Here is a 141,525-nt window from a genome sequence, read left to right on the forward strand (position 1 = left end):
TGAGGAGACCGAGCCTTGTTCTGGTTCCTATTTAAGCCGTGGACTCACAGGGATGACGGGGGAGGTTGCTGGTGAATATTAACTAAGGTCACCCCAGTTATCGGAGGAGCAAACAGGGACTAAGTCCAGAGGCCACCGCTGAGCTGCCCACCCGCGCCACCCGTACGCGCCCTGCCCAGGCAGCCCACGGCCCTCTGTCCTGTCTACCAAAGGGAGTCATTGTACCCAGCTCATAAACCGTGGCGTCCTGCATCCACGGAGAGGTGGCATGACTCAGGCACTCTTGGGGTTAGCATTCCTTGGGTGGCCTACCCTCCCACTGGGGAATTCCCACTGGCTGCCCCAGCAAGAGCTGCGCTTTACCCAACCACCTTGAGATGGCTGCTGCTGGAGACGCAGTGAGCTTGGGAGGGGGCAGGGAAGTGAAAACGCCTTTGGCAGAGAAGGAAACGGAGGTCCAGAGTGGAGAGGCTGCTCATTCATAGTTACCAAGCTAGCCCCAGCTATGAACTCTGACAATTCTCCCGAGAAGGAATACAGGCCATGACCCAGGCTGACACAGCCGCTTTGGGCTGGCACGGGTGGCCAGGGGCACAGACCAGGGGTCAGATGGTAAATATGTAAAGCAGGGCTGTGCTATTTCAGACAAGCGTCTTCACCTCTCCGAACCAGGAGGTGGTTTCGTCCGCATCGGAGGGGTTTGGAAGTCCCACTCCCTAGCACGGTTGTCAGGGATGTGCACAATAACTTCTGTAAAGTGCCCGGCACACAGTGGGCTTTTTATTTGGGTCTGCTCAGCCAGGCTCTCCGGGCTTCTCTGGGCAGGACGAGGCTGAATTCTCGGCCAGCCTCGGCCTATTACTGTGTCCACTGGGTGTGGCTCCCAGCAGAGGAATGCGATCCACATACTGCTTGAATTTTCCTGGGAAGGTGGCCCTGTTCTGGGGCTAATGCAGGTCCCCGGGGTGCTGGCGGTGGGGGAGGTGGTGGTACAGGCTTGAGACTGGCTGGGCCTCGCTTGACTGCGATTTCTCTAAAAACCTAAGGCAGACCACCTCCCTCTCTGTGCGCTCCGCCGGAGCGCGGCACATGGTGGGTGCTCTATAGCTATTTGATGGCGTGGCAGAGTGCAGTTTTGTCCCTTCTCTCATTCCTCTGGTCCCAAATGTGGGACTGTGCCAGGTGAATGGCCTGCAGCTTCCTTGGCTACATAGGTTCAGACCTGAGAACCCAGCTCCCCTATTCACTGACCATGAGATCTCAGACAAGCTGTTCCACCGCCCTGTGCCTCAGTTCCCCCACCTGTAAAATGAGGATTGCAGCAGTACCCACCTTGTTGGGCTGCTATGAGGATTGAATGCAACAGTTCTGGGTAAGCTCAGAGTCCAGTGCTGGGTGTGCACAGCGAGCCCTTTATGATGTGGTCCTACCTGTGCCAGTGGGCCTCCCTGGTGTCACTGCGGGAGGGGGGCCTTCCAGGAATGCCCCCAAGGCTTCTCCCATCCAGTGCTCTCAGTGACCCTGGGAGGGGAGTATGTACCACCCGCCAGACAAGAGCAGGAAGGAGCTCGGAGAGAGTAGGATTCCCCGCTCCCATTCTGACCCCCCAGTTCCACAATCTGGCTTCAGGCTCTTTCCCCCCAGCTGGCCGGATGGGCTTCTCCCCATCGGGCCTCTACATCCCCTCACAACGCAGAGAGCTGGTTGACTGAGGTGAGGCCTGACCTCCTTACCTCCTGGGCATCTCTTCCTCTCCCCATGCCTCAGTTTCTCCGTCTGTACAATGACCTCCCTCCAAACCCAGCTGCCCCTCCCGCCTCCCACAGTGGATGGGCAATGCCAAGTGCTCCACCTTCCACGCCGTTGCCAAGCTTGGCTCCCTCAGCCCATGGCGTCTGGGCTGGTGGGAGGGCACTGCCCTACGCCCCCTCTACCTCCAATCCTCGAGCTGCGGTGGCCTCCACACCTCCTACAGTGTCCTGCCTCCTCCTCTTCCTCCTCCTTCTCTGGGACTCTGTACGCACCCTGAGCAGGGCACAGTCTCTGCCGGCCTTGGAGGAAGGAGGCTCTGGGTGTCAGAGGCAGCAGGTCCGGGAGGGGCGGGGAACTGGGACAGGAAGCCGCCTTGCACAAAGCTGTGGGTAGCCAGGCGGGTGCAGCCAGCCCTCCCTGGCCCAGGCAGTCCTGCTTGTCACCTGCTGTTCTAGCTGGGTCCCATCTGTGTGACCCTGACAAGTCACCCAGTCCCTCTGAGCTTCTGTCCGAGGGAGGGTCGCACTGGGCTCAGAGGGATCGTGGGCATAGCAGGTGTCACCTTCCTGGCCGATGGCCTGGCACCAGCATCTTGGCAGCTTTCCAGGACCAGCTGTAGAGGGAAGGACTGAGCCACCTGAGAAATGCCCAGTGGGAGCCCATGGAAGCTGGGAAGGGTCTGTGCATAGAAGAGGTGTGTGTCATGGACTTTCGCTAGGTGCAGAAGGGATGCAAGTTGTCCCAGCAGGGACTGGGATATTTGGAAGGGAGCATATGAGGGGCTCTGGGGCCCTGTCTAGTCTGAGTCCTTATCTCCCCATCCTCGTATTCTGTGGTCCCCACTTCCCTGGGATTTCCTGCTGTGGAGAGCTCCTCTGGACACCTTATCTAGGAAGAAGGGGAAGGATGATCCGGGAAACCGAGCAAGGACAGAATCCTGGTTGGAGGTGGGGGAGGGCACCCAGTAACCATTCTTGGCTACGGTGTTCCATGAACCAAGAGCCACGGTGGAGAACATTTTGTCTGCTCGGTTACTTCTGGAATTGTCGATGGTAGCCTCTGGGCTGATTCCCTGGGAGTGAAGGCATCCTAGGAAGATGCTGTGGGCTGGTTTAAATAAGAAGCTTCTGGGGACAACTTATGCCTCCTCGGGCCCTGCCTAGGGGTGGGAGTGGGATGGAGAGAAGCCCGAGAGCTGAGCCATGAGGCCTGCAGTGGTAAGGGAGTGAGGGGGAGGGTGTGTGAGGGGCCCTGGGCCAAATAAATCAGGCTGGTCAGGAGAGTGGAGGTGCACTTCAGGGCTCCCTGGCGAGTGTGGGGACCAGGACTGTCCCATGCAACACACAGGTGCACCAGTCTCTCAGAAAGCACTTCCACTCGGGTCCCCCCATACTCACTATGGGGTCCTCCCCTCCAGGGACTGGCTCCCTTCTTTGGTGTGGGGCGGTGCTTAAGGCATGGGCTCAGGAGCCAAACATCTGATTCAAGTCCGAACTCCACCCCTGTCCTTGGTGAGAGCTTCACTTTCCCTCCCTGTGCCTCCGTTCCCTCATTCGTAATATGCAAGATAAGATATGTCGCTGTACCAGGATTGTGAAGAGTGCACAAGATGATTTCATGTAAAGCTGGGGGCAGCCTTGGCCCAGGTGGGCCCTAAGTCGAAGCCAACTACTGTGGGATCTTTGTGGATGTGTCCAGGGCCAGGTAGCCCGTTCAGATGCGTCCCCGGGGTCTGAGCAGGAGAAAGATTTGGGGATCGGTGCTCTTTGTCCAGGCACACCTCTTTGCATTCAAGCTTCTCCTCATCCCAAATGGCCCCACTCCCCTCTCCTGGGTTCTGCGCTCATTTTGCTCCTGGAGGCCTAGGGTCAGGAGCAGAAGATCAAGTTCGGTATGGGGTGGTTGGAACCCCGTCAATTTGGTGGCTGATCTCAGAGCCTTGGTTGCCTCATCTGTGAAATGGGGATAATAAGAGTCTTTTTCTCATATAGTTGCTGTCAGGCTCAAATGAGAGGATGCTTGTGGAATGTTCTACTCCAGGCCTGCTCTGTGAGCGTGACCGACACCCGTCTCTGCCTCGTCACAGCCTGTTCACGTTAGAACGTGAGTGGGTTCCCGGCTTTCCCTCCCAGGACGTGAATTAAGTTTGCACCGTGAGTCTGCCTCCTGTTGGCATCTTGCAAATCATCCAGCTTGCAACACCCTCTCGGACCCTCTTCCCTTCTGTACGTGACCTCTGGGCCTGCTTCCTGTGTGTGGTTCTTGTCTTACTTTGTCTGGAAACACTTGGCTTACTCATGGCTTCTTGTTTTCACTTTTCATCCTTACTCGGAGGAAAAGAGGGCAGAACTATGCGTTGTAAATGACAATGGAGTTAACAGAGGGAATAACGCACGCGTCTATAGCTTTATCCCCTAGGTGTTAACATTAATAAAACCATTATTTGTATTATAACTAATGTTTTCTACACTTTATTTTAAATTTATTGAATTTATGGGCCATTATGGCTATTATGGCCTTTCCGCTTTTAGGAGACTCAGCTTGTCCTATTTAACTATGATAGTATTTCCATTAGGATGGTCCATTCACCACATGTTGGCCAACGGGAGCCTCTCGAAGTTACCTCTTTTCTCCTTTCAGTGCTCCTTGCTGGCCTTCAGAGACCTCGCGCGGGTACTCCAGCCCTGACCCCGTTCCAGCCCCACCCTCATCTCTTGCCTCTAGACACGGTGCCGGCAGCCCTCCCTGGGAGAGGAAGGGAGCGGGGGTGGCGAGGGTCCTCCCAGGAACCCCGGCGAGCACCCGCAGTACAGGACACCCCTGCACGGTGCCGAGGGAGACCCCGAAGGACTTTGGGACTTGTTTTTCAGAAATACGAGCGCTGCGTGGGTGGCTCAGATAAAGAGGGCGTTAGGGATCTTTGAACTTGCCCAACTCCGACCTTGGACTGAAATGGTTCGATTCACCGTGTTGTCTTCTTTCCTGTTGACTTTAAGCCTTTCTGTTTGCTAGGTCTTAACGAGTCTTATGCTGCACTGGTTTGGTGATACCAGCCCCCAAACCGACTCCAGCCTGTGGCCTGTCACCTCGTGCATCGTGGCCGAGCTTCTTGAGTGCTTACTACCTGCTGGGCTCTGTGTGGATCCCACGCGGTGGGTAGCATTGATATCCCCTTAGGACAGCTAAGGAAACTGAGGCACAGAGAGTTACCCTGACGCTGACAGTGTGACCGGTCTACCTCCTTCTCCCTGCCCCATCCCTCCCTTCCTTCCTCTCTCTGTGGTCGTCATATGGGGTCATCTTCCTTAATTCTCCCCATCTATTAATGGATATATCATCTGTTCGTTCGCTCACTAAACGTCCTGTATTGATCACCTTCCAGCTCAGAGTTTGCAAAGGTGGAAGGTGTGCTCCCCACTCTCCAGAAATGGTACCCTGCTGGGGGCTGAGCCTGGGGACCACAGAGCCCCTTGCAGATGTCCCTGTGAGGGAGCGTAAGGCAGGGGGATGGCGAGGAGGGATGGGTTCAGGAGATAAGCAGGAGGCAGGAGCCACAGACGAGGGTTGACATTGGGGATACACCCCAGGATGCACTGGGGCTGAGCCCCGGGCCTTTGGCAGCTCTGCGGGCATCCCCAACGCCAGACTTCCTCTTCAGTTCTCTTCCTGGCAACTGCTCCATCTCCCTAGACGTAGTCCCCTGTCCCCCGTGACAGGAAGGAACGAAGACTCCAAGGGCAGGTCCACAGCCAGCTGGCGGGACCCTGGGACACTGGGTTTCATGGGAGCTTTCCTACCTTCTTCTTCCTCTGCCCCAGTTCAGCCCTGGGGCTCAGTTCCCCATCACCTGCCCCGGCAGCAGCCCCTCCCCTGCCTGGGTCCTTGTCCCGAGGCTGATACCCAGCGTCCCCGGAGACCTGGCTTCTTCCGAAGTCCTCTCCGGTGGGGGCTGTTCGTGCTCCCGCATCTCGGACCCAGGGGCCGTGAGAAAGGCCAATTCTCCTGGCCCGCAGCTGTCGCAAAATCCTCTGGCAATCAGGTAGTTACCTCCCTGGACAGGCCCACCTTCTCCCAACCTCACCCCTGACATCGCAGGCCCGAGGCTCACATCCTACACCACAGGAGAAGGGCAGCAGGGGCCAGCCTGCTCCACTCCGCACCACTCGACATGGCTGTGGGTGGCCTTCGGAGCCTCCAGCCCCTTTCTTCCTGCCCATCTTACCTCCGGTGGCTTCTCTTTCCTGCCTCCTGACCCTCATATGACCCACGGCCATCGCTCAGACCTTGCTGTCGGGTCTGAGGCTTCTGTGTCAACTCATCGTCTCCAGCTCCCCTCTTCCTGCACCCTCCTCACCTGTCCTCAGCCCTCATGGGCCTGCGGGTGTAGACATATGGAGATGGTGCGGTGTGACCAGCTTAAACCTCATGGGGCATCGTGTCAGCCACTCTCCTGTCAATACTCCTGCAGTAGATAGAATAACGTCTCCAGAGAGGCCCACGTCCTATTTCCCAGACTGGGAGTGTGTCACTGTGCAGATGTGATAACGGTCATGATCTTGAGATGGGACATTATCCTGGATTTTCCAGGCATGGGCCCAGTGTAATCACAAGGGTCCTTATAAAAGAGGGGCAGGTGGGTCAGAGTCAGAGAAGGGGATGTGACAGCAGCAGCAGAGGTCAGAATGGTGTGAGGAAGGGGTTTGTAAGGCAGGAAAATTACGTGGAATTCAGATGTCGCTGAGTAACACTTTATCAGAGCACAATCCCGCTGTTGGTTCACCCTCCGCAACTGCTTTCCCGGGGCAGCAGAAAAATCAAATCGTGGTGACAGAAAGTACGTGGCCTGCAAAGCCTAAAATTAGGCCTATGTACTATCTGGTTTTTCCAGAACAAATTTGGCGATCCCTGCCCGAGACCACAGACCACACCAGTGCCACTGGTCCCTCCCCGCCGTGCCTGTGAGACTGCCAGCTTTTGTACGGGCCGCTCTGTCCCGGGAGGGAAGCGTTCGGACTCAGTGTGTCCCTTCCACGCCTAGGGCCAGGACGAAGTCACAGAAGAGCCTTCCTGCCCCCCCCAACCTGGCCGTGCTGGGGGACGTCTCCTTCCTGGCTGCTTCCAGAGCACACGAGGTAACACTTGGTCACATGTATTGAGGACCTAGAGCACGCCAGACACTGGTCTAAGCATCTCAGAGAGATGAATTTTGCTCATCCACACGATAGGCTTATGAGGTGGGCACTTTTGTTATCCCCATCTTACAGACGAGAAAACTGAGGCTCATAGAAGTCAAGCCAGTGAGCCCTAGGTCCTGGAGCTGGCGAGTGGCAGAGGGGAGATTGGAACCAGGCTGTGTGGCTGCAGGACAAGGGCTCAGCTCCGACACCAGAGGGCAGTTTACCTGAGGGCAGGGCAGCCTGTTTTCCCACTCTGACTGTGCCGAGCACAAAGCAGGTGCTCAAGGCTGCTGGAGGAACGGCGGTAAGATGAACGAAGAAGCAGAAATGGGAGTGTTTCTGGGCTCCTAGGTGGCTCAGTCGGTGAAGCGTCTGCCTTTGGCTCAGGTCATGATCCCAGCATCCTGGGATCGAGCCCCGGGTCGGGCTCCCTGTTCAGTAGGGAGTCTGCTTCTCTCTCTCCCCCTGCCCCTCCCCACTGCACATTTTCAATCTCTCAAATAAATAAATAAAATCTTAAAAAAAAAAAGAAATGAATGTTTCTTCTATCAGATGGTTAAGGCATCTTGCCAGGGCAAGAGTGTGAAAACCCATAGAATGCTTCTTAATTCCAGGAAACAAACTGAAGGTTGCTGGAGGGGAGAGCTGGGGGCAGGGGTAACTGGGTGATGGGAATTAAGGAGGGCACATGATGCAATGAGCTCTGGGTGTTGCATACAACCGATGAATCCCTGACCTCTAACTCTGAAACTAACAATACGATATATGTTCCTTACATTGAATTTCAATTAAAATTAAAAAAAAAAGATAGCTATAAATGGGCGTGGGGCATGCAGCTTCCTAGACTGAAAACCCGTTGTTTGTCTGTTTGAGCTGGAAGCCATCCTGTGGGGAAGGGAGGCCCCCCACCATGGGGAGGTGGAGGGGACAAGGGCAGTGGGGTTCACAGCCAGGACCTAGAGTGACGCTGTCTTGCTGGTCAAGCCTGCCCCCCCACCAGAGCTGCTGCTCCCATCTGTCTGCCCCCCGGGGAAAGGGAAAGGTCTCACAGGAAGACAACAGAGCGAGGGCTGAGCTGGGATGGTGAAATAGCACTGAGGGAGGGGGATTGTGTCATGTCCGCTGAGCCTCCTTCCCTTCTCCTGTGGCTGGCTCAGCCTGGCAGATCCCTCCACCCAGGAGCTGACCCTGCCGCCTCCCATCCCCAACTGCTCACAGCTGCATCCTGGCTCCCGGGTGCCCGGCCCTGTGTACACAAACTGTCCTCTTTCCAGTAGCTCTGCAAAGAGGGTTTTATTATATCCACTCTGCAGGTGAGGCTCCAAGAGAATAAATAGAATGACTCCACGAAACCTCCCCTGAACCCTCCCTTCCCTCCCCCTCGACACCTGCTATCACCCGACGCGTGTGATCACTGCCTCCCTGTTTTCCTTTTTACGGATTTACTTTTACGGAGGTGTTATTTACATGCAGTAAAACCATAAATCTTAAATGTGCAGCTTGATACATGGTTACGATTGTGTACATCTGTGGAACTGCTGCTCTGATCGAGATACAAAGAACAGATCCATCAACCTGGGAAGCTCCCCCGTCTGTCCATCTTCCCATCTCCCACTGAAGGTCATTTCTGAATTCTGTCTCCGTAGGTCAGTTTCGCCTCCTCTGGAAGGACGTGGAGAGAGTGGGAGCCTACACTGCGTACTTTCTTCGCGTCTGGCTTCTTTTGTTCCACGTCGTGGTTGTGAAATCCATCCCATCTCTGGCTGCATACGGTTCTATTGTAGGGGCGTACCACAATTAGTTTCTGTTGACAGATGTCTGGGTGTCTCAGCTTTGGCTATGATGAATGAAGCTCTGTGAGCTCTCATGCACAAGGCTTTGTGTGAACATGTTTTCGTTTCTCTCGGGGGGACTGGCTGGTTAGAGGGTAGTGTATGCCCAGCTTTATAAGGAACAGCTTCCTCCTCTCCCGATGTCCTCTCCCGATGTCCTCTTCCTCCTCTCCCGATGTCCCGGGAGGGTTCCAGAACCTCAGGGGCGGGGCAGCACCTCAGATCCCAGCTCTGCATTCCGCGCTGAGAACCTGGCGCCGGTCGCTTCACCTCGTGTGTGGAAGGGAGATGATGATCTTGACCTCTCAGGCTTCCAGCAAGGATTTCAGGAGACACCGATCATGGAAGCCCAGGGACCATACATATCACTCTGATTATGGTGGTGCGAGGCTTGTTTTAATGGAAACGAAATAATTCGATGACATGGCTGAGAACAAAAAAACAAAGTTGCTCCAGAAATTTAGTGAGAAATCAATGATTTCTATTCCACTGAAACAGGTTCTCGGGGCCTCGTATTCAACTTTCCACTCTGCAGAGTGTTGGGCAATTAAGATAAACAAAGCTTGGTCAACACCGCCTTCTGTGAAGAAGGTCTATGCAGAGCAAACAATGGGGGCTGTGTGTTTTCTGAGCCTTCGTCTGCCTGCTTGCCTCTACCTCTGGCCTCCACCAGGCTAAAAGGGCAGCAGGCAGGGAAGGCTCTGCTAAGTGACTTCGCTCGGGTGCTGGAGGGCGTAGGGAAGGGATGAAGGGAGAAGTGCCCCCGCCCATGGCGGGAGCCTCAGGCCCACCAGGGAGGGTGGGCTCACTCTGGAGGTTGAAAGCAAGTGTTTTTGCACGCACAGACACACACAGACACACACACGTACCACCACCCCCAGGAGACTCTGGGGCTCCCCTTTCTTTTATGCAGACCCCTGGAAAAGATGACGGTCCTGATAGGGTCTGGGACAGCGTGGACTTTGGTAGGAAAGTCCCATGGGATTTGGGACATTCAGAATCAGCCTTGATTCACTGTGGACAAGTTACTTAACCCCTCTTGGCTTCACTGACCTTATCAGTAAGTGGAGATTCTGGTTCCAAGGTCTTAGGGTGGTTGTTCGGGTAAAGTGAGTCGATTTATCTATAAAAGATCGGCCTACAGTGAACACCCAATCAATGCTGATTCCCCTTCTCTTCTTCTTTCCCTCTCTGTCTTGGTCTTTTGGTTTGTTTTCATCACGAAGTAAGAGAACAGTGTCATTCAGAGTATACTGTATCTAGTAAGAGATTACGTATGTAGAAACTAAGGTATATGCATAGAAGCTTCTGGAAGGACACAAACCAGTGGTGATTCTGGAACACACTTCCCAGCTGGAGTGACTTTTACTTCCTTCTGTATATTCTTGTGTGCTTATGTTTTCACAACAAGAATGGGTTGCATTTATGGAAAAGAATATTTTAATTCCTTTTAACTTAACAACCACACAGAAAGATGCTCTATTTATGGATATGACAGTTTCTGGGAGGGGTTTTTTTTTTTTTAAGATAACTTCCCCAGGATTTCTCTTTCCCTCTTCGTCTTTCTTCCAAATGCCCTCGTCCCTGGACGTCAGCTGATGGAGTGGAAAAGCTTCCACAGTGAAGTCAGACAGCACAGCGCTCAGATCTTGGTTGTTTACCAGTTGTGGGACCTTGTGAAGATGACTCAATCTCTCTGTGAGCCCAGCAATAAAATCGAGATCGTATCTACCTTAAGGTGTTTGGGGGAAGGCTGAATGAGACGCCTGTCTACAGTCCAAGCATATGGAAGCTTCTTAAGGAATGGCATGGCGGTTGTCCTCCTGAGCAATGTGTTAGGTCACTGTCCTCTTGGAGATGGCCTCTGGCAACCCCACGACAAGCCTGGGCCATAGTCGAGTGCCGGCTAGCACCTTGTCTGCAGACGAGTAAGCGAAACTCAGAGAATTTAAGAGATTTGCCCAGTTTGGCCCTGGAAAACCAGCAGTGTTTATTTCTGTATATTCTTCCCTGTATATTACAACATGAACATTAAGGAAGGTGATTAAGACCTTATTAAGACCAGGTGATATTTGGGCTTTGACTCTGGTGCTTGGACACGTCTTAAGGTCTGTGGTTATCACACACTTGTCCTCGTTTGATGTGTGCTATGCGTGTACTCTCTAATTGGAGATTGGAGGCCTCCCTGGGGATAGGAATCTCCATGGCTAGATTTCAAGATTTTCCTGTTAGCCTCATTAACAAGGAAAAACTCTGGAAAACCCAACTGTTTTGGCATCTAAAGAACATTTTCCAGATGCAAAACTGTCACCCACCAAGATGTTTGTTCAGATCTTTTGTCATCATACTTAATTGTGTGTTGGTCATCTGGTCAACTAGGGCAGTTTGGCGCTGTTCTCCCGAACCTGGGGTAGCCATAATTCACAACTACCTGGGTAACAAAGGCTTTAATCATCCTAGTGGGCTGACGCATCTCTATTAGGAAACTTTAAAAGATAGTAGCTCCAAATATGTTATTTATAAATTAAATACATGTGCAACTGCCCCATGCCTATTTTGCCTTAATTAAACAAAGAAAAATAAACACTTTTAAAAGGAGACAAAAGGGGCGCCTGGGTGGCACAGCGGTTAAGCGTCTGCCTTCGGCTCAGGGTGTGATCCCGGCTTTATGGGATCGAGCCCCACATCAGGCTCCTCCGCTAGGAGCCTGCTTCTTCCTCTCCCACTCCCCCTGCTTGTGTTCCCTCTCTCTCTGGCTGTCTCTATCTCTGTCGAATAAATAAATAAAATCTTTAAAAAAAAAAGGAGACAAAAAATTAATAAATATATTTTACAGTATTTTCTGTAATAAATAAATAAATACATAAATAAAGTAAAATTTACAGTATTTTCTCCTGTACTCTAATAGACCTATTGGATCCATCCAGGCACCCCTGGATTAGGCAGGGAAACCACGTAAGTTTGCAGAAGTCCACGGCATCACCGAGTGGGTGAACGTTGCTGGAAATCCATATAGATGTTAACATGAATGATACAAAATGTGGGTTTAATAGGCTCTCTTTGCTCAACAATGCATGGACACAGCTTAAAGCCAGAGTGTAAGGCGGTCAAATCAATGGTAATATAGATTTGAGAGCCTAAATTGTTTTCCAGAAATGTGAGTTGGTCAGGGTCTACCTCAGCCAGACCAAAGCTTCCCTTGCTATTGGTGGATCTAGCCATTTCTCAGAGTTGGAGCGCAGAGCCCAACCTACCAGAACAGCTCTGGTACTTGCCCTTGTTGGCCTCTTTGCCTGGAATATTCTTCCTCTTTGGGGTATTCTCATGGATGGTCCTGCATGGTATTCAGCCATGCCCGCAATGGGCCTTCACAGAGAATGCTTTTTTGGTCATCTCATCTGAAATATCTGTCCTCCTACACCGTGACAAAATGTCCTTGACCAGCTTTGTTTTTCCTTATGACACTTGTCACTACCCAACACTACGTTGTAGGTCTATATTTACATTATATATTACCATTTACCTATTTGCTAATTTGTTTATGTCTGTCTCTTCCACCAGACTATGTGGGCACGAACATTGTTTTGCCCATCCTACCCCCAGGTCCTGGAACAGTAACTTGTATACAGTAGGAGTTCAAAAGTTATTTATTGCATGGTCGTATGAGTGGAATGAAATCATGCATAATTTGTTTTCAGTACCATCCTCTCCCCTTAAAACAGAGTTTAATAATTTTGGCAAAATCTAAGATCTGACCTCTGAAGACAGTTGCAAACAGTTCGAGCATCTTCCTCTCCAGAGTGTAGTCTCCATGAGAGCAAGACCATGTCTGGTTGTTCTATGCCAAGTCCCCAGCCAAAATCAGCAGCTGTTGCAACAATCTCCAAATCTCAGGGGCTTAGCACAACAGCATTAGGGGGTCCTTCTCCATCTCGTAGCTACGTCTTCTGGAACACATGGCTTCCAAGGGCCCAGGAAAGAGAGAATTGGAAAGCACACACTGGTTCTTAACGGCACTGGCTTAGAAGCCACGCATTTCACTCTGCTCACTGTCCGTTGGCCCCCATCCCATACACGACTTTCACCTAATTGCAAGGGAAGCATGTAGGTTCTTGTGCACACTCATCCTCACAGCCAGACCCAGCCTCTAGTACAGTGCCTGGCATACATGTCTGTATGTAACAGCCGTTGAGTATTTACTTGATGAACATATTTAAAATCTCTAAATTTCATGCATAAACTCTTCTGAAATGATGACTTGTTTTCTACCAAATAGTTTTATATATATTTTTTATATTATAGTTTATTCTTTTTTATTTGAGGATCGTTGATGCGTCATGTTACGTTAGTTTCAGGTGTACGACATAGTGATTTGACAAGTCTGTACTTTAGGGCATGTCAGCACAAATGTGGCCACCGCATTGCTGTTACGATATCATTGACTACATATCTTATGCTGTGCCTTTTAGTCCTGTGACTTATTCATTTCATAACTGGAGGCCAGTGTCTCCCTCTCCCCTTCACTCATTTTGCCCATCCTGTACCCCCCTTCCATCTGGCAACCATCAGTTTGTTCTCTGTATTTATAAGTCTGGTTTGCTTTTTGTCTGTTTGTTCATTTTTTTAGACTCCACTTATGAGTGGAATCCTATGGTATTTGTCTTTCTCCGTCTGACTTATCCCACTTAGCATAACACCCTCTAGGTCCATCTATGTTGTCGTAAATGGCAAGATCTCATTCTCTTTATGGCTGCATAATATTCCAGTGCGTATACATACAACATTTTCCTTATCCATTCGTCCACTGATGGACACTTAGGTTGTTTCCATGTCTTGGTTAATTGTAAATAATGCTGCAATAAACATAGGGATTTGGTAATTCTTGAGGATGTTCAATTCTCCTGAGCTCAGGGCAGTTTGGAAACAGGTCTCCAGGTACGATTTTCTAAGTCATGGTTCCAGACTAATTGTAAGTCTCTGCATGCCTGAACATAGGAACGAAACAACAAAAAAGATTCTTGGTATTTTCCCCTGAAACTTCAAGTATAACATATTAAAAACCATCACATCAGGAAGGAACTACCTGTCTGTAAGTCCCTAGGACTCTAACAGACTGGGTTTCCCAGAGCCCTGGGATTATGAGGTCTTTGATCTGAAGAAGTTGCTGAATGAATGCCTTCAACCCACAACCTAAAATTTCTATGTTTTGCCCCAAATTCTTTACTCTTTTGCTTAAAATTGGGATTAGTAAGGGTCCTTGCAGGAGGCCAGTTTATATTCTCAACCAGGAAGTCTGATTAGCAGACCTCTCAGGATATGTTTCTGATGTATTTTCCCTTGGAGGCCAGGAGCACCACCTTGACCGTGTGATCTGCATGAAGTTTTTGAAAATTGTTTTACCCTCTTTAAGTGTACTGATGGGTTTTGTTACCTTGATTGTGCATACATGACCATTTGAAATATCCACTCACCCTTAGTTTCATGGGTTATCCCATCCTTTAACGGTCTGTGAGACATTAGAGAAGGTTCATACACTTAGCGTGTGAGCACACACATACACCCACGTGGGTTTAGCACCTGACATTCTGAATGCCTTGAAAATCACAGCTACTCTGCCTTTGTAACCAGGGAAAACGGGCCTGCTTCCCAGTAGGGATGGTAGGGAAGTATGTGATGGAAGAAAGAGAACAGTGACTTAGTGTTCTCCTAAATTCCTTACATCTGGGTTTCATGTCGAGAAGCTTAGCAATCACGTTATGCTAAGTGAAACAAGACAGATGGGGAAAGACAAACACCGTATGACCTCACTTATATGTGGAATCGTAAAAGGTCAAATTCATAGATCGAGGGAGTACAGCTGTAGCTATCAGGGTCTGGGGGTACAGGAAATGGGGAGAGGTTAGTCAAAGACTACCAACTTCCAGTTCCAAGATGGCTAAGTTCTGGGCTGTAATGTAGAACATGGTGACTATAGTTACTGATACTGTATCGCATACTTGAATTTTGCTCTAAGAGTAGACCTTAAATGTTCACACCCCCCCCCGACACCCCACACACAGGTGACTATAACTAAGCGAGGTGATGGATATGGTAATCATTTCACGATGTCTGTGTGTATCAAGCCATCACATTGTACACCTCAAATATATACAATTTGTATTTGCCAATTATACCCCAATAAAGTTGGAAAAGTAAATTTTAAGAAAGATTAGGCCATTTCAATGAGTCTTGCCTCCTACAGAGACCCTAAACTGACCCTAACAAAGAAACAATGGTTATTTACCATCAGAGGACCAGCAACTTTTCCTTGGGGTGTTCCAGAGTCCCAGTGTCAGTCCACGGATGACTGAGTAGAAACTTCCAGAAGAGGGAGGACGAAGTTGAGTGTGGAGACATTACTAGTGTGTCCAATGTCTGATCTCCTTTTCCTCTGGGGGGCGACACTGTTTAGCCAACTTGCAGTGCAGCGGGTCCATGTCCTGCCTAAAGAAATGAGGAAGAAACGCTGAGTAGCACTTCCGGACTGAGGGATACAAAGTCTCTGAGTGAGTCTGTCTTTTCCTCACAGCGGTCAGTGTGGGGGCCGGGTGCTGAGATGTGAAGCCATGACAGAGGGCTGCCTAGACTGCCGGATCACTTCATGAAGGACAGATGCCCTGGAGAGTTGCTTAAAACTGGAGCCAACTGGCATGAGAGAGAACTTTTGTCAGTAAGCCGCTAACATTGTAGAGGCTGTTTGTTCCTGAAGCATAATTTAATCTACCCTGACTAATAGAGTAAGACATAGATACTTCATGCTACCGCCTGGTTCTTCTTGTGACCATAGAATTCCCATTACAAAAAGTCACGTTAAAATAATAGATCTCTTCTTTGCCAGGAAGCGAGGAGTGATTACTTTGGTGTGCAGCAAACCCAAAAGGGTATAATGATTCCCTATTGATTCCCTGTGTTTGATGTAAGATGAGATCCTGGCCTCATCAGTCCATTCACGGACGTATAAATTTAGCTTTTACACTTCTATTTTTATTTTTTTTTTAATATTTTATTTATTCATGAGAGAGAAAGAGAGAGAGAGAGAGAGCACACAAGCAGGGGGAAGGGCAGAAGGAGAGGGAGAACCAGGCTCCCGCTGAGCAGGGAGCCCGATGTGGGCTCGATCACAGGACTCTGGGATCATGACCTGAGCCCTAAGGCAGATGCTTAACCAGGAACCCCAGCTTTTCCATTTTTAGATAAATTCAACATTATTGTGTCTGCAGGTGAGCTATTTCAACTCTCCTGTGTGCTGGCTTATTAATTAATTAATTAATTAATTAATTTCCTAAAAATCTTAGCCATATCGGCCTTGGGGTTTGGTGACCTCTGTAAAAGTCATGTAGGATCTATTTTAACAGCTCTCCAACTGAGGCTGGTGGCCATGCACCTGGGCCCGAAGCAGATGTTTAAGAATAACTAATATGGACAATGTGACTGGCCAGTTAAGTGAGGGCTGCTTCCGATGCCCAACTATTGACTCCTGATTTGTACCGCAGTCTGCCGACCTTACCCTTCCCTCCCTGAGAACGGTTCTCCCTCCTTGTCTTCCCTACTTCTGTGAACAACGCCAGTGTCACGCATCAGCTCTCCCTTACGCCGTTCTTGTGAGCATGTTGTTACGCGTTAACCACGGGCCAACTTGATTAAGTAAGTCTGTAAGAGAGTTGATATTTCTCCACCAGATTTCCAAATTATTTTACACCCATGGAGTCAGGGGCTGCAAACCAACGTCCACAACTGGACATCGGCTTACAAGTTGGCCATTCAGAAGTGATAGCATTTGGCCAAATCTGTCTGCAGGTACCAGCCACCCAGTTCTAGTCTGAACCGCGGGGGGAACACAACTCAGTTCTCGGATGTGCAGAGAAAACACATCATGCCTGGAACTGAGTCACACTGATCAAAAAATCACTAAGATGGGTTTCTCAACACCACTCAGCAGAATATGTGTCTTGGACCCAAGTGAGGTCTGAGGAGTAGTGCAATGCTTGGATTCCAGCAACCGGGGACGCTAATCAATGACTCTGGGTAGCAATTGTCACGGAAGTAAAAGTCAACAGTGGTTGACTCCAAGGCCTGCCTTGAGAAATGGCTGGAACTCCGCATATCCCGACTCAATGCTGACCTCTCTCTCACACAGGGCTCTAGAAGCTTAGCACCTGGCTCCTGGTAGCCATGACTCCCTGCCTTTCTTCTCTGCTTTCATCCATAGCAATCCCTCTTTAGTGTCCTCTCGTGCCTGGGTCTAAGGTTAACTCCTCCATGTTTCTTCATCTAGAAGTGATCACGCCAGTCTCTGAAACCCCAGAGCATCTCATTCCACGCTGTTTATGTGTAACCTGAGTTCAGGGACAAAATGCGGTACCAAGCCCCTGGCAGATTACCGACAGCAGCCCCACCTCTTCTAGGGTCTTGGGTCTTCCCCCAGTGCAAGGCCCTTCTCTCAAAGCTCGCTCTCTGCTCGTGCTGAAGCAAAGCTGGCCGATTAATGGGTGTGTGTGTGTGTGACTCCCTGCACGCTCTGAATAAACTTTTCATTTTTGAGTAATTTGAGACTTACAGAAAAATTACAGAGGTTGAGCTCCTATATACCCAGCTTCTCCTAGGGCTACATGCATGCAGGGGCGTGGCGTATTCGCCAGACTGAGAAACCAGTATTGCTAGATCCCTATTAACGCCATGGCAGACTTCATTTAAGTGTTCACAGGTTAAAAAAAAAAAACAACAACTAGTCACCGATATTTAAAAATCAAGAGATTTTTCATTTTTGCTTGGAAAACTAGAAGAAGTGGCCATGGGGGCGTATCCCATCGGACAACGACTGGCTGAGCCAAATTAATAATCATAACGATAGCTGTGACTATAGCGAACATTTATGGAGCTCTTATTATGCACCAAGTACTCGTGCAAGTGATTTACGTGTATGAACACATTTCGCCTCATTCGAAGTCTTCAGGTGGGTTCCTGAGTCATTGCCGTTTCCCAGAAGAGGCAGCGGAGGCACTGAAGGATTAGGGAGAATGCCCGAGGTCACCCGGCTGGGCTGTGGGTGAGCAGGGGTAGAGGGAGAGCAGTCCCGTGTGCCCTGCCTCCCTGGCCCTTTTGGACTATTGTCCCCATCGGACTCTTCCCTTCATTTACGTTTCTTTCCAGGACCCTGTGGACAACTGATTGCTTTTTGGCAATTATCTCAGGCAGCCCTTCACAGTTTACAAATCCAGCCCTTCCGAGCTGGAAGAATATTCAGGGGGCACCTGTAGCCTCTTGCAAGAGGCTCCTGAGTCACGGCGAGTACTTGGAGAGTCACCCCCACACGAGGAAGGCCAGGCCGGCAGACAGGCTCAGGGAGCTCACCTTCACCCCGAATCACCTCCATTCTGCACAACCTGATGCCGCCCCCCACGCAGAGATATGTCGGACCTTACTGCCCCAAACTGGAGCCACATGGGTCACCTGGGCAGCACCGACACCGCTGAAAGACAGTCACACCAGCCCCTGTTCCTCACCCTGGGCATCATTCAGACCTCCTGGGCTGCAGACGGGCCCGGGAAAAAAGGAGCTTTCGAACGAAACTAGTTGGATTCTTACTGACTACTCTTAAGCTGGGTGCCAGGCAGAGAAAGACCCACATCAGAGAGCAAGGAAGACACCTTGCGCTGAATTTAAACCATACGATGTCTGAATTCCCGTTCTGTTCTGGCTGTGGGCCTTCGTTATAAAGAGAACCATGAACTGACCATTTCTGGCAGTGTTTGTTCATGCCTGCCCTGTGAAGCGGCTGGAAGTGGCCAGTGAATAATCTCATTTTCTCAAGGAGGATGCAGAGGTCCCCTCTGTATGGTGTCTCAGTGAGCAGTTTGGCTGAAAGGGAGGCTTGGTTTTGAGATCCCTGCGCACGGCCTCCCAGTACAGCTGCCTGCTTTATTCTGTGTATCTTTGGAAACCGTGCTTGGTCTCCTTTCAAGCAGCTCTGCAGGCTGATAAGCTCGTCTTTTTGGAGGCCATCTGTTCTGCCCGTTCAGCTAAGAATGTGCTCGCTTACGAATTCTATGCCTGTTTCTTCTTATCTAGGTTGCATGGAAGAATAGATTTATAATTGGCAGCAGAAGATTGAAAAGTTCTGGGGAAAAGAATAGAAACTGTGCTGGGAACTGAAAGGGGTGTGCAGGACAACTGGGCCCACATAATGACAGCGTGTGGAGTGAGACTAAGAGGGTGCCTGCTGCATGACGGCCAGCCACGGCTCCAGAGGGGAAACACGAGTGTTGGTCCAGCCCTCCATTACGTGGCAGATGACCCAACTGGATGACTCATCTTGTGAGATGGACGGACACCACGGAATAAGGAAGATGACCACGAACAAAGGCAGAATAAAAGAAAAAGACCGCATGTAGCCTGAGAAAGGTGGAGAGAAAGAGAAAATGGTGTCTCTCGTTGTCTGTAAGCCAACTCCACCATGTGGGTCACCTTGGCTCTGGTGATGACTTCTCTCGAGTAGCACGGTTTAAATGAATGTTTAAAAGATCTCTGTGCCTCACTAGGAATGTGGGATGGCCAGAAATTGTGTGCCTGCCAGCCTGGTCAGATTTGGTATGTATGACTTGGCGCTTCAAGGTGGTGAGATCTTTAGCAAGAACAGATCAGTGAGGGTCCACCAAAGATTAATGATATAAGGTTGTTACTATGGATTGTTCTAGCTTTAAAAGAAAGAAACAGAAATGGTAGCCTGACACCTGCCTCATCCGGCAGATTACCCATGGAGGCTGTGCTGAGAGCAGTTTAGTTCTGCCAGGGGTATCCCTTCTTCTGTGTTTGCTTGGCTGGACACTGCTCGGAGACACCTAGGTCAGCGCTTTTCAGACTGTCATCAAATCCCCTCAAGCTGCCGGGGCGAGTGGGCATATTTCCCTGGGATCTGGAGTGGGGGGAGGGGCTCCAGAAGCATGAGTTCCTTTGAAAGTTCGGCAAATCTTACGTTTGCTCTGTAATAAGTCAGTGTTTGTTTAAATGTGAAAACAATGTTTTAAATCAATTACTATTGAGGAAACTGAGGCTCTGGTGATCTCAAAACTGTTTTAGGACTCGGCACACACTGTGGGCACACTGATTTTTCTGTCAGGGTGCCCTCCCCCGTTCTCCACCTCCCTTTCGTTGTCCAGAGAATCCTTGGTTACTTCCACAGTCAATTAATAGGCCAGAAAGGAAGAGGGGCAGCTTTCCCCTACTGCTGGGTTGCAGAGTTTTTCCCAAAGAGATTCTTGACCACGAAACCCCGCCCTCCACTAAAATCCTGGTGAAACTGCTGTACACTCAGGTCCAGGACAAATGTCCAGCCCCCACCTCCGAGCGGCCATTCAGTCCTTCCAGCTGCCCTTCCTGTTCCATACTCTGAAGGAGCTTGTTGAAGCGCTGTGTGCCCCCCTGAGGCTGTTCTCAGCCTGTCTGCTCGGTCTTGGCGGTCAGTGTCACCTGCCACTCCCCTCACAGATTTGCGAGATGGAACAGGATCAACTTGTTTTCCCACCTCTCTCTCCAAATTTTGGTTTTCAGCAGTTCCACTGTCATGTGTCTAGCCATGATTTCTTTTTTATTCTTCCTTATCCCATTCGAAGTTCATTGAGCTGCTTCAGTCTGTAAATTCATGTCATTGACCACATTTTCCAAGTTTTGACCACAATATATATTTTTCTCTTCTCTTTCTTTCTCCTGCTTTTGGTACTCCAATTGCTGATATCTTAAACCTTTTGATATAACGATCTGAACTCTGATCATTTTTCAGTCTTTTTTCTTTCTCTTCATTAGATTAGATACTTTCTACTAATACATGTTCAAGTTCATTGACTTGTTTCTCTGTCATTTCCAATCTTCTTTAAGGTCATTTGGTGACTTTTTATTTTATTTTATTTTTTTAAGATTTTATTTATTTATTTGACAGAGACAGCCAGCGAGAGAGGAAACACAAGCAGGGGGAGTGGGAAAGGAAGAAGCAGGCTCTTAGCAGAGGAGCCTGATGTGGGGCTTGATCCCATAATGCCAGGATCATGCCCTGAGCCAAAGGCAGACGCTTAACCGCTGTGCCAACCCAGGCGCCCCTTTATTTTTATTATTGTGCATTTTTTTCAGTACCAAAATTTCCATGTGGTTATTTTTTGCATTCTTTCTCTCCTGAAATTTCTTTTTTTTTTTTTAAAGATTTTATTTATTTATTCGACAGAGATAGAGATAGCCAGCGAGAGAGGGAACACAAGCAGGGGGAGTTGGAGAGGAAGAAGCAGGCTCCTAGCGGAGGAGCCTGACGTGGGGCTAGATACCATAACGCCGGGATCATGCCCTGAGCCGAAGGCAGACGCTTAACCGCTGTGCCACCCAGGCGCCCCTCTCCTGAAATTTCTATTTTTCATTCATTGTGGGCAAACTTTCATTTTCCTCATTAAGCATCATTATGCTAGCAGCTTTAAAGTCATTGGCTCTTTGCTTTGTAAGTGACTTCAGATTGCATCCTGGACATTATGAACGTTACGGTACGAAGACTGGATTTTGTTATATTTCACTGAGATGTGTTGGTGGGTTTGTTCTAGCAAACAATCAACTTGGTCAGACTTCTAACAACAACGATGAACCTCACACATAAAATACTGAGTCAAAGTAGCTTGACACGAAAGGTTACATTCTGTGTTACTCCATTTCTGTAAAGCTCAAAACTAGCCTATGTAATCTATGCTCTTAGAAGTCAGGATGCTGGTTACCTTTGAGGGAGTATTAGTGATTTAAATGAAACACAATGGGGCGAGTGGGGGCTTCCGGTTATAGTCTGTTTCTTCATGTGTGTGTGTGTGTGTGTGTGTGTGTGTGTGTGTGTGTGTGTGTGTGTTTTTAAAGAGAGAGAGAGTAAGTATGAGTGGAGGCAGGGAGAAGGAGAGAGTGACTCTCAAGCAGACTCCATGCCAAGTGCAAAGCCTGACTCAGGACTCGATCTCACGACCCTGAGACCATGACTTGAGCCAAAACCAAGGGTTGAATGTTTAACTGACTGTGCCACTCAGGGGCCTCCATATCTGTTTCTTCTTAAACACATTTATGATTATACATTTTAAAGTCTACAATTTGATAATTTTTGACGTGTGTATACACCTATGAAATCATAACCACAATCGGTGTAATGGATATATACCCCGCCCCACCAAGTGTCATGGTGTTACTTCCTCTTATCCCAGCCTTCCATATGCCCAGTGATCTCTGATCTGCTGTCCGTCACTATGGATCACTTTGTGCCTTCTAGGATTTTTATAAATGGCATTGTGCATAGTGCGCTCTTTTTTTTCTTTTTGTCTGATTTCTTTCACTTAAGCATCTGTGTATCTCTTTGGTGAAATGTCTTGAAATAGTTTTTGCTTATTTTCTTAAATTGGGATTTTTTTTTCTTATTTTTCAGTGTTGAACCTTGTTATATGTTCAGGAATCAGATGTGTGATTTGCAAATAATTTCTTCCAAACATTGTCTTGTCTTTTTAGTCTTTAACAGTATCTTTCAAAGAGAGAAAGCTCTTAATTTTGATGAACTTTGATTGCATTGATTTATTCTTTTGTGGACTGTGCTTTCCATGTCATAGCTAAGAAATTTTTGTCTAATCCAAGGTTACAAAGATTTTCTTCTTTGTTTTCTCGTTGAAGTTGGTGGTTAAAGTTTTAGGTTTACTTCTACAAATAGACTTTGAGTTAATTTTTGTATAAACTCTAAGATACAGATCAAAGGGTTTTGTTTTGTTTGTTCTTGCCATCAAGTTGTTTCAGCACCATTAGTTGAAAAGAATATCCTTTGGTCCATTGAATTGCTGGAGCAACTTTGTTAAAAATCAATTGAGCATATTTGTGCGTTTCTTTCTATACTTTCTGTTCTGTTCCTTTGATCTATTTAGGTATATTTATGCTCACGCCACATTGCTACAATAACTACGTGTTGTAGCTTCATACTGTAGCTTTGCAATAAGTCTTGAAATCAGGTAGTGTAAATCCTCCAACTTTCTTCTTTTCTTCTCAAGTTGTTTTATCTATTCAAGGTCCTATGCATTTCCATATGGAATTTAGAATCAAACTTTCAATTTATTCGCTAAAGCACAGTGGGATATTTATTGCAATTGCATGGGATCTTAGATCTATTTGGGAGAATAGACATCTTAACAACATTGAGTCTTCTGAGATATGTACTTCCTCCTGAGAAAAAAGAAATAGAATGACATGAAAAGACAAAGTCTGAGTATGGGTTTTCCAGTGGCCTTGAGCATGCCACTTCCCCGACTCTGAGCCTCTGTCTGTCTCCTCTTCTGTAATTGAGGGGAGAATATGCTCTGCGAGATCAAGCCAGATAATGATAGAGAAGCTGACGTGTTTCAGGGTAACAAAGAGCTTTTCCTGCAGTGGATTTTACTGTTATGCACCTGGTGGGTTTCCCAAAATAAATGTCCAATATAGAGGGCATGGTGCTATTTGGATATCAGATTTTATTCTCTTTCTCCTCTTCATTATAATCGCAATGACCATCATTGTCAGGCAGCGCTAAGCCTTCCAGGTGAGGTTCCATGTACTCACAAAGACGGCCATCACTCTTGTTTGGTGATTACCCCAATCTGATATTAATTAATTGGCATTCACAGCATCTCCTCTCTCATTTGAAGTGCTCACTGTTTTTCAAGTCTGATTCCCAAGTCTGACAATTTCCTTCTACCTGCTGCCAATTTTCAGGCTGGTTCTGTAGACTCTGGTTTCTGTCTTTCTGTCTCCTTCCCTGGTCATGTCTTTTTTTTTTTTTTTTAAACCTATCTGATGTGTTGTTTCCAGGAGCCACTTGCATTAACCCCACACTTAGTCTTTCTTCATCACCCTGGATTCTGTGCCACTGGCTACTGGGGTTAGGGGATCTTGGAACAAGGGTTCTGGCCACTACCTGTGGACCTGGTCCTAGCAGCTGTCTCAAGTGTCCATGGATTCTTTCTCCTTGCTCACCTCAGCCTGCACCAGCTGCAAATGTGAAATCAACCTGGTCTGGCAGTGACTTTAAAAGATCTGGTAAAAACATTCTCATTTCTCTATCACTGCCTGGGCTTAGGTCTCAGATCCCAGATGTGCCAAAACCCAGTCGGAATTACTCTATTTACATTTAGTGAATGCCCGCTATATTAGGGTTTACACTTACATTTTTATGTGCTTTCTAGTTTTTCTATTAATGGTCCCTTTTACTCTCCTTTCTTGCCCTCTTCAGGACTGATATTTTTATTACTTCATTTTTGCTCGCTAAACTGGAAGATATACACTTTGACTACTCCGTCAGTGCTTGTCCTAAAACCTGCAGCATGCGTCCTTCGATTTATCAAGGTACAGTACTAATTAGCACTTTGACCCTCCTCCTGGACAATACAAGGAACTTAGAACACCTTAATTTCACATACCTCTGACCTAACAGACAAGCTGTTGTGCATTTTCAATTCCATATAAATTACGCAGTTATATTATTATTGTTGTATACAGCCATATTTACTTAGGTAAGCCCACATGTTTGCTGGTTTGTGTTCTCCACCTCTTCCTGCATTTGACCTTCCTTATTCCTTATTCTTTCTCTTACTGAGTTTGCTGTTGGCAAATTCTGTCTGCTTCTCCTCCTCTGAAAACATTTGATTTCACCCTCATCCTATGAGGATAGTTTTGCTGGTTGACAGAATTCTAGTTTCTCCGTCAACACTTATTTTCATTTCCTCTTTTATCTGTTTCCATTGCCTTTTGGTTTTCATCCTTGTCCTTGAACTGTTAGAGGCCAGTGTCCTCCCTCTTTGAAGACAATGTAACCACACCACCTGGGCTGCTTGAAAAATTAGCTTTGTTTTTTATTGTCTGCAGTTCAAAAAGATGTGTGTCTGTGTTTGGATATTTCCTTTTTTTTTTTTTAATTTGATTCTCCTTGGGATCTATTAGGTATCTTAAATTTCACAAGAGATAGCTTTCATCAGTTCTGGAAAATTCTTAGCCATTATTAGAAAGTGCTTCTGTCCATTCTTTCTTTTCTGGTTTTCTGACTTCAGTTATGTATATCTTAGGTTTTCTCATGACATCGTTTACATCCATTGACCCCTCTTTGTATTTTTATCCTTATCTCTCCATCCCGCATCTGGGAGAATTTCTTCTGACCTATTTTCCAGTTCACTTAATTTCCTCTCCTCTTTTTTTCAGTGCTGTAAAATTACTTTAGTGTCATTCCCCCAAGATTGAACACATAGTAAAAAAGGGTATAACATATCATCTCTTACGATCTCAAGTGAAAAGCATCAAAATATACCAATTAAACTTTCTTTAAATAACCCTCTCAAGCAACTGACTGAAGAACAGAGGACGAGCTGCTTTTACAAGAACACTTCTGTGGGCGGACCTAGGATGAGTTTGATGAATCTGTGCTTAGGGGCCATGTCATAGAACAAATTCCTCATATTCTAAAACTGGTTCTTCCACAGAAAATTTGCTTGTGAATATCACACAACCTCCAAACATCCAGAGAAAAATGCCTTTCTCTAGTCACGAGGACAGTGAGTTGCTCTCCAGCAGGAGGCAACGCTTTCTGCTTTACAACATGATTCTCTATGTGATCTGCGGGATGGTCTTTGTACCCATTTTCTCCTTCATGGGGATTGTTCCTGAGAGCATTCCCTAATACACTTCCTGCATGCAAATTTCCGAATCTCAGAGTCTGTTTGCTAGGACCCCGAACTCCAAGGGTAAGTTACAGAATTGCCCTGAGCTTCCGTTCTTTCACCTATAACTTGTGATGATCCTTGCAACAATGTCAGAGATTATTGCGGGGATTAAATGAGATAATGCACGCAAAGTGCCTGGGAAAGTGCCTAACATACTTAGTACTCAAAGGAGTTTGTTATTAAGATTATTAATAAAATGGAGACATTATTATCACCGTTTTACACATGAGGAAACTGAGGCTCAGAAAGTTTAAGTAACTTGCCGAAGTCACATAGTCAAGAGTGGAGCTGGAATTTAAATGGTGTGTACGTGTGTGTGCAGTTACACATATGTAAGTGCATATATATGTTTATGGTTATCTATGTATATGTGAAAAAAATACATATATACACACACACGCACACATACGTACATGTGGGGTTTTTCCTTTTTTAAAAAATATTTTATCTCTTTATTTATTTTAGAGAGAGAGAGCACGAGTGGCAGAGGGAGAAAGAGAGAAAGAACCTCAAGCAGACTCTAAGCTGAGTGTGGAACCTGAGGCATGGCTCAATCCCATGACCCTGAGATCATGACCTGAGCCGAAACCAAGAGCCGGATGCTTAACTGACTGAGCCACTCAGGTGCCCCTGTTTTTTGTTTTTGTTTTTTTCCTGCTACTACTTTATATTGCCTGTTGTTCTTTGGAGCCAACATAGAAGTTTGGGTAGAAGTTTGATTAGAATAAACAGTTTGTGGAGGAAGTTGACAAGGACACAGAGAAGTTTGTCTCTTGAGGCTTATGGAAAAATGTGTGACAATCAGCTTCAAAGAGGTGGAAAGAAGACCCAGGTGTACAATAGATCTGTGATAAAGGGATCGAACTAAAAGAATGAGAGAACACAGGAGTGAAAGGAAACTATTGTTTGGGACTGTCATTTATATTGCAGAAATTGAAAAGCTAAACAGTGTCCTTCTCAGAAATTTTGATGGTTTTCAGAGTTATTTTTAACTAATTGCCAGATTCTTAGAACTGGGGGGAAAAACCATTACAGTTCGTGTTCTCTAGACAATTTGCACAATCCCCATGCAGTTTTTCTTCTTCTTTTTTCCACTCCAGGATAATGGGAATAATACTTCTTTTTGTAAAGGATTCCCCTGAGGACGGCTGGTTGAGAATAGAAGGAACATAAAATGAAAGCAAAATGAATAAGAAGCCCTTGCTATTAGAGTTGGGAATCAACAGAAAGAAGCGGATGAGGAGACAGTATTTAAAACATCAGTCGTACCAGCTCTCAACCTCACCCCTCGGAGCATTATTCTCCCAAGACGCTTACTGTAGCCTGAAATCTCACCATTGGTTTGGGGTAAAGCCAAATCCAAGAGAAAATCAGTGAAAACCTCCTGGTCTTCTATCTCTTTCTGCTCTGTCAGAAACCCACAGACCTCTAAAAGAAAACAAAGTTTCACATTGACAGAGCACATGTTGGAAACACAATTAACTGTCCTGAGACTCGCCCTAGGGTCCGGAGAGGCTGGGTAGCACAGTGGAGCACAGATGGGCATCCTCCACCGGGAAGATAGGGTGGCTCTCTCAGGCCGAAGTAAGGGGGCTCAGAGGCTACCAGAGTTCATGTGATGGGGGAGTAAAAAGGAACTTTTAATCAGGAGCTGTTTTGTGCACAAAAATCACATGTCTTCAGGTGCAAATGAATCGTGACCTCTACAGCGAGGAAATTGAAGGCTTTGGGCCAGGAGGGTAAAAATCCCATTTTTAGAACTTTTCAGCCAAGGCTACCTTTTGCTGAGATAACTGCTCAACTCTGCTCCTTCCCTGCTTACAAACCCACATTTCAAGATTCTTCCTTCCATCTCTGGCCCCGAGCGGAATAAATCATCTGAACAACAAAATAATCATTGTATGTCGATGCCTTGCATGATAGCAATGGAAAACCTGAAAAGTTGTTAGACACAGTCATTATGTTCAAAATATTCATTGAAGGGGTCAGTTAAGTGGTGAGCCTATAGTTTTCCTGTATACAGTGTAAAAGGCAGCCAGCCAATGAAAGAAAAGATTTTATTCACAAGAGCAACCAAACTTATAAGACGACACTGAATGATATTAACAAGAAATGTGCAGGAGCTTTAGGAAATAAAGAAACAGCAAAAAGAAAACCCGGCGAGGGCCACATAAAGATGAGGGTAAGAAGACATTCATCTCATCCTTAGATGGGAAGGCACTCCATGTTATAGTGGGGTTTCCTTGCGGTTCATTTATGCATTCAGGATAATTCCTATCAACATTCCAGGGGAACTTTTCTTGGGCTCTGACCAAAGGATTCTAAAATTCACCTAGATGGATGCCTGGGGGTCTCAGGTGGTTAAATGTCTGCCTTCAGCTCAGGTCATGATCCCAGGGTCTTGTGACTGAACCCCATGTGGGGCTCCTTGCTCAGCAGGGATCCTGTTTCTCCCTCTGCCTGCCACTCCCCCTGCTTGTGCTCTCTCTCTTTTCCCCCTCTGACAAAAAAAATAAATAAAATATTTTAAAAAAATAAAATTCATCTAGAAGGCTCGTTTCATTTTTTAAAAATTCTAGAAAAATCTTTTCAAAAAAAGAATCACACGGGCTGCTTGTTCCATGAAGTCCAACCACAGTATTCACATGTAAGATACCGGGACACAGAAGCACAGACACTTCCTCTCAAGCCAAGAGAATCGAAAAACAGATCCATGTGTATGTGAGAATTCATCTGATTTACAAAAGATCACAGTTCAAATGAACTATGGCTACCCGGTTGACCTGACACAACTTTCAGAGAAGATAATCTGCAAGAAAATATTTCAGTATCCTATCATCTGCATAGCCTTTGAGTGAGCAATTTGAATTCCACGTACAGAGTTAAAGGCTATGCATCTTAGGACTTTTAAAGTTTGAAAACAACTGAGAAGTCCATCCAAAGAGAACTTTAAAACTAAAAGCTTATGGCACACCTCAAATACGGAATATGATACAGTCATTAAAACAATACATTACTGTGTCCAAAAAATGTTTAAAAAGCAGTGTGTCGGGGCACCTGGGTGGCGCAGTCGTTAAGCATCTGCCTTCGGCTCCGGGCGTGGTCCCGGCATTCTGGGATCGAGCCCCACATCAGGCTCCTCCGCTGGGAGGCTGCTTCTTCCTCTCCCACTCCCCCTGCTTGTGTTCCCTCTCTCGCTGGCTGTCTCTCTCTGTCGAATAAATAAATAAAATCTTAAAAAAAAAAAAAGCAGTGTGTCAAGAAGAATTCCATTTCAGTGAGTGCGTATTTGTGTGTGTACGTGTGTGTGACTACATTTTATTTTTAGTATTGCTTTAACGGCCTTTGTGAAGTGTGTATAATGATTGTGTATGACTCCTGTAACTAAACATTAGTAAAGGCGGCTTTTGTAGAGGGGCTTGAGAAACCCTCACTGGTGGAATAGTTCTGTCTCCTTTGCTAAACCCTACGATTGATGGCATCAAGGGTCTTACTCATCTAGCCACGGGGCACATTTGTCCTGAGGAAGTGCTCTCTCTGGGAGCAGAAGGGTCTTAGCTGACAAGTGAAAAATCGACACCCCGATTTAGCTTACGATTTGTCTCACTTACCTGAAACCTGAGCTTCAAATTCAAAGCCGAACTGTTCAGACGGTCTTATCTCGCTCAGCTAAGCAGACATCTACGGCGGATCCATGCCCTTTTTAGAGTCATTGTAGGTGCCACTCATTTGAACAATACCTCAGTGTCTTTTAAAATCAGAGCAGAAAGAATTGTGCAAATATAAAGCCCAACCTGAGCCGGATTCCAGGAAGAAAGCATAAAAGCATTTTATGCCCGCAAACATCCATGCTGTGTCTCGTCACTAAAATCTATGTAGCTTACAGATGTCCCTTTGCTTCAAAAGCCAAGATCTTATAACTGAACTCAGTGCACAGTGTGGACAATAGAAATGTTGGCAACTTCGATTTCTGCATTTTTAATACTCTTCTAAATGGCCTTTCTTGTAATTATTTTTTATCCTGAGATACATTCTTTCATATCGGTTCATTTTGTCAACAGCCTCAGATCTTTTTGGAAGAAGCTTAGATTTGGAATCCTTTCCCAAGGAGGCCAAGACGACCAGGAAACCACGACCTTCAGAGAAATGTATAGCCAGTCCGCCTTATAGGATGCCCAGACTCAGTCCCTAGGACAAGTGGGGACCTGGGGGTGGGAGTCCTCCTAGTGGAGACATTGGCCCATGCAGCCGGGTCTCTCTCGGAAGGCCTGGACAGAGCTTTCCTGAGCACTCCCAGCCTCGGAGACTTAGGCCCCCGCCTTGGGTGTTGACCCCAGAGAGAGGGCCCTGCAGTGGGTGGGGGCGTCTGAGCCAAGGATGCTGTCTCCTGTGGCACATGGAGGGCTGCAGGCTGGACAGCGAGGCTCAGTGGTGGTGGCCGCGATGGGGGTGCTCACTCCATCACCCAGAGACCGTAGACCTGTGACCGTGGCCTCGCCCTTGGGTCTCAGTCCTCTGGCTCTGATTCTCCAGCAACGCATTCCCTGTCCGTCTGCCAATTCATTCAACCTGCTCCGAATCGAGGGCACCCCGGCCCTGGGGCCCCGCCTCTGTGTCCCCGGGTGCAGAGTGCCCCGGAGTGCGCGCACAGGGGTCTGGCCAGGCGCAAACCAAATCTCCCGAGGAAGAGTCTCTGTCCCTCTTTGGTGTCACTTCTCCTTCAACCCAGAGGTTTCTCTCGCCTGCCTCTCAATCCCCATAATATCTCAGACCAGTGCCTTTGACTTCATGCTGGGCAGCGTGGCTGCCGTTCTAGTTTTCCTATGCATGGGCTCAGTGTCTCTAATGCTGCCCAGTACTGGATGCTGGTGGGACACCAGGCTTTGTCCAGGTTTGCCCCTTAGGGACGGCTGACCTTGGACAGGGCAACTTTGGTCTTTTGGTCTCAGGTGCTTCTTTAATAAAAAGGGTTGGGGGGAAGAAGGAAGAAAGGACTCTAGGTGCAGACACAATGCCGAGCACGGAGTGCTGTTCCTTAGAGGGGGTCACGCAGAGCACCGAATCTATGGGGTGCTAAGAAGTTTATAAGAAAAACATATTTCTGTGATCAAATGACCTTGATAAACACTGGATTAAATAAAGCAAAACAAACGTTTCTTACTGCAGGACTTTTCTGTGCCTTTGACATGATTATGCATTGAAAATCTCTGAGGCGAGTACCTAGTGCCGTGCCCTCCCTCCAAGTTATTTAAATGTAAGCTTTTCATGGAGCCCCTCAAGGGACTTGCATGTCACACGATCCCTCTCAGGAACATGACTACAGTGGCCCTATCTATTTTGTTCTCTCCTCGAGCACCACCTGGCATCAGTGAATGAATGAACCCAGTGTTTACGCACGCTAGGAACTCAAAACATATTTTTAAGTTGAGTTTTACAGATTTCGCTGACGTCCTTCCAAAACGCAATTCTGTTATTAAGGATTTGACATGGCCTCTCCTCAACTATATTCAATCCATAACCCTGAATTCTTCATGGAGCAGAATTTTGGAGGCAGGGACCTCGTCTTGGGCAGGGAGGTGTCCCCATGGTAACGGGGTTACTGTAGAGGCGGTAAGTCGATCAATGCAGGGGAAACAACCGGAAGGATTTCTGGCATTGAGACAGAGCCCACACAGGAGAGAAGGTCCTGGCCTGAGGGTCTGCGGCTGTCTACACCCAGAGATCACCAGCAAATTCCAGGAGCCAGCGCCAAGCATGAGAAGGGACCTGCTCTCCCGGGCCACCCTGAGGCTCTCTGCGCATGTGTACTTGTAAATATCTTCTGCTTCTCCATTTCTCACGCCGCCTTCAGTCCCTGACCTTTGGGCTTTCAGCTCGAACCCCACAGCGCTCTGACAAGTTGCCAGAAAGGCCTTGGTTGGTCCAAGCCACACAACTCATGGGCGTTCAGCCAATGGAGCGTTGCCCTTGAATCAGGTTCTATCCCGAGCTCAGTGGGCCCTTGAGGGCTGGCAGATCCCAGAGATGGGGGACATGAGCAGGTATGTGCTGTGAAGGTCCTTGAGGAGAGGGCTGGAGAGGACTCCGAAAATGTGGGTGTTTGGACCCATGAGCTACCATATTGTCTTCTCCGTCTGGAATTCCCATCCCCCACACACGCCCTCCCCTTTGCGTTGGTTACCTGTGCTGTATTACACGCCATCCAGAAGCTAGCTCGTGAACCTCAGGTCAGCCGAGCGGTTCTGGCCTGGGTCAAGCTGGGCTGACCTTGGCGCGGCTCAGTGTCTGCAGCCAGTGGCAGGTTAGCTGGGTTACTGGATGGCCTCCCTCGCAGTTCTGCCATAGGCTGGATATCAGCCATGGTGTTGACGGCGCTGAGCCAGGTGTCTCCCACCCATCGGCATAGACTAGTCTGGATTCGCTCACACAGCAGACACAGCGCACTGAGCTGGCTCCACTCACAGCTCTCTCTCTCCTCTGAATCCTCTTTTAACCAAACTCACCCTCTTTCTACCTCGATGCCCAGGCTACCCTGCCCTCCGGCTTGATGAACTGTCTTTCCTTCTGAGCCTCTCACGACTGTTGAGCGTATGCACCCCTCCCTGACTTGCCACATGTCACGAGTAAAAATATAGAACAACCAGTTCAAGTAATTTGAATATTACATACACAACAACACATCTTTTTTAGTATAAGTATATCCCAAATATTACCTGGGATATACTTGTACTAAAAGATTATTTATTGAAATTCAAGTTTAGCTGGACATCCTGTATTTTATCTGGCACCTCTCCCTCCCCAGAACTCCTGAGTCCAGCCTCTAGGGAGAAGAGGGGGCACTGACCTGCTTCTAGGCGCATCGAGGACCCTCTGTAACCAGCAGGGCATGGGCCCAGCCTTTGGTAATGGGGCAGTGGGTGTGGGATCCACATCTTTTCCTTTCACTGCCTCTTTCTGTGTGAATAGTGGGTGATAGAATGTAGGCTGAGGGTAACCATTATTTGAGGGATCCCAATTAATTTGAGAAACACTGAGCGTCCCTCTCAAGCATGGAGCTGATGAAGGTATTGGGAGGGATGCGTGAAAGAGTCCATGTTGCCCTGCTCGTCTTACTCTGTTTGGGACTGAGGTCCATGGACTTCTCAGCCCGGGCTATCCTGGTATTATTTGAACAATTAGTAGCCTGAAAGTTTTATAATATTTCAAACTGGTGTTCCACAAGCTGAATTCGGGACTTGGACGAGAACTTGCCCCATGTGTGCAGACCCCGTGGGTGAAAACGTCAGTCAAGTCACACGCTCTCTTCTTTGGCTCTCTATCCACATGGGAGAAGGTTGGGCTATCACACCTACTTTCTAACATTTCTGTATAGGTCCAGTAGTAAGGAGGTCCAGGGTGAAGCCCTTCAAGCAGGCTTTGGGGATCCCTTCCTCTAACTTGGGGGGAGGGCTTGCTTTCTTATGTGGACAGCCAGAACAGGATGGATCCCCCATCATGCATTCGGCATTCGGCGTTGGGACAAATGTTTGGCTGTTTTCGCCTATATAAGCCCTAGGAGCTGGGCCTACTATTTGCTTTGTTTGCTGCTCTATTCCCACTGCCTAACTACCCGTGCCTGGCACACAGCAGGTGTTCAGTTAATCTGGGTTGAAGCAGTGAATGCATGTGTCCCAAGAGCAATGGCTGGCTGCACGCTTTAATATAACTTCTTGTTCAATGTCCATCTCCCCTACAAGTCTACAAGTCTGTGAGCCCCATGGAGGGGACCCGTGTGTGTCGGGTTCCCTACCTCACTCAGAATCTTCCAGAATGCCTGACCCAATAAAAAATGTTCGATTCAGAAACCTTTTCCTTTAATATTTCTGACGTGCATGCCCCCAGGACAATCAGTCACTTATTTCTGCAGGAGCCAGTTCCACGGTTGGAGAGAGTTTTGGCAACCCTCCAAGTGTTTGAACATAGCTATTACTCAATGTCTAGTCCAAAGCAACAGAAAGGAATTGCGTGTGCCAGGTTCCCCAGGGCATGGGGTGGGCTTTCTGGGGTTCCTTCCTTTCAAATAGGAGAAGTGGTGTCCGTGGGACCAACAGGCAGGGAGGGTAGGATGGGGAGGTGCAGAGGGCCACAGAGGGCGGGCTGGGACAGGGGATCGTGTGTGCTGGTGGTCTGACAGAGGAGGGATATGGGACGGGCCAGGACAGGACATGTGCTGGGATGGGCCTCGCAGTGTGGCGCCTTCCTGGCTGGCCCCTCACCCCGGCCTCACCACACTGGGGCTTATCCCGGCTCAGCCGTCAGATGATTTTCCCAGACACACTTTGTCCACATCCACACCTCCACTGGCATACAGCTACTCCACCCCGTCTACAGGGTGACGTCCCCACCACTTATCTAGTATCCAAAGCCTCCAACCTTTGACCTCCAAATACCTCTTCAGCCTTACCTCCCACTGTGATCGTCTGTGAACCTTCTATTACTGCAAAACTGGGTTTCTCTCTCTCTTTCTTCTTCATACCTTTTTCTTTCTTTCTCCACCGGCCCTTGCCCACAGAGGGTCTCCTCCACCCTCCCTCCGACACTGTCTTACCCTCTTATCTTTTATTTAAGACCTACCTGGCTTTCGGGATCCAACTCAAGCCTGACCTCCTCAGGGTGTGGATGGGCGTATTTCTTCTAAGGGCACCTCTTGGGATGGCTCCTTCCTAGACAGGCACCACCCACAGCTGTCCTCTAGGTCTTGGTGCTCACTTCCTTGTGGGGATGCGGGGATGGGTATTTCCGCACGCATGACACATACACACAGAGAAGGTGGCATCGCATCGTGTTTCCCCATTAGATTCGGACAAATGGATGTGTCCTCGGGACTGGAGGGGCTCACTTGCAGGGCTGAGACTCCAACCGCTCAAGATTCTCCATTGCAACTGAATATTGCCCCCAAGTTCATCCCCTGACCAAGTTGGTGCCCACCCGGCCATGTGGACCCTCCCACTTTCTTTGATCTTGGGGCTGCCCTTGGCCATCTGACCTCCCATACTATACTGGCCCATAATCGTACCCCCTTCTTTTCCTGGAGCATGACTTGGAGCCCTGCCCTGGTCCCAATCTCCTCTGAGGTGTTCTAGTCCCTGACATCCAGGCCATGATGTTTCAGGAGGGCCTCACTTCACTGTACCGCCGAGGTGAATCACTATGAAGGGACAAAGCTGCTTATCCCTCCTGCTGTCCCTTGTGCCTTTTCCTGGAACCCTCGGGAAAGATCCGCAGTGGCAGCAGCAGTGACGGACATCGCCCGGGAGGCCACAACATGAGGCTGCTTCCGTTTTTGACTTTCTGATCACAGTTGATCCTGAGTTCGATGAGATTATCAAGCTGATGGCTCAAAGCTGCCCAGCGCGTTGACCTTCCCGTGTAAACGCAGCGCCTTAATGTTCACACAACCCAAGGTCAGCTTTATTAGGATCTTTGCACACTGATTAACCGGTCCTTAGAGCAGCCCACGGTGCAGGCTGGGGCAGGCTGGGGCAGGCTGGTGTGGGCCTTCCGGATTGTTCCAGGGGAGGGGGAGAAAGCCACCACCTGGCCTCCCACCACAGTCACCCTGCAGCCGGGTTGACGACTTTCCCCAGGAAGAGCAAGCTCTGAGTGGTCACCTCCCACAGGAGCACCAGGAAAGGCCTGTTGAAACGGACCTGTGGGGCCGACGTTGCGTTCAGAGCCTGGGGCTGGGAGAGGAGGCCGGAGGCAGCCCCTGCCCTGGTTCCCCACACATTCATGTCCACTGCAGCCTTGTGTGACACCTGGAGGGGGAGACGGGGACAGAGACAGCGTCAGCTCAGGGCGCTCTCAGGGGACAGATCCCAGCTGGTGTGGTTCTAGGGAGCTGCAGGCAGAGTCACCCCCTCAGGTCTCAGGGGCCCCGTCTTCCCAGGAGGCAACCCTCCAGCCTTCACGGCTTCTGCTTCTTTCCTGCGTTTTCTATCCGCCCCCGCCCCCCCGCCACGCCCCAGGGGATGGCCCTGACGCTGCTGTTTGCTCTCGGGCGGAACGGAGTTGGACCTGAGCAGGGCTGCACAGGAACCAGGCTGCAAACTCCCAAGGATGAGGTTGTTTATTTTTTTTCTTAAATAATTTTTTTTATTATATTATGTTAGTCACCATACAGTACACCCCTAGTTTTTGATGTAGTGTTCCATGATTCATTACTTGCGGATAACACCCAGTGCACCATCAATACGTGCCCTCCTTACTACCCATCACCAGCCCGAGTTTTAGGAGCCGCCGGAAGCCCCTGGGCGCCGGGACCGCAGCCCAAGCGCCAGTTTCTGCTCCCAGCTGCACGCACAGCTCTAAGCCTTGCTGGCCTCTTCTTTAAAATGACCTGCTCAGCCTAACACAACGGTTTTTCACGTGAGTTCAGGGAACCGCTTGTCTGATGTGCCCAACCCTCTACCCGCCTCTGTGAGAATTCCTTTTTTTATTTTAATTTTAATCTTTTAATTTAAATTCAATTTATTAACATACAGTGTATTATTATTAATTTCGGTCGAGTTCAGTGATTCATCCATTGCGTGCCACACCCAGGGCTCATTCCATCCCGTGCCCTCCTTCATGCCCATCGCCCAGTTATCCCGTTCCCCCCACCCCCCCTCCAGAATTCCTTTGTTAAAACCCTCATCTTCACACACCTTTTTAGGAAGAAAGGACTCTGAGGCTTTAAAAAAGAGTTGAAACAAGTTGGCCTTGACAATCCTTTTTGTTTCTAGAAAGTTCTATGAAGAGATACGCCTCTCCTTGAAGGTCACTGCCAAAGGGATTCTTTAAAAGGCCAAGTTATTTCTTTTCCTTCTTGTTCACTCTCCACCACGGGCATGCACACACACGCACACGGACACACTCACTCACAGGCACACACAGGACTACGTCCCTATTGCCTTGGTTCACATTCCTAATCTCAGGTGGCCTTTCCCAGTCAAAAGACAGAAAACTGTCCTTATGAAATTCTTAGCAAAGGGGCGCCTGGGTGGCAACGGACTCTTGGTTTCAGCTCAGGGCGTGATCTCAGGGTCATGAGGTCAAGCCTCACAGAGACCGACGCAGGGCTCAATCCCATGTCTGCTTGGGATTCTCTGTCCCTCTCCCTCTTCCCTGTGCTCTGCCCCTTCCCCCTGTGCTCTCTCTCTTTCTCTTTCTCTCTACCTCTAAAATAAATACATAAATAAAACTTTAAAAAAAGAGAAATTTCTAGCAAAGCCTCAAACAACAGTTAATGACTCTATCCTAAAACAGAAAAGATAGAGCAGGGAAGGAAAATTACATCGTTATTTCCAGCTATTAACTCTCTTTTCCTAGTAGAGAGTCATAGATCTCCACCCACGCCCCGTGACTGGCATTGCCTCCTACAGGAGGGAGAACATGGACCCCCCGACCCCCACTGATGGCTGTCTTGACTATGGGACTTGCTTTAGCCAGCGCACTTGAGTGGCCTTGACATAGGCCACTGTGAAGAGAAATGTGAAGAGCCATCACACAGTTTCTCTTGCTTTTTTCTTACTGCTGTGCGAATGACGTGTCCCAAATAGGGGCTCCTCCTTTCACCTGCATCCTGGAAGGGAGAGGCAGCGTGAAGAAGGTCTGTAGCCCCACGGTCATGACACATTTCTGACATGTAACATAACCAGGAAATAAGCCTGTTCGGGCTCTGAGATTCGGGGGATGCTTGTCTCTGTAGCAAGGCTGACGGATGCATTTTGTGCTCATGCCCCTCGACTCTCTTTAACTGTAGCAAAGACAGACAGAGTTTCACTGCCTGCCCTGGGGGAAATATAAGGAATGAAGACACAGCTAATTCCATACAAGAGAAATTTTGGCTCGATGGATGACCCCAATTGCATGTCTACTTCATTTGGGACTCAGTGTCCCTGCTCTGAGGAGTACAGAGGAGAGATGGAAAGGGAGCTTCCCAGGAAAAGAAGCCTTACAGACTATGATCAAGACCCAGAATGGGGAAAAGAAAGGGAAACTTGACTTTCAAATGCACACTTCAAAGGAGATAAGGCCCTCCCCTCCATCCACATTCACCACCTTACCCGGAAGATGGTTTTGTTGAGTTGCTCAGTGATTCCCGATAAGTCAGCTTCTAAGTTGAAGATGTTGGTGAGACCGATGTGGGGAAGTATTTCTTCAAGGTTATAGGTCCCGGAAATGGAAAACCTTGGCAGATGTAGACCCAGCAGGCTGCAGAGAGAATCAGCCAGAGAGGCAGTGCTGTCTGGTTAAATGTGCTGCTCCCACCCCGTCTTGGGAAAGACAAGTGTACACTGCCCTCCGTATCAGAACATTCCAGAACCCTGGACCCTCCTTCTCTTCAGACCTTACAGACCTCCTGTGTCTGGACCTGAGAAGACTGCTGGCATGGCCGTGTGTCTTCAGCTCTGGCACGTTCATGGAGGACTTCCTCTGTGCCAGACAATGGGCAAGGGATTTTACAAGGCGTAACGGATCAGATCCAAAGAATAACCATACAAGGGAAACATTGCCCACATTTTCCCACCTCCATGTAGGATTCATCAGTAGGTTCTGCTGGCTCCCCTTCTGACCTGTATCCTAAATCCATCTTCTGGCAACCCCCTAGTACAAGCCATTGTCCGCTCGTACTGTCTGGGCTTTGGGCCATTGTGAGGCTCTGATGAGAGATGGCGTGTGTAGAGTGTCACCCGCTCTCTGTCCTGAGACTGGCCTTTGCCATCGGATCACCGTACTGCCTGCAGCAAATTCACGAGTTCTTTCTGACACACTGAGCCAATCTGTCCTTTTCTTCTTGGGACTGTTCTTCTTGGTTATGGTTTGACAGTTGCCAGGGCATGGGGCTTGTGAGCCTGGCTAGGTAATAAACCGCTTGGAAACTTCTGGCTCTAATGAATTCAGATTAGATAGCCTAAATCAGCTTAGAGATTCGTGGCCAGTAAACTTCTGGGATAATGTGAGTGTCCAGATGTCTAATCGAAGTGAGAGGCAGTTGGAAGTCAGGTGTCAAATATTGAAGAGGAGGGAAAGGATGTGGAGAACAGAAAACAAGGCTATCTTGGCCCACGTGACAAATTTTCCACAGGCAGCCCTTGCGGGCAGGTCCAAGCCATGGAGGGGTCAGAGTGGAGTCTAGCACAGGGGTTCTGCTAGAGAGCCCTGCACACGGCAGGTGTTAGGCCACGTAAATGAAGAATGAACAGTTATGGGGGATCTCGATTCCCCTGGGCAAGTGAACCTTCCTCACAGCTCAATGGAGGTAGGCCTGGCAGTCTGAAGTTTTTATGTCTGAAAGCCCATTAAAATGCTGTGATATTATAACTCTCTGGCATGAGAAACAGTAACAGGGGACATCTGAGAATTCGAAAAATAACTTGGGTTGGTTTTGATTTTTGAAGGTCAAAGTTAGAGGTCAAAACAGATGTTCCTGGGGTGCCTGGGTGGCTCAGTCAGTTAAGTGTCTATCCAACTCTTGATCTAAGCTCAGGTCTTGATAATCAGGGTTGTGAGTTCAAGCCCTGCGTTGGGCTCTATGCTGGGTATGAGCCTACTTAAAAAAAAAAAAAATCCCAGACCTTCCTGAGGGAAAATCTATTGGTCTAGAAGATTCTAGAAGATCCTATGGTACTACCTCCTGTGTTTGGCGAAGGGACAGCCTCACGCCAAAGGAGCTTGAGAATATGGCACTGGAATCAGAAACTGACCACAGCCATGTAGGTTCATAGACAACAGGAACACTCTCTTATCCTGACCTCTGTCCTTGACTTGTATCTCTTTTATTTGGGACTTGAATCTCTGGCCAAACACAAACACATTTTCCTATCCCTCAGTGTGGTTGGGGAGCTGAGGGATGACTCCTGTGGGCACCAGGGCGACTGGTGTCTACCAGCTGCTGGACGGTTCAAGATGAAAGATGGCCATCAAAAGGTTTGGTCTATACCTCCTCCCTCGGAACCGGGGTGGGCTCTGTGACTACTCTGACCAAAAGCATATGGCAGAAGAGACACTTCGGATCCCAGATCTTAAAACAGCTGGAACTTTCACTTCCTGTCTTTTGGAACACTCTTTCCTGGAGCCTTGGTCTGCCATGTAACTACATCAGCTATGCTGAGCTGCTGTGCAGGAGCCCAACCTAGTCTCATGGAGATGCTGCAGGGAGAGAGAGACACCTGCTCAGCCCTTATCTGAGCAGCCGGCTAGCCCAGGCACCAGACACCCAGTAGAGGAGCCTTCAGTGCTCCAGCCCCAGCCAGCATCGGACTCCAGTGCAGGAAAGCCCCACCTGAGAACCACAACGCTGAGTCCAGTCCACCCACTGGATGGAGAGAGATAATAGATTTTTTTTTTTTCAAGCCATTCCATTTTGGGGTGGTTTATTATGCAGCAAGAGGTAATTAGAACTCAGGGCCAGATTTCATATCAGAGCTCTCAGGAAACAAGATAGACCCCATGAAGAAGTTAGCTAGAGAATGGGGTCTAGGCATACCAGAAAGGGCTGAAACCAGTGTAAGAAAAACCACAAACTGAAAAGCGAGATAAAAGGGGGTAGGGGTTGAGATCCCTTAAAACTAGCACTTTGATTTTTACAGTACTCTTCTTGGTATTTAATTTCCTTAAGAAATATTTTAATTAAATAGGGGCACTTTTTTTTTTTTTCAGAGAGGACCTATCAAAAAGACCACTAGTCATCAATAATTGGGCAATTTTAGCCAAACATTGGGCGGGGCGGGGGCGCTCTCTGACACAAGGCAGAGATAAAGTAATTGGCCTAGCTTTATCTCTCCTCTATACTTCAAGGAATGGCAAATTGAAGATTTACCTATCTGGGGCTCCTTCTTTAGGGGCAAGTTAATAAAAGACCAAGAAACTCCTGATTAAATTGGATATAGACTGTTCTGTCAACAAGGTACACATTTTGGCATTCTTGTAATCCTGCTTTCCTGGCCAACATCTCAGAGCTGAAACAGTCCACATTCCCTAGCACCGTGGGGGCCATCTCGAGTTTACAGTTCTGACAAATATCACCCTGCTTCCAGCTTATCTGAATCCTCTGCCTCTCACTCCTATTTACTAAGCCTCACATACCCAGGAGGTACGCTAGCAAATGGTACAATTGAATAAAACCTACACTTTTCATTTCGATTCTTGCATCTGTAATACACATAACAGTATCACTTTTTCTACATTCTGGTCAAGCACATTTTTACATAAACTAAAAAAAAGAGGGGCTCTTTTAAGAAATATCCACAGTTCCGTGGGAGTCATCATTATTCTTAATAATTGTCCTTAATCTGATTCTTTGATTATACTTCACTACCTTCTGGTAGCAAATTATTCTGGAAAAAGGGAGAAACAAGAGGAAAGAAGGTTGGCCAGAGAAACACCCAGGAAGGGATAAGAATGATTAATGCCTGGTGAGCACTTATGACCAATCTCCAAACTTCATATGTGCGAACTTGATCAATCCTCTGACTAATTCAATGTGGCAGTGATTATGGCCTCAGTTTACCCACATAGTTAAAGGGTAGAATGAGGAGCCAAACCCAGGGGTTGGGCTTTTGCAGTTGGCATTGATCAAAGCCTTGCCTGGGTTCTTGAACTAAGGCTGCTGGAGTCCTTCTGTTCTGACTCTTACCTGGGCAGTAGCCACTGATCCCATTTTCTCAGGGTCTCTGGCTGCAGAGCGGCCTCCACCTGCTCCATTTTCCCGGGGTCAGGTAGGATCAGCAGAGCCAGGGCGTTTCCACTGTATTCTATCTGGAGGACAGTGCAAGCCATTTCCTGGTCATAGAAGAACCTGTGCATTTCCTTTTGGTGCATGATGGGGACGCGGAAGGAGGTCCTCTCGTCCACAAAGAAGCTCTCTTGCTTCTGGATCTGGTAGTGATGGAAAGGATGCTTCCACTTGGCTTAGGACACAAAACCCATAAAACTATGAGAACATACTCTAAGAGGGCAACCCGGGGCAGTCATGCACTAAGCCGCACTGGTTCCGTGACTTCCTCTCGGGTATACATAACCGTGAGGTGGGTACAGAATCGGGGGCCAGAACGCAGGGCTGGCTCAGCCACTAGAGTGAGTCCCCCGAGTTAGGCTCTAATGGTCTATGATTTGTTCCAATTCAGAGCAACTTAGCTTTCAAGAAACTAAAAGGTATTTCCTACAAATCAAAACCACAATGAGATCCCACCTCACACTGGTCAGAATGGCTAAAGCTAACAAGTCAGTGTTGTCAAGGATGTGGAGAAAGGGGAGCCCTCTTACGCTGTGGGTGGGAATGCAAGCTGGTACGGCCACTCTGGAAAACAGCATGGAGGTTCCTCAAAAAGTTGAAAACAGAGCTACCCTTGCACAGCAATTGGACTACTAGATATTTACCCCAAAGATACAAATGTAGGGATCTGAAGGGGCATGTGCACCCCAATATTTATAGCAGCAATGTCCACAGTAGCCAAACTATGGAAAGAGCCCAGATGTCCATCAACAGATGAATGGATAAAGAAGATGTGATACACACAGACACACACACACACACACACACACACACACACACACACTCACACACAGGAATATTATGCGGCCATCAAAAAATGAAATCTTGCTATTTGCAACAATGTGGATGAAACTAGAGGCTATTACGCTAAGTAAAATAAGTCAATCGGAGAAAGGCAATTATCATATGATCTCACTGATATGTGGAATTTGAGAAACAAGGCAGAGGATCATGGGGGAAGAGAGGAAAAAAATGAAACGGCACGAAACCAGAGAGGGAGACAAACCCTAAGAGACACTTAATCTCAGGAAACAAACTGAGGGTTGCTGGAGTGGAGGGGTGGGAGGGATGGGGTGGCTGCGTGATGGACACTGGGGAGGGTATGTGCTATGGTGAGCACTGCGAGTTTTTTAAGACTGATGAATCACAGACCTGTATCCCTGAAACAAATAATACATTATATGTTAATATAAAATTTTTTTAAAAAAGAAGCTAAAAGCTATTTCCATCTACTAACTACCTTCCACGTGTAAGGCATTATCTCTTTACTTTTTTACGATCATTAATATTAAATGAGTATTATGATCTCCATGTCAGCAACGAGAAACTGAGTCCTGTGAATTTCTAGAAACATATGCAATCTGCAGCACCATTAGGTGGTAGAGCAGGGACTGGGGCTCGGCTGGCTCCACAGCTCATGTTCTCTGCAAACACTGACTTGACCTGTCTTGGCCACGCTGCCTTGAAACAACAACCTTCTACAGAGAAGGTCCTGAGCCACCCCCTCCCTCTGAACTTCCTAATATTCAACTTGAAAAAGGAGAAAGAATTCAGTTAATAAAATGTTAAATATAATGCAAAAGCTCATTAAGACACAGAAACACAGACCCCGTTGGTCGCAGCACCATCCATGTGTGTAGTGTCTCCTCTCCTTCTACTTACAATCTCCACGCACAACGGCCTCCAGACTTGCCCTCCTGAAAGCGCTGGTCTTGGTGAGGGGAAGCTGGCTCATCCTGTCCCTCTTGCCCACATCCTCTCACTGACCAAGCATTGCTGACTCTACCTCCCAAGCTGTACCTTTACCCAAGGTTGCCATCTTACTTACTTGGAACTACTTCAAGAACCTCCTGACTTGTCTCTGGTCTCCCATCCTTCCTCCCCTCCAAACCATTTTCCAAACTGTAGCCAGACTGATTTTTTTTTAAACCGATGTAATCATGTCACTCCACAGCTTCAGACTTCTTGGTAATTCTGGGGTCCTACAGGTAAAGTCTAGGATTCTCAACACAGTTCCTCCTTACCTTTCATGGCAACTCTTGGCACTGTCCCCTAGGCATTATGCTATGTGTTCTATGTTCTAGTCCCACTAAATTCATTTTGGTTCCTTGAAAATGCAGTGGTTTCTCTTTTCCTTGGACCTTCACACACACTGGTTTTTCAACCTGAACTCTCTTCTCCCCACCTTTCCCACCACCTCTTTGCCTGAGTAAATCCAACTCATTCTTCATGTCTCAGCTTAGGTACCTCCTCTTCCAGGAAGCCTTTCCTTCACACCCCAAGTCTGGAGAGGTGTATCTTTCGAGAGCTCCATGACACCCATACCTACGCAAGCAGACCATCACTTTCCCATTGAGTTGCAATTTACTTATTTACAGTACACTTGGGACTCTGGGCTACACAAGGGTAAGAAAACTATCTTATTCATAGATTTTCCCAAGATGCTAGCAAAGTCCCTGAAATGTAGTCAGTCTTGATGTATGTTTTTCAGTAAATTAATGAATATCATGCCTCGACACTTCAAACACGAGACCTAAGTTTAACTTGAAATCATTCATGCAGCAAACATTCATTGACTCCTCTGTCTCTTCAACAGGTGTCCGAGTGGTCTGGTGCTGGCGGCCTTGTGGCAGGTGTAGAAATGCAGATCTTTGCAAAGACCATCACCCTTAAGGTCAAGCCAGCGACACCATCGAGAATGTCAAAGCCAAAACCCAAGACAAGGAGGGCAACCTGCCTCACCAGCAGTGTCTAATTTTTGCTGGAGGATGGCCTCACTCTCTCAGACTACAATATCCAGAAGGAGCTCCCCCTGCACTTGGTACCTGCAAGGTGGCCTCATGGAACCTTCCCTCTGCCAGCTGGCCCAGAAGTACAATCGCGGCTAGATGATCGGCCACAAGCGTTATGCTCTCCTGCACACCCACGCTGTCGACTGCCCCAAGAGGAATTATGGCCACGCAACAGCCTGTGCCCTAAGAAGAAGGTCAGATAAGGCCACTCCCCCAGCTCTTCCTTTGTCTGTAGGGCGGCCTCCTGCCTGAGCCCCAAGGCCCTGGGGCCTCAATGTAAGTTTCCCTTTCTTTGATTGGAAAAAAATATAAAATAAAAAAATAAAACATACTTGACCCTGTGTCAGACTCTGGAGAATCAAAAATGATTAAGACTTAGGTCCTTGAGATTTCTGATCAGTATCACAGACTAAGTTAAAGCAGAAAAACCTGGTTTTTTTCTGCATAAACACCAACAGAAGCTGGACAAAATAACAAGAATCCAAGCTTCCAGATACAAAGCAGGAATGCGTATCTCTGATTTGGAACCAAGGTCATTGGACTCATGGGTTATCAGGATCACATACAGCCCCAGGGGTGGTGTTTAACATCTTCTCGGGGGAAATGAATAAAACTCAGGCCCACACTTGGAACTGATCTCTTTGCAAATAGTCAAAAGCTATGAAAAGCAATCCCTTTCCCATCTGGGAAGCCTGGATTAAAAAAACTCTGCCCAGCAGCCCAGGGATGAGTTAGGACAGGTCGCTGTATTTGCAGGTGGGGGTGGCAGGGAAGAGTCACTGGCTCTGGGTTCTTTGTTTTTATTACTCATTCAGTGTAGGAACTCCCCAGCCTAAGACTGGTCTATGTTCTCATTAATCAACCAGTGCAGGGACTCCCCACCCTAGAAATGAAAGTAGAACCAGTGAAGCCAATAGGACTAGACCAGAGCAAATGTGAAATGGTCTCGCTAGAGGCCCTCCTACAACAGGCCATCAGAAGCTCATGAAAAGATCATTTCCACTGAAAACGAGCCCAAAGGTGAACATTTCAATTCTCTCTTGAACGAGAATTAGTTGGAGCAGCAAAACCAACAACTCACAGTTCAAGATCTACAGATAATAGAATAATCTGGAAGACTATATTTTTTAGTGTGTTAAAAAAAAGAAAGGAATAAAAATCCCAGGAATGGGTCATTATGACGAAATGGTAGGTAGCTTTTAGAAAAATAGGATGTCAAAGTGAAAATATAGTCAGTGAAATTGAAACCTCAGTGCATGCGTGAAATAGTAGATACTAATTCTTTTGAGAGAATTAGTAAAAGGGAAGTTGGAGCTGAAGAAATCAGCCAGAAGGCAGCAGAGAGAGAGACAAAGAGATTTTTTCCAGGGGGCAGGAGATACAAAAGATGAGCTTGGAGTGTCTTGTAGTACCAGAAAGTAAGGAAGTTCTCCAAAAAGAAAAAAAAATCAGCAATGATGGGGGCATGTCAAGGGACCCAGGAACAAACACAAGGATCTTGTCATGATCAATGTTGGAAAATTTTAAGCCACAAAGCTAGGTAGCAGGCAATTACAACCCAAAATATAGAACAAATATCCTGGAGTCCATAATGATGTAAGGTAATGATTGAATAAATAAACGCGAGAGAAGAGAAAAATCTCCCATTCAGAAGACTTCCAAATAAGTTAGGTAGCTCCTCCTTTCTCACGGAGATGGAGCATAACTCCCCACTCCCTGAGTGCGGGATATACACAGTGACTTCCTCCAATGGGGAAAAGATAACTTTGCAACAGAGCAATCTGACAACCATGCCCTCAGCCAGATGGTCAAAGTCAACATCAATGGCGATAAGTCATGCTGATAGTGTGCAAAGAATGACACTTCCTCTCTGTGGCCCTCCTCTGCACATCCCATCACCCCAGTCTTAATCATGTGAAAAAAACCAGGCAAATCAATCCCAACTGAGAGACGTGCTACAGAGCATCTCGCTGGTACGCCTCAAAATCGGCAAGGTCATTGAGAGCAAGGAAAGCCTGAGAAACTGTCGCAGCCAAGAGGAGCCCACACCGACAGGGTGACTAGATGTAACAGGGATCCTACCAAAAACACTAGGTAAAAACAAAGGACATTTGAATGGATCTGAGTTTTTAAAAAATGGAAGAATTCATTTCCCTAGTATCATGGAAAGATGTATGCTACTAAATCAGGAAATAACACGACTGGGAGATATGAGCCCTGGAGGTATGACATGTCCAATGCCACAGCCAAAATAAGCTAATAAGCTGTTTATACAAATTAAGATATGGGGGTGTCTGGGGCACTCAGTTGGTTAAGTGTCCAACTCTTGGTTTCAGCTCAGGTCATGGTCTCAGGGTTGTGAGATGGAGCCCTGTGTCAGGCTCCACGCTCAGTGGGGAGTCTGCTTGAGATTCTCTCCCTCCCTTTCTAAAAAAGGGATTATTCCTTAAAGAGTATGATTGAATGTCTAATGGAAGAAAATCAGAATAAAAATTGAAGGGAAGAAACATGGCGAGAGAAAACAAATATTGATAAATCAAGAAGTAGTCCTATAGGTGGGTTATGTAAATATATGGAGATAACTACCCGAAGGGACAGCTGCCAGACTTGAAGACAGGTGGCTTTCCGGGGCAAGACTGGAGATGGTGGAGGTGGCAGTATTTCCCCCCAAGCCAGCCCTCACCTTTGAAGAAGATGTAATTCAAGAGAACCATGAGCGTGTCTTGCGTGAACTCCTGGAGGCAGTCGGCCACCTGCCCGTATGTCTGCTTTCTCACGTACTCATTAATCTGCCTCCTGGTCGTGGCAGAATCTGTGAAGTTGGCAGAAAAAGCAAAAGCTCCATACAGCTCCCTGACAGTGTCCAAAAAATGCTGTTGAGGCTTTAGTTGCTTGCCCAGGAACAAGGAGTTGCCTACTTTCAGTTCAAGTTTGGGGCTGGGCAGGTCAAGGGTGTGGATGAGGCTCTGGAAACCCCGGTGGATGTCAGCTTCTGGGGTCTCTGTGAGGTTGAAGCCGAGGCCCTCCAGGATCTGAGTTGGGGTGTCAGCCTGGGCCCCAAGAGAGAGCAGGGCCAGGGAGGTAGCGATGCTCACGGGGGAAAAGAAAATGTTTCCCGAGGTTTCTGCGGCCAGCTGCTTGTACAAACGCAAGGCGAAGCTGGTGATGGTGGGTGTGATTTTGTGGTAGGCGGGGGCTGGCACAGAGAGCTGATCACGGGGGGCTTGAGGCACCCCCAGACTCTTCTCTCCATGGGCAGGAAAGGGTTGACAGTGGACAGAGGGCAGGAGCCCTGCTCCCAGCAGCCACAGCCAGGCTGGACCCATCCTCTGAAAACAAGAGGGTGAATATGTCATTCTGTTTCACAAATACCCTCAGCGCTGTGCTCCCCATTGCTCACGCAGTGAGCCTCACATCCAGACTGTACCCCCCACAGGTGTCTGAGGGGCCCTGCTGGGGATGAGGCTGTAGTCTGAGCAGCAGCCCTGAGTCTGCTCGACGTACTGATCGTTTGTCTCTAAGGTTTTGTTGAGAAAAAGACTCTGGGTTCTAAAAATAAACTTCCATGGTTTACTCTCCCTCCTCCCGGCCACTGTCCTCCCTCTCACTCTCCTTCCCCCTTTCCTTCCTCCCTCCCACCCTTCATCCCTCCCTCCCTCCCTTCTTTCCTTCCTTCCTTCCTTCCTTCCTTCCTTCCTTCCTTCCTTCCTTCCTTCCTTCCTTCCTTCCTTCTTCTTTTTTCTTTCTCCTTTCCAGGCATTCTTTGAATCATTCATTAACTTTCAGGGACTGGGGGTAGCCGGAGAGCAGATGCTCAGGACACCGTGAGAGTGAGTGAAGCTGGGCCTTGCTAGCACCCAGCTGTGACCATTCACGTCACTCTTGCCCATGGGAGGGGACAGGATGGTGTGTGCAGCTCCTGGGTCAGGCCCTCCAAGAAAGCGGAGTGCCCTCTCCTCTTCTGAGTTTTCATTAGCTGCAGTGTTGGTGTGATGATGAGTCATGGGGGCCTGGTGGATGGCGGTGCCCAATTTGGGTGGATGGAACCTGGGAGGACGAATCAGCTCTGTCTCCAACCAGCTTGTCATCTCGAGCACCCCTTGTCACACGCATTGATGCAGAGGTTGGGGGAAGATGTCTGTCACGGGTTGAATTGTGCACCCCCCAGACTCATATGCTGAAGCTTGAGTCCCCAGTATCTCAGAGCGTTTGTTTGGAAATGGGGTGGTTGGGGTGTAATTGGTGAAGACGAAGTCATTAAATGGGCCCGAATCTAATATGACTGGTGTCCTTCTAAAAAGGGGACAGCTGAGCACAGACACACACAGGGAGAACGCGCTGTGAAGACAGAGGCAGAGATCAGGGTGGTGCTTCTTCAGCCAAGGATGCCAGAGATTGCTGGCAAACCCCCAGCAGCTCAGGGAGAGGCCTGGAGCGGGTTCTCCCACCCAGCCTCAGAGGGAACCAGCCCCACCACCAGCACCCAGATCTCCGACTTCCGCCCTCCACGACGGCGGGACAGTTCATTTCTGTCTTGGAAGACCCCCGGGTTGTAATGCTTTGTTGGGGTAGCCCTGGAAATGAATCCCATCTCTCCAGTACTTTAGGTCATCAATTGTGCCAGAGAAGCCTTCTAGCTCTAGGGGGTCAAAGTGGCGCAGGAGCGGGAGACTCCTTCCGCCGGGCGGGGAGGGCAGCTCCAGCTCGAGGTGGCGTGGCTTCTCTCTGCTCAGTCTGCCCCCAGTCTAGTGCCCCTTCCCTTTCAGGGTCTTCACACACACACCTCCGCACGGCCTCCCAGAGCACGCACTGTCTCACGGCCACTCGGACTCCCCCACACCTTGATGTCCCCAGTAAGGAGAGTGCCGTCCCCTTGCTCCCTTCGAAACTGACCCTTCCACTGCGGACCACCCGATCCTTGCCGTTCGTCTGTCTTGATGACGTTTGTGTCTTAACTGGCACCTTTGGCCCAAACCAGTGACCTCTGGATCAATTACAGATGCCCTGCTGGTGTGGGAGAGATCACATCTTGTAGATGGTTTATAGCACCCGGGACCCTAAAAACCCCACAGGCCAGTTGTTGGGAGGGACAAAGGCAGCCTGCTTATCAGTTATGTGGAAACAGTTTGCTGGGCAAAGTACTGCGGGCCATTTCCCAAGGCCACGTCCTCCCTCCGTCCCTCCCGCCCCCAGAGCTCTGGTGGGCTCCCCTAACCACAGGTTCCTTGCACGTTGGGAAGCAGAACAATTAAAAAATCCGTCTGCTCCCAGGGAAAATCAGAAATAACAGCCGTAATAAAACTGGTTCTGGTTTATTCCTTTTATCCCATTGAAGTCACCACGTTTACCCTTCTGCACCCCCAATGATTCCCAGACTTGCAGAAGGCTTATTTCCCAAAGAGGATGGAAAGTCAGAGGGCTTGGGTTTGAATTAGACTTTGCAGTATCTCACTGTGGGATCTGCGCAAAGGAAACTCTCTGACCGGCAGTGTTCTCGTTTGCAAAATGCGAAGGATAATGCCTGCCTTCCGGGGAGGGGCGGGCACTTAAGGATTACAAGGCATACGGAGTGGAAAGCACCTGACACGTAGAAAGCATGCAATGTGAATTTCCACCCCTTTCTACAGAGGTCCAGTGTAATTACACCCAATTTCTTTATTTCTTTTCCAGAAAGATCCCAGAGGAAAACTAAGAACTCCATTAATTAATGATAATATTCCCATATACTATTTATTTTGTGTGGGGATATTAGATCCATTGTATCACAGGCTCCCAACCAGATGTGTTCTCACATGCAGAGGGATGGGATTTGGGATCAGCTCAGAGACGGGCACAGGGGGTGTTTCTGGAGTTTGGTGGGGGAGAGAAAGCTCTTGAAATGCCAGAGCCGCCGTGAAGAATGGTCTTGGGCAAATGCCAGTGGTGCCTTTGTGGGGAGATCGTTGATTCATATCACTTAATTGAATCCCTATGGGAACCTTAAGACACGATGATTGGTATCCTTGCTGCGCATACGGGGAAACTGGACTCGGGATCACGATGCTTACCTGCTAAGTGGCAGGAGTGTGATTCAGACTCTAGACAAGGGCTCTTGAAGTGTGAGCGTCTTGCTACAACCGAGTCTAGTAAATTTGCTACGGCAACGTTGTCATTTTACTTTGGGTGGTGCTGTTCTGTTTTTTTGTCTAACCACAAGGAGTCCTGGGAGTTCCTCTCTCAACATTTTTGATGGCCAAGTTTTCCATAAAAGGTTGTTTAAAACCTGAAGTTCCTACTTAAAGATTCAGAAGGAGCATATCATGACATTTTTCCTTTTGGGGACTCAGTTCTCCCAACACTGTTGCCAAAGCCAGAGAGAGATAGAGGGAAAGAAAGAAGGAGGGAGGGATAGAGAGAGAGAAGGGAAGAGAGAGAGAGGGAGAGAGAGGGAGGGAGAGACAGAGAGAGGGAGAGAAGGAAGGAGAGCGAGATAGAGGGAGAGAGAGGGAGGGAAGGAGAGAAAGAGACAGAGAGAGAGAGAAGGAGGGAGAAAGAGAGAGAGAGGCAGCCCCCCACCCATCTCCACTTCCCATGTAAGCACGGTACTCACAGCGAGCTCCCTGGGCTGGGGGCCCCGGGTCTTCAGCACTGCGTGGCCTCCTACCCACGGGAAATGGAGTTTGAAGTTCAGGGCAGCCCGGTCAATATTTGCCAGGTCAATTCCTGGAACTGGACAAAAGCAATGTGCAGTGGCCAGGAAGGGACATTTTTTCTTTGGAAGGATCTGTCCTGCCTGCACAGACGTCGCGATGTGGTTGCTGCTGACCCGTCACTGAGGTCTCTTGTGATCTGGACAGTGTTCTTTCCAGATCGCCCTCACGGTAAGTCGGGGAGATGCTGACCCCACCTGTCCTGGTCATCATTTCACAACACACGTGAACCAAGCGGCCTTGCTGTCACCGCGAATGCACACAGTTACGTGTGCCGATTGTTTCTCAGTAAAACGGGACAGAGAAAGAATGGGAGCGATCTTCCCCACCGTCCAGATGAGACCCTGAGGCTCAGTGAGGTTAAATTACCTGCTTGCAAAGTGGGTGGCGAGGCCCCAATGTTTTACTGATCTTACCATTCCCATATTTTACTGATCCTTTAAATAAATATCGTCCATATACAGAAAAGAAAAGACTGAAGGAAATTAGAACATAGAGCAAAATCTTCTCTCCTGCTATTTTGAATCCCCGTAAAAAGGATCATTGACTCTTACTCACTGTGAATTACCCAAGATCTAGAACAGAACCTGGAACTGATTGAATATTTCTCATGAGTGAAATTTTGGTGATGGGAAGTCACCTCGGGGTGATTGTTATTTTCTTCTTTGTAGATTTTTGTATTCTCCTCATTTCTCACAAAGAGCATGTATCTTACTCATACGAGAAAACAGCCAAACATTAGAAAGTAAGACTATTTCATCATTTGAGTAAAGCCAAATAAAACTCATCCAAGTTAGCACAGTGGCTTCATGGTGACTAACATAATATAATAAAAAAATATTATTAATAAAAAAAAAAGCACAGTGGCTTCAATCCAGAGGCACTTTTAAGACATAAAGGCCATGAAGAGACCGAGTCCGCTTCTCCAGTGGGATGGGGCTGGAGGTGCCCTTGGCCTGGCCGGTGTGTGAGGCAGGAGAAAGCCCCAGGCGGAGAGCTCCAGGTGCTCTAGGTGGGACTCAATCAGTGTGTGCTGGAAAGGTGAAGGCCAAGGACATTTGGACCATTGAGGTCTGCTACACCCACCAACACTTGAGACCCTACGCCTGGGTCTAGAACAGTGTTGAGAACCTTCCGGGTGTTTTGTAAGGACACATTTGCACTATGAATAAACAAGACAATTGGAGTATATGGCCAGAGTATTTTCTCACCTAACAGGAATCCTGTTCACTCTTGGCTTGCACATAGATTACTTGGCTCTTTGTGGTCACTTACCACTTGCCAGGGGAAGAAGAAGCAACTCCGCGAGTCTCGCATTTTGGACTCTATGCTAAACCCTGGCACAAGACACTCCCTGAAAGAAGAGCAATAAGGTAGATTGTTCTAGAAAATGCGGAGGAAGTGGTGTCCGCAGCATAACCAGATGGAGAAAGGCCTGGAGATCCTGCTTGTGCATGATTCATGTCCAAGCAGATCCATGGCAAGAGCAGAGAGGGTGCGCTGAGGGCCTCCTGTCCCATAGACGGCATCCATGGAGAACAGCGGGAGCATAGTGTCCCTCGTGCAGAAGGGCTCACGGATCCTGTTCGGTCCTAATGCCCCCCTCCCCGATATGCTGAAGGGTGAGCATGGAGGCTGGTAGGGGCCTGGTGTCTCACATGCTAAAGGAGAGCAAACAGTGACTCATGGAAGTGCTGTAGGCCTAGCAAAGCCCAGCTGCCCGCGTGTCCCGGGAAGCTGAACCACCTCACACACACACACACACACACACACACACACACACACACACCATTCTGTGCATGACCATCTTCCTGGCTCTTCCCACCTCATCCATGTTCCTTCTTATCCCATGGGGGCAATAGTAACTTTCTCAACAGGAATCTGGAAAAGGAAGGTGCTGCCAAAATATTTGGGTCGTCTGCCTTCCTAGGTACCCTATTTCTCCTTGGAGCTGGGTGCACACACAGAGGTCCACGGAGATGTTTGTGGGGCTCCTCTCTGGGGCGGGACCCTGTCTCTGCCCACCCAGCTTCCTGCCTGGAGCGGCCTGGCGGAGTTATATGACTCCTGTTGTGTAGACAAGCAGACAGGCTCTGACTGCCAGCTGGGCCGGAAGCAAGGACAACAACACAGCTCCGCACTAAAGAGACCCTCTCACACCCTGCTTGTGCCCCTCAGAATCGCTTCCCTGCGTATGTCCATCCTTTTTCAGGACAGAAAGTACACCTGCCAAGTGCCCCTAGCAGACCCCCCACTTCTCCCTATCCTGCCCTGTTCCCAGGACAGAAGACCAGCAACAACCCGTCCCAACTCCATTCTCAACCCACACGTCTCAGACTCACTTCTTTTGATTCAATAACAGTGAATTTTATTCACTTCATTCAGGAGTAGCTGAATTCTAGCTCCGCAGAGCCCAGCCCCATCTCTACTCAGCTACGGGGTTGAAGACTTTGCCCATGAAGATTGCGCGTTGAGTCACCCAATCCTCCACAAACAGGAAGAAGGGTCTGTTCAATTTCACGACCGACGGGGCTGCTCTATGTGTGTGGCAGGGGATGGTGTTGCTTGAGTCCATGTCCTTGGCGGTGTCTATCTTGCCTTTCTCGCTCACCTCCATTGTGGCTTCATGTATCGCCTGGGGAGAAACAAGTCTTGTCTCAGCTCTGGGCATGGTGGGGGGAACACTGGCTCCCATTCCTGGAGAATCACGCAAAGTGCTCAACTGTCAGATCCAGATGACTCAGAAAGGGTTCACACTAATGGCCGAGCTTCATCTCCCCAGGGCAGGCAGAAAGTTCGAGGAGTTTAGGTGTTCAAATGAGAGGAAAGGGGAATAGAATTCAGAGGGATGCTGGGTGGTCTGAAGGTTTAGGAAAAGCTCCCATAAGATCACTGAGGGTGAGCCTCTCAAATGCTTTCAAGAAGGATGTGGTAGAGAGAAAAGGAGGGAGGGAGGGGGCTGGTTTTTCCTGCCTCCATCCCAGCACGGACAATTTCCCAAAACTCTAGAAATTGCTCTACTCACCTCAAAAATTGCTGGGAAATCCTCCTCTGTGATGCCTGAGAAGTTTGCTGCTGCAGTAAACACATTGCTGATGCCCATCTTGGGAAGCATTTTTTTTAAGTCTATCTTGGAGGAGATCTTGAACTTGGGCATAATTAAGTGCACCCACCTGTGAGGAGTGCAAACCGCAAGGAAGCTGAACACGTCTCTCTCCTAGGTCCAGGGAAAACATCTTGCTTTTGCTTTCAGGCCTCTTCCAAGGGAGAGTTAAGAAAGGGTGAGGCATGGGTGCTTGCGTGGGGAAAGGTTAACGGTGCTGGAGCCTGAGCAGCAACCGTGCAATTCCAGACCAAGCACTTGCCTAAAATACACCTTGCTATTCAAGCTATGCTCCTCACAGGCTCCCCAACCAAGAGAAGAGGAGGGTCGGGCCAGGGGATCCAGCCCTGAGTCCTTCCAACCCTTCAGCTACAAGCAGGGATTTAATTGGGCAGTAACTCAAAATGGGGTGCAGATCTAGCACCTAGTGCCCACACCCCCTCCCTGCACTTTATGTTGCTCATAAGCCAATGTATTTTCACCTGTGTCCATGTGATGTTGAGCTTCCGAATGGATTGTAACCCACTCAGTTGGGTTCCTCTATTGGGGTACCCCCGTCCCAGCCATGATATTGTGTGAAGTACAGCCATGGCAGATGGTGGCAGACACGGTCCGCTGTGGCCCTCAACCACAGCAGATGCTGCACGGACCGTAGCCTGTGCTCCTATGTGACATGGGGAGAACACTGTTTGGAGATTTTTTTCCCCCAGTCCACATGTTTACTGCCTAAAGACTGCCCCCGCCCTTGCCAAGATCAGTGGGCCATTGGAAATCATGCTTTCATTACGTAATCTGTCCATATTTGATTGGATCATGGTGGATACGGTACCTAAGCAGGATCAATCCAATTGTCCCTTCCAGGGATATGTCATTGGAAAGGAAATATGTTAGACTGACTCTGGAGTGGAGCATTTGCTTGAGTGGAAGACAGCCAAGTCTGTCCACAATGGACTCAGCTTGAAATTTACCTCTTAGGATCCTTCCTTGATCATCATACCTAATTAAGATCCCCAATTAATACTCCGCTTCTGACTCCTTTATTCTATCACCTACTCATTTTTTCCATAGTTTTACTGCAATATGAATTTATACATTTATTAGTTGACTTATATTTTATGTTAGTTGGCTAACATTTATTAGTTGACTCTCCCACCGGACCGGAAATCCCACAATGGCAGAGACATGTGTGGCTAGCCATTGCATTCCCAGCACTGAGCAGTGTCTGGCATGGAATAGATGCTCAGGATATACGTGTTGCGTGAGTAAACCAGCTGGTCTGCTGAGCCAGAAAGGTGAGGAGCAAGGGCAAGTGACGTCAGGGAGATGGAGCTCCCAGTGATGTTGCTGTCCTCTGTCCAATCCCTCCTGACACCTGGCTGTGTTTTTCCCCTTAGGTGCATCTTTCCAATACATTCTTTTCTTTACCCCCTTGAGCTTGTGTGGAGTGGGTTTTTGATACATGCAATGAGAAGAACCATAATTTAGACAGTGGAAGAGGCATCCTGCTGATAATAGAAGCCAGGCCACCATTTTTCCTCCTTGGCTTATTTCATTTTCCACAAATACACTAGGAGATAAGCAAATACTCCCTTCCCTTGAAATGAGACTTTTACACAGAGGAAGCGTGATCTGAGCAAAATTTCAACGTGAATCTAGAATGTCCCTTTAGAGTAGCATACCTCATGTCACTGGATTTCAGAAGTGTAGCTCTTTGATCAACCATCTCTTTTATAGTAGAGTCGGGCTGTCCTACATCTGGGAGCACAAGGACTATGGACATGTTTCCAGTTAAAGGAATTTTAACCATTGTTGCGAACAGCTTCTCCGATCGGCTATAAATCATTCGTTCCTTCTTCCACATCATGTCCACCTGCACTGTGGTACGCTCATCTACAAAGAAGTCCTCCTTGTGCTTGAGGTTGGTATGAAAAGCCATTTTCCAAATGCCTAGGAGATTCAGGAAGGAAAAACTCCAAGAGTGACCTGTGGGAGAAGGCATCAGCACCCACATGTCTGGGGACCCCAGAGCTGAGGGTCTTGAGAAGGGAGCAGCCTCGTTCCAGTGATACCTGGACCTCAGTGAACAGAATATTTAAAATTCCAGATGGATGCAAAGGAAAGAAAGGCAAACACATGAGTTTTGAAAATATTCACCATAGGATTTCTTTAAATCTGTGTTCCTCAAAAGATGTTTCCCAAAATACTGCCTGCCTCTGGAATTGTAACGCCAAGAAAGGATACTGTTGTCAAATAATTTGGGAAACAATGACCACAACGTCCCGTCTTTGAAAATTCCCACTGCATATTAGTGGATTAAGAGTTCTGATATGCAACTGATGAATAACTGAACTCTACAACTGAAACTAATGATACGCTATATGGCTATATGTTAATTAATTGAATTTAAATAAAATAAGATAATTTTAAAAAGAGTTCTGAGAAGTCTGATGACAAACAAATCTGTTTAAAATTGTTTAATTTATTCAAGGAGAAAGGATTTTCATCAGAAGAACATACCCTGTGTGCACATGGGCTCACACACACTCCCGTGCGTAATCCTCTTCCGCCATCAAGAGTCACTCTATTTTTCTCCAAAGTATCTTAAGTTTGGCAAACGACATGACAGAAAGGGTTGGGAACAGAAACACTTAAAAATTCCAGATAGCGCCATGACATAAAAGCAAATGAAAAGTTTTGGATCTACTGGTCTATGGGACATGGGATAGAATCACAAAAACTACGTTTTTTTTCTGACTGAAATCTTTCAGGAAACACAAGGGCACAGGTTACCCAAACAGGAATTCATGCACTTGATAAACCTTACCTTTGAAGAAAACGTAGTTTATAAGAAGCAGGAAGGTATGAGGGTTCAGAGAGGTGATGAAGCCCTTGGTTCTCTTATGCATTTTTTCAGCCACAAGGTGGTTGATTTGCTTCTTGGTCTTCTCTACATCGCGGAAGTCAATCATGTGAGCCTTCACGCCATATATCCCCTCTGCGTCCCACAGAAACGGGGTGTGGATCTTCCTGTTGCTGTCGATGAAGAGCATGTCTCTGTGCTTCAAGCGCCCCTCTCTGTTCAGCTGCTTCAGCATCTGGACCACACTCTGGAAACCATGGTGCACGTCCCACACCCTCATGACTTTGAGGTCAAATCCAAGGCCCTCGAGGAGGTTGGTGAGCGTTGTGGATCTGGTCCCCAGGGAAAGCATGGCCAAGGAGGCAGAGATGCTCAGAGGGGAGAAGATGATATTCTTTCTGGGACGCTCCGTTAACAGAGTTTTGAACAATTTGTGGGCGAAAGCCTTATTGCCAGCTTCTATCTCGTGGTGGACAGGTGGAATTTTCCATGATGAGACTGGGTAAATATTCCACCTGGATCTTTGTTTCTTTTCACAGCAGATGCTATTAAGAAGGCCACAGAGGATGAGGACCAGAGAGAAAGCCAGGTGCATCTTCCTGTGGGACATTTCTACAGCAATCCAGGGAGCTGTAATTGGAAGGAAGAGGTGAGGGTGGGGTGAACATTCCATGGAACGTGTTCTCGATGCTGAGGGGCTTGAGAAAGGGCCCATTATTACCTGGGTGCTGGGGTTATTCTTAGTCCTTGATTGGAGGATGCTAACTAAGGCTAATGAGGAAAGGCTAACGCATTTTGGAACACGACTTTAGGCAAATTAAAGATAAATGACCTGATGACAAGGGATCCAATTCTGCCTCTGGCCTGTGCTGCAAGTGGGTCCTTACACAAGTCACTTCCCCAGCCTGGCCCTAGCACCTCTGGTCAGTATGACATTCGATGATTTCAAGCAGCACTCTACACTGGGGAGTCTTTCTTTCTCTCTTTCTCTATCTCTCTTTTCTTTTTTCTTTTCTTTTCTTTTCTTTTCTTTCTTTCTTTCTTTCTTTCTTTCTTCTTTCTTTCTTTCTTTCTTTCTTTCTTTCTTTCTTTCTTTCTTTCTTTCTTTCTTTCTTTCTTTCTTTCTTTCTTTCTTTCCTTCATACAGGGCTCATGACCAGGTCCTGAAAAGTGTGGAAAGGGAAGGACCAAGGAGAGAGATAAAGCAGGGAGTGCAGATTCAAATGCTACAGAGATCTGGCCAGAAATACACCCAGACAAGGCCAGCAAGTGTCATGCAGTAAGGAGCACTGGGGACTGGGGCAAAGGGAGAGGCGTGTCCAGGCCAGAGGCAGGCAGGTGCTACTCAGTTCCAGCTGTGCTCCCCGTGGGGGAGTCCTGGGTCAGTGGTGCCAGATTTTCCTTTCTTTTCTTTCTTTCTTTCTTTCTTTCTTTCTTTCTTTCTTTCTTTCTTTCTTCTTCTTTCTTTTTTTTTTTTATATATTTCTGAAGAGGCTGGAAACCTAGATTTTTGCATGAAAAATTCAATCTTGTCAAAAGCACTTGCTAACACCATCTAGCCCAGTTGGAGACCAGATCTGGCTTCAGGGCGGCCCGGTGTGGTTTCTGAAAGGAAGCCCGGGTGGTGCTCAGGTGACTGGGCCATGAGTTGAATGGAGGGTCTGACAAGGTCGTCTCAGGTGATCCTGACCGCCTCCCATGGGTCCTCCCGGTCCTCACAGCTACTGCCCCATCCCATCATCGGGGGAAAAACTGCTCTCTGCCCCCAGATGTGCCCCCTACGATTTGCTGGGACAAGAAGTCAGGCCGGGAATTTGAAGGGTGCTCCAATGGTGGGATTTCTGGCACTCCCAATGGGAAGGGCAAAGACGTGAACCAAACACCAAGTTTGTGTTCAGTTCAACCCCTTTAGGGCAAGGCCCTGTCTTCCTCCCGGGTTTTCCTACAGTTCCTGACACAGCTCTGGGCACAGGGTCCACTCCTCTGCATGTGTCTGGTGATCCATCACCATGGTGTCTCTTGTCATGGCTTCCAAAATAGCATCTGCTGTGGATGAAGGTGTATGTCCCTCAAAATTCCTATGTTGAAGCCCTACTCCCGCATGTAATGGTGTCTGGAGGGAGGGCCTATGGGAAGGAATTAGGGTCAGACAAGGTCATGAGGGTCCCACATATATGGTCATAGGTTAGTGCCCATGTAAGAAGAGACACCAGAGCATTGGGTCTCCCCTGCCCCTGACCCTGTGCATGTACCTGCAAAGATGAGGTCACGTGAGGACATTGCCAGAAGACGGTCATCTGCAAATCAGGGAGAGGGCTTTCTCCAGAACCCCACCTTGCTGGCACCCCAACCTCAGTCTTTCAGCCACCAGAGCGGTGAGAAAATAAATGTCTGTTGTCTAAGCCTCCTGGTCTGTGACATTTTGTAATGGCGGCCCAAGCAGACTACAATAGCATCTCTCAGTTCTCAGTCTGGCCGCCCCGACCCTTCCAGCCACTATGCAGCCAAGGTGGGTTCCCCAAAGTATGAATTGTCATTTCCTCTTCCTGGCTCCCCATGAGCTTTGAGGGGATGGAGTATAAATTCTTCAGGTGACAGAAAAGCTCCACAGGCCCTGGTTCCTTTCAACCAGACTCTTGACCCTAAGCGGCCTGTCCCAGGCCCTCACTGTCCTCTCCAGCCCCCCAGCAATGGCCCGTGCCTCTCACTGCCCCACCCCCGTCATTCCGCCAACAGCCTTCCTCCTTCCCTGCCCCCTCCATCCACCTCGTCTGAGTGGGGGAAGGGGCGGCAAGGAGTGGAGGGCACTGTGGTTGAGGGGGGCCGTGGGGGGAGGGGGGAGGGGGTGGGGGAAATAGTGCACAGAGAAGATCCCAGAAAATACACACACACATGCTTATCACACTGGATTTTCCATCATCTTCCCCAAAGCAAGGACGACCAGAAACATAGCAAAAGGAGCAACGAAACCCACGCTCAGGCGGAAACAGCTGTCTCTGAGAGACAGGTGACTTACCTTCCAGAGGAGCTGCTGTTGCCACAAGCTCTTTGTATCTGCCTGTGCCTTATTTATACTGCCCCGGGGGTAGCGACACGGATAAACCTGAGTTAATATTAACGACTAACAGATCATGTTCAAATACTGTCCAAAGCAAACAACTGAATCATTTATGTTATTTTTCTTTGCGCATCAGTCCCCAGTGAGACAATGAGCAAAGTAATGGTTATGGCGCCATTTGCGTTCCTGGTCATGAATTTGCTCAGGCGGGGTTTTGGCAAACATCCACTTAACCCCTCCTGAGAGCCATGCTCTGCCCTAGGCACTGGGCTACCAAGATGCTTAAGGCCTGGCCTCCACCTTGAAGAGAACCCCTGGCCACAAGAAGCTCTTGGTTCAGAGGAAGAAACGCACATGTAAAAAGTGGGGCCCATGTGACTAGTCAGGAAGAGTACGCATTCCCAGGAAGGAGCTGTGTAAGGGAAGAGAAGGACCCCGTGAATGACCTGGGACCATCAGGAGAGGATGGGTACCTTTCATCTAGGTCTTAAAAAGATAGGCAGGAGTCTACACATCCTCAGGGACTTCTGAGAGGGAATTCTGGATGGTGGGGTGGGGTGGAGGTACCTAGGAATTGGGAGGAGGGTCAAGGCTGTATATGTCGGGTGATTCCAAATCTAGAAGGAATTTACTTCTGGTATGATGGAGAGAAACTACCGACAAATCTTCTGCTTAGTAACAACTAAAAAGCTAGACACAACTGTCAAAAACAACCATTTCTTGCTCTAGTAATCTACCAAAGGCCTATGACAAACAGAGAAGCAGTCATTCATGAAATGTACTAAACTTTGGGGAAGCACAGAGTAAGTCTGTGACATTTTCGTCTGGGCCTGCTTCCTCCCAACCTGGCTCTGCTGGTGGGTGGTTGAACCAGAGCAGAGCCAACTCATCTGATTTGGAGTCAGAGTGACGATCTCAGTGGCAACCAGTGTGTGCGTGCAGGGGTGGGGGCAGGGGGTGGAACTGTAGGGGCAGTGGTTCCACTAGTCTGCGGTTGGATTTGGGGCAATAAATAGGCCAGTGGCGTAGCAGGAGTTTAAACAGGGAGGCCCAGGAGGTGTGGCAGTTCGAGGTGGCCTGATGAGCCCTCTGCATATCCCAGTGGAGGGGAAGCAGAGGACTGGAGCAGGTGCAAGCTACACACGCCTCCCTGGTCCACGGAGAAGCAAGAGAGAAGGATGGAAAGACAAATCTGGGTGGTACTTGAGAACTGGCTGAAGTCTGAAGGGGCTCATCAGCCTACATACAGATCCATCAGAGGCAAGTGGAAGCTTTATTGGCTCAAGGTGTTTGAACACAATTTCTGATCAATATGTGGATGAACAATAAGCAACACAATCATAGGGGTGACCTCTGGGAGGCAGGCTTATACATAAAATAAGGAAAAGAAAAACAAGAAACACCAGTGGCCAGAAGGTGCAGGGGAAACATGTTTTATAGATTCAGTCTAGGCAAATTACTACATAAACACACAAAACCAATGCCCGCCCAGGAGGGAAGATTCAGAATCCAGAGTTACCATAACATATTTTCTAAAATGTCCAGCACTCAGGAAAAAATCGCAAGACATGCAAAGAAACCAGATAGTGTGACCCCCTACTCAGGAGAAAAGAAGTCAATAGCTTTGAGAATCCCCAGGTGCTGAATCTAGTAGGCAAGGACTTCACAGCAGATAAATAATAATAATAAGAAGACAGAAAACCCAATTTAAAAATGGTCAAAGGACTCTAACCGACATACATGAATGGCCAATAAACACATGGAAATGCAAATTAAACCCACAATGACATAACATTATGCGCCCGCTAGAAAGGTCGTAATAAACAAGACAGAAAATACCAAGTGTTGGCAAGGACACGGAGCAACTGGAATACTCATTCACTGCGGGTTGGGATACACTGATACCCACTGCGGCGTGGATGGACTCCGACAGCGTTATAGTGAGAGAGAGAAGCCGCTCACAAGACTGCATACTGTTGGAGTCTATTTCTGGGAGAAGTCCAGAAAAGGTCAATTTTTAGAGAGAGAAGGCAGATCGGCAGTTGCCTGGGGCTAAGAGAAGGTGCTAGGACAGACTGAAAATGGGCCCGAGGACAGGTTTTGGTGTTGGAAGTGTTCTAAAACTGGGTTGAAGTGAGGCTGGATTTACTAAAAACCATGGAATTATACACGGACAATGGGTGGATTTTATGGCATGCAAATTATTAGCTCAATAAAGCTGTTAAAACGCTGTTTAAAAAAAAATGAGCAGCAGGAGCAAGCTTTGTTGGAAAGATGGTGGGCCCGGGGTCACGTGGACCTGGAGGTGAGCACCAGTGCCCCTGCTGGCATCTATGGGGGCCACCTGGAGCAAGTCATTCGTCTCCCAGAGCCTTAGCATCCTCCCCTGTAATGGAGAAGGTAGTACCTGTTTTGCAGATTGTTCTGAGAGCTCAATGACATATGCACGCACACAGTAGGCACCTCATTCATGATGCCCTCCCAGCTGACGTCTGAAGTTCTATGGGGTTCTGAGTCCCCTAGTGGCCAACCTGATTGGAGAATCCGTGATGCCTGGTGATCTCTTGCCCTCGTGCACTAGAATCTCCCGGCTCCTCATGCCCCAATTTCCAGAACTGGGTCTCTGCTTTGAGTCCCATCTTCTTGTTTGGCTGCTTATTGACCAGGGCAGCTTGGGCCTGGCCTCCACTCTGGTCTCCCTCTGTTTCCCTTTTTCTGCAATGTCTCCTCCCTCATCCTGGCCTCCCGCGGACCCCCGTGTCTCAGCTACTTGCCTCATGGCTTATGTCATCTGCCTTCTTGCTGGCCCCCTGTTTGCAGGACAGGGACCTCCCACCCCTTCTCCATTCTGGGATCTAACAGGCCACTTCTCCAATCCCAAAGTTTTCAGTGGCCCCTTTCTCCCAGGTCCCTCCTGATGTGCCTCTGCAGACCTGCCATCTTCACATCTCACTGCTCACTCCTCGCACCTCCTCGCGCCTCTGCTCTCCAGCATCATAGCTGACCAGCAAATGAGCCCGATAAGGAAAAACAAAGCTTTGCTGTTCCCCCTGCCTGTGACTCCACTTCTCCTCCTTGTCAGGCTAACACAGCTCCTGCCCATTCTTCAGGATTCAGCTCGGATCTCTCCTTGAGAAAGCCTTTCCTGACAGCCACCTCTCTCTCCTTCCACCTCGGCAGAGTTAGGTTCTATGGACTCCCCTCATACTGTGTTCTCGCTTCTCTCTTATTATGCTGCCTTGCAAAATACATCAGTTCCCTTCCCCATGATCTGTGAAATCCTTTCTGGGGAAATCTGTACATGACATGATTGCCTCCTTTGTCCGGGCCCATAATACATGTACAGATGTTCAGTAAATGAGCAGATGAGCCCATTATATTCCCCTGAGGGACTCTGTCTTCTCACGGAGAAGCCCTCATTCCCTTTCTGTATGAGGTGGGTCACTGGGGGCACTTCTTCTTTGCTTGAGGAGCAGGGCTTGAGCTAGAGGGGGGAGAAGATGCAGCTTCCAGCCCTGCCTAAATCGTTCTGTAGTGTTACATGGCAACAGTGGTTGTCCCTGGGCTCTGTGTCGCACCCCCAATCTGCAACAACAATCGTGCCAGGCAGGTACTATTATTACTGACCCCGTTTTAGAGGTGTGGATCCAGGCTCAGAGAGGTTCAGTAACTTATCCACAGTCACACAGCTAGTGGGGAGCAGAACTGGGACTCACACCCACGTCCACCTGACACCACAGCCGTGCTCCTAACCCAGAGCTCCCTGACCAGAGATCTCCTCTCTTTGGGAGTAGACTCCGGACTAAATGGTCAGTGGACAAACTTTTATAGGTAAGGGCTTTTAAAACTTCTTTAAATGCTGCCTCTTGACTTTAGAAGTGTGTTGTGCTCTATGGTAATTACACTAGTTATCAAGAATCACATCAGCATCCTATTTTAAATGCCCTGGCACTGGGAGAGTTTACTTGTCGACATTCATGAATAAACAGGCACTGTGCTGTGTCATTTTATTTTATTTTATTTTAAAGATTTTATTTATTTATTTATTTGACAGAGAGAGAGCCAGCGAGAGAGGGAACACAAGCAGGGGGAGTGGGAGAGGAAGAAGCAGGCTCCCAGCAGAGGAGCCTGATGTGGGGCTCGATCCTAGGACCCTGGGATCACGCCCTGAGCCAGAGGCAGGGGCTTAATGACTGAGCCACGCAGGTGCCCCTGTGCTGTGTCATTTTAAAGCTGGGCCTCTGAACATATTTTGCATGGGATCAGGTGGGCTGATGGGCAGGGAGTGTATTGGTACCAGAGATCAGACTCACCCCAGGGAACAAAAACGGGGCCTCCATTCGTGGACACTTCTGAGATCCCAGTGGGACAGAGGATGTTGGCTGTGCAGTATGAGAGATGCTTCACGGGGCAGGGTGGGTGGCGGAGAATGTTCTGCATGAATGCCCATGTTTTCTTCCCAGCTCTTAGCTATGAAATGAGCTAGAAAGGAACACCTCTTTTTGGAAAGGTTTCCAATATGAATAACAAGAAACACAATGGCTTTACGGTTAGCATTTACCGGGCACCAACAATTTGCCGGGCATTGTCCTGAGCGTTTTTCTGTGTGTTTACTCCCAGGACAATCCATGACGCAAGAGCTGTGAGTTTTTATCCCCCCCCCCCCCCAGGGGGAGAGAGCAGCACAAAGTGTTTCCCTAAGGCACTGAAGGTCACATGGTTAGGCGATGGTGGAGCTGGGCTTCCGGACGGGGAAACTTACTGAAATCCTCTTTCCTGAGCTGTCCCTTGTACCCTCTGTCTCCGAGCCGAGTAACCGTCCTGCATGTGATGTCCCCGATGCCACACCCCCCCCCCGGAGCACCCTCTGCCTGCCTTGGCACAGGGGTGGCCACCATTGCCCTGGGGGGACAATGACACCAGTTGGGGTGACGGCACTGCCCTCGGGGGACTTTTTCAGTGCTGGAGACCAAGTGAGTACTTTTGACCACATCAATAGCTTCAGTTGCCAGTCCTGAAATTTGGTGAAGGGCTGTGTTGAAGTGTCACGCTGGCAATATCTCCCCCTTCTCTCTGGATTGTAAACGCCGCGAAGCAGGTGGCCCTTGTAGCCCCAGCCTCAGCTCAATGCACCTGAGTGGTCGCACACGGATTCACTGGCAGGTGACTGGGCAGGTGGAGAAGCAATGCCCGCCTGGAAAACTGAGATGCTGGGGTGTGGAGAGGTTGGGGAGAGGGGGTTGTTGGGTGGTCTGTCAACGTATTGTCTCTGGAGCACTTTAAAATACTCCAGCACAGACATGAAGGAGGTGATGATTACTTCTATTGATATTCCAGGGGCAGTGAGTTAATAACCTGATCGATGAGCAATACACATGGCGGGGGAAGGGGGGTTCGTTACTCAGTATTTGAAAGACTCTAATCAGAAACCCATACCAGAGGGGGCCCACTACCAGCTCTGGCTAACTCGAATCGACACTAGGTTGATCTAAACACTAGATTAAGAATCAACATGAATAAGCCTGACAGATGATTCTTTAAAAAGTGATTTTCCACCAAAGAAATGACCAGTATGTTAGACGTATGGGTTGGCTAGAAACCTTGTACGGGTGCCTCTGTCCTCAGGATTCTGAGCCTGGTTTTTGTTTGTTTGTTTCATTAGATGCTTTTAGGGGGTTTTGTCACCTGGCTCTGATGAGAAAGTTCTCTGAATCTGCCTATAGAACACGGTCATTTCTGCCCTGAGGGAAACCTTGATGCAATTCTGTAAAAATCATTCCCGGATATTCTGAAGCTCCTGATTTGGTGTCTTTAAATCACGGGTCAGACTAAAGCCTGAAGCATTTGCCATCTCCCGGACGGCTGTGTTTCCACCGGCACGGAAAAATCCTATCACAAACCTCCCACTGTGACCTCAACATCGTGTCCCATCTCTGGCTTAAGGGGGTGTTGTCCCCACCTAACCCACCCCCGACAGTAAGAAAGGCTCTCGTCCGTGCTTTCCTCCTCTCCTGCCCCCTGGTGCTGCCCCTTGAGGCCCTGTGCAGCGGACATGCCTTCTCTTCTTGGGACTCAGAGGTCACACCGTTCTTTTAAAGGCGGTTGTCTCTGTGTCTCCATCTGACCATATCTGATTAAAACAATTCCTGCATGCTTCAAAACAAAGGCAAGGGATAGGCATCTGAAAAAACCAGAGAGGTGCGAGCTCACCGAGCTGGGAAATCTGTTTGAGGACTGTTCTTGCGTCTTCTTGATAATACAAGTCTGAACGGGCTCTGGCTTTCACTGTTGTGGGCCACCTGCGGGTGAGGCTGGTGGGGGAAAGAGGCTGGCAGCCCCCATCTACCCCTGACTAGTGGGGCTCCTGATGGCCACAGAAGTAGTAGTCCTGCAGAGCGGAAGTACCTTTCCCCAGTCCCTCACTCCTGCCACTTCTGCATGCCACTGTAGGGCACCCACACTCTGTGCGCACGGAGCCGGGTCCTACCCATCGCCGGCTCTGCATGTGTTTTCCTGGCTCGCCCACGGACAGGGCACCGTGCATATGGCAAGCTTGTGAAAGTCCGTGTTGGAGCCCCCCTGTCTGGGCTTTGGGCCCGGTTCTGATTCTGCCCAGGGAGCCCCTGTGGCCTGGGTTAGTTGCTTCTGCTTTCTGTTCTCCTGCTTGTAAAAGAAGGTGGGGGCATGGGGGCAGGGGGTCCCCTGAAGCTCTTCTTCTGCTATCCAGTGTAACTCCTTCGGCTTTGGCTCTTGCTGTGTAAAAGGGCTCAGAAAAGCCAGCTCGAAGGGCCTAGCATGTTGAGGTGGTGTGGGGCACCAGGGCTCCCCAAAAAGGAATGTCTGGATTGGATGGGTGTGGGATCTCCAGTAGAGGCTTGGTGATGAATGGGCAAGTAGAAGGAAAGCAGGGAGGGCTGGTGGGGTTGTCTTTGCCTGGTCCTGCCATGGCTCGCTGCACCACTTGGTGGCTTTCGGGATTCAGGGTCGGGGAGCCGGGCTGTGGTCACCAGGAGCCAGCAGGGAGGAGCCTGGGCACCCAGGGGTCTGTGTGTGCATGTGTGACAGTATCCGAGCCAGGAAGACAGCCAGCCCTGATGAAGCCTGGCTGGAAAGCCATGGCCCCCACTCAGAGAGGTGGTCACCACCCAGACACTAGCCCTTCGTCTTCCTGCCTGAGACACCCGGGTTTGTGTAGCCCCCCCACCAAACCCGCCAACAATGCCGACCTCCTTGGACTTCTCAGGCCTCGGTTCTACCATGCCAGCCCCAGAGACCTCTCTCTGTCCTGGCATGCCTGCTCATTGCCAACCCAGGCTCTGTGCTCACAGAAGCCCGTCCTTTGTCCCACTCCCCTCTCACAAGCAGCCTATTCTATGTCCTCACAGCCTTCATCGTTGATTTACTTATAGGTTTGGTTGTGTCGTTACGATGGGGGGGTCCGTCACCCCCGTCTAGGCCCAGGGGACCAAGGACCTTGTCTGTCTGACTCACTCCCAGCACATAGGAGCTGCTCAGGGAGTTTTTGTTGAAATGGGTGAATGAGGAGCACGTGGGTGTCTCAGTCGGTTAAGCATCTGTCTGCCTTTGGCTCAGGTCATGGTGCCAGGGTCCTGGGATTGAGCTCTGTGTCGGGCTCCTTGCTCGGTGGGGACCCTGCTTCTCCCTCTCCCTCTGCTGACCCACTGTTTTTTCTCTCTTTCTCTCTTACTCTCTGTCAAATAAATAGATAAAGTCTAGATGAGAAAAGAAGAAAAGAAAAGAAAAGAAAAGAAAAGAAAAGAAAAGAAAAGAAAAGAAAAGAAAAGAAAAGAAAAGAATGACTGAATTCACTCAGCCCCTGAAATGTCACATCATGACAACCTGGTCACTGGGAGTTGGCCCATAACCATGATCAGATTTGGACCCTGAAGGCGTGTGGGAGCGTTGTTCGTGGCCGAACCCTCATTCCAGGTTTATTGACTTTTTTCCTGTAACTCTGCGATACAGGTGACCGCCCTGCAGATTACCGTTCCCAGGGGCTTCGAGGAATGGGAATATGCCCACCAGAAACATCCATGGAGCTAGTTACCCGGGAGGATTTGTAGAAGCAAGCAGCGACTGGGGGGGAGGGGTGGAACAGGCTTTGCGATGGGGGTGTGTCACCCGGATCTCTGCTGACTTCTACCGGCTGAGCCCTCACAGGGCCATCCCAGCAGCAAACGCAGCTCCGCTGGGGTCAGGGGACCCTCCGAGCAGGAGGAGATAGCCCTCAAGTCACACCGGGACCGTCACCCCATGGTTCATTTCCCGGGCGCTTTCAACGCGGACTCCGTCAGCAGGAGCTTCCCACCTAGAATTTCGTGGGATTTTCAACCTTCCCGAGGAAGAGAACGGCCTCTGTGGCTCTGTTGATCAGCAGCAGCAGGAAGGGCCGATCGAAGCGGACGACAGTGTGAGAGGGGCCGTCCTTCGAGCGGACTAGGAGCTTGGTGGCGGTGGCCGCTGCGGCCTCGGTGCCCTCCTCGCTGACGTCCAGCACAGCCTTGTGGGCCACCTGCCAAGAGAAAAACAGACGTCAGCGGTCCCCATGGAGGCACCTCTACTTCCCTGAGCTGTGGGGTTCTGCCTGGGGCTGGTGATGCCCCCCTCCGGGGGCCCCCAGCTTGCTGCTCCCGACGCTGGGCATGAGGTCGCAGCTGCCGCTGCTACTGGTCAACTGGGCCCCTGCGCCTGGAGCTGAGTGGTTACACACGCGCACCGGAAAGCCGAGGGTCGAGTCCCAGTTCTGCCACGTTATGTTCGCAACAGTTACTTAGGGGCCGCTGGCTTCGCTTTCCAAAGCTCTGAAAGGGCCATCGTCATGGCGTAATTCCCACAAGGTCATGGGGTGAATTAAAGGAGATCACGCCAAGTACGGGTACCAGAGTATCGGCTCACTGTTGCCCAGGAGACACAGGGCGCTGTTGCTACGAACTGGATCCCTTCGGGGTCTTCTAGGGAAGAGACCTCACCAGGGCTCATGTTCTCCCAAGCTTCAGAGGGCCTGAGAACTCCCAACGATTATAGTCGTTATTGTTCATATGTGCACAGAAACACATTCTGGGAAAGGGACTGTTACACTCAGCATGTTTTATTGGGCCCCTGTATTCTTTCCCTGGACACCAATGACAAAGGCGCCCTTCAGTGACCCAGGAACACTTCTGACCATTCTAATCTATTATCAAAATACATTTTTTCGGTCAGGGATCAGAAACCCCTATGCAGACAAGCACCAAACCTCTCGTAAGAGCAGGGAGCACACAGGGCACCCAGAGGGTTCCCTCTCACTAAAAAGGGTGCTCATGCCCTCAGCTCTGGCTGATGGATGCTACGTAGGGGTTTGGGCTCACGGTTGCCGTGTGGGAATCGAACTAGGTGATTTCTTTCAAGACAATCAGAAATCTATACTTTGAAGTACGATAGTTTACATGTTAGAAATCGGCTCTCTCTTTTTCTTTTTAACACTGCAGGCCAAACATAGCACATCCATAGGATACGAATGGCCCATGGGCAGCCAATTTGGCTTCAGTGTGAGGCCCGAGGCTTCAGGGAGGGGAGGTCAAATGCCAGGTGGGCACCTGTTCATCTGTGGCAAGTTTCGAGGTAGAAGTGTTGCCTTCCCGGGAGGGGCCTGATTTTCAAGGAACTATAGCTGGATCTTAGGAACACTGTTGGAAGAGGGATAAAAGTTGCCTGTGTATCAGTGGGATGATGGCCATAAAGCCACAAGCCTGGCTGCCTGGAAGCCCAGCCCTACTTCTGCCGGTGAGAAGTCACTTTGCCGCTCAGGGTCTATGTTTCCTTATCAATGAGATGTGAGGCCTCGATTAGCCAGTCGCTGTAGGCCCTTCCAGCTCAGGCAAATGTTCTCATGGACCAACTCACTTTGGAAAGCTGTAGGAAGTCTGTCTTCGTGATTCCAGAAAAATCAGCATTTTTATCAAAGGCATCCCGGATGCCCATCTTCGGGAGGACGGTTTCCAGGTCACAGGAGGCAGAAATGGAGAATTTTGGAATGAACACCTCTAGCCACCTGTGGAGATGGGGAAAAGGACATGAGGTCGCAAGCCTCTTGGTCTCTAACTCCGCTTCTGGGTGGCATTTTGGGAGACTCTGTTCTTCTAGCTATTTCTGGTTACTGCTAAAGTAGTCGGCACATCCCAGACAACCAAAGTAAGCCCCCTGGAGGAGCAAGCCTGGCCCGTAGATGAGGAAGAAGGAAGGGGACCCCTTCATAAAGTAAGGGACAGAGCACAGACAGGGCCCAGCAGAGGAGCCCATAGAAGCGACCCATGGGGAGCACCAGGCAGTGGTGGAAGTGTGTCTGCCAGCTCCCCAGCCCTTTCTGAGACAAACCCTGTGAAGTGCTGAGAGCAGCCAAGTCCAGTAGAACTTTCTGCAAGACTGGAAGTATTCTGTTTGTGCCGACCAGTAGGTTAGCCACTGGCCGCACGAGGTTATCAGGCACTTTAAATATGGCTAGTGCCAATGAGGAAAAAAAATTGTAGTTTAACCTAATTTTAGTTCACTTAAATTTCCGTAACTACGTGGGGCCCGTAGTTGGACAGCACAGCCCTGGAGTTCAGCATCATTTTTCCCTTCCTCTGCAATGGTTTCCCTGAACCAAGAGGGAACAGTCCGCATTTATTGAGCATTTACTGTGTGTCAGGCACCTTCCCAGGCACACCCATGAGCTTCATTTCCATTTTAAAGATGGTAAGACTTAGTTTTAGTGCTTTGCCTGAGGTCACGTACTTGGTAAGTCACAGAAAGGAAAGCACAGAAATGGATGGACATTGATGTCTCCAGCGACGGGCATCCAGCACAAGGGACAGCTCTCTCTTCCCTGTTACTGTCCCCTGCGCTGACCCGGCCATCTCCTCCCTGCTCTGTCTGCCGCTCCTCACACACCGCCCCCTGCCCCAGCCTCTGTGCTGCCGCCTCTGTCCAGCCGTGGTTGCAGTCAGAGAGGAAACCTCTGGAGCATTCTACAGTGTTCCTTGATTCCCAGCTATGCTTCTTGGCCAGCGGTGTTTCCTTTACAGAAAGTGCCCTTCCCAAGTCTCTGTGCCCTACATGTACCATCACGTCCTACCTACGCTCCCGACTCGGATGACTTCAAGCCCTCCATGGACCCCAGCTGAGAGCGATATCTCTTTGCTCAGAAGCTCCTCGGCACTCTGTCTGCCTTCCCCCAGGACACTGATCTTTGTCTTCTTGAATTACAGTTATCCCTGATCTTGTCTTTGGTCTCCTTCTGGCTGTGGGCACCTGGGAATGGTGCCAATAAGGCCAAGAAAATATTGCTAAGACACTGTCCATAAGACTTTGACCTTCCTTTTAATCTTACGGTTAACATCCTTTTGATAGTCCCCATAAGAGTTACAGAACTAATAATAATCGTACTAGGAGCTAACATTATGGAACGCATACACTCTTCCTGGCACTGTTCGAAGCACTTTAAAGATAGTAACTTGTTTTATCTTTTCAACAACTTCTGGGTTGAGTGATAGTATTATCCTCATTTCCTAGGTGAGCATTAGTGCTTTTCTTGCTTGTTTAATTTTATGGACTCATTCCATGGAATTTAATATCAGGTTGGCTGGTAGAGTGAGTTCTGCTAGCATGGAATCGCTAGAATGACATCATAGTTTGCGGGGACAGGGTCTTGGGCAATTCGCCTCCCTTCTTAGAGCCTCTACTTCCTTATCTGTGGGTGGGGGTGATGGTGCTCTTCATCTGCCAGGTGATGGTGAAGTTCAAGTGAGACCATAGCCCCAAGTTCACTATCCAGGGGCAGCTGGTGCTCAGCTGGCATTCCACGGCTGCTATCGTGGTCTTTCCACCCGTCCTTGGAGGTACCCCACCACCCGCCTCAGGCCCCAGGAGACTGACACAGATTCCCACCTCTTCTGCAGTAAGCGGCTCCATTTCCTCAGTGTCCTGGCTGACAAGGCCTGTTCCAGCTGCCTCATCTTGCCCTGGCCAGGGAGGACAAAGAAGGCCGCGGTGTCTCCGCCATAGTCCATCCGTAGCACCGAGCAGTTCAGCTCTGGATCCACTGCAAAAGCAAACTCCTCCACCTGGTGCATCATTGGGACCTTCACAGTGGTCCTCTTGCCCACCAGGAACGGGGAGCTCTTCCTCGTATATCCAGGGTTAAAGGGCTTCTCCCACTTGGCTAGCATGGAGAGAGAAGAGAGCTCTTTATGTCTAAGGATAGTTAGTGAGGTGAAAACAGCAGAAATGATGAAGCAAGGATCTCTGAAAACTCTCTCTTCCATAAAATCCATGAGAAAACTGCCCACAATGGTCAGAATTAACTTCCTGAGGACTCTAGAAATTAACCAAACTCTTTCCACAAATTAGGGAACAGTTTATTCAAGGGAAGCAGCTAAATCTTGGTAAGAAAGAGAGCTTTGTGGTATTTTAACTTGCCCTAGTTCCATTCCTCTTGTCCTAGCTCTTCAATAATAGCCTTGAAAAATAATAGCCTGCATTTGCAGTGAAATCCAGCAGGCTGGCAGCCACTGAAGGGGAAAAAAATAGGGCTGGAACCCTTTCAAAGACTCATACCCAAAGAACCGTTATTTGACCCATCTTGGGCTTCCCTGGAAGGCATCACTTGCAAAATTGTCTGTATTTGATCTGATTTGGAGTTCAACTGATGCAAAAAGCCTATTCGTTGGAGGAAATTAGTCAAAAACAGTCACAGGTGGTGATAAATTTTGCAGCTGCTGGAGGCAGTAGGTAACATTTGGGGCAAACAACAGATTAATCAAAAAGGTTAACAGGATGGGCTGGGGATGGGGGTGCCATCTGCAAATATGACAGAGTAAGGACCTCTGTATATTTCCTCTTCCATTAGGACAATGAGAAAAACTGGCAAAGATATTCAGAATCAACTTGTTTGGAACTGTGGAAATTAACCAAAGTCTTGCAACAACCTGGGGAGAGTTAATTCAAGAAATATGGCTGAATCTCAACAAGAGCAGTCAACTTCATGGTTATTTTAACTTGTGCCAGTCCCACCCTCTCCTCTCCAGCTCAGCAGTAGCCTTGACAAATAGCGGCCTGATTTCCCAATCTCACTGGGAGAAGAACTTGCAAAGACTCATTTTCAAACAATTATTATTACTTGACCTCTCGGGTAGTTATCTGGAAGAACCCATTTACAGGATTGATTGGTGCTCACTCAGTGCTTAAAGCCTTCTTCCCAGGGGGTCGGAAGTTTTTGTTAGAAACAATTACAGGCAAGTGTTTTAGCTTCATGGTTGTCTGGGTGAGGATAACAAATGGGATAAACCACAGAGTGATCAAAAATTCTGAAAGGAGAAGCTGAGGAATAAGATGTCTGTAGGAGCTTTGAAAAGTTCCATTATATCCATTATATCTATTGAGAGGCTGTGTGCATGTATACAGCTGTATGCATATTTGAGAAAAAAAATATAAGAAGGCTGTTAAGTTCCTACTATGGCTGACCTTGAGGGTCTGCATAAACAGAGAGTGAAGACTGAGTCAGAGTTATAAACTGCTGAGTGTTGATGGCACACTCCAGCAGGCAAACAAAAGCCCTCATCAAAGACTCGGAGATTTATTTGTTCTAGACACCTACAGAATCTCTGCCCAATCATAGCTAACCATGTAACTAACCAAGAAGACACATCAGTGGCCACACATCACAAAGTATAGACTTTAAATAATTAATTCAGAAAAATCACTAAACAAACAACAGCTATTGCAACAAGCAAAAACAACCAATCCTTGGAAGGGGGAGAATCTGATTTTCAGAGTTGTTGCATTACATAATTTTAAAAATCCAGTTTTTACAAAAAAAGAAATATGAGACATAAAAAGAAAGTATGGACCAAACAATCTACTAATATCAAAAATAAGAGAAGGAACAGTGCCATAGATCTTATGGACATTAAAAAGAAAATAAAGGAATACTACGAACAACTCTGTGGCCACAAATTTGATAACCTAGATGAGATAGTCCAATTTGCCAAAACTTAAATAAGAAGAAATAGACAATACGAATAGGCCTATATCTATCAAAGAAATTGACAATAATTAATAACCTTCCAAAATAGGAAATACCAGGTCCAGAAGGATTCACTGGTGAATTCTACCAAACATTTAGGGAAGAAATTATACCAATTCTTTACAATGTCTTTCAGAGGATAGAAGCAGAGAAAATACTTCCTAACTTACTCTATGAAGCCAGCATTACTTTAATACCAAAATCAGACAAAAGTATTGCAAGAAAGGAAAACTACAGACCAATATCTGTTATGAACATAGATGCAAAAATGCTCCATAAAATATTAGCAATCAAATTTGATAATGTATAAAAATAATTATACACCACAACCAAATGGGGTTTATCCCAGGTTTGTAAGGCTGGTCCAACATTTGATAATAAATTAATGTAATCCATCATTAAGAAGCTAAGCAAGAAAAATTAATCATATCAATAGATGAAGCAAAAGCATTTGACAAAATCTAACACCCATTCATAACAAAAATTCTCAGTAAACTAGGAATAGAGGTGAACTTTCTCAATTTGATTAAAAATATCTACAAAATCCTATAGCTAACCTCATACTTAATGGTGAGAAACACAAAGCTTTCCAGGTATAATGTCAGGTATAATACAAAGATGTCCCCTCTTGCCACTCCTTTTCAGTATTTTACTGAAAGTTCAAGCTAATGCAATAAGACAAGAAAAAGAAATTAAAAGTATACAGATTGGGAAGGAAGAAACAAAACTGTCTTCATTCACAGATGACATGTTCGTCTATGTAGAAAATTCAAGAGTCAACAAACAAAAGAACTCCTGGAACTAATAAATGATTATAGCAAGGTTGCAGGATACAAAGTTAATACGGAAAGTCGATTGCTTTTCCATATGCCATAAATGAACAAGTGGAATTTGCAATTAAAAACACAATACCATTTACATTTGCATCTCCAAAAATACTTAGGTATAAATCTAGCAAAATATGTATCCGATCTATATGAAGAAAATTATAAAACTCTGACGAATGAAATCAAAGAACTAAATGAATGGAAAGATATTCCATGTTCATGAACAGAAAGACTCAATATTGTTATGATGTCAGTTCTTCCCAACTTGATCTATAGATTCAATGCAATCCCAATCAAAATCCTAGCTAATTGTATTATAGATATTAACAAACTAATAGTAAAGTCTATATTAAAAAACAAAAGACCCAGAATAGGCAACACAGGATCAAAGGAGAAGAACAAAGTTGGAGGACTAACATTAACCAACTTCAAGATTTACTGTAAAGCTACAGTACTTAAGACAGTGTGGTATTGGTGAAGAATAGACAAATAGATCAATGGAACAAAAAGAGAGCTTACAAATAGACCCACGTAAATATAGCCAACTGATCTTTGACAAAGGAGTAGAACAAAAATAGTCTTTTCAACAAATGGTGTTGCGACAACTGGAATTCATATGCAAAGAAAAAAAAGGATCTAGACACATACTTTACATCTTTCACTAAAATTAACTCAAACTAGATCACAGACCTGAAAGTAAAACACAAAACTATAAAATACCTAGAAGATAATATAGGAGAAAAACTAGATGACTTTGGGTATGGCAATAGTTTTTAGATATAATACCAAAGGCATGATCCATGAAAGAAATCATCAATAAGCCGAACTTCATTAACCTGAAGTTAAATCTTCTGCTCCATGAAAGACAATGTCAAGAAAATGAAAAGCCAAGCGACCGACTAGGAGAAAATATTTGTAAAAGATGCACCTGATAAGACTGTTACCCAAAATATACAAAGAACCCTTAAAACTAAGATAAGAAAACAAATAACTGGATTTAAAAAAGTGGTCCAAAAACCTTGACAGATACATCTCCGAAGAAGATATGCAGATGACAGATAAACATGAAAAGATGTTCCATATCATATGTCATTGGGGAAATGCAAATTAAAACAACCAGAACACACCCATTCAAATGGCCCAAGTCTGGAATGCTGACAGCACCAAAGGCTGGCAAGGATGTGGAGCAATGGGAACTCACACACGGCTGGTGGGAATGAGAAACAGTAGAGCCCCTTTGGAGGATAGTCTGGTGGTTTCTTTCCAAACCAAACACACTCTTGCCATACAGTCCTGCAAGCATGCTCCTTGGTATGAGGAACTGAAAACTATGTCCACACAAAACCCTGCACATATTATATGATTCTATTTATAGAAAATGTCCAGAATAGGCAAACCTATAGAGACAGAAAGTAGATTACTTGTCTCTGCGGGAAGAGCAGAAATGAAGCGAGTGCTCATGGGTAGGGAGTCTCTTTTAGAGGTGATGAAAATGTTCTGGAATTACATAGTGGAGGTATTTGCATAACCTTGTGGATGTCCCCAAACCCAAACCCACTGAATTGTGCAATTTAACTTGGCAGATTTTGTGGTGTGTGAATTATATTTCAATTAAAAAATAAGATTCAATTTAAGGGAGCAACACATATAAAGCACAGGAGACTTAGAAGGGGCTCACGGCATACTAATTCTTTTTTCTTCCCCCCTCCTTCTTGTAGAATGGGTGGATATATGGGTGGGAAGGTGAATGAGTGGGTAGATAGAGGGAAAGATAAATGGGGGAGGGATGAATGGCAGGAGGGAGAAAGGAAGGGAAGGAGAGAGACGGGAAGGAGGGAGGGATGATACAGTAGCATCCATGACAATTCTGATGAAGTTGGCTCTATCATCATCCATCCGGCTAGCACAGAGACTCGCACACAGCAGGCACTCAATACACGATAGGCCTTTCAAAGCACCATGCCCAGGATCATGGAGCAAGTAAGGGGCAGAGGTAGAATTCAGACCCAGGGCTGTCTGACCTCAAAGCCCGGGTCCAGTCTGCTACAGTACGGTGTCTTTGTAAACTGTGACGCTCTAGCCAGACGCCCAGGGGATGCGAATGGCAGCCATACTGGCCTGTCTGCACTTCCACGTCTCTAGAGTTCTCTGGCCTTTGGATTTGCCGCTGAGGCTGGGTTGTCAGAGAACTCTGTGTCCCTCCTTGAAGCCTTCAGGAGGCACCAGCATAGCTGCTGGTAGCAAGACATGAGGTCCTTACTCAGAAGCGAATTTCCAGGTTTTCCCCCATGGCTGCCCACTGAGCCCCGTGTCAGCCCCTCAGGACACATAACCAGGCTATCCAAAGGCAGAGCTGAATGAGCCCCCATTGTGATCAATCCACTGAAGCTAAGAGAGGAAACAGGAGGTCGCAGCCAGCTTGTTACACGGCTGGTCCAAATTCACACTTCCCGTTACCTGACTGCGCTGTCTAGGATTTGTTTAGCTTGCTTATTCAACTGGGGGAGGGGGGGGAAGAAACAACATTAAAATCAAAATCAACCTCTCAGAGCCTTACCTTTAAAGAAAATGTGGTTCACCAAGACCATGACTGTCAGAGGTTCAAGGTCTTGGATTAAGTCTACAACCTTCCCTTCGGTCTCCTTCTCCACGTAGCTGTTGATCTTCTCCCGGGCAGTGGAGGTGCTCGAGAAATCTGTAGAAAAGACTTTCGACTCATACAGCCTCTTCACATTGTCCAAGAAATTTGTCTGCAGCCACAGCTCCTTTTTGATGAAGAGGACGCTTCCCATCCTCAGGTCCAGGGCTTTGCCGGGGGCTCTGAGCGAGCGGAGCAGGTGCTGGAAGGCCTGGTGGATGGCGGACTCCGGCCCGTGTGTGAGGTTGAACCCCAGGCTCTGCAGGATCTGGGTCTTCGTGGCTGAGCGGGCCCCGAGGGAGAGCATGGCCAGGGATGCAGAGACACTCAGCGGGGAGAAGAAGGCGTTCTGGTCCGGCGTCTTCAGAACCAGCCTCCGGTAGAGGCGGAAGGCAAAGTTGGTGTTGCTGGAAGACAGCTGGGAGGCAGCGGTGCTCCTTGGGAAGGACGGGCAGGGGGCTCCTTTGCTGGGGGTCCCGGGTGGGGGCACACAGTGGATTGTAGCACAGATGCTGACGACGAGGAACACTTGATACAAGGCAGATGGCATTTTGGAAAGAAGCAAGTCTGAAAGAGAGGAAAGAACCATCGAGGGAAGGTGAGCAGAGCGTCTGGCCCCGAATCAGACACCTTGCAACACCCCACCCCATTCGCGATAGAATGGGGGACACGCGGGACGATTAACAGGGCAGTTTGCCCGCGTAATCTCATTGGCTCTCACGAATGAGATGCAGAGATTACTGTTGTCTTTAGCTTACAGACAAGTAAACAGGTCTCAGAGATGGTGTGTCATTGACCTCAGGCCACACGGCTAGTTTGTGTTCCGTCTGGGATTCCGAGTCAGGTCTTAAAATCCCAAACCTCAGCTCCCACGCTCTTTGCTGTTTCTGCTTCGTAGGCTTCTTGTTCAGAAAGGAAGGCAGTGGAACCAGACTGCAAAGTCCCCATCTTAGCAGCCACAAGTGTTCTCTTCCCCCTCAGAGATCCCTCTAGATTCTCTTGGTCCCTTTGGTGGTGTTTGTTTGGGACTGTAGTCCTCAGGGGCCTTGAGGACAGGCGCCTCGTTGCCGGTGACCTGCCAGCTCCAGCGGTGACCGCCTGGCCCCTGCATGCCTCAGCCAGCTAGACAGAGGCACCGGGAGCACTTTGGACGAGGTGAGCTGGTGGCAGGTAGAAACTCCAGTCCTTTCGGAACAGGACAGGGCTGGGCTTGCATCCAACGTTGATGTTCACGATGGGAGATTTTAGCTTCTCTGGACTTCGGTTTTCTTTTCTGCTCGGGGAGGATGGTCTGTTACCTTATCTAGTCATTCAGAGCCTCAGGTGTGATGAGGTCACTGGTCTCTGTCAAGACAGTCCTAAGGTCATAGCCACGCTCCCAACAACCTCTTGGTCAAAACTCAGTTTATGTAAATCGAGTAATACTTGACCATACCAGACGTAATTAAAATCAGAGGGAACTATACAAAGACTCTTTCTGCCAAATGAGTCATTCTTTTGGGAAATTGCAAAGCTGTCCCCATGGCCGTTTATCTAATTGGGCGATTTTCGTTTTGCAGGCAGGGGAGCGTGAGGCGGGCTGCAGAGACAGGGCCGCCTGCAGGAGGCACAGGCTTGATTCTGCCCGCGGGATCCACGGAGGGAATGCGGAGGAGCGCCTCTGTCTGGACAGAATGTCCAAGGACTGTTCTGGGAGGCGCGTGCGTCCTTCCCTGCTCCCCCCGCCCCGGGCTCAGCGCGCGGTGTAGGAGCAGCAGGAGATGCTTGGTGCTTTGACCTGAGTGGAAGGGCATTCAGACCAGGGTGGAAAGGACTGAAGGAGGGAGCCCCTCAGGACAAAAACCCCAGGTTTCTCCTATTTGATGAACTCCATGCCAGGCTGAGGCTCTCAGGACGCCGAGTGGGAAAGTGTGGTGTGCAGAACAGCTCTGACAGGCGGGGGGCCTGCCGTGTTAGTGTGGGGTGTGTGCAAGAGGAACGCACAGCCCCAACATGCTCTCATTTACCCCGAGCTCCCAACCGGGCTGAACACCTCATCCAACCGCAGGTCCCGCCTCCCCCAGAAATGTGGTCTTAACCAGTCGGTTAGGAATTTTTCCATCAGGTGAGTGAGTCTGCCACATGGGCCCTCCATCCCCCTCTAAGGGAGATGAGGTCATCTGCGTAGGAAGACCCCTTGCCTTTTCCTCTAGGGCAAAACACCTGGCCTAGAACAATCTTTCTTTTGCCAATACCATCCTTGCCAAACCGTCCTCCTATGAAAACTTGCCATTTTGTACCCCTCCTCGGAGCGCCCCTCTGTTTGCTGTCCGAGTCACGCGTTGTTTAATAAGGCCAATCAGACCTTTCAATTGTCCTCGGTGGGATTGTCGGGAGCAGGAGCAGTGCTCAATCTCAACGGCCAGCCAGGGCTCAGAGCGCAGGCGAGACTGCCGCTCTCCTCCACAGCCATGTTCTGGGTAAAGCATGGCAGCCTCGCACAACCCCCTTTGCGTGGTGCGTCCTCCCAGGCCTGGCTCTCCCCCTCCACCCCGGTCTGTGAAAGGGGGTGGCCCCGAGGAAGAAGGGAGACGAATAACACCCAGCACGGTGTCAGGCCTGCAGGTGGCATAAGGTCAAGGCTGCTTCTCCCTCGTGGCTGCCGTGGTTTTGCGTTCCTCACTTGGAAGCAGGGTGAAGGGGCAGGCTTGTCCCTGGATATCCCCCACTGTGGGAACGGACGGGGTTGAGGGAAGAGACACCAGCCATGCCGGAGGGGAAAGGAGTCGCCCCCCAGGCCCAGTGCCATGGTGCAGCAGGGCCTGTATCCCCCTTGGGGCGGGTGGGGGTGGGAGTGGGGCTGTCGGGGCACCTGCTAAGGCCGTCTGTGCCTCCCAGAGGACTCGCAACCCCTATCAGCAGACACAGACTTGCCAGAGGGCATCTGACTCCATGCCCCAAGTCCTGGGCTGAGCAGGGGAGGCCGGCCTGGACCAGTAGCCCCTCAGGCAGTCTGCTAGTAAGTGTGCTGGCCCCTCATGGCCCTGGCCTTCACGTGACCTTAGGCGAGCCACTGCTTCTCTCTGGGCCTCGGGAAGGTGGCCTCGAAGAGCTCTGGGGCCAGGGCCTCAAGGGGCAGATCCTTGTGCTGTTGAGGAAAAGCTCTGACGAAAGCTTACTCATTCGGCTCTTAAAATCCAACCTCCTTCCGCACTTGGCTTCTCCCCATCCCCAGCTCCTGTGCTCCCATGGCTGCCCCTTCTCTCTCCCAGTCCCACGGAGGCCCCCCACTGCCTCCCTGCTGTGACATGACTGTGGCTGGGAGGGGTGTGAGTCCTGCCGGTGGGCTCTGCCCGTCTCAATGAGAGGGACACGCTGTCCTCCCTGCACCTGCCTCTGTCTGGGCCCCTCTCTCCCGGGGGGTCACTGCCTTCATCCCACCTTTCATCCTTTCTCCCCGGCTCAATTCCCCCACCTGGCTCCCGGCTGGGTCACTCATCCACACTGCAGACATAGGGAGCTTTCTAGATGCGAAGCTCACGTGTCACTTACCTACTCAGCTTCCTCAATGGCTCCCCACTGACCTTGGGAGGAAAGGCCAAGCACCTGTCATCCAAGGCCCTTCTCTGCTGGGCTCTGACTTACCCCCACCCCAGCTTCATCCTCAAGCACACAGCTGTTCCAGATTCCTGGAAAGGTTGCGTGGCCCTCCGCCCACCCACCCTGCCCCGTTTTCATTTGCCTCCTTATCTAGCTTGAGGGCCAGAGGGCTTCATTCCATTCTAAAACCCACACTCCTGGTGACGCACACTTCCGGCAGAGCCCCAAACCTGGAATAACCGACCCGTCTGCTCCTTCTGGGCCAAGCGCTGGAGGGAAGGTGGCTCCGCGAGACAGTTTGGTCCGCGGTGACTTCCCAAGCCCCGATCTTGCTATGCCTGGCAACACAGCACCGATCACCTCACTCTCCCATGGACTGCAGGGAACATCTCAGTCTTCCATTTCCTGAAGACAGACTCCTCAGCCTGCCACGAGGGCGTCTGCACGTGCGCGCGTGTGCGCGCGCGCACACACACACACACACACACGCACACACACGAGACCACCTTGCCTCCCCCCTCCCATGAAAGACAGACCCTCGGAAGAGGAACAGATCCCCCTCTCCCCAGCACTCCTCCCAGAACTTTGGAGAACATCCCTATGTCCATCCCAGGACCCTCACACCTCTCTCTTCCGTATTCCCAACTACGTCCTTGCCGTTGGCTTTTAAACACAGTCAAGTCTTGCCTGCTGGGACAAACAGACCACGACCAACAACACGATGAAAACCCCCCTTCGCTCCCTGTCCCCGTCCTCCCCATCCCAGCTCACATCCTCACGAGCTGTGTATCCACAGTCCTCACGGTCTCACTTCCGCTCACCCGTGGCCCACTCGGGTCTGGCTTCTGGGTCCATAGAGACGGGACCAGCCGACGAGCGTGGCCCGGTTCATCTTAGCCGCCCCTGCCGAAGCGGCTGACACTGTAGACCACCCTGGGCTTCTTCTCCAGTCCCTCCCTATGGCTCTGTGACACCATGATCTCCTGCTCTTCTTCTCTCCCCTCGTCTCCATCCGTCCCTCCGCCTTGGTCATCTCTGTGCCTCCCCTCCTGCACCCAGTCCTGGTGCATCCCCCGAACCTCGGCGCCCTCTCCTTGGTGCTCTCCTCTGCCTCTAGCCAATCTCATCACGTCCAGGTCTTTGTTACTGAGACGCACATCACTTGTTATTTTTAATCCCCAGGCCAGACCTTTCCTCTGAACTCCCTATTTCTAACCACCTCCTTTATTTCCTCCTGATGTCACAAACGAACCTGAAGCCCAGGTAAGACCCAGACTGAACTCGGAATCTTCCCCAAATGCCATCTCCCCATAAAAGCCGCAGCTGAGACCTTCTTTCAACATCTCCATCCACGGCATAGCACTCGCCTAGTTATTTGAGCCCAGACTCACCCTTGCACCACCTTCTTCCTCATTCCTCACTCCTCACACCAACATATCACTTACCTATTTTCAGCTGTTCCAGTAGTCTCCCATTTCCCAGAGCGGGCACCAGCCTCTCATCCAACCTGCACTGGCTGGGCTCCACCAGCCCCTCGAACTTCGCTACAGACCTCAAAGCCCCTTGCTCGGGACAGCTGTGTCCAGCTGTTTTGGCCATTTTTATGATCCTCACAGGTGATCTTTGCTGTGCCCCAATCCCCTCCCCCACCAGACATTCCCCCCTAATTAATTCCTTTCCACTGCTTAGGTCCTAGGTCATGTCACACCCTTGAGGAAGCTTCCTTTGAATGCTCGATCAGGAAAATCCCCCCCCTCTTTAAATGTTTTTATAGTACCATTAACCTCTTAGTGAAATCCTTATCGTGCTCATAATTTCACATTTATTTGCCTGACGGAAAACGAAACGAATCAGGGAACTTGCCTCTCTGTCTTCCCCGCACACCACTGTTTGGCCAGTACAAAGGGCTCCCGTTAAGTGTTTGATGAAGGAGCGAATTGAAATAAATTAAATGGGCAATTTACCTCTGAGGGGTGATACTGACGGGAAATGAGCAAGAAAGACCTTTCCGGGTCTTCATTCAGTTGCTAGTTACACAGGCGTATCCATACATAACACTTGAGTTTTTACACTGCTGACCTTTGTGGCCAAAGTACCTGACGTTGGACTTATGAACAGCTGTAAACAGAAAACTGGACAAAATACATGAAACAATTGAAACACTGAAAAAAAATACGTGAAATAATTCAGGCATTGGACCACAGGCAGAAAAGGCAAATTAGGGGAGCCCTGTGATTGCCCCGCTTTTCTGTCCAAAGACACTTTCTGGCTCCAGGGAGGGAAACCCAACCAGAGGCTGGCAGGCTGGCTTCGCGCAGGGGACGGGGATCAGAGTTCGGGAAAGCTTGGACAGCGAAAGGGTTCGTGAGCTTCGGTGCAAAGCGAAGTGCTCGGCTCTGCACGCATAAAGTGACATTCCACAAGGACGTCCCAATGCAAAAGCAAACCCCCCAGACAGCCGTGAAGATGTAAGCAGAACTCCCAGAGCGCGCATAGCTCGGGGAGGGGGGAGTCTCTGGCCAGGCTGAGTTAGGCGACCTCCAGGAACGTCTAGAAGAGGCACATCTTGACATCAGGGCTGAATTAACTCTTGTCTGAAGCTGCCCTAGACACCTGACCAACCCTGTATCTGAAATAGGACATTTTATCATGAAAAGGTGACAAAATCCTTGGCAGGATAAAAAAAAAGTTCTGCAAATACTATAGTTGGCTTTTAAAACCAGTGTCACCTTACAGTGGCTAGGGAGGACAATAAAATCCAGACCAGAGAAACCGTAAGAGAAAGTTTAAATGGTAGAAGGAAAGATCAGGAAGCTTGAAGACACAGCAATGGGAGTTGCCCAACCTTAAGAGAACAGACAGGGGAGAAAGAACAGAGCCCCAGTGATCTGCGAAAGGAAACAGGTGGTCTCATGGAGGGGCTGCTGGTGTCCTAGGCACGGAGGGGGTGGGAGAGACAGAGTCTGGAAGAAATAATAGCCAGAAATATTTGCATAACCTACTCCATGTAAACTACAATACAATAAAATGAATTCAGCCCTGCCATTTCTTCCCTCGAGCTCGGTCTGTCTAGACGGCTCTCCCCTCCCTCCCCTCCTGACCAACTGCTTTCCATCCTGCCGGCTCCAGTTCCAGACCTCCCACGCCACAGAGTTTTCCAGATCCCACAGCAAGCCGGGCCCTCCCTTCGCAAACACCTGGAGCAAAACCGCAGCAATCCGCCTCCCCCCGCAGTGCACGGGCTGTACCTTGTGTGGTTCCCTCCGGGGCAGGGACTATCCTCAGTGAGTGATGGGGACCAATGGAGAACAAACAAGGGAAGATGAAGAGGGGGGAGGCGGTGGGAGGGCAGTGGGAGGAAGGTAGGGATCCCCAAGGGCCAGACAGCAGAGCCTGGCCCACACCCAGAGACTTTTGTAAAAAGGCCTCCAATTGGTGAAACAGGTTGGCATGCTGAAGTGTGGAGTTTCCCAAGCGTGGTTAGTGGTCAGGGGAACCCGTGTGCACGTCCAAATGCGCATGCCCGGGCCCCACCTAGAGCCACTGAGTCAGACTTTCCAGGGAAAGATGAGCTGACTTAGGAGTGAGGGGAGCCCCGCGCTTCCTCTTTGCACAGCCTCTGCCCAGTCCCCAGGGAGCAGCTCCCCGAGATGATCCCCAGCTCTGAGCGCCTCAGGCCCTGGGGAAAGCAAAAGCCTATTTCTCCCCAAATTCATAAGACCAATCCTGCCACCGCAGGGACAGATCAGGAGCGGATCCCATGGTTCCATCCAAGGTCCCATCAAGATGGAGCCTTATCCCAAGTCCATTCTCCAGCCATGCGTGGGCTGCTCTAGACCCTTCTCTTCCTGGCTGGAAGTTCTCCTGCCTACCTCACACATCTTTATGCTTCTGGCCCATTTCTGGTTTATACAGATCTTCACTTCACGTTTAAATCTGGCTACCTCCTTAAAATTGTCTCTTTTAATATATATCTACTTTTTCCAATTTCACCTATTCTTGCTCTAACTGTGAGTAGATTGGATGCGTCACGGCTGGACTGGCCATGTCATCTTAACCAGAAGCCCCCCGAGAGGGAGCCAACGATACCCAGTGTGGACGTGAGCACCTGCCTCATGGGGGAGTGCTCCCCAGGGCTCCCCGCCCTGTTTTACTGCAACATTGCTCATTTCTTCGCCTGCCCAGAGGGGCCACCTGACTTTCAGAATCTGAGCCAAGTGGAGTGTGGAGATGGGGAAGGGGGTCGATCCAGACAGACCCTCCGGCCCTGAGGAGTTTTGTCTAGTTGCTCCTTTGCTTTCTGTTGGCTTTGGCCAAGAGGTCACTATTTCAACATACGGGACACGTGGGCTTCTTGCTCCAGAGCAGACTTCATCCTGGAGGGACCCTTTCCCAGCCCAGTCTTGCAATCTGAGATTCCTTCGTTCACATCACACCAAGAGAAACGACAGACAAAAGGTTACATGTGCTGGGAGGACACACAGTCTTCAGAGAAGCCCCCTCAGGTGCCTTCCTCCCCGCTCTGGATGCCTTTACACCAGGCATCACTGATGTGGACAGGTGCCTAGCAGGTGCAAAGTGGGTTCACAGCCATCATGTCATGTAATCCCCCCTAAGCAGCCTAGGGGATGAACAGGATGGTCCCCACGTCACTGAGAGCAAAATCTCACGATTGGGCACAATGAAGTGCCTTGCCTCGTGTCACAAACCACACACACGACAGAGTTTGGATTTGAACTTCAGCCTTTTTGGACGCCAGGGCCTCCCACCAGCCTCCCGCCGCTTGAGTCCTTGAAATGAAAGACCACCACACCAGACAACGTGGCGTCCTGGTTTGAGCCTTGAACAGACAAAGGTCGTGATGGCCACAGTCTTGCCTGTTTACTTCCCTTTTTAACCAAACAGAACAGGCTTCAGGCTCAGGTCTGGGTGAGTTGAATCACCAGATTGTTTGTGTTGTATTTTTAGTTATTTTCTACCTGTGGCCTGTTTTCTGGTTTTCTATAGTTGATTGTGATATTAAATTTTTTGTTTGAACAAATTTTTTCTTCCTTTTTTTTTTTTTTAGATACAAATTGATTTAAAGATCCCTCTTGAGTGCAGAAGAGCACAGAAGAGTTGGGGATTCAGCCACAATATCAACAGTGGTTAGGGAATGAAAGAAATTTAGGGAATGGAGTGGAAATAGAGAGCATGTTTCCCAAAGAGAAGGGGGCCCTGGCCTCACACTCCTACTGTCACGCCTGAGCACTGCCCTGACCCACCCAGGCCTGAACGGGAGGAAGCCAGCCATGGGTCTCTACACTCTCACCTGGCTTCTCCACAGCTGGCACCCTGCCGGGCACACAGGAGATGCTTAATAAGTACTTATCGGCCAAATGAACCCATGGAAAGGGGATAGGGAGGTGAAACTTTGGAACAGACTCTTATCATTTTCAAGATGAATGTTAAAGTGTTGTCCAAGATTGAAGGGCTTTTGGAGATAGTCCAGGGCAATCCCATCACCACACAGATGGGAAACGAAGGCCCTGGAAGGAGAAGGTATTTGCCCAAGTCACACAGTCAGCGTCTGGGCAAAGCAGGGCCGGGAACTAGGGCTTCCTGCCTGTCATTATCCTCGCCAGTGCACCAGCTTGTCACCTCTGGTGTGTGGCCACGTGAATGACCTCAGCCTGGGCAGACAGGAAACCAGCCTCCTGACATCCCACATGCATTTGGAAAGCCACCTGCTCGGAAGCCATGCAAAACCCTTTCTGCATTATGCAGAAGGTGAAGCCAGATCACATCAAGGGCTTCTGCCCTGGGGTTCTGACGCTGGACGCTTCTCTGCGTGGCTGGAGCTAATCCTTCTCCTATCATCAGGTGCACTCGTGGTGGGCACCTCCGGGGCCAGAAGTCTCCAGAAGCTGATTGTGCAACAGAGGCTACGGAGAGCAGAATCACAAAATCTTACTACGTCCAACCACCCTTGCCTGCTTTACGTAATGTCCTTATTCATTTGTTAACCCTAAGTGCACCCCATGCCTCCGTCTACTAGCTGGGAGCCTCGGCAAGGGCAGGGAGCTTTGTATGTTTTGTTCACTGATGGGTTTCAACCCCCTCGTCCCTGGCACAGAGGGGACACTCAGCAAATATTTGCTAGATGGGTAGATGAACAAATGAGAACTAAAATGCTCAGTTTAGTCTTAATGCTTGCATTAAGTCTTGTATCCGTGGCTCCCCAGCCGTGGGAACTCGGGCAAATTACATGGTCTTTCCAGAGCCTCGGTTTTCCCATCAGTAGAGCAGAAAGGTCCCACCACCTTGAAGGGTTGATGGGTCGGTGGGTCGGTGGGTCTATGGGTCGGTGGGCTGACGAGTTGGTGGAAAAGTCTACGCAGTGCCAGTCCCGTGCGAGGCAGGTAGGAAGGGTTGCTTACTTCAAAGGCAAAACCCATGTACTCATTTATGCATCTGTGAGATCAGGCAGACTGCAACAGCTGGCCTGTGAAGGCTTCTCAGAAGAGGTAGGAGTAGATCTTTTCTGGAAGCAGGAGTAACAGTCTGAAAGGAGCTGGTGAGCATGGCAGAGAATGGGGAACAAGGTGAGGGCCGGGCAGGGCAGCGTGCAGCGGCACAAGCAGGTGCGGGGAGGCGGGGAGGCAGAGCGCGTGCTCCGCGGAACCACAGGAGGGGCCGGCCGCATCTGGAGCCAGGGTGACTGCTGCAGTAGTCTTTCTTTTCAGCAAACACCCACCGAGCATGTTGTCTGTGGCCTGGCCTGGGAAGTGGGGCTGGGGGACGCCCAGTCTGCAGCCAGAGGGACACTTACAACACACGAGTGTACCTGAGTCATCCTCCGATGACACACCGGGGACAACTCACCATAGTTCTTCGGTTTAAGACTAGCATTGTCCCCGTGGCCCCTGACGCCCCAGCCTAGGTCTCCAGCCTCACCGCCCGCCTCCTCCTCCTGACTCATTCTGTTGTGTTGGCCACGATCATCTCATTTCAGTTTCTCGTCCCTGCCAACTTCCCACCCCAGGGCCTTTGTCCATGTTGCTCCCCCTGCTTGGTAGGCTCCCTCTGCTACCACTCCAAGTTCCTCCCCTCTTCTTTTTCTCCCCCATGATAGAATTTATTTCGGTAGTGCAGAATGAATATATGGTGCGGAGGTAGGAGATCATATAAAACATATTTAAGATGTGCGGTGGTCATTTTTAGAATAAAGGTGGCTTAAGGGAAGATCTGTCGAGCACCAGAGCTTGGGAAAGACCAGCCAGCATTTTCTAGATTGCACCAGCATTTTCTAGAACTACACTGGGACAAACATACCTGTATGCAGGTTTAATTAATAGTGGCCGTTCAAGAACAGATAAGCTCCCAGCATTCGGAGCGCTCTCAGCCTTGTTGGAGCCTGGGTCAGACCCCCGTTCCATACCCTCGAAGGCCCCCATGGTTGTCTCCCCTCATGCTCCCTGGAGCTCGTGATCAGAAATGCACGGGTGTGCCGCGCGACTCGCAGCTCTTTCTCCCACGGCAGATTAATGTCATGAAGGCCCGAGCCAGGTCTGTTTGGATCACTGTTTAATGCAGGACTGATTGCAGCCCACGTGGGGGTGGAGGGGACATTCAGACCCAGGAGCCACGGAGGTGAGTGCTTTATTGAAGGGCTGCTTGGAAGATGCCAGAAAAGTAGAGAAGATCTCATAAAGACGTCATAATGGACGGGGCATTAAGGGAGGAGCAGAAGCTCGTCAGGCAGGATGAGAGCAATCCCAGTAGAGGGGACAGCACGGGCAAGGGCCTGGAACACTGGTTTTCAGTGAAGAGCTGGGCACCTCCGAGGCCTGAGTGAGGCCGGCCAAAGACCGTAGCAGGGGCTCCCTGTGGCATGCCTGCTACTTGCCAGGCATGGGGTCTACGCAATGCCGGGTAACCCTCAGAGCTCCTCAGCCCCGTGAGGTGGGTATTACTACCCCCTTTTAATAAATGAGGTTCAGAGGACTCCAGGGACACGTCCAAGTCCCCCAGCTACTCAGTGGCTGACCTGACTGTCCCACGTCCCCAGTGGATAATGCTGCAGACCTGAGCTGACTGCTGCACGTTTCCGCGTTTGTCAGGTGTCTGCCCACCCCCACCCCCACCCCCTCAGGCTGGTGCAGGGTCTCAACTTTCTCTGTCTCCCTCCCTCTCAAAGAGGGGTGCTTACTCTGCTGCTCCCCCATCTGAGCCCTTACCACTCTGTAAATTACCCTTCTCTGCCAGCCTGTGTAGGGGCTGGGTCTCTAAGGCCCTGGGGGTGCCCAGGATGGAAAAGGGGGTGCTTATGGAATAGACACATGCCAAAGAGGCCTGGGGGGGGGGCTCTCTTACCTGGGAGAGGAGCTCAGGAAGGACCAGCGGGGCCCCCTAGTCCACGTGGAACCCCTCCCTGCCCTGACCCTGGAGACCAGTGTTTGCGGGCTGTGGCTGACCACGAGGCCATAGAAAAGTCACTTCCCTGCTCCGCATGCACGTCTGTCACATGGCTGTCCGTTCTGGCCGCCCCGCAGCGGAGCTGTGACCAGAACACAAAAGGCACAGTGAGCTGTGAATTGCTAGGCACACCCAGGGGGTGACAGCTGATGCCGGCTCAGGCTTAGTAGTACCACGCCAGTCAGGATCCCCTCCTCTCAAACACTCCGGGCAGCACGGGAATTCACTGCAGAAGCCAAAGGAGTCAGCTGCTGGAAACATGAGAGCTCCCGCGTCCTAATCTGGGTGCCCCCTAGTGGTCATGGACAGACCCTGCAGGGCCACGTTATCCAGAGCAGGTGCCCGGACCCCATTCACTCTTTGCTGAGCTTGCTAACAGGTCCAAACCCCAGACTCTTCTTTATGGACTCTGGAATCAGACAAACCTGGCAATGAATCCTAGCTGCTGCTACTCCAGGGTCCCTCCCTCTAATGCCAAACCAGCCTCACCTCCGCTTTGCCATCTGTCTGGAGGCCTGGCTGAGCCCAGAACTCCCATGTGGATCCTGTGGGGGACATAACTTTGTAGCTCACATACCAAAGACCCAAGGCTAAGGGCTCCCCAAGTGGAACTAACTTTTCTAAAGCAGCCTGCTAGTTTCTTCAGAGCCCCTGAGGGGAGTATCCCTGTCCTCCTTTCAGGAATACAGAAATAAAGGTTTCCAAGAGGTATGTGGCTTTCCCAAGGACACTTGGTTACTAAGATTTGAACCCAGGTCTCTCTCACTCCAAAGCCCAGGTACTTGCCCTGTCTCACAGCTTCCCCAAATTATCCACCAACAGCCAGCGGAACTGAGGGGGTGTTTATTAAATCACAAAGCCCCTCTGCCTCTCCGGGGAGAGAAGATCACAGCCAGCCAAGTAAGTGGGTGGGGGTGGGGCATCTAAGCCCAGTGACGCTGGAACGGGCAGGGAGGGGGCTGAGGGAAGACTGAGGGGTTGGTGAACAGGAGCCCCCAGAGCCAGCGCTCTGCCTGTTTGGATGGTGGTCTTGGGAGCTCATGAAGGCGTGGGATTAGATTAGAAGGTCCTGGGATCCCAGTTTCAGGCAGATGAAACATTTTCAGCCCCAGGCTGCCGCTGGGGCCTGCAGTGAGCTGGAACGCCCCCTTATTCCCCAGTAGGATTAACAATTTTTCCCAAGAAGATTATGGTGGACACGACGCTATCCCTAATAAGCACCAGAAAGGGTTTGTTCAGCTTGATGGAGAGCGGCGTCTCCATGGGCAGCGTCTGGGCTCCGGAGCCGGCTGCACCCTCTGTGCCCTTCTCATCCATCTTCAGCACCGCCTCGTGCACCGCCTGCGGGAATCAGGAACCAGATCAGTGTTGCCAAGCCACTCTGGGCCAAGGACAGCAAGAGGCCCAGAGAGGGAGAGGTCTCAGCCAGGGTGGCCCAGCACAGCAGTAACCTGGCTGGTGCTGGCCGCCCCGGGCTCCTCACTCTACTGCTGGAAGCATTCAGGACAAGCAGACGCAGCAGGGAGGCTGGAGCGGGGTTCGCTATCCTTCCATGAATTACAGGGACATGCCGAGCAGGATAACGGCAGAAAGAGTCTGCGGAACCTTAGCTAGATGGAAGGGACGTGGCGACGTCCCCACCAGGAAGCCTCCATTCCTGCCCACGCTCCTCTTAGTTTCTTGGGGGATGGTGAGGAAGGAGCCAGATTCCAGGGGTGGGTTGTCAGAGATGACCAAAACCCCAGATCCACCCCAGGGCACCCACCCTGGGACACGGACGGGCTTCTGCGCCTACTGATGCACTTCATTCCATTCTACAAAATCCTAACACTTTTCCTAGCGGGGCACCACGTAGCCATTATCGACACATAGAATCACAGCCACGGGCACAGCTAACTGCAGAAAAGAAATGAGCCGTGAAACTGCGTAAAGGCCCCCAGGAAAGAGGTAGCTGGTCCTGACTATTTATGGGAAGTCTATGTTAAAAGGGAGAAAATTCTACTAACTTGTCTTTCTTCCTCTTGCAAATTGGAAAATAAATCTGAACCAGTGCCTACTATCGCCTCAGCTAGGCAACTGGGATCTCTCCCAGATTGGCTCGAACTTCCCACCTAGCACCCGCCAATCCCCACCGCCCATGATGCCAAGCTCTCCAGCAGCTCAGCCTCTAGCTGCGCTGCTCCCCCTACTGGAAGATGCTCCCCACACCGATCTCTGCTCCTTGCAATCTCCCCACCCCCAATGCCCTTTTCACCTAAAAGTAGGGTTGCCAGATGAAATACGGGATGGACCGTTAAATTTGAATTTCACCTGGCTGCTGGGACAGTGGCCCAGAGTGGCTCCAGGGCTGCGTGAAGGGTAGGGAGGGGAAGGCGGGAGGGGGAGGGGAGGCGTCCCAGGCCAGGCAGGCTTACCTCACCCACTTTCAGGCTTCGATGAGGGGCGATCCGGGTGAGGTCACCATGCTCCTCAAAGATTTTGGTGACACCCAGGTGGGAGAGCGTCCTCTTCAGGTCATAGTTACCCGTGATGGAGAACCTGGGCAGGGACACGTCTACGACCCTGGGGAGATGCAAGTGACAGGTGAGCACTGGGGTCTCCTTGCTTTCCTGGCCAGGCTGCAGGGGAGGTGATGAATGAGACATTGGTCTTCCAAGCCCCAGCTTGACCCAAGAGACAGCTCTCGGGGAGCGGATCCCCTTTTTCCACCTTGAAGCATTCCAACCCAGGCCCAGCTGCCCCTCCTTCGCTGGCCACTCCCTCACTTACCCTTCGCCAGAACCATCTCATCACCCACCCGTACTGTCTGCGAGGCTCCAAGCCTCACCCCTCGGGCGTCTTCTCTTCCATCTTTCCTCCCTCCGGAGGAACCTCAGTCAGGCTCATGGCTTTAAACACCGGCCAGAGGCCCAAGGACTCTCAGACTTCCCTTTCCACTCATTCATTGGCTCAACAAATGAAGTGCCTCTATACACGAATCAGATGCCTAGATGCGTGTGTGAGCAGAAGAGGGGAAACCCGTGCCCTTGAGCGTGGGCTCTAGCAGGGAAGACGGACAAGAAAGTCCACACAACGAAAAACAGCCCCCGATCATCGATGCATAGACTGGCAGTCTGTGAATAAGAAGACTGTGCGTGCGGTGGCGAAAAATACAGATCAGCTTGGGGGAATCAGGAATGCTGGGGCACAGAGAAGATTTGAGAAACTCGGAAGGAGGCAAAGGCATCGGGCAAGCTGGGTCATTTCTTCGGAGTGAAATGAGGAGCAATGGTAGGGTTTTTGAACAGTGGTTCGACATTGCTTAGCCGGCACAAGAAACCACTTCCATGCACCATATGTATCCCTGGGCCTCTGCAAAGAACTGTGGTTCTGTGAAACCCAGACCTCCAGTAAGGCCTGAGCTGGCCTGCAGGAAATCTCAAAGGGCCTATCTCACACTTGGGTGGGGCCAAGGGAGGAGCGTGGGCCCCTGTCCCGAAACCACGGAGACGGCGACAGTCTTCTGGAAACATCTGTGGGCAGCTAGCGGCGGTCCCGTGGTAGTCTCGGCCCGAGGGCTGCAGAGGGGCTTCGCACAGGCAACGTGAAGCACCAATTGCCGGCCCCAGGGCTGCACCCCGTGAGAAATTGGCAGGAGTAACTTGGAGATGTGGGTGCTGTGTCCCCCTAATCCACCTGCAGGGTCTCAAGTCATCATCACTTGAATACGAAGGGAAATGTGATCTTACGGAGCCCACATGGCATGAAGCCCGGACTTCTGGATAAAGTGGGGGTGGAGGGCGTGGAGCCCTCTTTTCCCTCACCTTCCATACCCCTCACTCACCAAGACACCTCTGTGAGCTTGGAAACTGTAGGGCACAAGCTGGAAATCGTCAGTCTACTCGGCAGGATCCCCACGTTCAAAGAGAGGTGTGCCTTTATCTTCAACAAATGGGCTGCCATTCTGGGGGTCCACCTTGCAGGTAGGAGGACCGGATCTACAGGACACCTGTCACTCAGTCAACCTAAGCTTCAGACGGTCTTCTGAGAACCTTGGAGCTCTGCCTCTTGAATCAGTTGGAAGGGGAAGGATGGAGAACCTCCCAGTTGTGAGTGTCCTTGGTGGGGTCATGCTTTGCTAGGGCACATTCGATCCTCTCAAGGGTCCTATGAGGCCGGCATTCATGGCCACGTCATAGATGAGAAAACTGGGTCTCAGCTAAGTTTGGAACCCAGACGCTTCCTCCCATTTCAGGGGCCAGACTCGGCCACCACCTGCATGGCCTGGCTTTTGGCAGGGAGGATCAGAGGGTGCTGTGCAGCCCCCAAGCCTAGCAGCCCTCTTGGGATGACCTACCATTTAGCCCCCTGCTTCTCCCCATCCCCCCAGTACAGCGACTTTATCGGAAGCATTCAGATCTGGAATTTCTCTTTTATGGAGCTTTTGGCTCAATTGAGATATCCAAGATGTGTTCTGCAGTCCCCTCAAGCGTGTGTTTCATGTGCAAGAGCCCCCACGGCAGCCCAGCTCCATCCCAGCATCCTATCCACCTCCCCTAGAACCCTCCTCGCCTCCCAACAGTATGTCGGCCATGACAGAGGCTCCCAGTAAAGACCTGTCAGGTGGAGAACAAGGGTGAGGACAAGGTGGAAGAGAGAGTGTACAGAGCAAGGGGGAGGCCATCCTGACATCGCTCCTGCCCGAGTCGCCAGCCCTGACTCCTCTCGAGAAAAATTGACTGGTAAGCAAGTGCTGAGAAGAATTTTGTTGGCTCATCTTCGATCTGTTCTAATTTTGTTTTTTGCTGTTTTTTTTTAATATTGACTCACTTCAGTCCTTCCACTATGATTAGTATAACTTATTTGGGACACACTTCACTGGTTTGGTTGTGACATTACAGTTGCGAACAGGATTCTGTGTACAATAAATAACTCCGTTTGACAGCCCGTGTTTGCCCTGTGGCTCCTCTCTGCCTGGGACTCCACCCCTCCTCTCCTGTCCACACACGCCACTGTTCAGCCTCGAAGGCTTAGCTCAGATGCCACCTGCTCCGCGGAGCCCCCTCCACGTCCCCTGCACACCACAGTGTTGCTCCATCCCCTCCACTCTCATGATCTAAGCCTCTCCCTCTAAGAGCAAGTGTTTCACTCTATTCCTATGACTTGTTTTCTGGTCTACTTCCTGCCAAAATACAAGTTCATCACGGAGCCCAGAATGGGACTTGGCCACAGGGTCAGAGCTCAATACGTCAGGGCTAGAAGAAGCAAAGAGTGGAAGGGACGGCAGGAAGAAGGGAGCAGCTGCCGATGCCGGGCACCCTCGTACCTTCGCGTGATTAATTTCTTCCATCGGTCAAGAGTGTCCATCTTCAAGGCCTCCTCCACAGTCTTCATCTTGCCCTCGTCAGGAAGGATGAAGGTGGCAGCGATGGTGCCCTGGTAGGGCATTTCCAGGATAGTGCAGGAGAGCTGATTATCGTAGCCAGCATCGTACATTCCCCCACGGAACATCATGGGCACCTTCACTCGCTTGTTTCCATCCAGAATGAAGTCTTCCTCCTTAGTTGCTTTTGGATCGAATTCATGTTGCCACCTGGCTTAGGATTGAAGAAGAACAAAGCGGCATGAGTGTCCTGAGAGGGAAGAGCTGAGTGGACCCAGCTAACTCTGGTCTCTGTCCACACGGATTCAAGGAGGGGATTTGGGTCCTCTGGGATGTCAGGGCAGGTCTCCAGGAATCCATGCTCTTTGTGCCATGCCCTGGAAACTCCTGGTAAGATGGGCATGGGTCAGATGGTCAGCTCCCACAGAAGCCACCACCACGATTGCTGAGCTGAGAGGGGAGCCGTGGACTGCCTGAGGCCCAGGTGCTGCTGAGGCCGAGACAGCCCGTGGACTGTGTTCCAGCAGAGGGGCTGGGTGATACTTAGTGGGAGTTATTTGGGTCTGATGCTAGCGAAAAATACTCTATTCCAAGTCAGTCCTGGAGTAGCGGCTCTCATGTAGGGATGAGAAAACCACTGGAACAGGCTGCTCTTGGGAACCTGCTGGAGAGCAGCAAACACTTGACGCTGGCTGTTCGCACCCCTCCTTTCTGACCCTGAGAACGCTGTGATGCCAGCGGGCATAAACTTGGACCTGGATCTTTTCACATGAGCCAACCTCAGAGCCCCCAGTAGGGGGGCCCTGAGGACCAAGTCCCTAAATTCAAGTCTGGCTTCCCTGTTCTGGAGGGATGACCTTAGACGAGGGTTTTAACCTCTCTGGACTTCAGGGTCCTTGTCTGAAGAAGGACGGTTTTGACCGGTGCCTCATAGGGCTGCTGTGGGGCTGGGTGGGAAAGGCCACGCAGCCCAGTGATCTTGCACAGTGCGTGTCTTGCACAGCCAGTCACCGTCAGCACCACTGCTGCCGTTGCTTTCACGCTCTAGGTGATCTGGGGACTTTGGAAAATTCCAGATTCTCCTCTCTCTCTGCTCTTTTCTTCTATGCCATCAGTCTCACTGTGGATTTGGGGAGAGCTGAACTTCCATATTCAGGACCATGTCCCTGACGGCCCAGCAGTGATCTTGCCTGACCTGAGGGCTGTTGGCCTCGGAGTCTCACCCGTGCTGGCCAACCTTTGTGTGTGCATGTGGCAGGTGAATGGGTGTGCGTGGTGGTGAGGGAGGGATGAAGCTCGAATTGGGGAATATTTTTCCATCTTCTTTTTTAGTCTCACCCCCTCAGACTTGCGGAATCTGCAGAAGGTGGCAAGGAGAGCAAGGCACCCACCAAAGTGAAAGTCAGCACCGCCATCAGCACAATCACCGTCCCGGGTGTCTACTTGGGGTGACAGAAAGTGCACAGTCTGTGGGTCAAGAGAAGTGAGTTCTAGTCCTGGCTTTGTAACTCTAAGCCCATTAACCTCTCTCCGTGTTACACTTTCCTCATCTAAGAAATGGGGGAAATGTCTCTCCAACCTCCACACCAACGTTGTGCTGGGATAATCAGAAATAAGGAAGAGGCATATATAGGGAATGATGCAGACTTCCCCAACTTCATTTCTCAGGCATTTTTACTTTGGTTCCCAACAACTGCCCTATGAGTTACGTATAAAGGCACTCATTTGGCAGATAGGACAAGTGGGCTTCTGAAAGATTAATTATATATGATTTCAAGGTCGCAGAGCAAGCACGTGGCCCACCAGGTCTTTCATCCAAGACTACTGGAAATCCTGTCCCTCCCATACCAGCACGCCCCACGCCTTACCTCGGAAGAAAATACAATTTGTAAGAAGCATCACGGTGCCAGGGGTGATGTTCTTGATCAGGTTATGGATTTTCCCCCGGGTTTTCTGACTGACATAGTCATTGATCCGCTTCCGAGTATCCTCCAAGTTCTGGAAGTTGGTGGGGACGGTGTCCGCATTGTACAGGTTCTTGACATCTCTCAGAAACTGCTTCTGTGGCTGCAGCTTCCGGTCAATGAACAAGGTGTTCTTCAGGTCCAGCTCGAGGTCCTGGCTCCCCTGATTCATCCTGTAGATGAGGTAATGAAAGCCCTCATGAAGTTGTCTCTCCGGCATATTCCTGAAGTTGAAGCCTCTCTTGATCTCATCCAGGGTGGAGTCCTGGGCCCCCAGAGACAGCATGGAGAAGGCTGTGGAGATGCTCAAGGGTGAGAAGAAGACGTTCTTGTTGGGGCTATTGGAGGCCAGCTTCCTATAAAGCTTGCAGCTGAAGTCCGTGTTTCGCTTTGTCAGCTCCTCGGCTGCCCTCCGTCCCTTCCATGACTGGATCTGGCTCGCAGGTCCAAGATACTTCGGAGGGAAGTCGGACTTCAGAAGACCTTCCACAGTGAGAAGGCCAGCCAAAAGTAGGCCCAGGCCCAGCATGCAGTTCATTTTCCTTGGAGATTGTCCTGTTGAATAGTAGACTTGAGGTTAGCAGAAAAAAGAACAAAACAAGCCCATTGCCCCTTTATCACCCACGAGGAAGACCAGATGAGGGCAGAAACTCAGTGACTAGCATGTGATAGACGTAAATGTCTTGGCATCCATTTTAACATTTATGTTTGTTGGTTGTCCCCAGTTTCATCAATGAGAGGGCTGAGTGTAGAAGGTGGCTTTGAGGAACTGCTCCCTCCACTCCACTGGATCATAGTAAGAATGTCCCATAGCGTGGGCATGTGACTGGGGCTAGGCCACCAGAATACTCCATCCACTGCCACACCGATTGGTTATGGAATGAGAGTGCCCAGAATCAGATCAGTCAGTGTCTTTCCCTGAGAATGCACAGGACTCTTAACTCTGGGGTGTCTGGCTTGATGATATACTTCTAGAACCAAATGTGGTTATGGCTCCCACATAGAGAAGGACAGAAGAGAAAGATGGAAAGAGAGAAATGGGGAGACATACTTGGTGACATCTTTGGAGTCCCTGGATCAAGCTTCACCTGAAGTTCACATACTTCTGTTTCTCCAAGTTATAAGAGCCAGTACATTTCCCTTTGAGGGTTGGCTGGTTTGAGTTGAACTTTTTTCCTTACAACCCAAAGAATCCTGACTAATTTGCAGAAATAGAGCCCTTTGTCTAAGATCACATGGTCTGTAAGTGGTGGATACCCACCCCAGGAAAACCCAGGTCTCTAATAAGCCTCTTTCTCTACACCTTTTGCAGGAAAGAGAGGCAGTGTTAGAGAGAGGAAAAGACAAGTCTGGCTCCAGGACTGCCGCTCCTTTCACCCCTTCTCAGCTCAGTATCTCCCAACAAGACTGAGTTTTGGGGGCGACAAAAGTTTCATTTTCCGTTTTCCCTTCATTTCTGGCCCTAAGGCTACAGAGAGCTGCCAAAAGTAAGATATTCTAAGAAGCGTGTTGATTTCTCTAGTTGGACATGGTACTGTCAATGATTTTTACGCCAATTTATGGGTCAAATGAAAGCAGATTTCTTCGCTTGATCCTTCGCTATAACTCGGTATTCTCCTCTAATTTGCATCTCCGTTTATCCGCAATCCCCAGGAACTAGTGCAATCCTCAACAGTAGAGCCTATTCATGATTGTCTTAGATCGGGTTCCTGAGAAGCGGAGCTGGTGATGAGGATTCAGGAGGTGAGGGAAGCAGGACAGAAAGGGCAGGACCTGAGCAAGGATGTGGCCCCACGTAATATAGAGACTTGGCCTGATCCGCGGGAGACGGCTTTGGCGCATCAACCGCACGGCAGCACTGACCCTGTGAGACGAGGCTGCAGGCCTTTTGGACAGCGGTCAGTGGCTATGGTCCACCCCCAGGAGGCAGGGCCTGGGGTAGAGCTTCCCCGGGTCAGTTAGCTCCTACCCACCAAAGGCAGTTTTCTGGATCCAGGTGGGAAGCTGGGAGCTGTTAGCAACTAACCATCACATCACCGCCAGCCAGGAGGAACGGGGCCCGGCACCAACAGGGTCCACACCGCTAAATCCCTGCTGCCCGGCCCTGAGTAGGTCCCTTCCAGCTGACTGAATGAGAGGATGAATGAACACCTGCGTAGGACCTGTGCCTGGGAGTGCCCCAAATCCCCAAGTTCTTCGTGCCCTCAAACCCTTGATGCCAGGTCCTGTGGACACAGCCCTCAGCACAGCGGACCGGGTCTTCAAAGAGGCTCTGACCCAGGGTTTGAAAATTCTAGTGGATCCTACCCATTGCTTCGTAGAACTTTATTTTTCCAGGTGTTTCCTCCTCCTTAGACAGCCCATGTGCCTCAGGGGCAGGGCCCCCTCCCCAGCTCCAAGGGGGCCCTGACTGGGGGAGGTTCGGGGGTTGGGCCTGATCCAACCAGGTCATAGTGAGTTTCAGCCCTGAGAGCTGGTCAGGGAGGGGCGCATGACCTCAGTGATCCAAGGAAGGTGAATTTCAGGGCTCTTTGTTGGCATATTGGGGTGCTGCCCTCTCTCTTTCTCTGGATGACCTGGGCAGCAAGGTGTGGATGCATGCAGGGCTTTGCAGAGAAATCAGAGCTGGGGCCACAGATTAGGCGAACCCGGAGCCCACCCTGCCTCTAGACTTCCAGGGTGCTAGTGGGAGTTACGGAGTCAGCTACTCGAGGCCAAAAGCACCCTAACAAATACGAGTCTGTATAAAAAAAATCCCAGGATTACCGAGCAGTGAGGACTCCGGGCTCTGATCTCACACGCCCCTCTGCTGTGTGATGCTTGAGGAGGACGCACCCTCTCTGAGCTTAGGTGATCTCTCAACACCTTCCACTCCTAATGCTATAGATTCTGGTAAACATGAAACATAGCTGGTGATGGACGAGGGCTCTGGGGGCTGTCTGAAGCTAGGTTAGAGAAGGTAAGATTCATAAAGGCCCTGAGGCTGTTTCAGATAAACGAAAGAAAATTTAAAATGGAAAGGATTCCATCTCCGAGATTAGTGGGCTGGACTGTTTACAAAGTCGGCCTGGTTTAAAAATAGAAGCTTCATTTGTTGGGATGAGCACTGGGTGTTGTACGGAAGTGATGAATCACGAAACCCCACTCCTGAAACCAATACTAGGCTATAGGGTAACTAGCTAGAATTTAAATAAAAATTTGAAAAAAAAAAGAAAAGAAATAAAAATAGAAACTCCTTGTATTCAGAGTAGATTGCTGCCTGCATGGGAGCTAATTCCCAACACCCAGGAGTGGAGAAGTTAGCCAACTCTGTCAAGGAGCAGAGAGAACATTCTCAGCAGGAAGTTCACCACCAGCCAGGTGAGACGCGAAGCCTCTGGACAACCTGCCAGGAGCAGAGTGGGGGTGTGGGCACAGGGCCAGGAGCTGTAGAACCCGGGAGCAGAGGAGGGAAGCTGCTGGAAGCTTCTGGAACACACACGCTTTTATAGTGATCCTTGGTCAGTGGCCCCTGAAAGTGTTTTCTACTTCTCCAAGTTCTTGGAACAAGAACTGATTATGGAATTCGAGGTCTGGCTATTGGTCCTCTCCTGCTTGTGTGTCTGTGAGGTGGCCCAGAAGAAGTCTATTAACCCTTTCGAGCCTTGGTATCTTCATCTACTAAGTGGGCACGGGGGGTGGTCCTTCGGCCTCTTCCCCACTAGCTGCTGCTAGTCACCTTGCTGCCCCTGGCCGTGGAGACTCAGACCACACCCTGGCCGGGTCTCCCCTTGCCCCACCTCCACGAGCCTGTGTCCTGGGGGTCCCCACCAGCCCCCTGCCTGCTCCACGGAGCCCCAACAGCCCAGCCTTTCTTCCCCAAACAGCCCACGCTGGCCCCATTTCTGGGCCTCTCCATCTGTCATCACAGGCTCTGAACTCGGTTCAAACTTGTCAGGTGGGTACCAGTCCCAGATGCCTGAGGAGGCTAATTTTTATTCCATTCATTAAAATAGCTGAGCTACTGGTTATTTCCCAATACGCTGATAGACTGCCCACGTTGAGCAATTCTTTGTTGGTTTTTAGTTTGGAGTGTGTGTGTGTATGTGTATGGTTGTATGGTTGTGTGGGTGTGTGGGTATGTGGCTGTTGTCCTAATAAAATAAATAAGCACAATCAGGAAGAAAAAGAACAAGATAGGACCTGAGCCTGGTGGGGGCCACATGGGGCGGATAAAGCTACCATCCGCCTTGCGACTCCTCTCGGACTCTCCTGCTCCCACATCCCCTTTTCATCTGGGGAATCAATTCCTTTTATGAACAGATGAAATAGCGTGGCCCGGACTCAGGACTCATTCCTCCTGCAGACAGATCCAAGCCCGGCGAGGAGCCCTCCGAGCGGTGTAGGAGCCCTGGGTCTGCTCGTGGAGGGGGTCCCCAGGGAGGGAGTCTGCTCTCACCTCCCACACCACACCGATGAGCTTCGTAATGGGAATCAGCCAATGGAAGAGACTGAGGGGCGGGGAGAGCCGGAGAGCGTAGCGCTTGCAACAAGAATTGCAAATCCTTCCGTACTTACTCTCACCAGTAGTTTTGGGGAAACAAGACGGCAGCCAGCAGAGCCCACGCAGGAATCAGAACCACTCTGCACCTGGCGGCCTGGGGCTATTTGTTACAGCCCCGGGCAGGGAAAAGTTCATGCCGTGCCCGTCCTCAAGCCAGTGAGCCTAAAAAGCTTAGGGTGCTCTGAAGGAGTTCCCCTCCCCGGTGGCTCGAGCCCTAATGAGTGACTGGCACCCACAGTGCCCCCTGCTTGGTGAGGGGCCTCTTCCTGCACAGGCTGGACAGCGGTGTTCTGCCCTGCCCTGTGGAGCCCCAGGCCCTCTGAGACCCCAGTTTCCCTGCAGTCCTTTCCAAAGTTCTCCACGGAGGGCACAGCCCTTGCATACACTCAATGCCCTCCCTGGGACTGCGGGATCTGAGGGACCCTTCCTAAAGATGTGTCTTGGTACCCCAAAAGACCAGCGCCAAAGCCCTGGGCTTGAGAACGCGCCCCCAGCTCTGCGCTGGGGTCCACCTATTTTAGGGAATTGGTATTGTTTTAAGAGGAGATCGCGCTAGACGTATTAGACGTTATTTTTGGAAGCAGATTTAGAGCTAAGTGGTGATAAGACATATCCTTCCTCCCCTGCTGCAGGTGAGAGAGGACCTGGGAATGAAATCCAATGAGTATTGCAATAGACTTCTTCCTCCTTCCTGGGAAACAAAGAGGGTGGGACACGAGTCCATCATCTCACCCCTACATTTGCCCTGGAGATTTCTGCCTTCATTCTTTTAAGAAATATTCAGAGCCTTCACCATGTGCCCGCCCGCAGCCTTCCCTGGAGCCCGCATATGGAGCTCTCTTTCCTGAGAGGCGAGGTCCCCAGCCAGCCCCCCAGACTTCTCCAAATCCTCAAGCACTTTCCAGCTCTTTATCTGGCCCATTCCTCATTCCAGGATGAAGGAATGCATGGGTTGGAAAGTCTGTGCCACCGTCAACTCCGGGGCCATTTGTGCCAGAAAGGGGAAAGGGAGGCCCAGAAGACAAGGGCGTTATCTGAAGTCACGCATGAATTTTGATGGACCAGAGTGAAATCCCAACTCATTAAGGCAATTCTGCCACAGTGCGTGGGACTGGCTCTTTGGCCTCCCTTTCTTCCCCAAAATCGTGAGCTGGTAGATACAGTTTCCGTCTTCGGGGAAAGATAAAGATAGACAAACAGCCAGACGAGGCTGAGCAAAGCCCGAGTCACAGGGCAGGGGCAGACCCAAATGGAAAGTACCCCCTTATCTCCTGGGACAACCCCCCTTCCCACCCCCACCAAGGTTTTTCTTCTAGGAAAGCACTGGGGGTGGACATCCGTAAAAATGAATCAGGCTCATCAAAATACCCAGAGCACTCTTCCAAAGAGGGGTTTCCCCGATTTGGAAATCCTCGAGAATTTCTGTCAAGACACCCACCCTGGGGCTGTACGGCATCCTCCCACAACCTTGCACGGAGCAGACAAAAAACCAACCAACCAAACAACAACACGGGATACTCACAGTACATTCAGGAGAAATCCACTGAGCCGGCCAAATGGATCTGCTTTTCTTGCTTTATTATTTATACTTCCATAGCCTCTTGGTAAAGGAGACCAAAGGCCAATAAAATGAGCCGGCCTGAGTAGGCAGGTGATGGAGACTCTGGGAGCAATGGCCACACCACTTCCTCGGGGGCTTCTCTTCGTCCCCGGAGGCAGCCCTGCGATATTTAGACCACACCTGCTGGGCTGTGGCTTTTCTAATGAAGTCCATTTATATCTTTTGCAACTAGCGCATTTCCCAATCGCTGTGGGTCTGGAACCTGGAGTGTTCTACAGGTAGATTACTATTAAATAGTCAATTCGAGCATCACCATTGCCATTAATGGGAAGAGGTTGATAGCTGGGTTTCTTGGGGTCGTTCCTAGTATCCCCCATTTCTTTCTTTTGTTATTTTTCTAGCACTCTACAAAGATCAGTTCATTACCTTAGCTGGCATGGAGTCCTTTGGGGGAAGAGAAACAATGAAGTACATAGTTTCTGATGGGGATAGCAGGAGTCAAACACTCCCATCAAAGTTTGTGGTCATTCAAAGAAATGACAAATTACTTTCTGTTGGCATGTCACACTGGAGTAAGGAGACAATGGGTGGATTTCCCCTCCCGACTTTTCTGCATTTTCCCAGTTGTCTTTAAGGAACAGGCCTACCCTAAGAATTAATTTTTTAAAAGATTTAAAATAAAATGAAATTCTTACCCTCAAACCCACTGATCCCAGGATGGAAGAGCGATGAGCCCTATGTACCTGTTTATTTTTTTAAGATTTAATTTTTTTTTTTTATTTTGAGAGACAGAAAAAGAGAGAGGGAGAGAGAGAGATCGTGCAAGCAGGGGGAGGGGCAGAGGGCAAAGGAGAATCTCAAGCAGACTCCACGCTGAGCACGGAGCCCAACATGGGGCTTGATCTCATGACCCTGGGATCATGACCTGAGCTGAAATCAAGAGGCAGATGCTTAACCCACTGAGCCCCCCGGCACCCCTGCACCTGTTTCAATTCGGCTTTCTCTAACTAATTCTAATGAGCAGAAAGATCATGCAAATATTCCTTCCCCACTTCGTGATGTTCCATAATAGGTCCCACGTGGCCACAGGACCAGGAGTGGTGGGCAGCGTTTCTCTTCCTTCGGGATGCTACTTTTAGCAGAGGTACGACTTGCATCCCCAAAGCTGTACAGAGCTGATGGCCCAGCCAAGGCTTCTAGAAAAGAGGGGACACTGGCTCTTCCCCAGGCCGGGGTCAGCCTCATCCTGGTCCACTCACAGAGCAGACCCACCCAGGCCATGAAGGTGGGGGGCTCCAGAGCTGCCAGAATCAGGAAGAGCCCCTGCAGGAGGCCGTGAGCCACACCTTCCCTCACCCAGGGAGGCGGGCCTGTCCGTTGTCTGGGCCAGATCCACTGAGTGACCAGATGAGGCGAGAGGCGTCACTGTCGCGCTCTGTTCACTGAGGGGTGCAGATGGGAATGCATGGGAACTTGGCCGTGGCAGCAGGAGGGGCAGAGGTGAGGGCTGTGGTCCCGCCGTAGTGGACCAGCCAGGCAGATGCTGACCCAGAATCCGGGTCCGTGCCCTGGTTTGGGCGGGAAGAGCCCTGCTCGCTAATGACAGGGTGAGACCTGTGTGAGTCTTCGGCCCACACCCGCTGGCCTGCCAGAGACACACTCTGCTCCAGGGCAAACTCCCACGGGAGACGCAGGGGTGAGGCCGGGGAGGAGCAGCAGGTGGGGCCAGGCGGGCATGCTTGCTGAGCAATATGGGACTGCACGGGGACACCTGAGTTCTGGCAGCACCCAAAGACCAGTAGGCCACAGTGGACAGGAGCCAGCGAGGGAGGCCTGGCCCTGAATCTCAGTGAGCAGCTGCCCACGCCGGCCAGGGGTCCTGATCAGCCGAGGTATAGCCCTGCAGAGGTGGGTGCTGGTGGAGAGCACAGCCCCTACCCCCCAGCACCCATCAAGGGGCTACAGCCTAGACTCGGGTCTGTCCTGACCACCTGTAGATGGGAACACTTGAGGCCCATGGATTTGGGCCTGGTGTCCATCGAGAGCTAGGGGGGTAAAGGTGATTGTCCAGTCTGGGGACACTGCAGCGAGTTGATGGATGAGAGGCAGTGGCCCGCGCCTGAGGCATAGCCCGAGTGTGTTTTTACAGCATAGCCGTGTGTCAGGGGGTGGGGGAGCAGGGAGCTTCCAGATGCCTCCTTGCTCGTTGGCTGTCCCAGATGCTGAGCCTGTGAGAGACCTGGGAACACAGCAGTGACCATGCCAAGCCCTGAGTCCTGCAGCTCAGGTCTGGCAGGAACAGAGACAGAGCCAAGCTCGCTGAAGGCTTATTATTACGCATTATTACCAGATACATTTACTGATAGGTAGTATGTATTTTTCACATCAACTTTGTGAGTGAGGTGCTATTAGACCCATTCCACATGTGAGAAAACGGAGGTTCATTTAGCCTGATTATTAGCAGACCCAAGACTAAAAACTCAGATCTTCCGGTTCCTAATCCCTTGTTCTAGCCACAGCTCTGGAGGACCATAAATGAGATCGGGGGGCCACCGTATTTGTACAGTCAGCCCTGACCTCTGGGGTCGCTGTCCAGACTGGGGCTTCAGCCCCTGCAGCCAGGCACGGAGAAGGGGACAGAATGTCTGTCTATTTGAACGGTTACCTCGGTTGGCCCTTGGTTCTCTGCCCTAAGATACGCACACGCACACACATGCACAAACACACAACACATGCACTTACACACACGCATACACATGCACACATATGCATACACGTTTCTTGCTTCTCCCAGGCTTCTGGCCTTCTTTGTGTCCTGGTCCCACAGCCCCCAGGTTTTCAAGTAGGACCCTCTAAACACCCCAGCCCCACAGCCTCATCTGGGACCAGAGTGGGCTTCTGTTCCGGACCTGCCGTGCCTGCATCTGTCACTTCCTCCCTCCCCAACCTCCCCCCGTCACTGCCCTCTCACCCCCAAACTGGCCCAGCCTGGCCAGTAGGCCTTACTCAGGTCCACACCTAGAGAGCAAACTGCCCAGGAGTTCCCTTCCTCCCTGCCTAGAAAAGCCCAGACCTGCTTTTCTGCCCCCATCCCAAACACCACCCAGAACTTTGCGAGGCCTACTGCGGGAGCTCTGTAGGTCCACCGATGGAGGCCTCGCTAACTAGAACCTGAGTGTTTGGCACCCGGGCGAGCTCACAGAGAAAGGGGAGGGCACGCTGCCCAGAAGTCAAGATGACACACTCCATTCCAGTCCCTGGTTCCACGGCCCTGATCTCTGTACCATCTCCGAACAGAATCATCCAGCCCAGATTCCTTCCCTGGGGCCGGAGGGGAGAGGCCAGGGTGCCCAGCATAGCTGTGGACCACCAGCCACCCCGCACAGACATCTACAGGGCCCCTGCCCCACTTCCCAGATGGGGGCTGGGCTCAGGCACCGCACCCCGGCCTCCCCCAAGCTCTGGGAAGTCTGGAACCCACAGGCCTGGGCCTGTGCTCTGGGCTCCAGACATAGGTGACCCGTAATGCACAGGCAACCGAGGAAACCATACCTGGCCCTGGATCTCAGCTTACCCACCTGTTCAGTGGGCGAACAGGGGGCACACGGGATCTCTGGTTGCCTAAGGAGGCCAATCTTTTGGCTGTTCTCCTATGAATCAATTGCATTGAAACACACCTTAAGTCTGGGCTGAATGATGTTTTCGGAGCACCTGAGTGGCTCTGTTGGTTAGGCGTCCAACTCTTGGTTTTGACTCAGGTCACGATGTCAGGGTCATGGGATCGAGCCCTGCATCGGGCTCTGTGCTTACCTGGGGAGTCTGCTTGAGATTCTCTCTCTCCCTCTCCCTCTGCCCCTTCCTCCACTCACATGCACTCTAAATATATATATATATATATATATATATATATATATATATATATATATATATATAATCTTTTTTTAAAAAATGATGTTCTAGCCAGGATTAAAGTCTAGTATAACAGCAGAACAATAGAAGATATAGAAGCAGAATGTTTCAGAAAAATCTTTATGGAAAGACAATTGCAAATTGCAAAGAAAGAGAGAGGTCCCTATTTCAGTGTTTCACTACACTTTGGGCTAAGTCCACCAATCAGATATCCGCAGTGTGTGCACATGTACACACACACACACACACACACAATTTAATTCTTACTAGTCTATGAGGGAAAGACTTGGAATGCCCACGACGTGGATTTAAAACCTGAGGCTGGAGCTAGTGCATGTGCTGACCATCTCACAGTTACTAAGCAGATGGTCAGCCTCATCAGAATACCTGAATATAAAAGAAAAAAATTACTGTGAATACCGTCAGTGGAGCAAGTTTGGGAGAGACTGAGGAAAAATGGGGACGGTCTGTAGCTGCGTGTAGACCTTGCTTACGCGTTTGTAGAATTTTCCCCCGTGTCTCCTCTGCTTCCACGTGGCCCAGTGGCCACAGGAGACCTCACTGCCCCCCGGTCTCCACTTCTGAGCCAGTCTTTCGGCTTCACTTCTTACCGCCTTTCCTGCCCTCTTCCAAAGCAGCCTCCTCCCTGCGGCTGACTGGCTGAGCTTCGGTGGAAACACGGATCGAGCGTCTATAAGGTGCCGGGTGCCTTGCAGGACCAAAGAATCCACGTCCTCTCTCGGGAGCTCACAGACCGGGAGGGGGACGGCCCCCGGAGCGAGTTCTGTCACTGAGGCCTGAGCAAACCCAGTGGAGGGATACTTCTTAGCCAGCCGGCAGAGCAAGGAAGGCTTCCTGGAGTCGGTGATGCCTGTCTTTCTAAAGGGAAGTCTGAGGCTTCGCTCCAGCAACCCCAGCACGGTGGCAGCTGGAGAAAGTGTGGCCCTAACAAAGCCACAGGAATGTATGAAAGGCGCCCAGGTGGAGGCTGGCCTCGGGAAATGCTCCCTCCCCCAGGTCCCCCAGAGCAAGCCCAGGTAGAATTTCTGCAAGGCGCACCAGGCACATAGCTGAATTCCACTGATTTCTCATAGAGCCTCCGTGGGCCCTTCTGCAAAATGCTCTCTTCATTTCCCACCTGCCTAGAAACTGGGCCCAGGAGCAAGGCGGAGCCTTCCAAGTCCCAGACGCTTACTCGGTGGGACAGTGAGCAAGAGGGAGAAGCAGAGTGAGCTCACTGACCTGACTATACCCCTCTCCCGCAGTCTTGTCACACTGTCCTATCACGCTGGGCTTGGGGACAGCAGGACGAGAGAGGGTGGGGTGAGCAGGCTAGGAATAAGGGAGGGAGGGCAGATGGGACAGTCTGGGACGTTGGGCGGGGACTCACTGTCACCTGCCATCCTCAGAAACGGACACTGAATGAAGTCAAGACCTCCCAAAAAAAAGCAACACTTCACTGTCAAGGAGGCATAATGTCGACGTAGAGCGTGGGTCCCGGAGTCAGAGAGGCCTTGGCTCTCGACCTGCATCTCTCATGCGGTAGCTGGGCCACCTCCCCCAGCCCACTTCACCTCTCTGGGCCTCACTGCTTCTATGTGTTTGGTGGGGTTATGGAACCACCTGCCCGGCCCACTCCACAAGTCTTTGGCAATGCTCTCAAATGCAGTAGTCAGTGTGAAGGTGATAAGTGACTAATAATTAATAATAGTGGCATAATTACTACTACTAATAATAATAATAGTAATAATGAGCACGAGGAGCACTGGACTCGGCTTATCCACATCACGCAGTGCTCATCACCTCCATCCTCTGGCATCGAGAGAGAGCGTGTTGGGTGCTTACTGCTGCCGGAGGCCCCGTGGTGGGTAATTCCTCCCACCCCAGGGAACGTGTGCTGTGAATAACGGATCAGAGAGCGAGAGTAGAATTTCAAGGAAGGCTGAGATCTGTTAATAATTTAGATAGTTACCAGTGTAAAGACAGGGAAAGCTGTCTCTATCTGGGTAACTGCTAGATGTTTTAGGGGCTACAGGGCAGTTAAGTATGAGAAGCGTTCATTTCTGGGTGTTTAGAGATTTGGGAAAACAGAAAGGCTGTCCCCCCAAAGCCCCAAGCTATGGGACTGGGGAAACTGAGCCACATGGGGGGGGGCGAAGTGGTGAGGAAGCACTCCAGACTGTGTATCCATTCTCCAGGAATGGTCCGTGCCATCCCCCAAATCCCCATCCAGGACCAGCTGCAAGGCCTTGGTGCGGGGATGAGGAGTGATGGAGCCCTGGAAGCCATCGGCACGGGGCTCACCCTGCAGACGGACAGAGGTGCGAGGCAGCTCAGAAATGGGGAAGGGGAGGTTCCCCTCATTCATCCACGTGTCTCGCACTCCTCCCTGAAGGAGAGAAAGCAGGCTGGTGAAAAACATGTGTCTGGGCGCCTGGGTGGCTCAGTCGGTGAAGCGTCTGCCTTCAGCTCAGGTCATGATCTCAGGGTCCTGGGATCAAGCCCCACATTGGGATCCCTGCCCAATGAAGAGTCTGCTTGTCCCTCTCTGTCTCCCTCTGCTGCTCCCCCTGCTTGTGCTCTCTCTTTCTCCCTCTCTCACTCTTAAATAAATACATAATCTTCAACAACGACAACAACAGCAACAATAGAACCATGTGTGGACTCGTAAGTAGATCCCCTCTATCTCCAAGGGTATATTCTGAGCTGTTGTTTGATACCAGACAGACCTTTTACAGAGGGCCGTCTCGACAACCCAAGACAAAATGAAGGACAATTACTTTCAGAGAGAGAATGTATTGCCTGAAACTTACTCATACTAAGGTGTGAATGACTGATACCCAATGCCTTTAACTGGGGCAAGGAAAGAAACGGTAGCCTCCCAGGGATCTGAAGCAGGGAGGAAAGACCTGAGAGCGGGGAAAGGTTACAGAACAGGGACACGGAGGGGTGGGGACCAGAGGGTTCGATCCGGAGTCAGCAAATCTGGGTCCGGTCTCCACAGCGGCCACGTCCAGCTATACAACCCTCTTCGAGTTACTTCACTGGAAGGATCTTCATTTCCTCACTCATGAAAGCAGGGAATGCTTGAGAAATCCATGGGGAGGACCGATGACCCTGGACGGGAAGAGCTGCCGTGTCAACCATCACCACCCGCACCTGGGAGTTTTGCCGGGGTCCCGAGGGCTTTCGCAGTCTTCTCTTTTGGTGTGAACTTAAAACAAATTCTCCGTGCTGGGCTTGAGATCTGGGTGGCGCCAGGATCCAAACCCAAGCACTGCACAACTGCCAACGTCCGGCGGCGGCCCCCAACCGGTGTGGGCTTGTCGGCACCTCTGTGTCTCTTCCCCAGGCCAGAAAGGATATCTCCTCCTCAGATGAGCAGCCAGGCCGTTCTGGAACTCCTCAGAGGAATCGTGGCCCCTGCAGAGGAGTGGGTCTGAGCAGGGCCAGACTCCTGGTGCCACCCCAAATCTCATCACGTCTCTGTGCCTCAACTTGCTGACCTGGAAGATGGGCACGCTCATACCCTACCGCTCCACGGGAGTTGGGCTTATTGTTTTGTGATTATCGTCATTATTAAATGCAATTGTGATGATTTCATGATGACACTGGTAATGGAGATGAGCCACAGATATGCCCACATTACCGCACCGCACCCACCCCACCTCCCAGTCCCAGCTGCGTCCCAGCTGGCACGCTCCGGCGGCCTTGGGCCTGCTGGGCTGGGCAGGAGGCGTATGCCGTAGGCATGTGGGGAGAGCCGGATGCCAGAGCCACTGGGCAGGCGCTCTCAGCCAGCCCCTGGCAACTGTGAGTCACCTGTCAGCTACGGTTGGCGGAGGCGGGAGAACAATGTTCAGAACTGCAGGCGGGGGTGGGGGGGGGCAAGATAGGCAGGACTGGGGGAGGTAGGGAGCGGGGTGGGTCCCTGGAGGTGGCTCTGAAGGTTCAGTGTGGGCATGGTGGCTAAACGTGGGGGCTGGGGCATAGGATGGGGTCCATGTGAGCGACCAGGCAGGGGGAGTGCGGGGGGTCTGGTCCCAGGGACTCGATGTGGGCCAGCGCAGGCCTCTAGGGGGCCTTCGGGACGTGCAAGGCCAAGGGGCTTCTGAGGTGGTGGCAGCTGCTGGCTGGGGACAGGCAGGCGGTGGAGCTTCGAGGCCACGGTCATTTGAGTCTGGGGCTTAGGGACCCCTGGGCGTAGGGGTTGAGCGGGTGGATAAGAGTGAGGCTGGGTGTCATGACAGGGAGAAGAAGCAATGAATCAGGACCTCGAGGACCGATCTGGCCCCCAACATGCTGCCCCATAGCCCTTCTCCCACCACACAGACAGTTGCTCTCCCATTCTCCCTCTGGCCCAGGGGCTTCTGTCCTTGCTTTCTCTCTGTCCCGTGGTTCACCGCTCCTTCGTCATCTTGGGGTGCCCTCTTAGCTACGTGGACACACCTGCTGGAACTGTCACACCCAATGTCTTCCAAGCTTCACATCTTATCTTCTGCCACCAAGACACACTGCCTTAGTGCTCCTGGATCCCACTCGCTAATCCCAGGGCCCGGTTCCTCCCTGGCTGGAGGAGGGTCGAGGTGGGACAGGTGATGAAATGACAGCTCCTGCAGGCACCCAGGGAGGGGAAGGGTCCATAAGAAGGGCGGGGAGGGTGAAACTATAGGTGGCACCTCAGTTATTGCACATACACACACGCACGCACACAAGCACGCACATTTACACATGGGCACACACCGCACATTTACACACATGCAGGCACACACACGCAATACACAAGCACGCACGCACATTTACACACATGCATGCACACACATATGCACACAAGCACGCACGCACATTTACACACATGCACACACGCACACAAGCATGCACTCACATTTACAAACATGCACACACATACACCCACATGCATACACACGCACACACGCATGCACGTGCATGCATACACATGCACACACATGCGTGCACATGGGTTAAATTAATGCAATAGGACAATGTGGAGGAAGGAACTGCATTAAGAGGTGGGCAGCCAGTGTGCTGGCCATAAATGTCAGTGAACTTGCCCTTTGGGGCATAACACACAGCTGCCTGGGTCCCAGGGCCGAGGACCTGGTGAGGAAGGACCCACGGCCATCTAGCTCCACAGGACTCAGTGCAGATGTGCTTGTGAGGCTCATCCCCTCGTTGTGCGGTGGGCATCGGAGCACGGGGACGATCTCGAATACACCTGGCACCGCAGGCAGCACATGTCGTAGCAGGAAGCACAGCGGAGGATTTCAGGGTGTATTTGGGAAGCTCGTGTCTCAATACTCACCATCTGTCCTCAAAGCCAACAGGGCAGCTTTCACTGGTCTCTTTCCTCCAGGAGGGCATCGCCTACTCTCTGGGTTAATCCTTCTTTGGCCTTCCCTCACTCCATCCATTCACAAACATGTATTTGGCACCGACTGTTTACTGGGCCCTGGGACACGGCAGTGAGCAAGGTTGATGTGAGCTACATCCTTGTGCTCCTGACACAGGAGTCAGGGAGAGACGCGACAGCCAGCGTCCCAGTGCGTCTGTGTGTTTGGATGCCCAGCACGCGTGTGTGAAGTTGATGGTCTTTGCCTACGTGTCAGATTGACACTTTTTCCTCCCGGCCCCTCCCATCCCAGTATTGGCAGCTTTGTTTCTCTTCTGCTGCAGATGAGTGATTTCCCAGACTTAGGAAGAATGCCCCGCGGACTGGGCCCATGGATTCGGTCCCATCAGACATCAGCAAGCCACCAGCCAGGAGGAAGTAAGGACTGTCTTCCCAAGTGCCTGGGGTCTCCCTAATTTTCCAGAGGCCCTCCTAGCTTGTGACACCCCACAACTCCTGAGACACTTCGAGCTGAAAGGCAGTATTGGCCTGGGAGGGAATCAAAGCCCATGAGCGGGTTCTAAGCCTCAGTGGCTCTGGCCAGGAGCCTCTGCTGTTCTGCAGGGAAACAGGAACATGCCGGCAAGAGATAAGGCTGCCGTGGCATTAATTAAGCGCAGGAGAAAGCAGGGAGGCTGAAAGCATTGTCCACAACAAGTGCATCCGAGTAAGTGTCAAAAATATCCCAGAGCTCTCATCCCAAGTGGGGAAACTAAGGGACAAAACAGGGATGTCTCTCTCACTACTTTTATTCAACATCGTACTAGAAGCCCTAACCACAGCAATCAGACAACAGAAAGAAATAAAAAGGATCCAGACCAGCAAGGAAGAAGTAAAATTCTCACTATTTGCAGATGACATGATCCTCTATGTAGAAAACCCAAAGGACTCCACCAAGAGGCTGTTGAACGGATGAACGAATTCAGTAAAATCGCAGGATGACAAATCAATGTACAGAAATCTGTTGCATTTCTATACACCAATAACAAAGCAGCAGAAAGAGAAACGAAGGACTCCATCTTATTTACAATTGCACCAAAAACCAGAAGGTACCCGGGAATACACCCAACCAAAGAGGCAAAAGGCCTGTACTCTGAAAACTATAAAACACTGATGAAAGAAATTGAAGAGGACACAAAGAAATGGAAAGACATTCCACGCTCGTAGATTGGAAGAACGGATATTGCTGAAATGTCTGTACCACCCAAGCCGATGTACACATTTAATGCAATCCTTATCAAAATACCATCAGCATTTTTTCACAGAGCTAGAACAAGCAATCCTAAAATGTGTATGGAACCACCAAAGACCCTGAAAAGCCAAAGCAACCTTGAAAAAGAAAAGCAAAGCTGGAGACATCACAGTTCTGGACTTCACGTTATACTACAAAGCTGTAGTCATCAGAACAGTCTGGTACTGGCACGAAAGTAGACACAAAGATCCATAGAAAAGAAGAGAAAACCGAGAAACGAACCCACAATTATATATATAGTCCATTAATCTTCAACAAAGCAGAAAAGAATACGCAATAGGAAAAAGACAGTCTTTTCAACAAGTGGTGTTGAGAAAACAGGACAGCCACATGCAGAAGAATGAAACTGGACCATTCTCTTTTACCATACACAAAAATAAACTCGAAATGGTTAAATATGAGACCTGAAATCATAAAAGTCCTTGACGAGAGCACAGACAGTATTTTCTCTGACATCAGCTCTAGCAACTTTTTTCTAGATACATCTCCTGAGGCAAGGGAAATAAAAGCAAAAATAAACTATTGGGACTACATCAAAATAAAAAGCTTCTACATAGTGAAGGAAACCATTAACAAATCTAAAAGGCAACTTACTGAATGGCAGAAGATATTTGCAAATGACATACTTGGTAAAGGGTTAGTATCCAAAATATATAAAGAACTTCTAAAACTCATCACCCACAAAATGAATAATCCAATTAAAAATGGGCAGAAGACATGAATAGACATTTTTCCAAAGCAGACATCCAGAAGGCCAACAGACTCATGAAAAGATGCTCAACCTCACTCATCATCAGGGAAATGCAAATCAAAACCACAATGAGATATCACCTCGCACCTGTCAGAATGGCTAAAATCAGAAACACAAGAAACGACAGGTGTTGGCGAGGATGCAGAGAAAGGGGAGCCCTCTTGCACTGTTGGGGGGAATGCAAACTGGTGCAGCCACTCGAGAACAGTATGGAGGTTCCTCAAAAAGTTAGAAATATCAAAGAGGGAGAAAAACCATGAGAGATTCTTGACTCCCGGAAACAAGCTGAGGGTTGCGGAAGGGGAGGTGGGTGGGGGAAAGGGGTAACTGAGTGATAAGCATTAAGGAGGGCACATGATGTGATGAGCACTGGGTGTTTTATGCAACTGATGAATCATTGAACACTACCTCTGAAATTAATGATGTACGATATGTTGGCTAATGGAATTTATTTTTTTAAATAATTTTTTAAAATTTATTTATTTGTCAGAGAAAGAGAGAGCACAAGCGGGGGGAGTGGCAGGCATAGCAGGCAGAGGGAGAAGCAGGCTCCCCACTGAGCAAGGAGCCTGATGTGGGACTCGATCCCAGGACTCTGGGATCATGACCTGAGCCAAAGGCAGACACTTCACTGACTGAGCCACCCCCCAGGAGTCCCATGGCTAATTGAATTTAAATAAAAAAAAAGAAGTACTCTATGATCCAGCAATCACACTATTAGGTATTTACCCAAAGAATACAAAAATACTAATTCAAAGGGATACATGCACCCCGATGTTCATAGCAGCAGTATCTACAATAGCCAAATAATGGGAACAGCCCAAGTGTCCATCGACTGACGAATGGATAAAGAAGATGTGGTGTGTACATACAATGGAATAATGGTATAGATACAACGGCATATTACTCAGCCATGGAAAAAATGAAATTTTGCCATCTGCAATAATATGGATGGAGCTAGAGAGTATTATGCTAGGCGAAAATACCATATGATTTCACTAATGTAGAATTAAGAAATAAAACAAAAGAGCTAAAAGAGAGAGAGAGAGGCAAAGCAAGAAACAGACTCTTAACTCTAGAGAACAAACAGATGGTTCCCAGAGGGGAGGGGTGGGGGATGGGAGAAATAGGTGATGGGGACTAAGGAAGGCACTTACTGTGAGGGGCACCAGATACTGAATGGAATTGTTGAATCACTATTTATACACCTGAAACTAATATTACACTGGATGTGAACTAACTGGGATTTAAATAAAAACCTAAAAAACAAAATAAAACAAAACAAAACAAAAAAATGATGGTAGTGCTGACAGTAACAAATCCTTACCCTAATCCTTACCCTACCTAGTCTTCCAAGCCCTTGACTTTAGGGCTTGGAAGCTATTTTTATCCACAATAACCTAATGGATAAACAGTCAGGACCTGCTGGGCTTATTGTGAGAGTCAATGAGAGCATTTAAACAGGTTCTCTGGCTTTATTCCTTGCTATAAGCCCTTGGACCTTGCACATAAAAGGCACTCAATAGACAACCACTGGATAAATTAAGGAATAAAACAATGAATGAACAAATGTCCCTTTTCTCATCAAGACCCCTTTGTCTATGAAAGAAAATCCAAGTTTTTTAAAAATAGCAGTAGTTAAGAAGTGTTGGTGTAATGTCAGCACTTACCACTCCCCATCCCCTCCACCCCCCCACCAGCTCAGCCTCTCCTGTCTTTACACTCTGCCAGGGCCCAGAGTATAAGCCTACTCCCTTCTCACAAGCCCTTCCTGTCTTTACACTCTGGACCCTGGGCTTACAATACCTGCTTCTTGTCCACCTGGAAATGCTGATCCACCTTCACAAGTCAGTTTAGATATGACTTCCTCCGGGCTTTTCTGAACTCTGTTCCTCAAACAGAGCTGATCCCTCCTAGCACTGTGCTTCTCTGTGCTGGGTCTGTGGTCCTGGGGCTTGCTCTCATCACTGCACTTTCCTCTGTGTAGAAAAGTTCCTGATTTCCAAGTCTGTCTCCACATTGAGCCTATGAGACATCACCTGTTCTGTGTCTCCCTCCCTCCCTTTCTTTTTTCATCCTTCCTCCCTCCCTCTCTTCCTGCATCCTTCCCTTCCCCATTCACTCATTTCCACTCAATGACTATGATCCAAGCATTTAATCCATACTTGGCATTAAGAATACAATAGTTCACAGGAACACCAGAGTCCTGACCTTCACATAGGTTGTAACTTGATGGTGGTGGAGATGGTGGTGGAGGTGATGATGGTGGTGGAGATGGTGTTGGTGATGATGATGGTGGGAGGTAGTGGAGGTGGTGTTGGTGGAGATGATGGTGGAGATGGTGATGGTGGGATGATGATGGTGGAGATGATGATGGTGATGATGATGGTGGTGATGATGGTGGTGGTAGTGGTGATGATGATGGTGGTGGTGGAGATGATGGTGGTGGTGGTGGTGGTGGTGATGGTGGTGATGGTGGTGGAGATGATGATGGTGATGATGATGGTGGTGGTGGTGATGGTGGTGGTAGTGGTGGTGGTGATGATGGTGGAGATGATGATGGTGGTGGTGTTGGTGATGATGATGGTGGTGGTGGAGATGATGGTGGTGGTGATGATGGTGGTGGTGATGGTAACGCTGACAGTAGAGAAATCTTTACTCTAATAATTATTTAAGTACAATTGTCATGTGACTGGAAAGAAAAACTTGTTACTTTTCTTCATCTTTTTTTTTTTAACATTTATTTATTTGAGAGGAGGGGAGGGGTAGAGGCAGAGAGAAAGAGAATCTCCAGCAGACTCTACACTGAGTGTGGAGCTTGACGCAGGACTTGATCTCATGACCCTGAGATCACGACCTGAACCGAAACCAAGAGTCAGACGCTTAACCAACTGCGCCACGCAGGTGCTCCTTCCCTTTCTTCATCTTAACATTAAAATACATTTAAATCTTCAGGGCCCTCAGCTCGACCTGTTCTTGGTCACCTACCCCTGAATGGGAATAAGGCTCTGAATGTAGCCAGGTGGCCTTTGAGGACAGGCTGGGGAAATGGCAGAAGGTTCTGGAGTGGGACAAGGGCAGAAGATGGGGCTCTGGGCGCTCAAGATGGGATTCTCTCCCTTGGCCTGCCCCCCACGACCATTCATTTATTCATTCATTCATCCGCTTGCAAGTTTTTACTGACTGTGTCTGTGTGCCCGGCACTGTGTTAGGCTCAGGGATGCTGGGCTCAAAGAATTCCTGCAGGCTGCCAGCGATCCGGTTCCCCAGGGAAGGTACAGTGGCGCCACCTCCTTACATCTGGACTTCAGTCCGAGAAATGCCGGTAACGCATCTGTAGTTCTGCTCTGCCAGTCCGCTGATCTAGGTAATTAAGTCCCCACTCCAGAAATTTAACAAAAGGGAAACAGGCGCGTAATTCCTCCACTGCGCTCTACTGGAGCCCAGCGAAGGAACTGAGATGACAGTCCAGGGTGCCCAAGGTCTTAGGAATCTTTGGGGCTTCAGACGGGTTGGGATCCAGGAGTGAGGGAGGGGGGAGCAGGCAGGTGTAGCCAGAAGTCCCAGACGGCAGGGGAGGCTGGAGCGCCCTCTGCTGGCAGGAGCCCCACTGCACAGCACAGGCGGGTCACAGGGGAGGGGGCATGAGGCATGGCCACTGGGTCTCCAGCTTTCCGACACTCTCTCTCTCTAATGGAAGGGATAAAATGTGTCAGCAGCTCTCATCTCCTACCTTGGAAGGTGACTGCGACAGCCCTCGGCACTCTTTCAGAAGATAAAAGCTCCAATTGGCCTCTAGGGGATTGTGGTCGAAAGCAGGTTTTTTTCTGTCACTTTTTGGGCCACTTGTGATCCTGTTTCTATTCTGTGCTTCCCAACAGTTTCTGGAGCAATGCCCTATGCCGACATTTCCTTGCACTTCTCTTTTCTTCCAACGGGATTTGGATGCTGGAGTGGTTGCATAACGTCCCGTTCTAGTGGGGCGAGTCCGTCACCTGCACGCCTGTCCAGCCGACTTGGTCCCACTCCCCATGCAGCCCCGTGGGACACTGGTTCCCTTCCCGAAAGAGAAGCAAAGACAGCTTTCACTGCTGGGTAAGTGCTGGTCTCCCAGCCCCCAGCCTGCCATCCAGCACCCCCTGGTGTGTGGCCTCCACCCACATCTCTACAAGCATTCTGGGTAATCACACATCTACAGGGCACATCCTGCCCCATGACCATCCTCACTCCCCGCTCCAGGGCTGCCTTTTCTCTTAGAAGTCCCTCTACTCCAGCCTCCACACAAATGAGCCCTTCAAGTCAAATTCCACCCCCTCTCGGAAGGCTCCCTGATTGCTTGATTAGAAGAAGAGGTCGCATCCTCCCCTTCCCCGCAGTGCTTGCCCTGCATGTTTCCAGGCACAGATCACAGGCCTTCTGCGGCTCAGCACTTCCTCCTGTTTCAGCACCTGTGTGTCCAGCCCGGGACTGGTGGACGTGGGGAAGTGCTGCTTTAGGCCCTGGGGAGCGCGCTCAGCAGACAGCATCCAGATGTTGGCTCCTTCAGGGTCTGCCGTTCCCCAGGCAGGTGGTGTCCAGGGACTGAGCGAGGTGGGATTAAAAGGCCCAGCCAGGGGCGCCTGGGTAGCGCGGTGGTTAAGCAACTGCCTTCGGCTCAGGGCGTGATCCCAGCGTTCTGGGTTCGAGGCCCACATCAGGCTCCTCCACTAAGAGCCTGCTTCTTCCTCTCCCACTCCCCCTGCTTGTGTTCCCTCTCTCGCTGGCTGTCTCTCTCTGTCAAATAAATAAATAAAATCTTAAAAATAAATAAATAAATAAAAGGCCCAGCCGTTTCAACCCAAGAGGGGACAACCCCGAACAGTGCTCCCTCTCGAGCTCCGGAATTGGCCGAACCCTTGTTGGCCAACATTGCCATTCTACGTTCCCATCTGTCCATCCTGCTTCCTCCCACTTCCGTCCACAGGTGCTGGTCCCTACCAAGCATCTTGTACCCCGAACTTCCTCTCAGCGTCTGCTTCAGGGAGGCCAGCTGGCAACACCAGGCCTTCTCCTGGACTTCCTCATTCCACAGGTCTGGAGCGAGCCCTGACTATCTGCAGACACTGTTCGGGGCAATTGAAATCTGGCAGCAAACAACGTGGGGACCCAGACTGGAAATGAGCACGTGCGTGAACAAGATGATGCAAAGCCATGAGAATGGACAAGGGGGGAGTCAGAGAGTAACTTGGGGGTTACCGCCCCGACAGAGAGGGGTGCTGTGGGGAAGCTTGTCTGGGGAGGAGAGGTTGGAGCGGAGTGCTGAAGTCGGGGAGGGAGCCAGCCATGGGACGCTGGTTCTTTTTGCCCAACAGCCTCTGGATATCTCACCAAACATTTCCAGGCTGCGGGATGACCCAGGGGGCCTCCCCCGTCCCCGGTCCTTACTACCATCCTCTGCCTGTGTGCGCGATCCCAGGGAACCCCACCCCTGTCCACCAGCCACCCAGCCCAGATGCTGGCAGTCACCCCGCCCTCTCCCTCTCCTACATCACCAGGTCCCGATGCCGCCAACCTCCTGAGCTGACCCCAGCCCGGAGCCAAGGGGATGCTGCGCCACATTCCGGCAGGCCCTCGGCACCTGCTGTCAGCAGCACTGATACTCACCTGACAGATCGCCCTTCTCCATCGGGAAGCATCCTCCTTGCTCTTGAGATCTGGATCCGGTGTGCCTGCCTATGCCGGGCCCTCTGCCTGGCCTTGTGACTGAAGCCCCCCGGACTCCTGGATCACACAGCACCTGGTGTGTCTGTGGCTCGGGCCACTGTAACAGAAAACCATAGATGGGGCCATTACACAGCAGAAACGGGTTCTCTCGCAGTTCTGGAGGCCGGAAGTCTGAGATCAAGGTGTCAGCGGGGCTGGGCTCCCTGTGAGACTCTGGAGAGGTCACTTTCGTGCCTCTTTCCAACTTCTGGGGTCCCAGGCAGTCCTTGGGGTCCCCTGGCTTGCAGTTGCGACATGCCAGCTGCTGCTTCTGTCATCCTGTGATGCTCCCTCCCCCCCATGTCTGCTCATGTCCTCTCCCCTCTGTGCATGTCCGTCTCCATGTTCCTGTTTTCCCTGTTTTGGAAGGACACCAGTTACATTAGGTCCCACTCTAATCATGTCATTTCAACTTGATTACCTCCGTAAAGATCCTATTTCCAAATAAGATCACATCCTGAGACTCTAGGGTTTAGGCTTCGGTGTATCTTTTTCAACCCAGGACACCTGTCACGCCTCTACCTTAGTCTTCCTCACACCTTGGCGTACTGTTGTTCCCCTGGGGCCACTCCCCTCGCTGTCCCCATTCCGACACCCGGGTCAGTGGTTTTCAACCTTCTTGGATTTTGTAGCACACTTATTTTTTAAAACATAATGTTACGTGCTCTTCTGCCATCACAAATACAGAGTGGAGGGCTCTCTGACTAAAAGGGATGGGGGTGAAAATTGGAGGTGCCAGCCCCTGCCGTGGCACCTTCACTGGCCGGCCCCTGAGGAAGCCTGGGGTGCCACGGAGCATGGTGGAGAAACACTAGCTGGACAGCGAGACCCTTGACGATGAGCCTGGGCCTTGGCCAAGTGGAGCCCCGGGACCCCAGGTCTGTGTCCTCCTTCCTTGAGCCTCCCCCCAAGTATCAGCGCTATGTCCCCTGGTGACCTAGTAACAAACCTAACGCCCTACTTCCACCCTCTGTTCCTGCTTTCCTTGCCTCCCTGGCACTGGCTACCCTATTTCCTCCTTTGCCATCTGTCTCCCCGTCCCCTCACGGTCTGCAAGGACAGGCACCTCCGTGCCCTTCCTCCGGGGCCTGGAACGATGCTGGTGGGTGGCAGATAACCAACAGATAGTTACTGGATGGGTGGCCGCATGGACTTTTTCTTTTAATAGCTTTATTGAGAAATCATTCACATTCTATACAACTCCGGCATTCAATGTGCACCATTCAGTGGCTTCCAGAATATTCACGGAGGGTGGGGAAACACCACGGATCATTATCACGAAATGTCTTCCTCTGAATGACACCGGAAAAAAAAAAAAACCCTTCTTGTTACTGGCATAACAGTTAATTACACATATTAGCGCATAGAAAAGAGAAAATTGGGGGTTTGGATTGTGAGACAAACACAAACAGGGAGGTGTTTGTAGGTCATGTTTTTCTTTTCTTTTGTGAGAAAATCTAGGTGTTATACTAAGACATAGAATAATATATATAAGCGGACACCTTGTGCATAGATATGAAAAGTTGTTATTCGATTAAATGCTATGCACTCATTAACTTTAAAATAATTAAATAGCTGTAATTGACACCTATGGTTTCTATTTGCCGAGAACACCCTTTTCCAGAAACTTCTCATTCCCCATCTCTGGGTCTCTGTCATTACCCTGGCAGCTGCAACGTGGTACAGCGTGTCCTCAAACTCAGTGTGTGATTGGCTGGTCCCAGGGCCCTGCAAGCTGGGCCCCTCAGCCTCCTTCCCCTGGGATGTGGAATCCAAGTTCAGTCCTGCTCAGTCCGACCGCTCTCTGGACTAAAAGAGAGGGAAGCCTGGCGCTCTTGGTGGCCTTGCTCTGCCCTGTGGACGGAGAGGGGGATAAACCGGTTGGTGGGAAGAGAAAAAGAAAGCATTGGAAGAAGGAAAAGGAGGTGGGGAGATGAGGTGGGGGAGAGGAAGGAGGAGAAGGGGGAGAGGGCACGATGGGGGGAGGGCATGGGTGCAGGGACTTTTCTGTGACTGTGAGCCACCCGGAGCTGGCCTCTTGCAGTCCTCGCTCAGGAACTCGAGTGGAAACACGAAAGTCCAGGGCTGAGAACTAGTACACCAACTCTTCTGCCTCGATCTGTTGGCCAATCCTGGAACGGGGGTGTGAGGACACTGCAAATCTATGTGCCCGGGGCATGCACGCAGCGGGGGAGGAACCGGGGCTACGTTTGCAGTCCGCCCAGCAGGTGCTTCCCTGAGCCACGAGCCTCTGCGGAACGCGGATTTTAGTGGCACTGATGCTGGGGAAGGTGCTCGTAAGTGGTGCCTGGCATCATGACTCTTGTCATGCGTGCGAAGTGCTTACAGAGCCCAATACTTGGTAAAGAGGGTCAAAGCTACTGTGTTTACTGCCGCGGATAGACTGCTCCAGGATGTCACAGAGTTCCACTTCTGAGCCTCACGGATGCAAGCCCCCCCCCTCACCGTCCCATCCGGGGTGCCTCGTTTCTCCACTGGGTCGATGGGGTGATGGGCTAACCATTCTCTGAGTCGAGCTCTGGGCTGGCCTCTCGGGATCACAGTCCTTCCCGGATTCCTCAGGGCCTCCACTCCTGTCTCATGCCCGGTCCCTTTCTGTGCCTTCCCAACCTGCTTTTCTAGTCTCATCTCTTGATTTTCTGCCATTTCTCCCCAGGGCTCGGTCAAAACAGATCACCGCCCATTCCCTGCCTCACTGGCCAGGCCCCACGCCTGCTGCACACTGTCTTCACTCTGGGACCCAGATTCCTTCCCAGACACGGCTGGTCACAGCGGCGGCAGCGGTGAGAGAAAGCGCGGTGGGCTGTGTGCGGCTCCTGAAACCTATGCTCATAGGGGACACGCGTCACTTCCGTACGTGCTTGACCACTGGCATCTTCTCCCAGGGAGGGCAGCAGACATAACGGTCTGCCTCAAGTTCCAATCCCTGAAACTCTTCATTCAGAAAAACATTTTAAATAGATTAAAACATTCTGTTGCCAAGTTTTCAATATGAGAGTTTTTATGGGTGACATATTTACATGGCTTTCAAACAGAATCACCAACCAACAGAACGGTTTCCATACACTGTTCTCAAAAAAGTTTCCAAAGGGTGAGACGGCTTCTCGTTTGTCTTTTGAAAACTGTTACTGTCTCACCCATAATTCAAACTTCTTTTTTTTTTAAAGATTTTATTTATTTATTCGACAGAGACAGAGACAGCCAGCGAGAGAGGGAACACAAGCAGGGGGAGTGGGAGAGGAAGAAGCAGGCTCATAGCGGAGGAGCCTGACGTGGGGCTCGATCCCATAACGCCGGGATCACGCCCTGAGCTGAAGGCAGATGCTTAACCGCTGTGCCACCCAGGTGCCCCTAATGAAAGGGTTCTGTACCTTAATTGTAGTGGTGGTTCCAGGAATACATCCCTGTGTTAACATTTATAGACCTGTACACCCACCAAAAAATCATTTTTAAAAAGGTTGTTTCAGGGGCAGGGAGTCTAAAATAAAAAACAAGGATCAACATATCTTACTAAGGTCAGGTGGCTCAGGTCAGGATCTCAGGGTCGTGGGATGGAGCCCCACGTTGAGCTCTGTGCTCAGCATGGAGTCTGCTGGTCTCTCTCCCTCTGCTCCTCCTCCCTCTTGTTCTCTTTCTCTCTCTTAGATAAATAAATAAATAAATAAATAAATAAATAAATAAATAAATAAATAAAATCTTCAAAAAAACCTTTTATATCAAAGAGACAGTTGATTTTTTGGAAATAAATCCACTTGGAAATGAAATCCACTTCTTATTGTAGGATAAAGTGAAGTCAGCCAATCGGAAAACACCTAAACTAGTAAAAGGAACAAAACATGCGACTCATCTTTAGGAACCAAACTTTCAAGTATTTGCACAAGGGAGGCAAAACAGGGGCACCTGGGTGGCACAGCGGTTGAGCGTCTGCCTTCGGCTCAGGGCGTGATCCCGGCATTATGGGATCGAGCCCCACATCAGGCTCCTCTGCTATGAGCCTGCTTCTTCCTCTCCCACTCCCCCTGCTTGTGTTCCCTCTCTCGCTGGCTGTCTCTCTCTCTGTCAAATAAATAAATAAAATCTTAAAAAAAAAAAAAAAAGGTAGGCAGAACATTTCTGGGTGGCATCAAGGCTTTCAACATAATTCCTCATCTTGTAAAGATTCAATGTGCGATGCTCTTTTTATAAAACTTGTAATATTGATAATATCTTTTAGATCAGGACCCTGGGCATGACTTTCTGTCTTAATATAAAGAGTTACAAAGATTTTTTTTGTAAAATTAAACGCATGCGTAACATAGCTTGTTTACCCGTGATCCAAGGGAAGAGTTTCATATATGGTGCTACTTTTATAAACATAGCCCAGAATCCTTTGCGTATTCTAGTCTAAACAAATACTGAGTCTGTGCTTGCACTCTTTTTCCATAAAAAAATATTGTTTTGACTTAAGAAATAATGAAGTATTGAAAAATATATATTCTTCAGTACATTTTTCCTTTAGAGTTTCACCAAACAATGATCATTGCTTAAGGATGCTTCATTGTTTCCACAGAATGTGAAAATCTACCAAGCTTTCTATTTTGAGACATCGTAGCTCTGATACCGTCATCCAACCACAGAGCAAACCACCCACAGGAGGGAGTTGGGTCTATTCAATCCCTGTTTGGGATACTCAGCGACATTTTATCTAGTTCTCTAAACAGTATTTGCTGACATGAGTTCACCTTAGTTCATTGCCCTATTATTTTCCTTGTACTATTACAATCATTTTTACGATAACCAACAATATGTGTCCTTTTGTTTTCACCATTGAGAAAGAAAGATAAAAAGAGGCTTCTCCTGGAAAGATGGTCATATATTTTTTTCCTGATCTGGGTCCTGACCATTTGGATGTGTTCGTTGTGTGAATAATTAATGAGCTGTATGCTTGTAACACGTGCTTGTTTCTGTGTGTGTGTGACACCTTGAGGAAAAGTACTTAGGAGATCTCTAAAATGTGCTATCGAAATTAGTACCATTTGGTAATGTTCCAGATTACCAAAGGTGATGCTTGATCTTAGACGCTGCTGAAGAAAGTTACAGAGATCGGTCTTAGTTCTTAAGGTCACTGGGATCATTCCGCACTGTTAAAGCTAACAGTGTTTGCTGAGGAGAAGTCAATCTGCCAGAACTGTGTTCAGCAGCAAGTAACATAAGACCTGACCAAACAACAGTTTAAACAAATTAGAAGGTGTCTGTTGCTCATATAACAGAAAGACGACAGTTCCCAGCATTGTTTCAGCAGCGCAGGAGATGTCAGGATGAGTCTTTACCACTGTCTTGCCCTTTCTCTCACGATCGCAATGTAGCTGCCATGCCACCAGTCATCACATCTGCATTCTAGAAAGGAAGAAGGAGGAAGCCATAAAGAGGAGGGTTATTGCCTATGTTAGAAAAAGAAAGTTCTCCAAAAATCCTTAGCGGATGTCTCATTATTCCTCTTTAGCCAGATTTCGGCCCCATCCTTAGTAGCGTGGGAGAGTGGGAAATGTAGCTTTTTTCGGTGGGTGGGGGGGAATGGCTACTCCTGTAAGAGGAGAGATAGTGAGCAGGGTCTCCAAGAAAGGCCTGGAGTAGCTAGTTACTGGTCATGGACGTAAATCTGTACTCCAAACAGTCTGCGAGGCCCCTGGAGCACTTTGGCTGATTCCTTCTGAGATGTGGCCTGACCGCCAGAGCCCCTTGCAGAGGGGCTGGTAGGAGCCAGTACTAGGAGTACGGGCAAGCTACAGGGAGCCCACAGCAGTCTTTGTGCAAACGGGGAGAAGGTGTTCCATCCAGGTGGCTACAGTCCCACATGTGGCAGGAAGAACTGGCCAGTGGGGTATAGATGGGATTTCAGCCCCCACTCCCCCCACCCTGCCTGGGTGCCTCTGGGCAGCTCAGAACCTGCACAACTGTATGTGACACCCTCCAGGGCTGGTTCTGCCGTGTTCTGTGTGTACAGCTCTTTGCACATTAATTTGAGTATCCATAATCCGCAGCTCCTTGCAGGAATCCCTTCGCGTGGGTTACCCATTTGCGAGTGTTCATTTCGTTAACCCCTGGGTAATATATTCTGTGTATTATGTAAATGCACTTAGCCAGACACCCAGAAACTGCGATGTCAACTATAGTCAGAAGTTGAACCAAGGACTGAGGACAACACTGCCCCCCCCCCACCATACTGTGAGGCACCCCTCCCATCAACGTACCTTGGGCTTTGCACGTGGCTTATGCCTGGGCGACATGACCAAGTGAAGGAACCAGAATTAACTCATTTATTACATACTTGTAGAGCTTAGTTTCTTTTTCTTTTCTTTTCTTTTTTTTAGATTTTGTTTATTTATTTGAGAGAAAGAGAGAGAGCACCCACAAGCAGGGAGGAGGGGCAGAGGCAGAAGGAGAAGCAGACTCCCCCCAGAGCAGGGAGCCTGACATGGGACTCAATCCCAGGACCCTGGGATCATGACCTGACTGAAGGCAGACGCTTAACTGAGCCACCCAGGCGCCCCTAATTTCTTCTTTAAAAAAAATAAAGCAATAAAAGCTAAACAAAGTTCTAGTATTTTCTTCCTGCCGCCCAATGGATCAGCTTGCATGCTTTGCTTTAAACACCACCGCACTGTATAGGTAGGTGTCCACTCTCATGAAAGTTCCATTCCAGTGGGGCAAGACGGACAGCAAACAGAAAAATGGGTGCAATGATTTCAGGTAGAAATCATTGCTTTGGGGGGACCAAATGGTGCAATGCGATTTGCAGTAACCATGGGCAGAGGGTGGACAAAACTCTTTCCATGGGGTGTCACTGAGGACCTCTCCTGAGGACACTGCATTTGAGCAAAGAGCTGCCTGACAAGGAAAATCCACTTTGGAAGTGTGCTTCTGGCAGGAGGAATAAGACGGATATGCAAAGGTCCTGAGGTATGACCAAGCTTAGCATTTTGCAGGAACAGAAAGAAGAGTAGTGAGGCTGGACGGACATAAGTGAAGGGAAGGGCAGTAGGAGGCGAAGCAGCAAGTAGGTAGAAGCCTGGTCATTCTATGCATTCCGGGTCATTGTAAGGACTCTGGGAAGCATCTTAAGTGAAACAAGAGGCCATTGGACATTGGAGTGGCAAAGCCTACTCCTCGCTAAACTCTGGGGAGTCTGCAGAGTCTGCAAGCTCCTTGGGAGAGAGGACTGTGCCTGGTCTTGTGTCCCCAGAGCGCTACATACTGCTGGCACGGAGACACACTCAGTAAGTATCGGGTGCATGCAGGGCTGACTGGCCTTCAGATATTTCATGACGCGCCCCAGCGCGTGTCTACACCCTCTCCTGTTCAGTGAAAATGCCCCCTTCCCTTTACCCAGGCTTCAGGACACCATCTTGAGAGCCCTCGTCATCCCTGTCCTATTGTCCAGCCATGGTCCCCTGTCTGTGCCTGCAGGAGGGGGTCACCCTCTCTGGGAACCTGGGCTCCAGGCAAGGTGGAAGATGGGGGACTTCATCTCCCTTATCCTAGACTCTATTCTTTTAATGCAATGCGTGGGTGTGACACAGGAGAGTGACATGCGCTCAGCAGCTATGATGTGCCAGCAGGGTGTGGACATGATTAAATCTACTCCTTATAGCCCCCCGGGGGAGGTGCCCCCACTTGTATAAAGGAGGACCCTGAGGCTCAGGCTGTGAGAGATTGAAACCGTCACCAGTTGTTTGGAAACAGCTGGGCTTGCCCTGTATTCTCTGCAGACCTCACCACTTCCAGAAGCCCAGGCTGGACCCAGATACTGGCTGGCCTGAGAGGCCTCTGTTCAGACGCCTGCTCCCCAGAGGGACCTGCACTGTGCCCCCGACAGTCTCGTCAGCGCTGCTCCTGCAGGGCAGTCATCCATTCTCTGGGCCTTGGACGAGCCTCCATTGCTCCCCCTTCACCTCCCGCCCCTGCTTCCCCAACTCCCTGACCTCAGCCCCATCCCAGCAAAGGACAGCGATGTGGCCCCAGAACCCCGGAGCAGAGAGAGAACACAGGGAATGGGCTCTAACCCTGTCTCACTTGTGAATCTCATAAATGTCTCTGTGCCTCAGTTTCCCCAAAGCATTGGAATCGGTCCGTCCATCTCCACGTGGGGCTTCGCACGCCCTCAGGAATGTGGTGCGGGTTCAGGGCCCCGTCTCTGGATCAAGGCGCAATGAAAAGGCCTCCTGGTGGGCCATGGGAGCTGTTGTGGGAGGCCCCACCAGCTCAGGGAGTCAGACCCACAGATGCTCCTGGAGTGGGGGAGGTGAGGGTGCAGATCAGACTAAGGACGGAAAACCCAGGTCAACTGTTGCAATAGCATTGCCCGGAAAAGTTAATCCAGCCAAGGCCGTCTTTATCCGGTAAAAACATAACGGAGATGATAAAGTGAAGGCAGCAGGGGGGTGAGGCTGAAAGTTCCAGAGGCTTATCAGCCTCAAGGCCTTGGGGGATGAGGGAACAAAGACAAAACAAGCAACAAAACCTTCGCATTCGTGCTTGTCACAGGGAGGACGTGACAACAGCACGTAATTTGCTGCCCAGTTCTTGGATGAGTCCAGGCAGCCGTTCGGCTCTTCAAAATGTAGAAAACACCTCCCCACCCCTTATCTCAAGAAATACGTCCAACAGAGCTGCAAGGGGAGTATTATCACTCCCATTTTGCAGACCAGCAACCCAACGCTAGCATGGGTGATGGCACTTGGCCAAGCCCAACAGAGGTGAAGACTGAAGTCGGAATATATTGGAGGGCTGGCTTCAAATATGCCACAGGTTGGGGGGGGTGTAAGGGAGGTGGCACCCACAGAGACCAAGCAACCAAACAGGCCAACCTGAGCAAGAGCCCAGAGAGGTTGCTCAGGGCCTCCTCAAGGACAGAATTCCCTAGAAGAGTAATTCTGGTGGGCCTTGTGTTCTCCATCTTGCACAACGTAACGTACCAAACTGATTTGCAAAACCACAGCCAGAGGGAGGAAAATGAATCCAGAAGCCTTCATGTATACCATTTCCACTGTTGTCTGTGACCCTGCACACGCATCTTGATGTTTATCTGTTTTCCATGAATCGATTCAGAGGACTTATGATGTATAAGAAAAATCCTCTCTAATGGGATCTTTTCCTTCCCAATCTGTATTCCGGTATCTCTCCTAGGATCAACAAAAAGCCCGATTTTCTGATCATCTAATTCTGCACCCGTGGCAGACATTACTAGTCGATCCCAGGACTCTTGCCTACTGAGTCCCATGCTTCTCAATCCAGAGCTCCGAGCAGCCACTAACAGCTGGTCCGAAAGGCAGCACCAGAATGCACCTGTAGCCTCTCTTCAGGCATGGAGCGGCCAGTTCAACCCGGTCCGGCCAGCTTTTCCAGAACACTCCTGCTGGACTTACAAATCTTCATCACAGAGAGTTTTCATGCCGTCTCCTAACCACGGTAGGACACCATGCTACAGTCTGTTCACCCGTCATAACATCAGAAAGCAGGGTTTCCCACCAGGGCACAGCCGACATTCCTCGTGCTGGTGCTCACCTGTGCATTGGCAAGGTGTTCAGCAGCATGCCTGGTCTCTACCCGCCAGCTCTCACTCGTACCCAATCCCCCAATTGTGAAAACCCCAAATGTCTCAAAGACATTGCCAAATGGCCCCTGCGGGGCACACTCACCCCAGATTGAGAGCCAGGGCATTAAAGCCCCCCTCACCCCCAACATTATCTGGTTCTCAGTGTTTAATCAGGACACACCGAAAAAACCCGGGTCTTCAGAGGCCCCAGATGCATTTCTGTGCCATCTGCTGCCAGCCCCAAGCCTTGTCTTCTCCAAGCCTGGGGTCTGCCCCTCCATGAAGGGTGCAAACATGTCTGAAGGCTGGATGCCCGGAGGCTCAGCTCAGCCTGGAGAAATGGCTGGAAAAGCAGAGAGAGAAAGTAAGGCTCACATGTGTGCTTTGCAGAAGATTCCCAAGTTCGGGCAGAAACCAAAGCTAACAGCGTCCTGGCTGGGAAAAGCGTAGGCTTCTCTACACCAGCCTGTCCCAACTGGGGACAATTTTGCCTCCCCAAGGACATTTGGCAATGTCTGGAGAGATTCTGGGTGGTTACAACTGAGGGGGCACTACTGGCCCCCAGGGAGTGGAGACCCGGGACACTAAGATATCCTACAGGGCATGGGCCAGCACCCCTCCTGGCCCACTGACAGAGAATGATCTAGCCCCAGATGTCAGTAGTGTTGAGCTGAGAAATCCCACTCTAAACCAAGAGCTCCTTGCCTCATGGGACAGACCCTGAGTCTTGGTGCCCATATGACCCTCTAACACACACCCGTGGAACCTGGGTAATGGCTCAGAACTTATAGAAAATGCGTCTGGAAGAATATGTAGGAACAGGATCAGAAGGGAATGGAGCAAGAGCAGGCTTGCTTATAATCCGGCCAGAAGGGTCAGTTTCCCTCGTGGTGAAGTAAGCCGTCCAGCAGCCAGCATTTACATGATGATTCCTGAAGCCCCAGCCCTGTGCCGAGTGAACAAGCGAGTAGCTCCCTGGGGGCTGGTGTTGTTGAGGGATGCAAAGCCATGGATCTGGAATTAGACCAAGCTTGAATGCTGCCTCTGCCATTTTCTCACTGGGCGACCTGGGGAAAGTCAGTTGACTTCTGGAAACCTCCGTTTCCTCATCTGGGAAATGGGTGTGATGCCAGCAGTACTAAGCTCCGAGGGTAGCTGGGCTGATTCAACAGAACAATTTTGTGTTTGCCACGGAAGTGCTCAGTATCAGCTGGTGTTGTGGCCTCTATGTGGCGGTCGCCTGGAGTGAAGCCCTTACTGTGTCACTGGAAGGCAGGAGCTCCGGGGCTGGCTTTGTACAGCTCTGACGGTATGTGACTGGCTAAGAATAAAGACGCACTCAGACACCTCCGATAAGGAGGATTATTGTGAGGGGGCCCAGGGAACTCAGGGAGGGAGCTGCACCATCAGCTTCCCCACACAACTGGAACAGCACTGAGGAACTGGCCAGCTGCCACGCTCTTCCGAGGTGACTCAGCCGCTCCCACTTCTGCTGCCTCTGCTCCTGCCTCTACCTCCCCAGTTCCTCCTCAGCCTCGTGGCTCCCCAGCCTCATCGCCCTCTGCTAATGTGTGCTGTGCCCCCTGAAGAGAGGGGATCCAACTGGTCCCCGGGTCACTGGCCAGGACAGGCATTTTCCTGGGGCTCTCCGTAGACCACCAACCCTCATGGGAGGGCGGGCGAGCTGTGGGTGGGTCGTGCCTCCCGGGTCCAGTCTGCTGATGCCCTGGGAGGGAACTCAAGGGCACACAGCGGGGTCACCCCCAGCAAGGTGCAGGTAAGGGGAGGGAAGCAGTGTATCCCAGAAGTATGTGGCCAAGTATGTGCCCTCAGGGACCTGATGATGAAGTCAGTGAAAGGAGGTCCCAGTGAAGGGCAGAGCTTCTGGAAAAAAGGAAGACACAGTGGGAACACGGTTTTTCAACTAAAGTGTGTGTCAGGTAGCATCCACGTACCATACGTTGGGCTAGAACTTGAAGTTCGCAGAGCTTTTTAAGGTTCCCCTTCCAGCGAATCCCCAGAACAACCCTCTGCAGTAGGAAGGGCAGTCTTCATTTTTCCAGATGTGGAAACTGAGGCCCACAAGAAACCGCTTGCTTCTGGGCATGCAAACAGCACGTGCCAAGGCCAGACCTGATGGCAGGTCTATCCACCATGAAGTTTGCACAGTGTGGCCGCTTGGAGCCACAGATCACTTGGGAATGGAGGGGGAGGTATCCCCTCCAGGGATCTGGAATTTCTCCTTTTATGCCCAAAGCTTCGCTTTGCTAGGGCTCAACCAAGACAAGCCCGCCAAGTGTCACCTTGTTTCGGTGGCCTCTACGTGGAGAGCGCCTGCAGTCGGTGTGATCGGGAAGGACGGCGCGTCTAATGCTTCCTGATACACCGACAGGATTAACTCCCCCAGAGGCAAAGCCAACTCCTGCAGAAATCCTGCTTCCCTGTGCCTGCCCCCTCCACTGGCAAAGGATGTGAGGCCCCCAATCTCAGCGGCTCAGGGGTGCCTGGTGACAAACGGCGAGGTCAGGGGCTGCCAAAAGAGAAATAGCATAAAAGGGTCTGGAAAGTTCTTCTTGGAGAAACCCCATGATGTTAGGTCTAGAGAAGTTATGGCTTCTGCATCCTCTCTCCTTCCTCCCTGTGTGTGTGTGCGGGCGTGCATGTGCTCACATGTCAGAGAGAAATCTAATCAAATACGATACAATATAAACCGTAACATAAATCACCCACGTCTACGTAGAGAGAGGAAGATTCTGGAGACAAGTGCACGTAGACCAGACGTGACTGACAGAGACCACGCTGTAAACAGAGCTCTAAATGCTGCAAATTTGCGGGGTTCTTGTCTCGCTGAGTGGAAGAATGAATCCCATGGACACAAAAGGTGAAAGTTTATTAAGTGAAGGCGAGAACAGAAAGGAAAGAAAAGAAAGCTCTCTGGAGTGAGAGGGGTCCCCCATGGGTCACCACTGGGGGCTTTTATGTTTTACAGAACACTGACCAGGGAAGTCGGTAAATCTCATCTGTAACGCTGAAGACAAACAAGGTGGATCTGTAACTATCATGTCAATATCTCCTCTATATGTAGCACAAACAAGGTGGATCTGTAACTATCATGTCAATATCTCCTCTATATTTAGCACAAACAAGGTGGATTTGTTATCTTCCCTTCTCTCTGGTTAATATCGCCTCTGTAACATTTCTCCACACCCGGGGTTTCTGTGAGCCTAGTCACGTAGCCTGGTCACGTAGCCTGGGTTTTGGGGAGACCTGGAGGGGTAGGCTTGTGACCTCAGGGTATGCTCAGCATCCTGATGGCACCGCTGGGCTGACCCCCTTCCAGGTGCTGCAGTCGTTCCTGAACCCGGCTGGTGCCGCGTTGCCCTGGAGGCTGGCCGGCATGCACTGGAAGGAGTGCTTGCATTTTATATGCAGACAGAGGCGCTAAGAGTCAAAGAATTGGGCCCTACAGCAAGGCTGCCGTGTGAAGAATCTCCAGACCACCAGGCCCAGCGGGTTGTTCTGGCTTCCTCTCCACTCCGGGTGTCCTGCTTCAGGGAATCTCCACCCAGAAAGGGCTGCCCTTGCCTCTCACCTGTTCCCTCCCCTAAGCTGAGCCCAGGCCCTCTGCACCTGTTTCTGGAGGCCAAGACCTCCTTTGACCCCATCTGCTTCCCAGGCATTGACTGCCTGCCAGGAGTTCCTCAGACACCCCACTTCCTACTGGGCTGCCTTCTTTGGCTGCACTCACAGCCCGCCCTATGTGTTCTGGGGGCAGCACTCAAAGTTGCATCCGAACGGTAACCTGTAGACAACCATGGTGGGCCCCTGCAGAGCCACGAAGCCCCCAATCTCCCTTGACCTTCTGAGAACCAGGGATTATTATTCCTGGTTGATTGAGGGGAAATTGAGGCTTCAAGAAGCAAAGGGTTTCCCCAAGGCCGTTGGTAAGAGGTGACAGAAACGGGCATTCTGGTATATGCTGTTGGTGTGTAAAATGAGGGAGCTTCTCCATGAAGCAGTTGACCAAGGTATCTGTAGTGGGGTGAATGGTGACTCCCCCAAAAGATATGTCCAAGTCCTAATCCCTGGAATCTGTGAATATGACGTTTTTTTTGGGGGGGGAGTCTTTGTAGATGTAATTAATTAAGGATCTTGAGATGAGATCATCCTGGGTTATTCAGTGGGTCTTAAATCTTACGACAGGTGTCCTCATAAGAAAAGAGCAGAGGGAGGGGCTTTGCATCCCCAAACACCACCGGCCCCCAGTGAGCTACTTGCTTGTCCACTCAGCACAGGGCTGGAGCTTCAGGAATCATCATGTGACCTGACTCTCCCCCAACCACAGACTGGCCTGGACACATAGCTCCTTCTTCCCCTCCTGCTTAACACTGATAGAAGCCGCCCTTTGAGCATCCTGACCCTAGCCAAGCATTCTGCCCCAGGGGAGGTCCTTCTAAGCGCCCTGCTCTGCCCATCCCGACGGTCCTTCTCCTCTGCGTCCCGGGAAGCAGGAATGGGCAGGTGTGCAGCCAGCCAGAGCCATAGACATGCCGACGGCAGAAGTCTCCTTCAGTGGCAGAGCTGTATCCCTGTCCAGACAAGCGTTGAGGACTGTGTAGGAGGCACGACCCTTGGGACTGTGGTCTCTAGGCAACTTAGAGGCAAATAGCCGTGTGATATCTAACTTGTAAGCAAGCACTTCATTTGTTCTTCTAGCCGTGACATCCTATTTCTGTTCCTTTACTGTGTCTTTCTCTATACGGTCATGAAATCAGGTAGGGAAGTCCTCAGCTTTTTTTTTTTTTTAATCATTGCTTTGTCAAGAATTCTGACTTAGTGTACATTTTTCTTGGTCTTGAGTCTGATTTTTAAATGTTGTGCCTTTAAATTTAAATCGGACAGGTCCCCTAAACCAGCCTCAAGTATTTTATGGGACCGAGTGAGTCATAAACATTTTTTTTTCTTCCGAAAATGCAGAGCTGGAAAAGGCCTTGAAGATTTAGAACCAAGGTCACTGCAAACAGGCAGCAAATGGGCTGACCCCATGCAAACTGTGCTGTTTCACACGTACAGAGTTTAAGAACTCGCTTCAATTAGCGGCCCACGTTTGAAAATTGGGTTAGTTCACATTAAAAAAGAAATCCAGATTTTCAGCTTCCTTGGAATAATCAGAAGGCCTGTTGTCATTAGATTGGATACTTGGGTTCACGTGTACCTTCCACAAATATTTACTGAGCATCCACTGTGTGGCGGCCGCTGTGTACTGACCACGTCCCTGGAGTGAGCGCAGTTGGAAATCTCGGTCTTTGTGGAGCTGATGTCAGACTTTCCGCCACGCACCTGCGGCCTGCCTCATCGTCGTGTTAAGAACCTGGTCCCTGAGCCGGTCCAGTGTGCAACCTCTTACCGGTCCAACCATCTTGATTTACAGATGGAGAAACTGAGGCACGGAGCAAGAAAGTGACTTGCGGAAGGCCACCCGGGAATCATTGGTGAACGTGGAGCAGAACTCAGGCTTCCTGACTCCCATTCCCAGCGACATTGTCCCTCTTGCTGTCTCCAGCTGAGGGGAGCTAGACCCTTTCACACTTCTCGACTTCAATTCCTGTGATCAGCAGATTATCAGCGGCTCCCGAAGCTGCCCGGGCTCAGCGTGTCACTAAACAGAGCCCAGAAAGTTGTCATTTGAGTAACACTGTGGCCTCTTTTTTATTTTATTTTTTAAACTTATTTGATCAAATACCACCAGGCACATTCAACCCAGCCAACCCTGTCCCGAAACCAGTCGTTTAACCGATCCATAGTTAATTGTCAGCTAACCGTCTTTGACACTGTTTGCCTTCTGCCCGCACACCTGTTGGAGGTCGGCAACCTCTCTGGCTCTGCCCCCTTGCCCCGTCTCCCTCTCTGGGGTTTCTATGGTGAGTGAGGAAGAGAGACATCACTGTGCTTTCAAGAGGTTTCTGTGGCAACGGGAGCTGTGGATTCGGTCTCCCTGGTGGAGCTCAGACGCCCCGCCACCTGCCTCAGCGGCTGACGCCCCATGCGTCTTGGGCAACTGGCGCTCTTCCCTCAGCCACACTTGTCTCCACAGCTTGTCCTGGCCCTTCGGGCAGGTCTCGGCACACCTGCCACCTCCTCAGAGCGGACTCCCTGACTCACACCCCCCAACAGGCTTTATCCCCTCTTCCCTCACCGTATTTCCTCTGGCGCTGACCTCGGTCTGAAATTCTATTATTTGTTTCTGTGTTTACTGGCTGGAATGTAAGTTCCATGAGGGTGAGGACCTTGTCCCACTCAGCGTTCAGTTCCCAGAGCCTTGCGCGGTGCCCACACGCAGCAGATGCCCCCCGAAGGGCTGACAAGCAAATGCGTTCACTCACGCTTTCTCCCCAGACCTCGGCTTCCCCATCATGAGAAGGTCATCTGTCCAGGTGTGGTGTTGGGCTGTGCTTTGGAGTTTCCAAAAAGAAGAAGAACAAAGAACAGACATTTAAAAAGCCTTGAGTCTGGGACAGTTTGGAACATTCACTGCACATGTGACAAAAAACCCCTAACCTCAGTGGCTGAAAACAATCGCTTGATCTGCTTGGGATTCTGTGCGTTGGGAACTCAGGCAGGGGTCAGCTGGGGGGTCTCCTGCTCTGTGTGATGCTGGCTAGGGTCAGTCACTCAGAGGCGCTCGGACGCATGTCTGGGCCGGGCTGGAAGGTCCTTGAAGGCTTCATCTGCCTATCTGGTGCCTCCGTCATAAGACCTCTCTCTCCACTGGTGACCGTGGGCTTCCTGACGGCACAGAGGTCCCCGGGAGTCTCCTATGGCAGGTGGTTTCTGAGAGGGAACGTTCAGTATGTGAAAGCAAAAGCTGCCAGCCTCAAGGCTCAACCTCAGGAAGTTACGCAGCACCACTTCAGCCTCCATATTATTAAGACAAGTCACAAGGGAAGCCCTGACTCAGAGGGAGGGATGGTAGCCTGACCTCTGGATGGGAGGAGCAGCAAGACTTGGAAGCCATATTGAATTCACCACAGGGACCGATCTCTTCCCAGCCCTGATCGAAGGACCTGGATTGTTATGCTCCAGGCACAAGGGGTAGGGCCTCACCCCGTCCCACTACCTTGATGATTATGATAATTCCCATGGAACATAAGCCAAATGATGGCTACGCTATAAGGGACGGGCTTTTGAGGAAACTCACATGAAGGACAAAATTGACAGAGAATGTCAGCCCAACTTAGGAGAAAATCATCTCCTATTTGTAAAACAGTTTAATAACTGGGCTAGTTACACCCCTTTTGGCTGCCAAGAGACTTAGGACACATAAACAAAAGAGGATTTACTGGAAGGACGGCAAGACTGTCAGAGAACCTCATGGAATCCAAGATAATGTGGAACAACCAGACCGTGGGAGTGACAGCCCCAGGACTCAGCCATGGCGGTTTGGGGACTGCCTTTCTAGGTTCTGCCACAATCAAAACAGCACTCGAGACTCTCAGTCCCTGTTACTCCACTTTCAGGAGAGGGACTCATTGCCCTCTGGTCAGTGACACCATCGGTCCCAGCCGGACGGGCAGAGGCACAGAGGACTGCCCAGTGTGTTGGCGGAAAAGGGTTGTTGAGAACCAGAGGCAGGATAGACTGTGTCCTAGTCAGCTCGGGCTCCCGGAGCAAAGCACCACAGACTGGGGGCTTAAACCACAGACATTTATTGTCTCATTGCTCTGGAGGCTGGAAGTCCAAGCTCGAGGTGTCGACAGTGTTGGTTCTTTCCGAGGGCCCTAAGGAATACATTTATTCAAGGCCTCTTTCCTTGGCTTGTAGATGGCTGTCCTCACATGGCCTTTCTCCCTCTGTGTGTGTCTGTGTCCCAATCTCCTCTTCTTATAAGGACACCCCTCACATTGAATTAGGACTATCCTAATGACCTCATGTTAACTTAATTACCTCTTGTAAGACCCTGTCTCTAAATATAGTTCCATTCTGAGGCACTGGGGCTGGGGGTAGGACTTCAGTATGTGACAGCGGGGGAGGGGAGGGGTGCCACACAGTTCAGCCCATAACTCATCCCCACCTCAAATTTAGTATGGACACTGCATGACGACACCACACATCCACTCAGGGCATGAAAAGGTTTACTACTCACATAATGAGGCTTTCTGGGGAGCAGAGGGAGGCCCCCAAGATGGTCCAAGAACAGCTTGAGAAATGATTGAAGGCTGACTTGCAGTTTTGACGGTGGTTGTTGGGTGGGCCTGGGTGGGGCTTTCCAGGCATGGTTTGAACTTCCGCCAATGGGGTTTTTCATCAGCTAAGCTGCCCAGAAGGGAGCAAAAAGGGCAAGATGGAGGGATGAGGCTTAAAAGCCATCAGCAGCCAAACATCAGAAAATGGAGTCAGACTCTATTACAAGGGCCTGCTGTAAGGGCACGATCATTTATAAAACCCATTCCTGGGGGCGCCTGGGTGGCTCAGTAGTTAAGCGTCTGCCTTGGGCTCGGGTCATGATCCCAGCTTTCTGAGATTGAGCCCCGCATCGGGCTCCCTGCTTGGCGGGAAACCTGCTTCTCCCTCTCGCACTCCCCCTGCTTGTGTTCCCTCTCTCACTGCCTCTCTCTCTGTCAAATAAATAAATAAAATCTTTTTTAAACATTAAATTAAAAAAAAATAAAAAAATAAAACCTATTCCTTCCCATTACCCAATAACCCTCAATAGCCCTAACGCGCTGAGATCCGGGGGGCTCTGAGCTGAGGCATGCCCAGGTTCGTCGGCAGGGGGCTCAAAGCCTAAACTTTGCTCTGGGCTGTACAGAACTGGCCATGCTTGCAGAAGATCCTGGGGTAGGCTGGAGCCATGCTGGGGAGAGAGACAGAGTTTGGAGGACCAAGCTGGCCCTTGAAGAGCAGAAATCCTCATCCCCTCCCTTTCCTCTCCAATCAGAATGATTTTTACCTTCTGGAATAAGCTGCTTAGCGTCAGATAGAAAACCCTCACGGCTAAGAGGATAGCTGCTCTGCAAATCAGAGAAAGGAGCCAAACGCCCTTAAATCAAACCAAACTGGGATCAGCCTAGATGTCACCTCCTCCATGAAGGCTGCCCCCGTGTCACCCTTCCAATTCCTTGCTCTATGGCTTATGACCTTGCCTGGGGCTATCTCATGTTATTGTTGCTCCTGGCCAGACCTTATCTCCTGCCCCCTAGGGTCAAGGTTTCGACTTATGCACTTGTATATCCCCGTATTCCTACCTGTCCCTGTCCTTTCCCACCGGCCTGCCTTTCATGTCCTGACCCCCAGACACACTGGCATCTTTGCATCCATCATCGATCGTTCCATGCCTCATTCTTCTGCAAGACACTGCACATGCTGTTCCCCTTTCCGGAACCCTGTACCCCACTGCAACCCCTTGCTTTAACTTGGAGTCATCTGCTTAGCTCATGTCTATGCCTCAGGAAACCCCTCCTAACTTCCACTCCCTGCCCCTGGTGACAGCAAATCCCCATACGGTCAATGCTAACTCCTGACCTTCCCCTTCGGAACTGCGTCCGAGCGTGTGGCTACAGCGAGTGTTTGCCTACCCTCCCCCGCCCCCGCAAACGAGGACATAATGATGTTGCTCATAATGATGGAGCTCAGTAGATGGCTGGAATTGTTGAGCAAGTGAATGAATGAATGCAAGGATCCGTGGGTGTTTCTATTTCTCCTCCAACCTGTAGTCAAGTCTGAGCTCGCAGGGGAACGACATCTGTGGTGGTGTGCGCAGAGCTGTGTGCTGTTTTCTGAGCCCAGTTCTGCCATTTACTTGCTTTGGACAAGTTCTGTCCCTCTCTGTAAGGGGAGGTGTTTGGCTAAATGAGCTAGCTTTCATACTCTTTCAGAGTAGCAGAGGAACAGCTGTGCTTTCCTAAACACAAAACCCCTTTTTTCGCCCAAAACCGCGAGTTACGTGGAGACGCCTGTGCGATTAGGAAGTGGAGGCGCGCCCTCTCGTGGTGAAACGTCAAACTACAGGGACTCTGCCCCGCAGAGCCCTTGCTTCCAGGCAGTGGGTGATTTTTCAAGACTCATTTGGGGAGCTCATTAAAATGCAATTCCTGGACCCACTCTACGCCAGCCCCAGGATTCTTATCGAAGAAAATTGAGGGAAAGCCTGTGGTCCTTCCCTTTTAACAAGTACCCGATTATGGAGGACCCTAGCCCACATTTTGAGGAATGTCGGTCTCGGGCAAAAATGCAGTGAATCCTTCAGTTTCCCGGCAGCCCTTGCGGTCTTACCAGGGAGATGTCTCCATCCTGTGTCATTGAGTGTGGCTGCAGGAATTAGCAAGGTCAGGATCACACATGGTGTCTCCCTCAGTGGCTGTCAGTCCCCAGCATCACCCAAAGAAACCCCAGTGCCCCTAGAGGGTAAGTGGAGGCGTGATGGGCACTGGCTGACGGCGGTGCTGAGCTTAATCACCCCATTTCTAATAGCAAGAGTCAAAAGGGGAAGCTACGATCTTGCGCTCTGGAACCAGCTCTCCCCAAGGTCAAACCCCAGCTGACCCATGCACTGGCTGTGTGACCACAAGCAAGATATTTACTCTCTTGGCCTCCACTCACTCTCTCGGTTAGTGGGAGAAAACATACCTCGTAGGATCCCTAGGAAAACATAACGTGGTTAAATCACCAAACACAGGACCCTCACACAGGGCTAGTTCTGGGCTGAGCATCGAACGTTAGAGGGAAGGGGACAGACGCAGAGGGAGAAACGAATAAAATCCTGTGCCTGTTTCCAAAGAGCCCAGAGTCTAGTGGGGACATAAGACGTGCTGGTTTGAATGCCTGCTGTTCTTTTATGCCACTAAATTTGGGGTGGTTTGTTACCGGTACCACGTAACCCAGGGCACATGCGTATATGCCTGGCTCAAAGCCAGGCAGGAAGTCATGATGAGTCGGAGAGGAACAGGAAGTAGATGCAGTGAGTCTGCAGGAAGTCGGAATGCCCGCCGGCACCTGGTGGATGTTTTGGACAAGCCGCAGCCCCAGTGCCCTGGGCCCCCCTCACTATAGTGGTGCACGTTGTGTTTTCCGACCAGCCCCACAGAACGCCCTTTCTGTGGTCTGAATGTTTGTGCCCCCCTCCCCCCTCAAAATTCACAGGTTGAAATCCTGGCCTCCAAAAATGATGATGTCAGGAGGTGAGGCCTTTGGGAGGTGATTAGGTTGGGAGGGTGGAGCCCCTGGAATAGGATTAGTGCCCTTAAAAGTGAGGGTCTGGAGAGTTTTCTTGTCCTTCTCCGTGTGCGGGCACAGTGAGAAGGTGCCGTCTGCGAACCAGGAAGAGGGCCCTCACCAGAATGGGACCATGATGGCCCTGAGACCGTGACCCCATCGCTATCGACAGGGTGGGGCGGGCTCCCCTCCTCTCCTTTTTAATCCCTCTCCCATCTGCACCTTCTCCCCCCTTCTAAATCTTCCTTCATGCCAGTAAAGCATTTAAGCATCAGGAGACCAGTTCTTGACCCCCTTTTGTGAAATTTCTGCATGGTGGGGGGGTCTCTGGACTGTAGCATTTATTGTCTTCGTGCTTTCATCAAAACCGAGACTGGAAGGGCCTCATTGTTGATATTCTGTATGTGCATGCACCCATTTTTAAAAACAGACTGGAAGTAAATAAACTACCCCTAGCTATGACAGGTTTCCAAATGATTTCCTTTTTTTCTTTAGACTTTGTACGCTCCCCGATTTTTCACAGCAACCATTATTACATTGACCGTCAACTGAAAAACAATGACACCCTGTTCTGAGGGCAAGATCGTGGCTCCCCCTGGAGTCCAGGGGATGAGAAAGGGGTTGGGAGCGGTGAGAAGGAAGGACAGCTTCAACTGCACACCGTGGGAAACCAGGACATCCGCAAAGCGCTGGGTCTCAACCTGCAAAGTGACAGAGGAGTGGGGATCTCGACTGTGGGACAGCTCAGGTCACTGCTCAGATGCTGGGAAAGCAGCTCCCCCTCGGGGGCCTCGACCCTGCCCCTGGAGCAGCCCCACGTGGAGCAGCGGC

The 141,525-nt window shown here is 50.0% G+C and overlaps 5 protein-coding genes and 1 long non-coding RNA gene across 9 annotated transcripts in view; 1 reads left to right on the forward strand and 5 right to left on the reverse strand.

Annotated features, from left to right (window-relative positions):
- LOC123803945 (alpha-1-antitrypsin) overlaps positions 1–2,008 on the reverse strand; it is a 10,399-nt gene extending 8,391 nt beyond the window's left edge. Inside the window, exon 1 of one of the 2 annotated variants that reach the window (XM_045815797.2) lies at positions 1,935–2,008. The gene's annotated coding sequence lies outside the window, so the exon portion shown is untranslated. Of the gene's footprint in view, positions 69–1,934 lie in introns of those variants that run through there. The other variant, XM_045815796.2, reaches the window with a different exon arrangement.
- Positions 2,009–3,271: 1,263 nt separating this feature from the next.
- Positions 3,272–7,448, forward strand: LOC123803941 (uncharacterized). The gene is made up of 5 exons (XR_015721729.1): positions 3,272–3,456; positions 3,744–3,905; positions 4,765–4,904; positions 6,641–6,884; positions 7,017–7,448. It is a non-coding gene; the product is annotated as an uncharacterized LOC123803941 (long non-coding RNA).
- A 27,513-nt stretch (positions 7,449–34,961) lies between these two features.
- On the reverse strand, positions 34,962–50,942 carry LOC123803940 (serpin A11-like). Of its 3 annotated transcripts, none has more exons than XM_087856202.1 (6): positions 50,711–50,942; positions 49,015–49,125; positions 46,805–47,450; positions 41,192–41,465; positions 37,620–37,767; positions 34,962–35,330 (listed from the first exon to the last, which is right to left on the reverse strand). In XM_087856202.1, exons 3-6 carry the CDS (start codon positions 47,445–47,447, stop codon positions 35,127–35,129), a joined length of 1,269 nt encoding a protein of 422 aa, XP_087712328.1. In that variant the 5' UTR covers positions 47,448–47,450; positions 49,015–49,125; positions 50,711–50,942; the 3' UTR covers positions 34,962–35,126. The 3 variants fall into 3 exon arrangements, with proteins under 3 accessions (XP_087712328.1, XP_087712327.1, XP_045671747.1); XM_087856201.1 differs by having other exon boundaries at positions 49,015–49,128; XM_045815791.2 differs by lacking the exon at positions 49,015–49,125.
- A 2,254-nt stretch (positions 50,943–53,196) lies between these two features.
- LOC123803920 (uteroferrin-associated basic protein 2-like) lies at positions 53,197–57,506 on the reverse strand. The gene is made up of 4 exons (XM_045815761.2): positions 56,738–57,506; positions 55,593–55,860; positions 53,836–53,983; positions 53,197–53,445 (listed from the first exon to the last, which is right to left on the reverse strand). Exons 1-4 carry the CDS (start codon positions 57,486–57,488, stop codon positions 53,236–53,238), a joined length of 1,377 nt encoding a protein of 458 aa, XP_045671717.2. The 5' UTR covers positions 57,489–57,506; the 3' UTR covers positions 53,197–53,235.
- A 10,641-nt stretch (positions 57,507–68,147) lies between these two features.
- On the reverse strand, positions 68,148–77,908 carry LOC123803960 (serpin A9-like). Its single transcript, XM_087855949.1, has 4 exons — positions 77,273–77,908; positions 71,757–72,025; positions 69,735–69,882; positions 68,148–68,364 (listed from the first exon to the last, which is right to left on the reverse strand). Exons 1-4 carry the CDS (start codon positions 77,906–77,908, stop codon positions 68,161–68,163), a joined length of 1,257 nt encoding a protein of 418 aa, XP_087712075.1. The 3' UTR covers positions 68,148–68,160.
- A 12,635-nt stretch (positions 77,909–90,543) lies between these two features.
- Positions 90,544–105,558, reverse strand: LOC123803927 (serpin A12). The gene is made up of 5 exons (XM_045815772.2): positions 105,552–105,558; positions 96,625–97,290; positions 94,700–94,970; positions 91,809–91,956; positions 90,544–90,735 (listed from the first exon to the last, which is right to left on the reverse strand). The coding sequence occupies exons 1-5, from the start codon at positions 105,556–105,558 to the stop codon at positions 90,544–90,546; spliced, it is 1,284 nt and encodes a 427-aa protein (XP_045671728.2).
- Positions 105,559–141,525: the final 35,967 nt, after the last annotated feature.

This window comes from Ursus americanus, chromosome 26, assembly GCF_024610735.1.
Source record: "Ursus americanus isolate L20-20 chromosome 26, mUrsAme1.1.p, whole genome shotgun sequence".
Taxonomy (NCBI): Eukaryota; Metazoa; Chordata; class Mammalia; order Carnivora; family Ursidae; genus Ursus; species Ursus americanus.

Coding starts and splice junctions, on each gene's coding strand:
- LOC123803927 (XM_045815772.2), bottom strand. Junction 94,971..96,624: donor AAATTGTATTTTCTTCCGAG/GTAAGGCGTGGG, acceptor TTCAATCCTAAG/CCAGGTGGCAACATGAATTC. Junction 90,736..91,808: donor GAAGCCTGAAAGTGGGTGAG/GTAAGCCTGCCT, acceptor TGATTCCCGCAG/GCGGTGCACGAGGCGGTGCT.
- LOC123803920 (XM_045815761.2), bottom strand. CDS start 57,488: ATGGGCCCTTTCTCAAGCCCCTCAGCATCGAGAACACGTTCCATGGAA. Junction 55,861..56,737: donor AAACTACGTTTTCTTCAAAG/GTAAGGTTTATC, acceptor TGAATCTCCTAG/GCATTTGGAAAATGGCTTTT. Junction 53,984..55,592: donor CTGAAATCCAGTGACATGAG/GTATGCTACTCT, acceptor CACTCCTCACAG/GTGGGTGCACTTAATTATGC.
- LOC123803940 (XM_045815791.2), bottom strand. CDS start 47,447: ATGGGTCCAGCCTGGCTGTGGCTGCTGGGAGCAGGGCTCCTGCCCTCT. Junction 37,768..41,191: donor GATCAGTGGCTACTGCCCAG/GTAAGAGTCAGA, acceptor TTCTCTCTGCAG/CCTGCTGGGTCTACATCTGC. Junction 35,331..37,619: donor TCAACAAAACCATCTTCCGG/GTAAGGTGGTGA, acceptor CTCCCCCTCCAG/GTGTCACACAAGGCTGCAGT.
- LOC123803960 (XM_087855949.1), bottom strand. CDS start 77,908: ATGCCATCTGCCTTGTATCAAGTGTTCCTCGTCGTCAGCATCTGTGCT. Junction 72,026..77,272: donor ACATTTTCTTTAAAGGTAAG/GCTCTGAGAGGT, acceptor ATGCTAGCCAAG/TGGGAGAAGCCCTTTAACCC. Junction 69,883..71,756: donor AGCCGCTTACTGCAGAAGAG/GTGGGAATCTGT, acceptor CCATCTCCACAG/GTGGCTAGAGGTGTTCATTC.